Here is a 144,179-nt window from a genome sequence, read left to right on the forward strand (position 1 = left end):
TCCCTCTTGTCCTTTGCTGAACGTAGCATTTGTTGGATTTTCTTGGTGGGTTTGTAGATTGTTTGTATGTTGTGTTTCCTCATCAGCTTCCCTATGCGGTCAGTGGTTCCCTTGATGTATGGCAGGAACACTTTTCCTCTGGGTGGATCTTCATCTTGACTCTTGTGGCTTGTTCTTGGTCTTGCAGCTCTTCTGATGTCTGAGGTGGAGTATCCATTGGCCTACGTTCAGCAAAGGACAAGAGGGATCCTCTCACCTCTGCAGGAGTCTACCGTATACCATGCAGCTGTGGACAAGTCTACATAGGGACCACCAAACGCAGCGCCCAGACACGCATCAAGGAACATGAAAGGCACTGCAGACTACTTCAACCAGAGAAGTCAGCCATAGCAGAGCACCTGATGAACCAGCCTGGACACAGCATATTATTTGAAAACACAGAAATGCTGGACCACACCAACAACCACCATGTCAGACTACACAGAGAAGCCATTGAAATCCACAAGCATGTGGACAATTTCAACAGAAAGGAAGAGACCATGAAAATGAACAAAATCTGGCTACCAGTATTAAAGAACTCTAAAATTATAACAGCTAAACAACAGAGAGGAAGAAACCAGGCACAGATTAACACCTCCCAGCAACAGATTTTCCCAGATTCAGGCAGGCCTTCAAATGCTAATGAAGGTGATTAGCTAAACATTCACACCTAATTGCAGCAGGGAAGAGCTCCTTGCCCCACCCCAGCCATTCCACAGATATATAAACCCATTGTCCTAATTCCAACAGACCTTTACCTCTGAGGATGCTTGCCATAGATGCAGGCGAAACGTCAGGAAAAATGCCTCTAGAACATGGCCATATAGCCCGAAAAAACCCACAAGAACTGAGAGATTTTTGTTGCTACTGCATAACTGTAATTTTTCTACTGTTATGAATTGTCACATAAATATCTGATATGCAGGATGTATTTTCATACACTGGACCAAATTTGACACAAATACTCGATACACCCAAATTTGAATACTGATGGGGTTGCAGGGAGGATTTATTTCGTCATTTGGGAATTGTAGTTGCTGGAATTTATAGTTTACCTACAATCAAAGAGCATCTGAACTCCACCAACAATGGAATTGAACCAATCTTGGCACACATAACTCCCATGACCAACAGAAAATACTGGGTTTGGTGGGCACTGACCTTGAGTTTGGGAGTTGTAGTTCACCTACATCCACAGAGCACTGTGAACTCAAATAACGATGGATCTGGACCACACTTGGCACGAATCCTCAATATGCCCAAATGTAAACACTAATGGTGTTTGGGGATAGAATCATAGAATCAATGAGTTGGAAGAGACCTCATGGGCCATCCAGTCCAACCCCCTGCCAAGAAGCAGGAATATTGCATTCAAATCACCCCTGACAGATGGGGGAAAATAGACCTTGACATTTGGGAACTGTAGTTGCTGGGATTTATAGTTCACATACAATCAAAGAGTACTCTGAACCTCACCAATGATAGAATTGGGCCAGACTTCCCACACAGGACCCCCATGAGCAATAGAAAATACTGTGTTTTCTGATGGTCTTTGGTGAACCCTCTGACACCCCCTCGTGACCCCTCCAGGGGTCCCAACCCCCAGGTTGAGAAACACTGATATAAGGTAAAGGTTTTTCCCCAACATTATATCTAGTTATGCCTGACTCTGGTGATTTGTGCTTATTTCCATTTCTAAGCCAAAGAGCCGGTATTATCTGTAGACGCCTCCAAGGTCATGAGGCCGGCCTGACTGCATGGAGAGCTGTTACCATCCTGCTTGATCTACTCACATTTGCATGTTTTCAAACTGCTAGGCTGGCAGAAGCTGGCGCTAATAGCAGGAGCTCACCCCGCTCCCCAGATTCGAACCACCGCAAGTTCAGCAGCTCAGCTGTTTAACTGACTGCACCACTGGGGGCTCCGTTCATATACATGAACCAGTGCAATATTATATAACGTTTATACAATAGTTATATTTGACTTCACCCCTCCTTCCACCTCTTCCAGTGTGGTAACTTCCTATCCTCTGTAGTGGAGACATTCTGTTCTTCCCTGTTATTACATTGTTTTTTGTTCTTTCTTCTCTGGCCTAATAGTTATAATGTCTGTGCTGCTATTATCATGGAGTACAGTATTTTGTAGTTTAGTGATTTTGTTTGTTTATTTGACATTACCAATAAAAAATAATTCAGGCTCTAATTGTAACTTTGATTTAATAATTTCTTGCAGGTTTTTTTTGTACCTTGCTGCAGAATTCTCTTGCTTTTTTACAGGACCGCAACATGTGGAAAAAAGTTCTTTCACATTCTTTTCATTTCCAACACTTACTGTTTTACTGAAGTCAAGTACCACCTGTTCATACTTATATAATAGATTTTCTCCAAGATCATAGCATAGAATTTTCTTTAAGCCAATAATCAATATTTTCCCCATTTATCTAATTCTATATTGTGTTCGAAAGACTGAGAGTTCAACAGGCTATTGGGGGCTCATGGTAAGATTATGCTCTTAGGCACACAAGGATCCTATTCCTTAAATGAATTCAGTAAACTTGGACAATATTTTTTAAAATTCAAGGCTAAAACCTAGAGTTGTCTTAACACATTTTGGATTTCATCAGATGGAACTGGAGATAATGGGAGAATCAGGGGGTAATGGGAGAGAGTGGAGAAAGTCATCTTCTTTGCATGTAGAATTCTCTTCTTTGTATGGGATTATGTCTTTAAAGAAGACGGAGAATTTGCTTACCCCATCACACAGGATTGCCTCCTCCCACCTCTTGCTCAACCATCTGTAGAGACAGAAGGCATTGTTCTTAAGACAGAAAATAATTGTCTAAGTGTAAGCGACCTTGAGAACCTTCCAGGGTGGAGAAAGATGGGGTAGAAATGTTGTAAATAAATGAATAAATAAATAAACCCTTCTCTAGATTTCCCTCCTAATCTCCTTACTCTCAATCACAGAAATTCTAAACCTACTATGTACTAGACCTTACTGTAGTTGGTAAAAAAGAGATGGGGACAAAGTTTAAAAGCTAGCAGAAGCACAATTTCAAAAGCCAAGATTAAGATGAAGGAGAAATTACAGGAAAAACAAAGTGGTGATATCTTGAAATTGTGGTATTCCTAATGATTAATTTATTTTTTTTAAAAAAAATTACCATGCCAGGATCATGAAGCAGGATTTTGGGAGCAAAATGACAATGTTTGATAGGAGAACACCCATTACCCCATGTCACTGAAGTGATTCAATATGGGCAAGTTTGACAGACCCCATCCCACATGTTTTCCCCCACTTTCTCTCATATCCATGTGAATCATGACCTCAGAAGATGATATAGCCCTGTTTCTTGTTTCCCCCATTTCTAAATGGTTCAAAAACAGTTCCTTCATGAAGCATCACAGACAACAGGAGAAGGTTTGTTTGCGTTGTTTGATGAGCTCTGTGATGCTTTTTCAGGGAACTGTTTTAGAGGTTTTTCAAAATGGGGGGGGAGAAATTGAGTAAAAGATGAAGTTCTTAGTCACAGAAAACAGTATGGCTATTTGCACCATAAATAAATAAATGTGTGGGTTCTTTGACAGTTAAAAATTTCACTGGAAGGTACTGAATGCATTGCATAAAAACTTTTTACCTTGATGGAGAATACTGTATGCTCATTCTTGGATGCAAGAATTTAATGAGTGAAGTTTTATTTATGCTACATGAAGAAATGAACTCTTCTGGTTCTTATACAATGAACTTTTTAAACTTTTCACCAACTGTTCTAGGCTCAAAGACATATCAAACATAAATGTAATTGTAAAAATCTTTTTAAAGAAACGATATCTGTAAAGACATTTATAATTTTTATTTTAGCCTATTTATATATTTTTTCATATTTTCTTCAGTTCACAAGCAAAACAGGATTTATTGTAGAATGAATACATCCTCAAGTAGCACATGGATACTTTGGGAAGGGGATTCCTGTGTTTGGAGAAATTGGCCTTAATGGATGAAGATTCTGTTATCATGTTGCTTGGGGTGCCCTCTATATCCCTACATGTTTAAGTACAGCATAAGCTGCTGACTGTGTGGACAGCATGTAATAGAGGTGCCTGGACTCAGTGGAACAAGCATGCATATTCCAGGCAAATAATTGTCTTGCTTTAACTTTTCAGTGTTGAGATTTTTTTGTTTTTGTAAACCACTGGGAAATTGATTATGCAAATAATGTATGGTTGTGGGTTTTTTTAATGCCAAGCCAGTCTGCTTAAAAGATGAGTGATTGTATTCTTATTAAATGCAGTCCCAATTACTACATGATAGAATTCAGATAGTTAGGAACAATTTCAGAAATGTTTGTTCTTCAACTTTGAAGATATCTGTATAGCTTCAACAGTTGCTAGCCAAGGCACCATGCACTGTGCAATTACACATGGAGGACTGCACAAGGAGGACACTGAAAGATTTTCCCAACCAGAATGTCTTGCTTGAATTTAACACCTGCACATGATACTGGCATTGTAGGAAGCAGTACCTGACAATTCAAAGTACTAAGCTGGATTAGATTTGTGTACCATTCTTTTGATATTCCCTCACTATGGGGGAGGGAATATCAAATATCATTCATCAAATTCATTTATCAGAATCCTATAAGAGAAAAGTGTACATATGCTCTCTCTTATATCCCATACTCTTTTTTTTCACATAACTTACCCAGAAAATGTCAGCTGGCCAGCTGGCACTCTGTCCCCATCAGAAGGGAGAAAGGGCAGCTACGAGTATTGCCCACCACTCTTTTTCCCATCATCTGGGGAAAAGAGGAGAAAAGTGGGTAGCTTCCAACTACACTTTCCTAACTGTAGTGGTGGAGGAAGCGCTTTTTGGTGCTTCAGCCCTACTTTGGGAGGAATGTGGGCGGGTCTGCCATGTGACAGCGCATGGCAGACTCAATCCTTGCCATGCAACAAAGTGGCAAAAAGTGATGAAAATGCCTTTTGTGAAGAGGCAGTATTATCAGTTCACTCACAAATTGCACTCCACAGAAGTGATTTAAGTCTCAGCGCAGCAGTTTCAGAAAAAGTTATGCAGTTTAATCTAAGAAACTCAGAAGTATTGTGGACCCCTATCTGTGTAGTTTTCTCAAGAAAAGCTTGGGTACAAACTGTCAGAGGTGCTTTAGGTGAACATTATTTTATTTCAAGGCAAGCAATTGAATTAAATTTCCAATATAGCCCCTTTCAAGTTCCAATAAAGCATATTTATAATGGCAGATACCTCTTTTGGTCCCTTTCCACTTAGGCACTCTCTATTTTTTTTGTTTTTTGCTTAAAAACCAAGTAATAGCACAGACTCTGATACTTTCAATTCTGCTCTTCCTATGTGCTCTTGCTTCACTTGTAATTTCTCAACTGTTTCCTTCTTTTTTTAAAGTAATTAACTAGCTGATTTTCTTTATCACAATGCCAACTTTCACTGCAATTGAAATGTTTCAGTTGATTACATGATGCTGGGGCTACAAAATAAACACCTAATAGAAACATGGCAAATAAATAAGAACCAGAGCTCACTGTTCAACCGATGCTATGGGGATGAATTTGATGGCTTTTAAATCACTGCATTTTGTGCTGATCAGACTTAGAGATAAAGTGACAGAAAATAATAGTTCAGAGCCAATTTTATGCTGACAGTAGATTGTGCAAACAAAACAGAACAAAACAATCCAATAAGGGAATTTAATTTGGAAACTGGGCTTGATTCCTGGGAGATGAAATGGAGTGCGATCATTTTCTAAGAGCTGGATTAATATTAAAGTGTTTTACTATCATATTATCTAATGTTATACATAAAGTTTTATGTCCACCAGCTTAGCATTTTAAAGATCTCTAATACTGTGACAATAAAATTGAGTGCTGCAGCTAATTTTATATTCCATAATAAAAAAATAAATCTGTGCTGGGAAATCAGTCATCTTTTAAGCTCTTAATAAAAGGGGGAAATGCCTAAACCTGAATGGTATTTGGTTTTATGGGAGATGGTTGATTATAATATTTAAGCTGAATATTGATTCATACTTGAACTTGCTTTATTTTATTAATCTTTTTCAGATTCTGCTAGTGAGAAAACTATTTGGGAGTTTAAAATGTTTCTAAATAGTTTCATTAAAAAGTCATCCTTAATTATGAATAATTGTTGACTATTTTGGAACTATGTTTTAATACTGACTAATTATATTGGCCTAGATCCAGAGGTGCCAGCAGATACAAGGGGGAAATGTTTTTCTCTACTCTAAAACAGATTTTGAAATAATAAGGCTAAAGACAAAAATCTGTTTTAGGGTAGAGAAAAACTTTACAGAGGAAATTTTGATATGCTAGGGAGAGCTAGAGAAGAAATGGGAGCAACGAGAAAGCCTCTTTGTGACAACAAAAATATACTGTATTTAGTTGCCCTTAGTCCTCACGGGGAGATGGGGCAGGATATAAATAAAGTCTGAATGATGGATTAATTGATTTACCCAAGTCTAATGTGCCATCAAATCTAACACACATCTCACTTTTCAAAACCCTGAAATCCAAAAAATGCATTTTCCATATTATGTGAATCTAATATGCACCCTAATTTTGGGAAGGTAATTTAGTCCAAGAAAGTGAGCATTAGAACTGAATAAATACAGTAGAAGTTCAAATGTGGGTTCTGGACGATAATTACAATTTGATTGCTGAATGTAAATTCATTTCGGTTGCTGTGAGTTTTCCAGGCTGTATAGTCATGTTCCAGAAGCTTTCTCTCCTGATGTTTCACCCATATCTATGGCAGGCATCCTCAGAAGTTCTGAGGATGCCTGCCATAGATGTGGGTGAAATGTCAGGAGAGAATGTTTCTGGAAAATGGCCATAGCGCCTGGAAAACTCACAGCAACCCAGTGATTCCAGCCATGAAAGCCTTCGACAATACATTAAATTCACTTCCTTCAATTCTAACATATTGTCAAGTCTCAAATGATGAGCATACGTATCTGAGCTTGACCAAATTCAGGTGAGAAACAAATTGAGAACCGTGGGGATATATCTTTTGAACTAATTGAAATAATTTTGTTTCATGTCAGGAGTGACTTGAGAAACTGCAAGTCGATTCTGGTGTGAGAGAATTGGCCAGCTGCAAGGACGTTACCCAGGGGATGCCCGGATGTTTTGATGTTTACCATCCTTGAGGGAGGCTTCTCTTGGGAGCTGGAGCTAACAGAGGGAGCTCATCCATGCTCTCCCCAGATTCGAACCTCTAACCTGTCGATCTTCAGTCCTGCCAGCACAAGGGTTTAACCCATTGCACCACTGGGTGCTCCTAATTGAAAGAATGAAAATTTTAGTCAAAGTGTTCACAAAGCCTTCTTTATCAGATGCTGCTGGTGAAGTAGATGTGAGTCTATAAAAGCTTATCCTACCAGCTTCTTTCAGTTATTCACAAGAGTACTACAAGATTCCTTTGCAGATAATCAAGACAAATACAACTATGTTTTTAAATTATATGGGGAAAATATTGTTATGCTTAAACCTAATCTAGATGCACCCAGAATTTCTTGGTGAAAAACAGTGCATTTTTTATCTCTCTCCAATGTTCTTTTCAGCTCCCCCCCCCCCCCCCCCAGCTTCCTAGAGTCAGTTGTAAAATGTACTGAATGCCATGCAACTACATTTATGGTACACAGACATAATATAGTTTACAGTTTTGCATGTTGCATTGTTGTCAAAAGATATTTATATATTTGCAAAGCTTGAACTGTGGAGAATATTTACATATAATATTTCTGGTTTTCCAAGGTTGTATTCTACATTTTCTTTTCTCAATAGTCTACTCATATCAGTCATCTATTTCCAGTATTCTGAAAGATCAGCATTTTAGAAGGAACATCTTTTTTTCAGCATGCATGCATATTGTGAAGGGAAATAATTACAACTTCCTCATCACAACACCTATCCTTCTAATGACAGTAAATAACCACTTATTCCAGCATAATACACATAAGTTGAAACATTACTATTACATTTCTGGCAAATGAAGATAATTAATTTTGTTTAAATAATACATTTTGATATGATTTACACTCAGTTTAAAATTGTATCAACTTAACTGTGTTCTGCTTTTCCACTTTCATACAATAAGAGCTATCCTCTGATAAGTCTTGGAATGTTTCCATATTGTGACCATCAGTTCATTCTAAAGCCCCCATTTTTGGGGGGCAGAATCATGAATGGTTCCTGCTCTCTTGAAGTGGGTGTCCAGTTCAAGTAGGAAGTACTCATTTTCATCTGAATCAGGGGAACTTGATCCTAGTGTGCTTAGAGACCCAGCTACTGACCCAATTCCTTCAAAAGCATAAATCTGAAGGGAATCAAAAGGGGGAACATCTGGGTCAGAGTTAGCTTCTTCTAGTTTCTGAGCAATGAATTCCCGGAATATAGCACTCTCAGGGCCAACTTGTAGTGACTGTCTGTAAAGGCTTTGGATCTGTGTTGTGATATTTCTCCGAGGTTTATGTTCTCTCAAGACAGGTTGGGTCCTCAGTGCTGAAATATCAAAAGCCTCAGTGTCTTGCTCTCCACCCCCTTCATCATCATACTTAACAATGTTCTCTCTGAATGGTTCTCCTTTCTCGGGAAACAGAGATGGCTTTGTCTGCTGTTTCAAGGCCACAATTGCTAGAACAAAGACTGGTGAAAAAAATAAAAAGGGAAAATATTAGTAAGTATTACAGAACTTCAGAAAAGATAAAAGTCATTGACTCTGAGTCTTGAAACCTATATTCATGTAGGGTAGGCATGGGCAAACTCCAGCCTTGTACGTGTTTTGAATTTCAACTCCCAGAGATCTCACCCAGCTTTCTGGCTATTAGAAATTATGGGAGTTGAAGTCCAAAACACCCTGGATGACTGAAGTTTGACCATGTCTGATGCAGGGCTTAAATGGGTGGAGCTATGTCAGTCTCAGCAGTGTCTAAAATATGCTATGTGAGCAGATGTCTGTGTGCAAATGGGTTTGTCAATACTACGCAATTATATAACCATTGTGGCTCTATCCTACAGAATATTAGGATCAGAATTAGGTGAGGTACTTAAAATTCCCTGATAAAACCTTCAGTAAATGTCCTGATCTAAAACATTAGAGATCTTTAGCATTGAATAATCATATTTTGTGAAGCTACAGATCACATGATCCTTCATGATGGAGCCATGAGAGTTATCAAAATGTGTATTACATTAAAGACATCAAAAGTAGTGTCAAAGTAGTGTCAAATGTGGTGATGAGGTATACAGACAGGCTCTTGTTCACAAAGACGTATATGGAGTATTCATACAATGATGGCTTCAGTTAAGATATCAGTTAGTAGACTTATGTATCTATTATATATTACTACCGCCCTGCATCCCTGCTAACTAACTAGTTTAATACAACAGGCTAGATCCAAATATCTACCAACTGATTAATGTTAATGTTGACTATGCTTCTGATTGTCTTCTGTCACAGATATCTAGATTTTGTCCATTATGTTGAGGTCAGTCAATTCACAAAAGCTTTTACTAATCAACAAAATGACAGTGCTACATAATGCATAAAACGAAAGGGACAAACATTTCTTACCGAATATTATTAGTATGCAAGCCACAACAGCAACCAAAGCTTGCACACTAATACCCATTGAAAAAAGAATAGTTCCAAATCTGCATGATTGGACATTAACTCTTTCATCGCACTCACACACAGTGACAGTTAGAGTATTGGTGCTCGTAAGAGGCGGAGTCCCATTGTCAGCAACTAGAATTAACAAGGGGAAAAGTAGTTGTTCTCGATGATGGAACTCATTTCTAGTGGTAACAATTCTGGCCGTGTTATCTAAAACAAAAACAAAAAACAAGGCACATCAAGTCCAACAAAACCAAATATTTCATATTCCTTTGGAGTGTATTATCTTATTTACAATGAGAAAGATTCCAATAAAATATTGGCAAATAAAAGCCATATGAATGAGAACACTGAGTTTGGATTACTATATAACAGGTGATATGTTTTATCACCGAGGTGGTTAGGGTCTGCATATTGTTTTTGTCACTCCAAGCAAAAGGAAGATACATTTGCTATCTTGTAAGCCTCCATAAGAGCATGAGAACAGGATTACTTTGAGTAGCAGTTCCCTCTAAGCAGTGTCCTTAAAAAGTAACACTTCTTTTTTCAAAACCATAACTGGATCTCTGTTCACTTGCACAGCCCCTACATTTTAAAGGTTGTTTTTTTAAAAAAAAATCTGTGTAGTGCCCATATAAGATTCCATACTTGAAAAGGATGGATCTGGGGCTCTCTAAATTGAAATGAAGTAACACCTTATTCAGAATACACTACAGTCAACTTTCCAAAAGTTAGCTGTATTGATTTATTCACCTAGCCAGAACATTCATATAATTAGTAAAGTCAATATGAGCAATGTATACTTTAGTTGAATTTGAAATAGCTCTTCTTCTAAGTCTCAGAAGGCTGCCTTTAAGTGGTCTTCTTTCCTGCAATTTCATCAGCTCTTGAACTTAGGTTTTCCCTTCAGATTACTTTCGATTGTGTCCCCCAATACGATTCTTTCTCAGCCTTTGGGATCAATACAAATGCTGCATAACACTGCAGCACTGAAAAGTCATTCATATGATGTCATCAGTATATTGATGGAAACAATGCAATGGAGAACAAGAAACAAAGTTAGGTAATTGCGAACTGTTCCTTTGTCTTTACCTTGTTTAACTGGAACTAAATGAAAATACAAGCATTTATAAGATTTAAAGGTTTTATAACATGTATTTTCTCTTCCTCTTCTAATGCTAGCCTAGTAGCCTCTATTTGGCAGTTTAACAGATAATGGGGAAATTAGTATTGTTGCAACCTGATATATGTACAAAACATGTACTAAGAGATCAAATGAGATTTGTCTTAAGTATTTTAATTATATTTTCAGAGTGCCACCACAGCAGATCTCAATAAGAAATTTTAAAATGAGAATCTGTCAAAGTATAAGGATGTATACCCAACTATAATGTCTGTCAAGACCAGTTTTGCATTTCCAACAAGAGCCACCATGTGTGGAGGTGTTACATGAAAATGGAGCAAAAGTACTTTGTTCGGAAAGTTGTTTGAAAATGTGTGCACTACCATCAATACGTTTTTTTCTTGTGCCACTGAGGCACCAATAAGTCTTATACTCAATTTCATTTCTTTTGGGTTTTTCAGTATTCTACCAGTCTTCATGTTGTGTTCTGTTTCAGTATGGAGTTGTAACACTCTTTTCTCCTATGGGTGGAAATTTCAACATATATGCTCCCCCCCCGCCCCTTTTTCTAAAATGCATACATTTTTTCTAATGTATTCATTTTGTATGTGTTCTTGCATTGAGTAAAGTTCATTCTACAAGTATATGCATTTTCATTTGTGCACATCTTTCAAATGTATGCATGCATTTGGGGACTTTTCTCCTCTCTCAAGTGTATAGACAATCTCACAAATGTATGCTCTTTTGAGGTAAGAAGCATTTCATTCAATGGACAGTGTTAGGAGCTACAGAATAGTTTTCTTTCCCTATACAAACACAGAAGTTCTATGATTTCTCCATCTTTGGAATCCATAGATGGACACATAAACTGAAACTCAGCAGCTGGTCTGAGGCTGGATTGACACTACTTATATCCCAGGATCTGATCCCAGGTGATTTGTTTCAAACTGGATTATATGACTCTACATTGCCAGATAATCTGGGATAAGAAGATAATCTGGGATCAGATCCTGGAATAGAGGCTAATGTAGATACAGCCCATGTGAAGTCAATTTGATTCTAAGTAGTTAAGAAAGGAATGGGAAACTGCAGTGCTCCTGATGCTTTTGGACTCCTAATATCTTAATCCATTACCTTTGCCTATGTCAGCTAACATTCAAAGATTGTTTAAGCCATGTCAAAAGCATCATAGCTGGCCATCCCTGTCTTAGGGCTTTATGGTTAGCATAAGAAGTATTCTTTATGTCTTCGGGGCCTATTCATGCCACACAGTTAAAACACTGTGGTTCCATTTCAACTGGTTCTGTAATTCTGAAATTTTAATTTAAGAAGGGTTACTTAGAATTATAAGAAAACTATAACATTTCATAAAACTACAAACTGCAGACTGTTGCAATGACAGCTAAACTGGTATTAGTGATGGGAATGGGTCTTGGACACCTTATTAGGAATATAATAGAAACAGGGGAAGGGTGCTGTTTCATACTAGGTGAAATTAGAATTAAACATTCTAAATTCAGAACTTTTCCTATTGAGTGAATCACACTGGTTTTTTGATTTCTTACTTAGTCTCTTCAAACCAACATTTCTCAACCTGGGGATCAGGACACCTGGGGGGTGTCAGTGGGGTCTTTTCCCCAAAGCTCCACCAGTGTTCACATTTGGGCATGTTGAGTATCCATGCTAAGTTTGGTCCAGATCCATCATTGTTTAAGCCCATAGTGCTCTCTGGAGGTAGGTGAACTACTACAGGGTGAGGCCGCATAACTTTGTTTTTAAAAATGCGGCCATTCAGTTGGTTGAAGACGTAGCAGAGCGCGAGAGGCAGGAGTATAAAGTTTTGTCCTGACACAGCTCAGTCGCCGTCATGCATTGGAGCAGCGAGGAACGTGCTTTTGCGATTGAGGCCTACTTTTTGAACGGATTTGGAGTGGCCAGCCCGCTCTCCAGATTTGGCCCCTTGTGATTTTTTTCTATGGGGTTTTTGAAATACCATGTTTATGTGAACTGTCCAAGGACCCTACAAGATTGAAGACCAACATCCAGAAAGAAATTGCCAACATAGCGCCTGCTATGCTGGCAAGTCATGACAAACGCCAGAAATCGGTTTACTCAGTGTATGGAGAATGGAGGTCATCACATACCTAATTTGATCTTCAAAACTATGCAAAACAAAACTTTAGGTATGCCCCAACATTATAAAAAAAATAAAAATGTCTGATTCATATAATGGGTTTTATTAAGTTTTGAAAAAAGGAAGTTATGCTGCCTCACCCTGTACTACAAAACTCAAGGTCAATGCCCACCAAACCCTTCCAGTATTTTCTGTTGGTCATGGGAGTTCTGTGTGCCAAGCTTGGTTCAGTTCCATTGTTGGTGGAGTTCAGAATGTGCTTTGATTTTAGATGAACTATAAATCCCAGCAACTACAACTCCTAAATTACAAAATCAATACCCCCCCCCCCCATCAAACCCCACCAGTATTCAAATTTGGGCATAGCAGATATTTATGCCAAATTTGGTCCAGTGAATGAAAATATATCCTACATAACAGATATTGACATTGCAATTCATAACAGTAGCAAAATTACTGTTATGAAATAGCAACGGAAATAATGTTATGGTTGGGGATCACCACAACATGAGGAACTGTATTAAGGGGTTGTGACATTAGGAAGGTTGAGAACCACTGCTTTAAACAAATGACTCCATACAGATAGTGGGACTCTAACCATTAAACAAACAAAGTGACTACTTATCCTTAAAACAATATTTCAAGTTATGCTTGTGACACCTACTTTGATTATCTTCAATTGCAAAACCCGATACATTTGTTGCCTCCTCAGTCAAATAGAAGAAAAAATTGTGGCCTTCCATGGGATCATCTCTATCTACTGCACTGATGGTCTGAATGAACTAGGAATAAACATTGAAAAACAAAACCAAATGCTGTTATGGCTGCTTTTTAAAACAATTCACAACAATTACATGAATTTCATTCTATTCAATTAACATGGTTACAATTTCCCCCTCTGTCTTGAAGAGCAGGAAATGTATTAGCTACAAACACACATCACTTAACACAATCCTGTCGGGCTTGTTGATTTTCTAATGTCATACAATTATGCCACTTGATTTTGTATTGATTGGAAGGAGATAAGCACTGGAGTGTTAGGCTAATGCAAATGTCTTCTGAAATTGAGATGCAAAGGTTAAATAAAGTTTCCATAAGCTAAAGAAAGTATAAAGTATTCTGCCCTTCCTTTATTTCCCAAGGTGAAAAGTATATCATTCTATATTTGAACACATCCTTCAATACAAAAACCTATTTCCTTCCAGTCCACAAACATCATAGGCATCACTCAAGTGATGTATTATAGTTGTCGTGACCGCAAGATTGTGACAAGTTCATGTGCTGAATTGTTGATTCTTTGAGATTGTAACAGATTGATTATAGGAACACTTGCCTTTGTTTTCAAAGAAAGGAAATAGCCCACATTTCCAAACATATCAAATCAAATTGTCATTTGTAAGAGAGAGAAGTCCAAATTAGCATCTTTGTATTCAAAAATCATAGAGCTCATCATCATGAAAGAACAAGACATTTGCTGTTTTTTTAATGAGCAGTTGTTCTACTCACAAAGAGTAAATATTTGTTATCATTATCATTTGGTGCTATTTGGTAAATCATATGTTATCAGGGACAACATTCTTTAACTTGCTATTTTAGTTCAGCATTATCTTGCCATTTCAATGCACCACCAATCATTTCTTTCATTAGGACAAGTCTTTTAAGATACACTTTAATGGCTAATTAGCCGGAGTTTAAACAGCTGTTTTTGGCAAGTACAGGGTCACTGGTGATTGTAGCATTGCAGCAGTTCAGTCTGGTGATGCTGTAGGTTAATAGAGCTCATAAAGCAATACATTTTTTTTAAAAAAAATCTGATTATATTACTTTATCATCTGCTGCTTTGAGATTGAGAATGTGCTACCAAGTTTCTGGATTTACTAGCCACAAATAACTGTGGTGGATGTATGACATCCCTGAGTTATTGAACTAGTCTAATAGGCTTGGAACAGTTGTCCCTCTAACTCAGGTTTTCTACTGCATATTGTCAGGTGCCTCTTTAAAGGGCAGTTGCTGACACCAGCTTAATGCCACATCAGATACGGCTCCATGCTGTCAGAACACAATCACAGAAAGGTTAGGTAGGCTGGCATCAATACAGCCTCACAGTATTCCCTTACTTCTATAAGCAACAATAGTATATAGTGGTGGTGGTAAAACATTGCTTTCATCTATTTTTTGCTTTTTCTACAGAAAGGAAATGGTATTGATAAACTCACAGTGCTATAAGGAGTAATCATACTCTGTTTGCAGTTTGTAAAGAACTGGCGAGGTTACGAATTGTCATCAATTTGTGACTTGATCAAAACTGCAAAACATTTGTTCCTCTATCTACCATAAATGTGATGCAAAGTGTTTGAGATTTAAACTAGTAGTATTAAACTTTATTGCGGTCAATGACCAGATCATAGCAGGGGAACCCAGTCCTGCACATCCACATCAAACCCAAGGGGTTATATACTTCAAACTTCAACAAATTTTAAAATCTAAGCTAAAAACCACATACAAGTAGTTATTAAAACCCAACTCAACTCACAAGATCATCCAAATGCAATCTAAAGAGAGGTAGTGGGGATGGCACCGGGGAGGGGGGAAGATTTAAACTAAATAAATAGTTCTGAGGTTTTTTTCCAAAATGTGAAGAGAAAGAAAAAAATGATAAACTTGCTCATCCAATCAGAACGTTTTGAGGAAGGTTGTGTAATAATTTCAACATAATCTTGAATGGAACCAGTACTATTCAGTCAAATTTTGATCTGGGACAAGATCAGGAAACTTCTTAAACTTCTGCACAAACAGATCTATCATCCCTCAAACTCAAGCTCTAACTGTGGCAGTCATCTCATTCCAATTTTCTGAACAGTGAATAGGAGGGCATCAAAGTGTGTGGCTATGTTCCTATAAGATGCAAAACGATGAGGCACCCTCATGGATTTCCTGTGGGGTGCTTCAGTGGTGGAGGAAGATGAATGAAATTCCGTGCATTCAGCTATAGCAGGGCTGGCAAAGTGCATCCCACAGGCTGCATGTGATTGTTGGGGCTCACTTTTGCAACCTCTGGAGCTCTCTGCCAGTTCCTAAATCTTCCCAATCTATTCATATTTTAGAAAAACACCTGCCACCATTTTCAGGGAACTAAAATCTTGCAGATCCTTTTCCAAACACATGAAAACATGGAAAACATCCTTCTCCATGCCCCACAAGAAGGCCAGGCCACCAACCAACAACCAGTCTTAATATGGCACTAGTAAGAACTATGACTTTAACATTTTGCAGAAAAAATACCTCCACTTCCCATTGCAATACATTTCAAAACAGGAATAGAAAGTGAAAAATGACCTTCTTTGTAAACATTTTGACAGTTGCTGCAGAAGAAAGTTAATATATTTGGTCTTGTTTGTATATGTGTATGTATCTTATGCGGGTGTAAGATGGTAAGAACTGTTTGACAGAGGAATACTTCTATGATGCATAATAAAAATTAAAGTAAATAACATGCTGAATCTGATTCCAGCAAGGTAACTAAAGTGGCAACTCCTAAAACAGCCCTGCACATTTTTAAAAGTCAAGCCTGGAGTCCTTGTGCACTGAACCACACTTGGGATATGAAACAGACTAACCATTTCTGGCAGTGGTACCATATGGGTAGAGCTGGATAACAGTAGAATTTGGCTGAGGCACTTAAGGTTTTGAGAATTCAAAAACATTTTCATTCTTCTTTATAAAAAAAAGACTGGAAATGTCTACCTTCTGAAGATACTAAGGAAGCTGACTACATGAAATTTAAATTTCAGGCATGAGAGCCCTTGAGCAGTAAATCCTATTTCTCCTTATTCCCAAATTTCCAGTTCACTAGTAAATTTTCTTATGATTAGTTTAGAAACTGTTTGGGGCATTTCTTTTATTTTTGAATTCAGTGTTTACTGATTGTGCTAAAGTTTGATCGCTTGTAGTACTGTTATGAAGGCTCATTAACAGTATAATAATTTATAAGGTAATGGTGAAGACTACTTACTGAGGAACTTATAATAACTTTCATCAAAAATGTATAGAGACTGGGGGAGGCTATTCCTTCAAAGTGAAAAACCAGTTATGGGATTTTCTTCTTGGAGGACATTTTAGCATCACCAACCTGCTATATTATGCATTTTGACTTGGCAAAGAGGGATAGAAAGATGATCCAAAACATTTCCTCAGGTTGGCCAATCCTCCTGACATCTCATATTTCACATATAAAGCAGCCCAGCTGTGTCTACAAGAAAATCCTGACACTTTGCTAATCCAAAGCAAAGACAGAGGTCATAGAAATGTTCTTAGGGAAACTTATATTGAAATGGACTATTGGTTAATAATAATAATAATAATAATAATAATAATAATAATAATAATACAGTGTGTTTCAGGAGGTGATTACCTCTTCCTATTCAACTCATCATGTAAGATGCTTCAATCATTTCTTCTCCTTTCCCCACTGCAAACATCTGCTCTGGTAACTTCTGGTTTTATCTCTCCCTCCCTCCACTTTTCTCAGCACTGAGCTAAAGAAGATAGAAAAACAGCAGCTGCCATAAGAAACAAGTTCCAAACTGGGGAAAGCAGCTCCACACTTTGGCAACAGAAATTCATTCTCTGTCTCCTTCTGCCTTTTCGAGGGTCAGTTCTGACAATTTGTCAGTTATTGACTTTCACAACAACAACTTGAGCTCATGTGAATTGCCTCCTAGCTGGGAATGGATAAATCTGCCTGATTTTCTTTCTGTGATTCACTTTTCTTAAAGCACTAGTTTGTTTCGCATGAGCTCTGTGACATTTAAGCTGGAGACTTTTTTTAAAAAAAAGCCTGCAAAAAATGGGGTGGGGGAGAGAATCACATGCATTTTCATGTCTGTAAAAACCCATATTCATTTGTACAAAAATAGAAATATATGCACATTTCCATCCAGTAATAAAAAAAAGTCATGCAAACTGAAATGAAGGCAGGATGGGATGGATATGTGGGAACCATGTATAGTAATATAAATTGATTTCTTCTGAATGCTGAATGTATAGGTAAAGGGAATTTTTGTACACAATCTTCCATAGTGCAAATATGTATGCAAACATTTTCCCCCAATATATACTTGTTAAAATGTCACCCCCATAAGCAATTCATTCTGTTGCACATGATATTTGTAGAACTATCACAACTGAAGACAATGGCCTTCTGGTTCACTTCTTTGCTCTGAAAATGTGAATTGGATGTCTTCACATTAAAACGTGAAACAATTAAATGTCCTATGCCTATCTCTTTAATCAGTAGTATTATACAAAAATAGACAAAGAGAATTTCTATTTTCATTTCCTGCACTCAGTACTGATCACATCATACAAACAAACATACACACTAATTGTCACTGTTTCACTGGAATCAATCATCTGATGCTACTGATTTCATACAATGGTTATGGGTTTCTCCAACAAAATGATGGAAGCATACATTATTATCTTACTAACAATTAGATAAATAATGAATTCATAAATATTAGGCTGGGCTTACTGATGCAAAAAATACTATTAAAAGGACATAATATAGGCATGTCATCATATGACTGCATGTTTAAGTAAGGCTTCAGCATATTATTGTGTTGGTTGCCCTTAAAATGAGCTTCCTCTTGTCTGGTTTTCAGCATAATCACAATACAATAAGGAAGGATTGCTAAAGTAATATGTGGAGCAGATTTTACAGAGATATTCAAGCAAACCTAAGGAAACTTTTTATAAGAGGAAAATTGCAATGTCTAGCAGCTGGAATGTGACATTGAAGAAGAAGGAACTCTAAAATACATTTGCTTCCAGGTTTGGGGGAATTCTAAATACCAAATACAAGCAAGTCTATGCGAAGGATCAGAAAAGGGTGTCCATTAGAGATTTTGCCACTGAAATGATCCCTTGTAAAACTCCTGACTGGAAAAGTTTGGGTTGGCAACTGAAATAATGGAAAGAGTTTAATGGCTTACACCTGCTAGAAATGCCCCTTGTCCACAACTATTAAAGGTATGGGAACCTTGACTATTATTGTGCATTGAACAAATGAGCTCTATTTAGCTACTGATCAGATTGCAGGAAAGATGTTTTCAGCCTCACCTGATAGCATGGGACATGCATTGCAATTCTTAATCACAGTTTTGTTTTGTTTTGTTTTGTTTCTTGGTGGAAGAGGCATAACATCTTCCTCTTTGGCCCTGATTGGCATTTGATAATGTGGATGCTTCTTGTTAGGATAGGTTTGGGAGTTCAATCAGTAGCATCATGGGGGGGGGGGTGCAAATTGCACTGGGTGACCCCATCACAGGGGGTGACAACAAGACATCATGAGAATGGAGTCCATATTTGCTGCTGGCTGTAATGATCTTCACCTGCCCCTTGCCAAGGCCAGACTTCATAGCTTCACTTCTGCCCCTGCTGCATTTGTGGCCACACATCTCCCTCACTCAACACAATGTATTGGTTGGTGTAATTTCCTACAGTGATTTTCCCTTCTTCCCTCCATCTAGATTGCTCAGTGTCCAAAAAAAAAAAAAAAAAGACAGAAGAAAACTGGGAAAGGGACATTCTTGTTATCAGGTGGCTGAAGGGTTAATTTGCTCCAAGTGAGGTGGAGAAAGAGCCAGTGATAAGGTGCCACGTGTTGGAGCTTCTATTGCAATGGTAAACATGGATTCAGGATAGTCTCACATTTCCTTGGAGCACAGTGTTGTTACACAGCAATTTCCTCATAGCCACTTTGGAGGTGGGGAGTTGCAGGTACAGACAATGCAACAATTTAGTGTGCAACCCACAGGGCTAAGAAGGTGGAAATCTCTCTGCTGCACCACTGATCATTCTGACAAGCCCACTATTTATTATTTCCCTGTGTCCAAAGTACGGTGAGACCTGATTAGTACTTGAATAGGACACCAGCAAAGAATGTGAGGCACTGTAGACTATATTGCAGAGGAAGGAGCAGGGTTCTGTTTAGTCTGGTACAAGAGGAAACCATGAGCTACCATGCTGCATGTAACCTGCTCTAATAACACCAGACCATGAGACATTACTCAGCTGTACCCTCATAAATGTTGCATATGTCTGAAACAAAGAATGTGGATACATATTCTGGAGCATGTGTCCCCGGCTGTAATAATCCTGGGTGATCACTAAGGGAAATGTAATGGAGAATTCTGCCCCAAGGGTATATTGAGTTCAGGCTCTCCCCATTACAAGCCATTTCTGTTCTCCCTCAGCTTGGTCATTTGAACCACTGGTGACGGTTTCCATTCCAGGCCTACACCACAAAAGAGGAGCCTTAGGTGTACACTAGAATGTAAACTTGTTGCTGTATTCTGTATGATAGCCTATTTAAAACTGCACCATCCCTATTTGCCATCTTCAAACAGTATAGGTATACTGTCCCAAAGGTATACTGTTAACAGGCTGGAGGGTGGGTCAGTGTTGAGCTTCTGAATGAGCTCAAGGGGCAGGCTGCTGAACTACTTTCTCTTCGGCGGATACAAGAAAGCACCTCCCAACCCTTCAGCTACAAGGGTGGAGGGAAATTAAATAAAAACTTCTGATATTTTTAAAGCATTTTTCACCTATTAATGTACTTGCTTGCTTATATTTATTATTCACTATATACAGATTATATACACTATTTTACTTTATAAAAAAAAACCCTCTGGCTGGTTTGAATGATATTTAAGCTGTTAATCTTTTAAGGAATTTTTAGACTTGAGCTGATATCAAGGAAGGAGCTTTCATGTCTACTATAATTGCTGGCTATTTTATTTTATGCTAAGTGCTTGGTAAATAAGTGTTGCATGCTATCTCTGGCTCAAATTGCAAAATATACATCCATCCACTTTATGATCTAATAAGTAAATGGTCAAGTAAATTGCCACATCAAGGGTAATTCATGGATGAGCCTCAAATTATAGGTATTTGTACCAGAATATATATGTATGAGAAAGGGTAGCATTAAATCTGACAGATAAAAGTAAATTCAAAAATATGTGTTCATCTTAAATTTGACATTTGTGCTTTGTAAACTAAAAGTGGTTTCCATAATGCATTGTGTTATAAACCAGTGGTGTTGAGACAATGTCTTCCAACTGTAAATGTTTACATCTTTTTCTGTAATACCTGGTAATTGAAGTTTCTGACCATCATTTTGCAACTGTTTTGTTGCTCATCATGCTTGTTTTATCTCAATATAACTAATCAAAAACCAATCAAAAACCTGGAAGACGCTACAGGAATACAAGTGGTAACTAAAATAAAATATTTGGGTATATATTTAACCTTAATAACATATCATAAAAAGATCATGAACTGAAGATATGTTAGATGTACATATTAAAAATATTATGTGATCAAGTGGGTTTGGTTATTGGGTGACATTATCACATCTAAATGAAGCACATTTTACATGAGAACACTTCTATTTTTACTTTAAAAATTACACAGGAATATGGGTGCAGCTAAACTGGTAACCTCTAAGTGAGTATAATCAAAATTCTCCAAATCCCTACCCATTTGGTGCTGGCTGGGGACTATGGGATTTGTAGTCAACAGGTTTGGGGAGATGAAGTATCATATCTTTGGATTCCAACAAAGTTTGGGGGTTTTTTTGCAAGTGGGAGGAATTGGCCTTCCTCTACTTCATTTTACATAGTTATTTAACTTCAACTTCTTTCACTGCAACACACACCTGCCATAATTTCTGACTGTGTCTGATTCATTCATTTCTAGCAGCTAAGATAAATTTGGTTTCTTATTTTATAGTGTCTGATGTATTGCTTTTCTTCTGGTACACCTCTTTCAGAGTAAGTTCCACTAAAAACAATGAGATTTATTTGCAAACACAAGCCTCGCTATATATTTTTGCCATATGTTGGCCTTATAATTATTTCAGGTGTGACATTAAGCAAGGGAACAGTTAGGATGTGATTCACTTCTGATTATTGTTCTCCATGACATCCTTTTCAAATTTCCTGCAAAAATGCATTACTGTCTTGGATATTGAAACAAGCATCAGAAAAAAAGGAATGTAAATCAATACTTGACAGCTGATTAAATCCAAACTCTGTCTGCAATTCTCATGAAATATCATGCTTTGGATAAATTAATTGGCATACCTGATATTTTGCCTTATCTTAAAATGTTATATTCTGTTGAAGAAAACCTTAATCCAGGATTGATGTGATAGCATCAGATTAATGTCTAAATGTCTGTGTCTATTCAAGAATATTAATAATTTTTCTCATGGGCCATAGCGATTTAGAATGTGGCAACATAACTTTGGACCACTGCAGTGTGCTCTTAACAAGACAGCAAATATTGAAGATGGTTCAGAAGCTGCTAGTAAGGGAGACTTCAACAACCTGTGTAGCATCAATAGGAACTTGTGCCACCTCAGTTTTAAAAGGCATTTACTAATTTTGATTTTTCAGTTTCAATTTAGCATCTCTAATAAATAAGTAAATGACTTTGGTTTAGATCAGTGATTCTCAACCTGTGGATCCCCAGATGTTTTGATTTCCAATTTCCAGAAATCTTAACAGCTGGTAAACTGGCTGGGATTTCTGGGAGTTGTAGGTCTGCATACATGCCACAACTATCACACACTTTCTCCATTTTACTTCTCTGTACATGCCTTGAATGCATATTGGCATGTAAAGTGAACTTTAGAAGCTTGCAAAGAATGGCCTACAAAGCTGCCAGAAAAAAAATAAACTCATTTGAAAAGGGCTTCTAAAAAAACGTTTTGTGGATACCAAGGCTGCCAAGAGGCTAAATGAATAGGTCTTAGAGCAAATTAAGCCATAATATTCACCAGAAGCAAAAAATAAACTGAGGATGCTGTATATTGAACATACCATGAAATGATGTGACTCATTGGAAAAGTGGAAGGAAATAGGAAAAGAGGGAAATAGCTGATTGATTCAACAAAAGAAGATGTGACCCTCAGTTTGCCAGACCTCAACAGGAACTGTATTCTTGGAGAACTCTTGTTTGTAGGATTACCATAAGTAGAAGTTAACAAACAAACAAGTCAGAAAAATCCAGAACTCAAAAATCGACAGCACTAATGTAGGGTGCAAGATTTGTCATTACAAGTTTAAACACCCAAGAAACAGCATTTAAAACAGTATTTAAGAAAAACAGTATTTCAGAAAATTTTGCATATTTTCTGAAAACATATTCAGGAATAGCTGTGTTCTCCATGTAGATAGAATGGGATCAAGGGCAGTAAAACACAGGTAACAAAAATTTAAATCCACTGACAGCAACAATGGGCCCTTCTACGCTGCCATATAAAATCCAGATTATTGGCTTTGAACTGGATTATCTGGCAAAGCACACTCATATAATTCAGTTCAAAGCAGATAATGTGGATTATTGGCTTTGATAATCTGGATTATATGACAGTGTAGAAGGAGCCAAAGTAACTTTCAAGTTACTCTCCAAATAGCCAAGAAGGGGAGTGCTCTCTACCTACATTGATATTTTAACCAATTACAGAAGTAATATCGAAGAGAAAATGAAAGCCTATGACCCTAACATTGTGACCTTTCTTTTCCTATATAATTTTTAACATCTTTGATAAGAAAGCCAGTTAAGCTTTGAAAACTTTCATAATGTATGTTCTGCTTTTTTTTATTTCACTAAAAGTATTACTGTTTTGTTGTATTTTGCAATTTTCTAATCCAGCGCCATAAAATAAAACTGAAAACTTCATAACATTTGTCATTGAAAGGGTCATATATTATGGAATAATTTCCTTTATCTTGGAAACACTAGGGTATGCAATATGTGGTAAACAGCTTTGGAGTCAAAGTTGTATTGCAGGAACAATGGTAATGCTAGATCTGAATTTAGGGTTGTTAGACCAATTCTACATAGTCACAAAATATAAGTTAGGAGGTGGATTAAAAGGAACCAGTTCCACTGAGGAGCACTTTCACAATCACCCCAGGCACTGAATCAAGTCAGGGATGGTAGCTACAGTATCCACTTATTGCAGATCAAACTGAACATAGAAATATTTTTTCTTACACAGCCCACTAATATTATATAACAAGCATCTCCATGTCTGTTCAGGATCAGCACAAGACTGGGGCATGGCACAGGAAATGAGGACAAAGGGCTAGAAACTCAAGAGTTCCCATGGAAATGATGTAGTTTCCTCTCTGGGGGATACATGTCTATCTCGCGACCAGCTATGTTCCATGTGTTTAAAGTGTATAGTTTCAAGGTGTGGAAGTAAAAGTAACAGTGGACTGAATGATGAATAGTATAGTTATAGGATTAAAAAGATGATTTTAGAAAATAGTTCACACTGCTGTCTGAACATTGTGTCTGCGTGTGTGAGTCTTCAAGTTGTTTGTTGACCTGTTGTAACCTCATGAATTTCCTAAGGTTTTCTTAAGTAAAGAATATTCAGATGTGGTTTTGTCAATCCCTTTCTCTGAAATACAGCTGACCTGATTATGAACATCAACCATAAGAAAGGCCCTGTAAGCTATGAGGAAAGGGAAATGACAGTTAGCCAGTAGCAATTTAGTTTTGTGATTACTTGAGTCATGCAGTGTCATGAGTGATGGCAGATGAAAAGCGATAGTCAGAACAGGAGGGGCTGGTAAAATCCATATCTCATTCTTGGAGACAAGGGAACACAAGATCATCTGGCAGAAAGTCAGATAAGGGAAAGTGGATGGGCTGATGAACAGATAAGAAAATGCTAGAAACTGTATAAAAGCTGACCTCAGGCCAGGGAGAATCAAGCAATTCATGACTGTTTATAAGGCCTTCACATGTTTCCAACAGCTGCCTCTTCAGGTTATCTGCTAACTAGGGAACGATGTCTAATAATGCTGGTAACAGACAGAGAGTATTCCTCTCTAGATAAATGATTAAAGTTACATAAGACAGAGTTTCCCTATCTACTATATTACTGTAGAAAACAATGCAATAAAGATGGCTGTGTTGTGATACTGTATTAAACTGTTGTGGAAGAAGGTGGATCCCTTACAGATAAAGTCAACATAACAATGTGACTCTGCAAGGTAAGCCACCTTATATATTTTCTAGGCTGAGATGTTTGTTATATAATGATCCTTCCCAAGAGAAGTAAATAACTGAATATATTGATTATCTTTTTTTAAAAAAAGCTTATAAAATGGTAAAAATGGCTGCTTAAGCATCTCTTAAATAAAACACATGGCTTAAGAGTCTTAAGAGGAATATTTATGCCAGTTTGCTTATTTGGACAATACTGTAGTTCATTGGAAATTTAGCTAAACAAGAGGTGGATTACACAGATTTTCAAACAGATACAGATTAAAGAGATGTGGTAGGAAACCACTGTTCCACTTCTTCTTTAACTGGAGACAATGGGCGCAAATTCCTTTCCCTTGCCCATCACTTTTGGTAATTGCATGATTTGTCCTTATATCCTTCATTATGACATGGATTAAAACCATCAGAGTTACTTAAGATAACACTAATTTTGAGATGTTTTCCCCTCCATCTGCAGAAGAGAACTGAGGTTAAAAACAGGATTTAAGATACAGGTTGCAACGAAGATGGAGGATGAACAACAAGTATGGCCCAAGGTGAGGCTGTGAGGGACAGAGACACACAAGACAGCACACTGGGAAACTACCACTGTATATTAAATATTTATTTGCTGCTTCTTCTGCTGCCACCTTTTATCTATTCATAGGCCACCTCCTTCACTAGAATGTTTAAGAAGCCACACAAACTCTTCAGGTGAAATAGAAAGAGCATATGATGTTTATTTTGTCAGTATGCATAATGGTTTCATTAAACCAAGAGGCTTTACTTGTACAGAGAATAGTCATATAACTTGAGTTTCTTGAAAGCAATATTCCACACACAGGAATACGAACAGGTTAATTTGAACCTTTCAAATCTTCCTTTCACACCAGCCCTCTAATCACTATAGAGGCCAAATATATTTCTTTTCCTCCCTGAAGGCTTTAACTATTGTTCTCAAAGAGGTAGTTTTCATATAACAGTTCCCAAAACTCTTCCTTCCGCTTCAAACCTGCTAACTCTTCTTCAAACACTAAACTCCCAACTGACTCCTATGGCTGCCCTAGCTCCTTCCTTTCCCTCTGGCTCCACCTATCTCTAGTTGCTAAGCAATTCCCTCCAATTTCATCAGTCAATCAGACTGCATCTCCAGCTATGAGGCTGCCTAATTACTGTGTGAGGAGCACCACATGGCCCGACAATAAGGTGAATAGGTGGTAACTGTTCACACTTTCTCTTGTTTTCGGGCCAATTTTTGTACCATGTGAGATGTTACCATTTTGTGCACAATGATTGAAATGAAAGGAATAAAACAACAAATGAAACAAAACAAACATATATCATGCACATCACTACTATCTGCTGCTTGGCTTGTGTGATGACGGAGATATATTAATAGAATTATTCTGGATTTTGTGGTAAGAAAAATTCAATATTGATTATGCAATTTGACCTCAATATTTTCCTTGCTCAACTTTCAGTAGCACCTGTATAACCAGATCTAGAAAAGTTCAATTAAAATAGTTACAATTTTAGCTCCAATTCCAAAAGAGATTATAGTTATAATTCCCTCCACCAAAAAAAAAAAATCTTCTACATTTCAGTTTCTCAAAAGTACCTGAATTACTTTCAGTAGCTTTTTAGAGATAAAAGAGCTAAATACTACATCCTTCACAGCTCTTTTAATGTGCAGCATGGCATTATTTCAGTGGTCAAAACAAAATGTGAGGTAGCAATGCAAGTCATCATTCGAATCATACAATATTAATCTTTCACAGTTTAGTAATTTAAAATTTACTAGTTATGAAGTACTACAATAATTATAGCAAAGGCAAACAGCTATCACTCATTAAGTTACACACATAATATAACTCAATTACAACCAAAAGAATGAATTAGTTACATTGTTGGTTATTTGTACGTATTGTTTCTAAACCTGTAGTGCCTAGTGCCTGTAGAATGATGAATCTGTTCTGGCTCTTAATTGGGATTTTAAAGGAACTCTCCAGGGTGCTGAATTTATCTGGGGAATAGACCCAGCACTTTATATAACTCCTGTGAAGTCTGAATTAATTCCTGAAATCACTTGTCCAATGACATTTGAAACATTGGCTGCAACTGCTTTAAGCCATGGATTTGAGAATACAGAAGTGCTTATTTTGAAAATAAGAAGAATTTATGAGCCATATCCTGTCCTTAATAATCTTAATTAACATACAATATGAATGGGATTTCTGTGTAAGATTATTCTGATGGTTATTCTCCACTGGAAAAATAAAATTTAATTATATTGTATAATTTTAATGTAACCCATTTGTACAATATCTTGATCTGGATGTAGGTTGAGAACCAAGGGAAGTTGTTGTAGGTAAGTCTGACAGAATGAAAAGCAGGAGGTAACTGATACATAGGAGGGCAAAGATCTGGGATTACATCCAGCTTTCTTTTGTCATTATGTGAGTAGTTAGGGTACTCTTTGATTCAGCTACAATATTTGTAACAGCTGGTCATGATACAGTAGATGTGGACATTTCCTGTCAACTGTATCTGATTTTAAAAAGTTGACATTTTATTTCATTTTCACAGCTGGTGAATGTCAACCATATCTTTGAACCCAGCAGATCTAACAACAAGTGATGTTATTATTGTGCCTGAAGTAAGAAGAAGTGTGCAAGAGGAGATAGACTCAGGCTGGAGTGTCACAATAACTACAACTTTTATTAATGACACAAACAAGCACTACAGGAGTTTGGTACTGAGAGGGCAGAGAATAAAACTGCTATCACTCTACAGGAGTAGAAGGACAACACAGATCAATTGCTGTCATTCTTTTTTAGTTTTTTTTTAAACTTCTGATCTAGCATGCTGGCTCAGTATAAAAGATTCAGTTCCAACTGCTAAGAATAAACACCAGCCTTTCCTAAAGAGGTCTGCCAACTAGGACACAAGGACTAATTGTACTTCTTTATTTCATCAAGGCTTCCAAAAGGATAAGCAGTGCATGTCTCAATAAAGGTAATGAACATCAAGTATGAGTAAAGTAGGAGTAGGAATAGGAATAAACGTAGATGACATTCAAAGCCAGTGTAAGTCCTTGGATGAGTGAAAAGCAGTGGGACACTGCAGCTATATCAACCCTTAAAATCTGCTGCAAAGGAAAACATCCTGGATTTTCAATCCAAATAAAAAATTCTTATAAGATTTCCTGAAGTTAAAAAATTCCAACATTAACAGATCATACTGGGCAGATAACTAGTAGGACTACATATATATTGAGTCTTACCTGGCTGGATCTTGCATTTTCGCAAACATACATCTCATAATATTCTGAAATTTCTGGTGCATGTTCATTGATATCAAGAACCTGGATATAAACATTCACCTCTGATATTTGTTCTAGGTTCACTGAAGCAAAGGAAATAAAAATAAATATAGTAAAGTTCAAATACGCAGCTTATATATTCCATTATACTACATAACTCTGACATTAAAACTATTTTCTTATTTATAGCTGTTTCTTATTGTGACAATCACTTCTGAGGGGCATAGTGTGCCTTTGACTTCACTATTAAGTACCATGCACATGATTGGATCACATGTTAATTTATTCACCAATATAATAATAATAATAATAATAATAATAATAATAATAATATCATGTTATATATAATTTGTCAATTAGTCGCAAGTATTACAGTAATTTCAGTTTCATTCATGGCACTTTTGCATTTTGATGATTAAATAACATAAATTAAACTTTCAATTTTTTATGAACTTATACAAAATGTTGTCAACTGCAATCTGCATTTACTTTTTAGATTATCCAATGTTGAGTAATCAAAAGATGCAATGTGAACTAATATGAAAAAAAAGAATTATAGAAAGAAAACAGAATGGAAAACAAGAATGGAAAACAAGCTGCTAAGCTCCAAGTATATCATTTTTAGTTGCAATGTTAAACTCATTTCATATGAACGAATTAAAACAAAACCAGATAAAGACCAAGCAGTATATTTCTGTTATTGTTGGCTGGTGATACCCATGCAACTGGGCATTGAATGAATTTTGAGTTTATTTTCTGAAAAAGCTATCCAAATTTTTGAAACCTATGTCCAAAATAGGTTCAGCATGATAGGTAACCTTTTTAAAAAAAATTACAAGAAGTCACAGGAGGTCTACTGCCTCAATGGCAAGGCAGTCACCAGCTCCAATAGTTTGCAGTAAATTAATTTTGTATTTAAATTACCTTAATTATCAAGATATATCTTGCCTTTCAGCTCACAGTAATATCAAAAAATAGGCTGTCCCTGTTTAACCATTATAAATGTCTACTCAGAAGTAAGCTGGCAATATGTTTGCATTTCCTAGGGAAATGCAAATAAGATCTCATATAATATTCTTTATTTTTCCCAGTGTTCTCTTCTACAATCCAAATAAGAAAATCTTCATAAGATTTTCCAGATCTTGAAAGTAATAGATATGTACTAGGCCTGGGTAACAATGGAAAAATTTGTTTCTAAAATCGATTCGTTTTTTGGGGGTTTTTGCGTTTCGATATTTAAAAGAATTCCGAATTTTTTCTTTTAAAAAGTTCGATATTTACGAAATTTCATAAATGTTAAAAAAATTACGAAACATTAACGAAACAAATACGAAAAAATAACGAATTGATTCGTTAATGGCGGACGCGACCGCGCAATACGCTAAAAAACCTCCAAATGGGACAGGGGGAACTTCTGAAGCTTCCCTCTCCCTCTGTTGTTGACTGTTGGTGTGATATTATAATTTTTTTTCACTAATTAAACAAAAAACAACTATAAAACTTGCCCCAGACATGCAGAAATAATAACGAAACAACCTCAAACCGATAACGAAACAAATACATAACGAATCCGAAGCATTTACGAAACGAATTTAAAAATTCGTTTCGTTTTTAAGTTGCTCCAGAATGGTTCGTTATCGCTTCGTTATAAAAAAAATAACGAATTTTTAACGAATTACGAATTAACGAAACGAAACCGCCCAGCCCTAATATGTACTAATTTGTTAGTTTTCCCCATGAGGACAAAGCAATGTTTCTTCACGCTACTAATGCAAGCATCATAACTTTTATGTCAACAGAAAAGTGTCTTTTCTCATTAATTATTGATAGGTAAACTACATGCCTTGTTTGCAGTTTGTCTCATACTGTGTTGCTTTGTGCTGTTGGTGCTGAAGAAAATGTAGGATAGAAGACAAGAGCCCAATGGAGAGAGAGCGAAACACTGCCAAATGTGTGAGAACATTGTGGAGACACTCAAACATAAGGATTAAATTGGCATAGAAGGAAGACAGAGCAGTGGCCCTATCCCTTCTGATATTACTCTTCTCATGTAAATAACCAACAGATCTAAAGAACATTTGTGGAAACTTTCCATAGGATTTGAGCACCTGATTTTCATGTGAACTTTTTAGGTTCACATGAAAAGTTTTCACATATAGATATGTTTTATCCCCTTTGCTTTTATGCGATATGGTAGGGACAGGGTTGATGTTTGAACATATGGTGGTTATAACCACAGTGTTGAATTCCTAAAAAGGGCTAGGGATGTTACTTTTGTTGATGATTAGAGGAAAAAAGTGTGAGGGAAAGAGGCACAAGAGAGAAACTGACTCGCACACTGGCTAAGAAAGCAATATATCCATATGGTCCATTGTGCAAGTGAAAATTATTATTTGTATGAAACCATTGTACATTATCATGTCAGAACTTTGCCCTTAGCTTTTGGATGTCCGTACAGGATGAATGTGAGTGTGATACTCAGACTCAAACGTGGCATGAATGTGAGTGTGATGATAAAATCTAACATTATTTTTGGACCTTTTCCTCTTCCACAAAGAATGAACACCAATTATTTCCAATTTGCTCTTTTGAAAAAAATATTTTCAGCTCTTTTGTTATAACAGTTTCTTCACCCCCCTCACCCCTTTTTGGAATCATATCCCAGAGGCAAGGTGACCTGTTAAGTGAGAGCACAAATGAAGCAATTTGCATTTGGTTTTGAGACAAAACTGACAGGTGAAAACTATATAAGGGATGCTTTTCATGTTTAATTGCTACTGTATGGAAAGGCTCCTGATTTAGTTCTTGCTTTCACAATTTATTTGAGGCACAAGTTTCTGACTGGTGTTAAATTAGACTCTGGCTAATTTTGTACCAGTCAAAAAAATCTGCTGTGAAATTAACCAGTGTCTAATTCAACATAAGATCTTGTACCAGGACAGTAATTTTATATGCTTTAGTGTGGCTTGAAACCATTATAGTTCCCATTATTATGTTATCCACTGCCACCTCCTTTTTAAAAATAAATAAATAAGTAAGCTTTTCTGAAAGTTTACCAGAGTTACTAGAGCAAGCATTATTTAACTTCAGATGCATATTAATATTGCCATCAAATATAACAAGCACCAACAAAATAGTAGCATATACTCTCAATATAAAAAGAAGGGATATTCTGGAGATAATTGCAATGAATAGATATTGATAAATGTAATATCTCAGATATAGGGTTTCTAAAAATCTTACTCACTTGATTCTGTGGCTGTAACAGTTATGTTGTGCCAAGCCGCTATCTCTCGGTCCAGTGGTTTAGTAATAGTGATTGTTCCATTGTGTGCATTGATGCTGAAATACTCGCTGAGGACAATAGAATACCTGTACACCAAAGAGAAGGGAAAATTGAGACTTTCTTAGACACTGAATGAAAATGTTTCTCCTGAAACAAAAACGTATAAGCCACAGTAAGTCATGAAAAGAGAATTCAGTAGACATGAATATGGATGTCTATTCCAGCAACTCAGAAATCATGAAAAATGTACAGCGATAAACATTTAAAATTCACTGCTGCCAAGATCAAAGCACTTCTTTTTATGAAACTAAATATGCCTCAGACCTATATTAATGTGAACCAAATCTAAAATGCATTATTCATTCTTATTTCACAGACAGTCTCACAGCAGGTGAATGACTCGATTCAAAAGAAACAGCCAAGTGCCACTTGTGAAATGACTCACACTGGCAACTAAGTCAGGATAGAACAGTGAATTTATTTCATCATGGCTGGCTTGATACAATGTCAAGGAAACAACACAAGAAAGGAGTAAAAAAAGAAATACTTCTTTAACACATGCCCATAAATTTCATAAAATCCAAAAGAAAAGGAAAAAAATATAGTGCCATGACAAGAAAAATAGAACAAAGTAAACAATTGAGTTTTTACTTCTCACAAACTATTTTGTAAGGCATAAAAGGGGTAATTTATTTTGCAAGAAAGGGAAATGGATTAGGCCTAAATGCAAAAGTTAGTTCCAACTCCAGTAAAACCACTCAATGAAGAGAACATAATAAATCAACACTTATGTATGTTCCATTGATTCAATGATGTGAACTAATGCATGGATCATTGCCACCACAGCAAAGACATTTGAAGATTGTTATGTTTTTATCTAGACATTTACATCTTCCATTCCTTTCAAACTGGGACTCCAGGTGCTTTCCGAAAACAAAACAAAAATAATACAAATAACATGTGCAGATATAGAAAAAAGCAAAAAGACACACAAAAGTTATGGTTAAAATGTGATAAGATTGCCTATTAAATTAAAACAATATAAAATGGATGAATTAAAAGGACAAAGAAATAGAAAAGTACACTGTTAAGTTGCCTCGCATTCAAGTTTTCCAAAGCCCATTGAAACAGAATATATTTCACCTGACTATAGAAGGACTACAAGGAGGGAATCATCCTAACTTTTCAAGGAAGATAATTCCAAAGTCTAGGAACAAGTATCAAGTAAAGCTGAGAAAAAAGTCATTGGGTTAAAAAAGAACATACACACTTCAGCCACTCAGTAATATCTTCCTTGTAAGTGAACAAGGGTGCTTCTACACAGCTACTATAATGTGGCTTGAAGGGTGTACAAAGGTTTATGTGTCTATGTACACCCTAATTGCATCATGCACTAAGCATGAAACGGCACATTAAAATAACTCATAAGAAAGTCTGGGACAAGCCAAAAAACAAAAACAAAAAACAAACAAAACAAACACAAAACAAAAAAATCCTGCTGCAGCTGATCAGAATATATCCCATGCAGAGCTGAATCTGTGACCAAAAAAAATACAAAGCACTCATCAGGACAGGTCTAGTGCTGATGCACTTTAAAAACCCCAAAACACAGCTGACTGGAAAGAAAATAAAGAAGCCTTCCTGTAATTGTATGGTCCAACATCAGCCAACTACTCACGCAACTAACAAATCTGACTGGACAGTCTCCCTGGCAAATCTCTCCCTCAAAATCTGCCACTTAGAATTTTGGGACGGTACACCCCACATCCTAGCCTCACACAACCAATAATGTAAATTAAAATTAACTTTTTTTTGAAAAATTGTCCACCAGTAATCCCAACACTATTCCATCAAATTTGATCAAATTAGATTTGCCATCCCTTCTGAATTCCATAGGAAAATACTGCAAAGTAGGCAAATCCTTTCACATAAGCTTTTCAACATCTTGTGAATGTGGTGCACAATGGTAAAAAAAATCCCACCAAGTTCTAAAGTAACCAGCCATAGTTTGCATTGCCATAAAGAGCAGGTGAGTGACTCAAGTGTGCATAGATAATGAGGCTGGGGTGAGGTTTACACAGGTTTTGACAAAATCATTACTTACTGCATCTATCTCTTCTGAAGAGTTCCTCCCACAGACCATAGAGGAATAGTAATGGAGTACTAAATATTCTAATCCTAGCTTTCTTTGTAGATTTCATTCCACCGTATCCTTGCCTACCCACAATTCAGATGTTAACACAAATTAATCCACTTGTATGTTGCAAGTCACTTCTGGTTGCAGGAACATCACAGCAAGCGAGAGTCCAAAAGTGGCAGGCTACAACCCGGAACCTCAACCCATGGCTGATACTGAATGAGAGACTCCCCCCTGGCCACACAGAAGATTTGGTGACTTGGAAGGCACTGAACAGATTGCACTCTGGCACCATGAGATGCAGAGCCAACCTTAAGAAATGGGGCCACAAAGTGGAGTCCACAACATGTTAGTGTGGAGAAGAGCAAACCACAGACCACCTTTTACAATGCAGTCTGAACCCTGCCACATGCATACTGGACTTTCTTATAGCAACACCAGAGGCACTCCAAGTGGCCGGCTACTGATCAAAAGACATTTAGTATGCTGAAAAGTTTTTTAAACTTTGTGTTTTTTAAATACATTGCAACTGTACCCTCGGTTCACTTCTGATATGATAAATAAATATCCACTTGTAAGTCTCCCAGCACATTTAATAAACACTAAAAAAAACCCACAAAAATTAAACTACCTTCTTAACCTAAATATGGAAATAATACTGTTTACAGAACTAAATGGGCAAGTTTCAAACATCAGATAGAATCCACACGTTCTAGACTTGATATGGACTTAATAGTATTCAAGCACCTATTAATACATTTCAACTCTAAACATATCTTCTGAGATTGTAGACATACCTGATAGGACTATTGGCTTTATCTGGATCTCTTGCACTCACAGCTCCCACAAATGAATTGTTCATATCCTCTTCAGAAATCTCCACCAATAATTCCTTTGATATGAAAACTGGAGGTTCATCCACATCCTGCACTCTGATCCTCAGAATGGCAGTGTCTTCAAATTTCATGTCTTCTGCAAGGAAACGTTTATCTATGTGTCTGTTGATACCCTTCACTCTTATATCATATACATTTTGGGTCTCATAATCCAGTGTCTGCACAAAATTAAATAAATAAAAGAGAAAATAGAGTATTTTCTTTATTCATCTTCACACAATTAATAATAGATCAATCATGAGTGTAAGATTAAAGACAAGAAAGAATGATGCTCTTCTTTTGGAATGTTTTGAAACTAATAAAATTTAGTGAACTTTCCCACTCCTTTTCTGTAAAAACACATTAATGATTCATCTTTTCTTTATATACTTCATTTTATTATTAAGTCTGCTGCCTTGGTTTTCTGGTAATACAATTCAATAGTATCACATTGGACAATTTTTTTCTGATAATTTTAAGATTACTTAATACAGACTACTGTGTTCAGGGGTTTTTTTTCCAGTTCATTTGGGTGCCATTCCAGTTGAAGCCTGTCCAGCCAAACTGGAAAAAGATAGACAGAAGAAAGCTTCTAGGTGCTAGTGGAGCAATCACTGCTATCATCTTGGATTCCAAGATCTTACTGATGGCCAGGTTTGTGCAAAGGATCCCAACTACTGGGACTATGCTACTTGCATGAGTAGAAGAGCAGTTACTAGCAAAACACTTTAGTGGTGATAATGTGTAGGGTGAGTTGTATTTGAGCCCTTTCACACTGTGAAGGTATAGAATTATGATAAAGTTTTAACTGTCCCAGCTACATCTTGTGAAATCCTGGGTCTTTGGCAAAAGCAACAGAACTCTCTAAATTCTTTACTTAAATTGCAAAATCTTATGGTTCTATAGGAAACTACAGGTATGGATATGGGATGGAGACAGCTTTGGTTGCCTTTGTAGTTTATATATGCTGGGGACTACAAATGGAGTGTGTTTTTTTCTGCACACTCCATTTGTTCTGTTGGACCTCTCAGCTGCTTTCAATACCTTTGGTATCCTTCTGGATAGTCTCACTTGACTAGGACTTGGAGATATTGTTTTATAATGGATCGGTTCCTTTCTGGAGGAGGTACCTTAGGCCGCATCTACACTGCCACACAATGCTGTTTCATAATGCAGTTTAACTGCATTGAACTGCATTATATGCCACAGTAGACTCATAATGATATTCATTGCAGTTGAACTGCATTATGTGGCACTATAAATAGGGCTTAGAGGGTTATGCCAGGGCATTCTTGTTTGATTCTTTGGTCTCTAGAGTACTGTTTTGTCCCCTATGCTGTTTAACATCTACATGAAACTATTGGGAGAGGTTATTGAAAGTTTCATGTCAGGTGTCACCAGTATCCTAAGAAGACCCAGTTCTATCATCTCTTTCCACCCAATTCCAAGGAAGATGTTTCTGTGCTAAACCCGTGCTTGGCAGCTGTGATGGATTGGATAACGTTGAAAAAATTGAATTGAAATCCAAATAAAATAAAGATGCTCCTGAAAGACAGATCTGGGAATAGAGATTTTGTGTGTGTTAGATGGGATTACACTCCCCATGAAAACACAGGTTTGCTCTTTGTGGGCACTCTTGGGTTCAGTCCTGAGTCTGGAAGCTCAGGTTTTTCCAGCAATAGGTTGCTGTGGCAGTAAAAGAGGAATCATAACACACTAACAATTCTGTGTGAAATAACCTCTTGTTTCTACTATGCTGTAGGACCCTTTCAAGGTAGAGAGCAGACTTTATCACAGCACTATTATGAAGAGCAGACTAAATGTAGATTAGAAATGTTCACATCCACACAAGAAGGAAAGAACAAGATTTGGGAGCATTTTGGATGGATAATTGCGTTTTTTCCATCTTTCCTTATTGTTGTGTGCCATAAAGCCATTTCTGATTTATAGTGGCCCTAAGGCTCCAAAAGTCAGAATAACCCCCTAAAATAACCCCTCCCCCCAAAAAAATAATTTATTGGTGTCTTGGTTTTTAGGCCTGTTTCTGAGGCTATGTGCAATACTGCTTCAGAAAAATTGCATTGGATAGACCACACCAGCTCTAGTTTCTTAGATATATTGTTATGATTTTCTATGGATAAGCAGATGAAGACTTGTAATATCTAAAAAGACTAGAGCTAATAAGGGGAAAGTGGTGCCATTTTTGGAATCAGTAAATCAGATATGCTCAGAAGGAGGGCTAACAGGCACCAAAATGTTTGTTGGCCTCTCAATCTTGGTCATACTAAGATATGATAGAAATCTAGCAGATGAAACATTTAGAGCCATGGTTTATATTACATGGATCAGAAGAAAAAGCAGTGCTATAACTTGTTTCGTCTTGTCTGTTTTAGTGATTCCTGTGATATTGTTTTGTTAAGTAATAGCTGACATCTCACCTTGTTTAATATGACAGCTCCTTCTTGAGTCTTATTGTCAGTAATGATGTAAACAATATGAGGGGGTTCTTCTTCTATAATATATTCCATGGCTGCATTGTCGCCTATGTCATTGTCGTCTGCCATGATTTTGCCTAGTGTGCTGCCGACGGGTGCTGTCTCAGAGACATACATGTCATAGCGCTCTAAAATAAACAGCCAAGTGTCAATACATCCTGCTAATGAAATCCTAAAGAGTAAAGAAATTGCAACTATAGTATATTTTGTACAGAATATGTATGAACTAAGAAATACTCCTAGACTGTATTTCTTTTTATAATTAGCTAGCTTTCAAAATATTTATGTGTGCGTGGCCTAATTGTAAAAAGAATAATGGCTGAGAAATGTTTTTCACTTCATTTTCGGAGCATGCTTTCTTTTAGAAAACTTCACAGACCTAACTAGGTTTTTTGTTAGCTTCAAAAGAACCTATAGGGTATACAAAGAAGCACAGTTTCTTCTGCTTCCTTATATAAACTGCAAAAATTTATGTCGACCACATATATTATCCCTTTACAGTTCTGGCCGTTTTCTTAGGTCTTATCAAATCACTTTGGGTTTATTTTCCTATGATAGCATCATATTTCTAATACTGCCAGTGCCATACTTGGGACAGACTCCTCTCCACACTAGCAATTTTTAATTTTTCTTTATTAATTTTATTAAGAAATTAATATCCTGTCCATCCCATGCATCTGTCTAACCAAGAATGGCTGAGAGAAAACTGACCTAACAGAATCACAAAATCCAATTGTTAGCTGAAAATAGTAAAAACAGGTCAAATTTTGACAAGTAAATTGCCTAAAGGCAACAAAATATGGATGTATCATATAAAAATGTTCAGACTTATGTGTCCATTTCTTCTGTTGTTAGAAAGTTTCTCCCCAGGGATTATTTTATTCTAATTGTTCCACAAGCTTACCCATGATATACTACAGACTGTAATCAATGAGATCTTTTCCCCCTTAATTAACTTGTTGAATGTTCGTGTGTTGCTTTTCTTTTTAGTTGCCTTTATTTTAAAACATAATTGCATTTTTCCACTTCTGCTGAGATGCTTCCCATAATTAAAATGCTTTAACCAAGTAGGAAAAGACAGGGAGATATATAACAAAACCAGTTTTCTTAGACAAGAAATTGCACAAATTGAGTGTAGGCATCAGGAAGAAACTCTGATAGTGTCTTGAACAGCCACATCTTGGACAAAAGTAGGACATGATTAATCATTTCCTAGAAACTTTCAAGTATAGAAGGAGGAGATCCTTTAGTAATCATTGGCTAAGCCATTTTTGACCTTTAATAGGTAATTACCAACATTATGAATTATTCCCAGAAATAATAGGTAAACAGGGCAGCCATTTTAAGATGGGTCTGTATATCTTCAATGGCAGAAACCTACTGCTATGCTCATTACCAAATGATAATCTGATGTTTCCACAGACTCATAAAAAGTAGGAATATGTTGATTAAGTCTGCAATAATTCCTAGTGAATGTAAGCAAGTCCTTCTCAAGTTCTGACCTTTTCAAAGGTTTATCTGGAAATGGTTACTTATTTGAAATCCAGATGTAAAAATTGGATCCAGGAATAGCCTCAGGATGAGAATCTGATTTTTCAAGAGGATTGCTATCCCACCTAAAACACACTTACATAGACCTCACAACTTCTGCCATAGATGCAGGCAAAATGTCAGGAGAGAATGCTTCTGGAGTATGGCCATACAGCCCAGAAAACACACAGATTTACAAAAGCATTATTCTAGACCCTGGCTCTTTTCTGACAAGGATCACATTTGTCTTATTTGAATTAACCTTCAACTCTTAATTTTGTCTTGTTGCCACCTTCAGAGAGTAATTTAGAGTACCAAAAGTTTTCTTAGGACTACATAAAAAAAGAAGAAACATATTTCTGCCTTCCTGACAGTACACTAAAAGCTGCCGATTTCTGAAAATGCTTTAATGGAGACTTAAAGGGGGCAGGCTCTGATCTTCCCTCAGTGCTCACCAGCATAGAAAATAGTGAGAAACAAAACTTCAGCAACATCCAAAGAAGTACAGTTTGTCTATCCTTAATGCAAACATTACATCTGTCTTGAGATGGTCATTTCCTCATGCTTTTATTACACAGTAACAACCAAGTATGTAGCATACCTGGATTTCAGTAAGGCCTTCGACAAGGTCCCCCATGACCTTCTGGCAAGGAAACTAGTACAATGTGGGCTAGGCAAAACTACGGTGAGGTGGATCAGTAATTGGTTACATGGATGAACCCAGAGGGTGCTCACCAATGCTTCCTCTTCATCCTGAAAAGGAGTGACTGCTGCAGGGTTCCGTTCTGGGCCCGGTCCTGTTCAACATCTTTATTAATGACTTAGACGAAGGGCTAGAAGGCATGATCATCAAGTTTGCAGACGACACCAAATTGGGAGGGATAGCCAATACTCCAGAGGACAGGAGCAGAATTCAAAACGATATTGACAGATTAGAGAGATGGGCCAAAACTAACAAAATGAAGTTCAACAGTGACAAATGCAAGATACTCCACTTTGGCAGGAAAAACAAAATGCAAAGATACAGAATGGGGGACAATGCCTGGCTCGAGAGCAGTACGTGTGAAGAAGATCTTGGAGTCCTCATGGACAACAAGTTAAACATGAGCCAACAATGTGATGTGGTGGCAAAAAAAGCCAATGGGATTTTGGCCTGCATCAATAGGAGCATAATGTCAAGATCTAGGGAAGTAATGCTACCCCTCTATTCCACTTTGGTTAGACCACACCTGGAATATTGTGCCCAATTCTGGGCACCACAATTCAAGAGAGATATTGACAAAGTGGAATGTGTCCAGAGGAGGGCGACTAAAATGATCAAAGGTCTGGAGAACAAGCCCTATGAGGAGCGGCTTAAGGAGCTGGGCATGTTTAGACTGAAGAAGAGAAGGCTGAGAGAAGATATGATAGCCATGTATAAATATGTGAAAGGAAGCCATATGGAAGAGGGAGCAAGCTTGTTTTCTGCTTCCCTGGAGACTAGGACTCGAAACAATGGCTTCAAACTACAAGAAAGGAGATTCCATCTGAACATGAGGAAGAACTTCCTGACTGTGAGAGCCATTCAGCAGTGGAACTCTCTGCCCCAGAGTGTGGTGGAGGCTCCTTCTTTGGAAGCTTTTAAACAGAGACTGGATGGCCATCTATCAGGGGTGATTTAAATGCAATATTCCTGCTTCTTGGACTGGATGGCCCATGAGGTCTCTTCCAACTCTTTGGTTCTATGATTCTATGATTCTAAGTACTCAACATATTGTATGGATGTCCATTGACAGAGAGGACAGATGAACCAAGGTTATTCATATTTGGAAGAAATTTTGAAGTCATGACAAGTCTTCTTGCAAAGGAAAGCTGAAAAAGCTTTATGGGAATTCTCAGGAGCAGAACTTGAAAACTATTTCCATAAAATATAGGTTCACTGTTGTTAAGTGTGTCTGTTTTTTCAGCTAAAGTATTGTGACTCAGTTTGATTCTGAGTCTGAAACTGAACCCTGTGGGTCAGAGTTCCTTGATGAAGAGGATGATGGGATTCAGATTTCTGTGCCTGACAAGACACGAGGAAGCATATATGAACTTCTGGGGTTGAGAAAATGAGCAGCAAGGAAAAGGGGAACATTCAAAGCAACACAAGGTTGTATATCCCATCACAATACAGTTATATTTCCAGTTTTCAACCAGGAAATTCAAAAGTGGTTTTGTCCTCATACAAACAGGTATAGTTACTAGTACAAATAAGGAGCTAGATTGCATCAAAAATCAGAAGATATTCTACTCACTGTGCTGAAATCGGGGAGGATTGTCATTAACATCAGAAATGTTGATGGTTACAGTTGTTGTTGCAGAATGTTTGCTTGCTTGGCCAACTCTTGCTTGGATAAGAACAAAGTACTGATCTTGGGTTTCCCTGTCCACTGGGTAAAGAGTTCTTATGATTCCTACAAAACATGCAATAAGAATTTGAGAAGAGCCTAGTTGCATTAAAATCCTTTATGGGTTGTTGTAGGTTTTTCCGGGCTATATGGCCAAGTTCTGGAGGCAATTTTTCTCCTGACGTTTCGCCTGCATCTATGGCAAGCATCCTCAGAGGTAGTGAGGTCTGTGGAAGTAGGAAAAATGGGTTTATATATCTGTGGAATGACCAGGGTGAGACAAAGGACTTTTGTCTGCTGGGGCTAGGTGTGAATGAATATTCACACAGATATATAAACCCATTTTTCCTACTTCCAACAGACCTCACTACCTCTAAGGATGCTTGCCATAGATGCAGGCGAAATGTCAGGAGAAAAATTGCCTCCAGAACATGGCCATATAGCCCAGAAAAACCTACAACAACCCAGTGATTCCGGCCATGAAAGCCTTCGACAATACAAAATCCTTTATGCTCCACAATTATTTTTCCTGTAGAGGCTAAATGAATGGATAACACTAGAATAAAAAATATGAGAATTCCCATAGGCAGACACAATTTTTGTGGTTTTCCTTTAAGCCAGAAGCAGGGCAGTGACTCCTCTCCTGAACTGGGCATGTTCACCCTCTTCAAAGTCCTTTAATAGGGTCAAAACCTGGATTCGGTGGTCCCATTTACCCTGGCTTGAGTCAAAAAGACTCCTATTTCCCTGCTAAAAGAAATACAGCGGTCCCTTGGTAGCTACTGAGGTTGGGTTCCAGAATCCTCCAAAATCTGTGAGTGCTCAGGTCCCATTGTATACAATACCACAATGAAATGGTGTTCCTTATATGAAATGGTGCTATCAAGATTTGCTTTGGGATTTTAAAAAAATGTTATCGTGTCATGGATTGTTGAGTATATGGATACAGAATCTGTGGCTATGAAGGGCTGACTGGATAGAAATTTCAACTGAGGCTGGAAAACTTAGGTGGTGGCTTTACTAGCCAAGGACATGAATTAAACCTACATCTGGCTTTCTCCAGTCCCACCCTCCAAGAGACTTGTCAGTTTCCACTTGGTTGGAGCTCTAACACAATCCCTGAAACATATAAAATGTGGGGAAAAGGGCAGCTGAGAAATACAATGAAAATGCTCCATAATGTTTATCTGCCTTTTATAACCTGAAAATGATTATTCCTGAAAGCAGAGGAAGCCATTTTGTTATAAGTATAAGATCTACCTTGCAGCTTTCTTCTATTGTTTCAGGGTAAGAAGAGTTGAGTCCCAATAATAATAATAATAATAATAATAATAATAATAATAATAATAATTTTTATTTATACCCTGCCACCATCTCGCCCAATAGGGACTCGGGGCGGCTTACATGAGGCTAAGCCTGAACAACAGATTACAGCAAACTAAAACCAAAAACACTAAGCAACAAACAACAACATCATAATTACATAAAAAACATATGAATACATTAAGCAATATACAATTACAATAAACACAATCACAATGACAATGGGTGGGCCGCATGTGCAGGATAAAATGTTAAAAACTCAGGGTGAGATAAAGGAGGAACAGGTTAATTGCAAAGGAGATCTCATAAAAATGAGGTTGTAGAACCAAACTTTCCCATGGGGGGGGTGTACTCCAGTGACAGAAATGTTGAGGGGAGCAGTTGTGTGAGGTTGTATACCTACTCACCAAAGGCACAGTGGAAGAGCCAGGTTTTAAGGTTCTTTTTAAGGTTTCTAAGGTTGGGCTTTCCTAATCTCTCGAGGTAATGAGTTCCAGAGTTGGGAGGCCACAGAGGAGAAAGTTCTGTCCCTTGTGGCCACAAGAAGAGCCTGTGAAACTGGCAGGGGTGAAAGGAGGGCCTCCCCAAAAGATCGAAGGGCCCGGGCTGGTTCATGGAGGGAGATATGGTCACGAAGGTAGGCATCATTATGTGATGCCTGAAGAATAATCCCTATGGCTCCTTTTCATAAAGAAACATAACAGAATTTTTGAGCAATATCTACCCCCACAATATGAGTTTTATTCCTAGTATCCCCACATGAACCTACAGAAGAGATAATAGTGGGCATGGGCACTTGCATGGGGTATTGATTTTCAGAGTATTGAAAACCCTGAGAACTGTTCATAATATCAGCATATAATAAAATTGCACTTATGCTTGGGATTCATTTGCTTTCATTCATAATTTACTGTTGTTTAATTAACTGTAGAATAGAATATGGAAAATAGAAAATGGTAGCCAAGCAGGTATTTAAAGTAATGTGCTGTACTTGAACAAATAAGATATGATCCAGTTCCTAGATCAACTGTTTAACTTCTTTAACAAAGTGTCACTAATGACCTGCTTTGCAAGGGCTCTTGAGTATTGGATCTGATGGTAAAAATGAGATGCTATAACAAGTCAACTGTATTGGCTATTTATTTTTTCCATTTATTTCTTATCAAAGTAGCTCTGTGGATAACAAGCATTACCTGTTGTTGGCTCCACAGAGAAATAGGGCTGTTCTGGGGGGATGCTGTAAAATAGTCGAGCACCCATTGAATCTGGACCTCTAGCTGTAACCTGGATCACTGATGTACCTGAACAAAAATTGGATGAGACACGTCATTGTCATGAGCATAAAGATAGAACACCTATGGATGCAAACAAGTTAGCAATGAATTAGTATTATCACTTTTTTTTGTTCCTGAGAGACTTTTCATTGGAAACAACCATGAGCCAGGAAGGATTTAGGAGAAGCTAAACCTGTTGAATTTGACAATGGCAAATTGCAGATAATCTTATATAGTTTTGATCAATTGATCAAATTTTACACATTAGTTATAACAAGGGTGAAAATGAATTTGATGATTAAATCACGCCAGTGCAGAACAAAGTGAAATTTACAAGTTTTCCCATGGGAATACTTCAATGCAGGGAAAAAAGAGAAACACTGACTAATTTCCATACCTCTATATGGAGATAATTTTCTGTCACAAGTATACCATTTGCATAAACAATTTAAATTACAATCAAAATAATACACACTTTAAAAAGTACACAAAATAAGAAGACAAAAAAGGAGAAAAGAAGATATACAGCTAATATACACTAGGATTCTGACCTCCCAAATCCGACTATAATGAAAAGTAAAGTAAAAAAAGAATGGAACCATTGCAGATTAAACTTTTAAAACCCCTATTACAATTATTAATAACTATAACCACAAACTATTGCCTTATTACATTCCTTATCATTCAGAAATCCATAAAAGGATTCCAGTCTTTCAAAATGTTTGGAACTAGTTTATCCTTTGACCATTACTTTGACCATTTGATTCAACTCAACATTCTTAACAATTCATTCTTCCATTGCTGGTGTTCAGCCAGTTTCCATATTGAAACCAGCACTACTCTTGCTGCTGTTCTTATGTCTGTATAAAAGATGTCATCCATATTTATTTTCTAGTTTCTTTATCCGTAATGACCAATAAAACACTTGTGACAATATTACAAAATCTACCCTTTTTGGATATGTGTGTGTGTGTATCTTAGCCCAGCAACTTTTTACATACTTACAAATCCACAGCATAAGCGAAAGGAGTCTTCATTTTCTTGACATCTCAATATGGATTTCAAATATTCTGACATCTTTTGACAGTGTATTTGGGGTTAAATACCACATATACATTATCTTGTACAGCTTTTCTTTAAGTGACTGCATAATATAAATTTTATATATTTGGACCACATTTCCCCCCAATGTTCCATATGGACATTACACTGAAAATTTGAGAGCCAGCTTATCATGTGCTTTTTAAAACAAATGTCTATCTGTAGTTTCAAAAGCTGTTCACAGGACATCCTCCACGGTCATGGTGGGTTTGTTCCAAGACCTCGTATGGATATCTAAAATCATGGATAAAAGTAAACTCTGTGTTTTCATAGAATTATAGAATCACAGAGTTGTAAGAGACTACAAGACCTATCCAGTCAGTCAATCAATCAATCAATCAATCAATCAATCAATCAATGATTTATTATGGTCTTTGACCAGCACAGTGACCTATCCAGTCATCCCCAGTCATGCAGAAACACTCAATCAAATGACTTCCGACAGATAACCATCTTGCCTTTGTTTAAAAACCTAGAAAGAAGGAGACACCACCACATTCCAACACAGTATATTTATCATCATCATCATCATCATCATTGGATTGTTGTAGGTTTTTCTGGCTATATGGCCATGTTCTAGAAGCATTCTCTCCTGATGTTTTGCCTGCATCTATGCCAAACATCCTCAGAAGTTGTGAGGTCAGACTTTGTACAGGGCTTGAGCAGGCTTGTGCAAGGAGGTGTGGTCAGCCAAATACCCTGGACCTGAGCCATATACAGCCCTTATGGCCAGGAAGTTATTCTTCAGACTCATGTATATACATGAAGTACTTTCATGTATATACATGGCAATTGCGTTAGCTTTCAACCTTTTTTTCTCAAGGCTTATCATGCTCAGTTCCATAAGCCATTCCTCATAGAACATCATTTACAGACATTTCATCATTTTGGTCAGCCTTCTCTGACATGTTCCAGTTTGTCAACATTCTTCTTGAACTGTGATGCCCATAACTGAACAAAGTATTCCACGTGAGGTCTGACCAAGACAGATTAGAGTGGTATTATTACTTCTCTTGATCTAGAGACACTATATTCCTATTGATTGCCTATAATCATGTTGACCTTTTTAACTGCCACATCATACTGTTAAGAATGAAGTTTGGTGAAAATATTATCTGAGCAATAAAGACAATGTACTCAGTCTAAAAGGCCCACACTTTAGTAAGTGCAATAATAACAATTGAAACACAAAGGATTAGTAAATTGTGTTGTGAGAAATCATCCATTTATTTTCACTAAAATAAGCTGGTTACTATTTTTCTAAAAAACATATTCCATTTCTTTACCATTTTTGGTAATCACTTTACATCAACTTTTGTTTTGCATATATGGATACATTATTCATGTCAACTGCTCTCTTACTTCTCCACTGGTGCTAATATAGATTTAAGGAATGACAATAAAAGGCTCCATATAAAAACTAAAGTAAGAGACTATATCAATCTCTAATTTAATGCCTGTGGTGCAGCTTAGAAGAGTGAAACTCAGAACAAGCAATGCATCTAAGACACACAACAGGATTCTGATAAGTTTTTGTATCCTTGAGGTTTGTAATGAACATTTTCTGTTGCAGAACAGATAGTACAATCCATCCACAGAAAACAATTTCATCTATATTTGGAAGCTAGCCATATCCTAGATCTAAATCTGAATACCATCCCTAAAGGCCATCAGAAAGATTATACCATGAAGGAAATTTTCAGCAGGTTCTTTTTTAAAATGATGTGTTATAACTCATTTCTTACTTAACTTCTAAATAAAACACAAATCAACTTTCCTCCTGGAGGGAAACAAGACCTACAGCCACTTTCCATAACTTTCTGTTATAGAATAACATTATCACATCTTATTCCCAGACGTTATGCTACTGAATGTTCGCTGTAAATTTGCTGATAAATTAGTCAGCAGCACCCTGAGGACTTTTAGTTGCTGATCTAAAAATGATCATATTATCTGTAACAATGTTGATAGAGAAGATGACTGTTTTCAAGGCATCAAAAGAAACTATCCAAATTTTAAGCTTTTCTACCATGTCTCGTGTAACATTCCATATCACATGTGGAATCATTTACTTGATTAAAATAGCAGCGTGCCTTCTTAAATATATCTGATTATGCAGCATGCAGCCTTAAATGTATCTGGATGGATCACAACAAGTTTAGGAAGGCAGAAAATCATTACTAGTAGATAATCCTCAGGATGCTGCCTGCTTTTAAAAGTTGTTCCTCCATACAAATGGTTTTAATTTCCATTAAATATAGAAAAATATTAAATTCATGTGCTCTTTACATGTGCTTACACTCAGCTGAATAAAAAAATATAAGAAAAACTTGTTAACCCACTAAATATTTTGTTATTTGAAAATTCATAAGCACAATTCCATTTCCTGACTGGTGATGCACTTTTTGTTTGGGAAGGCCATTTGCCAGAAACAGTTGGTAAGGAAAGATTGACTTTACATGCTATCATACAACACACTAAAGAGGAGCAAATGCTATTTAAAATTGGTCCCTGTCTTGTGCAGGTCTCTTTCTCTGCAATGGCTCCCTTCTCTCCCTCTTTCTTAAAATGTATGCAGGGTTAGCTGGTGTTTCTAGGAGGCTGAGTAAGATTATTTGGCTCATTTGTGCTTTACGTGTTTTTTTTTAATTACTATTATTGGTTTAATCTTCCACAGGTTGATCCATGGTAAGGTTCATTTGTATTGGGTGTTGTTCGGCTTGGAAATAGTAATTGGTACCAATTTGACAATGATGTGCAGGTGGAAGATATTAGAGACATGGTGCTTGTGTTTCTGGAGTCTCCTTTTCAGATAGCCTAGGTCAGAGACCAGCACTCTAGGATTACAAGACCCCATGTGCAAGATGTGGCTATATCTTTATGGTCAACCAGCTATCCAAAGGCACTGGGAAAACCATCCTACACTCTTTGTGGTGTGACTGTGGGTGAAGAAGAGAAGTTTTGCTTCATTCCTTTCCCTAGGTTAGGAATATCTACTCTGGCAGCCTTTAGGTCTTTAGCTTGGGTAGGTTGTCGCTGCACATTAGTTCCCCTCTGTTGATCATTTTCATTGGATTTCATAAATGATTGTTCTAGTTCAATTAAGCTTTTGTGTCTGCCTCTTTATTTCTTCTTTCTTTCTGTAAAAATGTCAGAGAGGAGGTAAAATAATTAAAGGTGTAAAAATCTTGCTCATGTTTAATTTTCTTTTTTTAAAAAAATCCTTGAGTTATTACTGTCCTGAAAATAATGAGATATTTTTAAATGTTCTCTCATTTGCCACAGCCAAATTCAGTAAGTGCATTTTCTGCCAACATGAGGTGTAACCATTAAAAATGAGGAGTCTACTAGAGAAATAGGACAGAAACTCTGATTTAGCAGTGAAGTTGTTCCATACGCAGGAAAACAAATCCAGTTTGTGGATTGAAGATTTGACATTCTCTCTCATTTTTTTCCAAATAATGTTGTTTCTTTCCCAAATATGACAAAATTCCTGGATCATGTTAATCATGTTAAGGTATCATGTTAATGTATCAAAAATAAACTGAAATGAATTTTTATCTATTTTATCTATCTCTAAAGAATGATTGGGATTTAATCAAAACCAACATTAAGCCTCACCAATGTTGTGAATCAACTCTAGGAAGCCCTAACACAAATTATGTTAATTCATGCATTAATTCACATTCCGCATTTTACGCTGGAGCAGGACATTGGATTTACCTCTAAGATAATATTTTTTAAAACTAATTCAACTAATTAGTGCTAGTTTATTGGGTGACCTTGGGCTTGTCTCCATCACTCAGCATAAACTGTGTTCCAGGATGGTTTTGACGAGAGGGCAGTATATCATCTGGATAGCTTTACACATAGAGTAAGATAAACCTTTTCTAAATAAAAATCTTTGAGAAAGTGGAAATTATTAAACAATATGGACAAATATCATGAAAATAACTGGAACATTATGTGAAGAAAGTTTTAAATTATATTTCAGACCTGCTAGAATACTAAGCATAAACTCTGCAACTCAATCTCTCACATTTTTAGATATGCATTGGATTTGCAGACCTTTAAGCTATATTACACTTCATGCAACTTAGCGAATTCTGGAGGGAAATCTATAGCCTTATATTTTGCAAGAGGCTATTTGCTATTACATTTTTACTCAATGTAATGTTTCCACTGGAAATCTGAATAAAATTCAGAACTAGGAAAGTGTGCTAAATCTTAAACTAATATATATTCATTGGTAATGCAGCTATTGATTCTTGAAACTCACTTGGGGATAAATATTCTGCTATATAACCTACAGATGCTCAGTGGAGATAGGAAAGTATCTGAACATATATAGCCATTAGAAAAGAAGCTATTTTTATAGTGAAAACTAGATTTGTGGATCTTGGACTTCAGGACTTTTGATATTTATTAGAAACTGAACAAAATGCTAGCAGAACCCCAAAGTAGGTGCAGAAAGATGTCATGGCATTAATAAGATTGAGAACCATCTAATACCTCTCCTTGCCAACTTAGGAATCTAATACAAAAGCACCTTGAAGAGATGACCACCAAACTTCTCTGAGTTAGATTGTCCCACTATTGAATGGCTCTTGCCACAAATAGTTTCTTCTTAATGTTTAGTCTGAATCACCCTTTTTCTAGTTATAGCCCTAACCTCTGGAGCCCTAACCTCTGGAGTAGTATAAAACAATCTTGCTGCCTCTTCTGACAGTTCTTCATACACTGAAGATTAGCTATCGTATTATCCTTGAATCAATTTTTTCCTAGCTAAGAATACCCAGATCCCTCAAATATTTCCATACCACTTATGATCTTGAGTGTGTTTCTCTATGCAAATTACAATATTGATCCAATGCAGTAAACCATAACTAAAAAGATAGAAGGAACATGGAGAAAGTCCAGAGTAATGCCAGTGGTTGCTCAAATGAGTCAGACTAAAGACAGATAGACTAGACAGGAAGAAACACAAATTATTTTCATACTTTTAATTGGTTTGGCTGCTCTGGGTAAGGCTGGTATCCAATCAGATAGAGTTAATTTTGTCTGGCTTCCATAACAGTCTTCTTAGTACATGTGCAAGTGAGCAGAATCAAATGTGAACTCCTAGAGAGTGGAAGTCACTTTGAGAGAGAGATAAGGCTATGATAATTTTGATTAGGGATGAATGGACAAGGATAGAGCAGATTTAATTTTCATTTGGGTTTGATAAGAATTCACCACATGCACCAATTTCTTTCTATCTGAGATAGGAGAAGCTTGTTTTTTTTTTTAAATGAATATGAGAGTTCACAGGTTCACTCATCCATTCCAGGCTCTGAATACTTTGTTCATAAAAGTCAATATGTACATCATGCCATCTGAACACTTCATTAGCATTACTATCACATGATATTAGTACTATATTTTTAATGTCTATGTGGCAAATATGTTGAGATCAGATGGTCTTTTGCTTACTGGGGTGATTTCTTATTACTGCTGGGTGAGAACTTTGCTTCAATGTACAATCATGTACAAATTTCTTTATATTCATTCTAATGTACTTCAGGAATTCGATACATACCATTTTTTCAAAGACTAACTGATTGAAAAATAAATGAATGCATAGTCCAGGCTACCAGTCTGACTCTGGCCACACTCCAAAGTGCTGACTTATCTGGTAGATAATATCTGATAGACGATATCTTTCTATATGGACCTTCCTAAGCTTCTGAGATCCCAAGGAGAGGCCTTTCTCTTCTTTCCACTTCGTTTGGAGGCATGATTGTTGGAGATGTGAGATATAGCCTTCTAGTGACTGCCTCTAGGATTTAGAATATTAAAACCCCACTATGCCCATTAATGTTACCATATGTTTTAGAAAAAATGGCATTCATAACCTTTTGGAAAAGGAAAAAAATATGTCAAATGTGAATCTCCATGAACATCTGGAGATCACCTTTTGAAAACCACTTTGCATATTTGAGGGAATTTTCTACATGCTTTTCAGACAAAAAACATTTCCATAATATTTATATATATGAGGTTTGGGGCAGCCTGGTGGACACATGAGTGAGCTCCAGAGTCTTTCTTCTTCAAGCTAGAACAATAGAAACTTTCACGGATCCAAAATGCTGCTCCAAGGGAGGAACAGTTCTACAGTAACAGTATAATGCAGCTCAAAACAGGCTTGAGAGCAGGATGTCCACAAAACATACAGTCACAATATGCACTGCAATATGCATAAAGAGAAAAACTGCTTTTAAAAAAAAATCCAGGAACGTCTAAGTTCTTTCAAAAAATGTGCTGCAGCTGATCTTGATATATCCCAAATCTATGGAGAAATTGTTTTGCACAAAGTGCAAAACATATAGGAGACAACTTCCCCCGCAGAAACGCAGTAAAAGATGCCAAAGGAGTGGGCTGCCAAAAATGGTCCAAGGGCAGTGCTGGGCAGCAGGGGGCTAACTGACCCCTTGGGAGGGAAAATTGACAATGTCTACCCCTTTGTGTAAATTTCCCTTTTTTCACCCTTATGCCTCTGGTGCACTGATGGGAAACAGAAAAATAACTCTGTGAAGTGGATGGAGGCCAGGTTCAATGTAATCACTTTCCTGGTTTTGAACCGGTTCTGGACTTGTCAATCTATGATAATCATCCTGCAGTAGAACAGATTCCTTTTAGTCCACTTCCAAACTGGATTATATTGTCTGTGTAGAATTGACCTAGATTGATGAGTGAATTCTTTTTCAAATACACATTTTAATAGTGATAGCATATTTCTTGAGCACAAATGCAGCAACAGTATAAAAACAGAAAGTATAATATGAAATACCTTCTGCAGACATTTCAGGAACAGTGGCTTCATAAGGTCCATCCAAAAACTGTGGCCAGTTGTCAGCCAGAGAGCTGTCTTGCTTCTCTAAGTCAGACTTCACCTGGAAGAAAAATGAGTAATACGCTGATTTCCAAGTAGTATTAAAACAAAGTAGTATTGAAGTATTTGATGTGATAATGACATTATTAATAATCAGCGATGTGTTTTAGACATTGATTTATATTATACATAAAAATAAACAAAGGTATGAATAACATGTAAAATGTGGTGATGTGTCATTTTAGTTGCAAAAAAAAGATGCTTTGCTTCTCTGCAAAAATATCTTTGGCAGCAATTTCTACCTGTTGCAAAAACTGGGACTCTCAATATTTGACAAATATTGATATTATCCTTTCTAGAATACTAGCACAATAATCATTTGAATTTGGCAGCCATTAGGAGTTAGCCCAGGAATGCTTGTCATGGTTTTTTGAGTGGTTGAATTGCAAAAATGAGAAGCTCAACAACCATCAATAAAATATAAAGCAAATCAAATATAATTTGCTTTGGCTATTAATGAGAAGCACATTTACCCAAAAAATCCCTCAAAATGATAAACACTGATTCTCAAATTTATGAAAAGCCAGTTGACTGAAATAAAAGCTTCCAATCTGCTCTCCATTCTGGATTTAAATCTCTAAATATGCAAAAGTAAAAGAAATGTAAAACAAAATTAGTAAAAGATGTTTTTTTTTTCTGATGGCACCTAACACCCCAGCAGTTAGCAAGGTTTTACAAAAATCATGATAATAAATGCTGGAAACGTGGGAAAGAATTGGGGACTTTTTTCCACTCTTGGTGGTCCTGTAAGGAAATCAAAAAATATTGGGGGGAAATACACAATCACTCTCAAAAAATATAAAAACTAAAATTTTATCCAAGGCCTGAATACTATCTATTTAATTTGACAGATTTTGAAATAGGGAGGAATAAAGTCAAGATATGCTTTTACTTGACTACTGTGGCAAGAACTCTTCTAGCTCAGAAGTGGTGCTAGAAGAAATCCCAAAGGTGGACTCCTGGATTATAAAACTCATGGACTACATGGATATGGACTCCCTAATCTTCTTAATTCAAGATCAGAAAGAGAAGCATAAGACGAATTGGGCACCACTTAAAGAAGATCTTCATAAACTACTCTAACTCTGTTCAGTTAGAGAAGTTTATGAGAAAGACTAGAGAGAAGAAAATCAGGTTAAAGCTGTGAGAGTTTGATGAGGAAAATAAAAAGAAGAACTTTATTTTTCTACCCTGCCTCCATCTCCCCGAAGGAACTCGGGGCAGCTTACATGGGGCCAAGACCAAAGCAAAATACAATTAAGGCAAGCAATAATGAATTAAAACAGCATAAAACAGCATAAAAACGGCATAGCAATAATAATAAGCATCAAAAGCAACAACAGACTAGTTTTGGAGGGGGAGTGGAAGGATCTCTATGTGAGCTGGTTGAAAGATAAGGTGGTTTGATAAGGTGGATAGCAATGTATAATAGGATAGGGAATAACTGGCAAAATAGGGAAAGATGAAACAAACTCCCTGTGGAATGGACCGGAAGACAACGATCCCTCAACCCGCAACCCTTTGTATTACTGTCCCTTCTTTCCCTCCACCTCCACCCATTATGATACACACACCCCTTGATGAAACACAACATATAAACTATCTACAGACCCACCAAGAAAATCCAACAAATGCTATGTTCAGCAAAGGACAAGAGGAATCCTCTCACTTCTGCAGGAGTCTACTGTATACCATGCAGCTGTGGACAAGTCTACATAGGGACCACCAAACGCAGCATTGCCCAAACACGAATCAAGGAACATGAAAGGCCCTGCAGACTACTTCAACCAGAGAAGTCAGCCATAGCAGAGCACCTGATGAACCAACCTGGACACTACATATTATTTGAGAACACAGAAATGCTGGACCACACCAACAACCACCATGTCAGACTACACAGAAAAGCCATTGAAATCCACAAGCATGTGGATAATTTCAACAGAAAGGAGGAAACCATGAAAATGAACAAAATCTGGCTAACAGTATTAAAAAAAACTCTAAAATTATAATAGCAAAACAGCAGAGGAAACAATCAGGCACATCTAATCACCTCTCAACAAAATATTGCCCAAGGCACTGCCAGGCCATTAAATGCTAATCAAGGTGGTCACTTGAAACATTCACACCTAGCTCCAACAGACAAGAGTTCTTTGTCCCACCCTGGTCATTCCACAGGGTGGAATATAAACCCATTTTCCTAGTTCCAACAGACTTCACTACCTCTGAGGATGCTTGCCATAGATGCAGGTGAGACGTCAGGAGAAAATGCTTCTAGAACATGGCCATATAGCCCGTAAAAACCTACAGCAACCCAATTTGGCTTATTATTATTATTATTATTATTATTATTATTATTATTATTTCTTACTCGTCTCTCCTCATGGCTCACAGCAAGTTTCAAAACAAAATATATAAGAAAAGCTAAAACACTACAAATAAACACACTAAAACATATCTCCATAAAAGTTACACACCAAAATGTATCTCCACAAAATACCAACTAAAACACATAAAACGGAGATTAAACAAAGGATACTTAAAATCATTGTTGAAAGACTGGGTAGGCCTGCCGGAAGAGATAGGTATTTACATGGTTTTAAAATTCTGACAGCTAATTTAGCTGTCAAATTTCTTCTGGCAGGTTGTTCCACAGTCGTGGGGCAGCCAATAAAAATGTTTGCTTTTGGGATTCCCCCCCCCCCCCACACTCTTTTTGGTATATTTTCAAAGCCATGGATGGTATTGCTCATACTTTTAGCCTTCTACAAGTTGAAACACTACATCTGTTTTTTACATAACTCACTGTTCATTTTAGAAAAGGCAAATCTTCAATAAGTTCAAAAGTTCAACATGTTTTGTGACCTTTCCTTTTAAAAAATAAAATGGGTACCAAGTATGTAGATGCAACAAATATAATGTGATTCTGTATTAAGTTCCCTTTGAAATGAGACATCATATTTCCACAATAGCTTTGACTGGCTGTGAAAAGTAATTAATGTATTTTGAGCACTTCACCCTTTGGGCCCAATTAAATTTTAGTGCTAGTTAATTAGTGGTTAAACTTTTTGCCATCCGTTCAGCGTGAACATCGCCTTGCAGGAATCTATTGCTGAGATTGAGAGATTAAAAATGGCTCTAGCTTAATTTTTGTTTTGTCTTTTGTAAAAAAAGGAAGTAAATAAAAGCAACAGAGAAAAGAGAGAAGAATCCTAAGAACATTAGTAGGCAATGTATATTTTAAGCAGGTTGGGGAAAAATAATTGCTTATTGTGCCAAAACCATGTGAACGTAATGAACCATGCAGGTTCACTGAGCTTTCTTACTGGTAAAAGGATTTAGCATTAATCTGTTTCATTAAAATTAATGAAGGGTAAATCAGTGGCTACTTAATGTAATAGAATACCCAACAAAAGCATGTTGGTAAACTCATGCATTGTTGCTCAGTGTGGCAGCTCTGATGCAAGGCCGAAGAGGAAGAGGAAGAAGAAGAAGAAGAAGAAGAAGAAGAAGAAGAAGAAGCTACAAAGCAACAAATGTGAATAAATGAGCCCTTAATTTTACCTCAGAAGATGGAAGGGAATTTTCAAAAACCTTTGTCCATAAACTGCTTGGTATTTTTTTTCAACCAGATGTTGTCTCCCTTTTTTTACAGAGCACTCGTAATAAAGAACTAGAAATAAATAAATGCTAATCACATCTTTGCTAATAAACCTTCTAGCTGATAGATGATAAAATAGCAGCTATGGCAGAATTTTCAAGGACCCACAAAGATAATGTTGGTTAAGTTTCCCTTTTCCTGAATTGTGAAATAAAAAAATGTCTCCATGGGTGCTAATGTAGTGAGACTTTTGCTTCCTGATAGTTCTGTGTATACAAACTTTGCCTCATGCTCAAAATTACTAAAAGTATTATGTATGAAATAACTTTCAGGCTGTATTTATAAATAGTATTTGAAACATAAATAAATTTCATGTTCGGATTTGGGTACCATCTCCAATATTTCTTTTTTTTTTTTTGTTAAAACTGTTTATTTTGATTATGGTACATAACAGAAAAGCAAACCATGGCAAATCAAATATAATCAGGTACCAATATTTTTGACGTGTACATGCCTATCTGCCTTATTCAATCAATCAGTTAATTTTGATGTTATGTACAAATTATTATCAATTACATATCTTAATACACATAAACTTGCAATTTCTGGCTGTTTTCCACTGCTTTCAGTCAGAGCTTAATATTAAATTTTTTCATAACATTCAGGAAATCAGCACATGGCATTTTACACACATACCCCAGCCCTTACACTCAACCCAAAACCCCTATCATGAACAAACTAAACCCTCATCCCCACACCCGTGCACCCTTCACCATGACTTCCCACACCGAAACACTATGAAGCCTTTAAGCCTATTTATCTATCCTTATTCATGGTAAACCTAAATTCCTAATGGAGCTCCTCTATATTACTGACTCTCTATTCAGATATGCCATGGCCAACTTCCATTTTTCTAAAAAGTCCTCATTACTCTTATTCCTCCTGTTATAAGTTAGTCTGGCCATTAGCATATATTCTCGCATTCTTTCCCTCCAATCCTTTTTGGTTAGACCTTTTTCCCCTTTCCAATCTTTGGCTATGGTCAATCTTGCCGCTGCAAATCTATATTGATATATTTCTTGGTCCTTTTGATTATTGTTTTTTCTCTGTAGACCTAGCAGACACAGTCCTGGGCTTTTTTTAATCTTTTTATGTAGCATTTTATTTGTCTCCTTAATTACCTTATCCCAAAATTCCTGTATGATCACACAGGTCCACCACATGTGGAGAAATGTCCCTTTCTGTTTCCTGCACCTCCAGCAAATACCTTGTTGTGATTTGTCTATTTTAGCCAATGTAGCTGGAGTGATATAGCATCTGTAAAACATTTTGTATTGATTCTCCCTAATTGAACCCGATAAAGTAAATTTGAATTCTTTGTTCCATAGGTATTCCCATTTGTCCAATTCTATTGGTCTGCCTAGGTACTTGGCCCAGGATATCATTACTGTCTTGACTCTGTTGTCCTCCAAGTTATAACTTAGTATGTATTTATATAATCTAGAGATTAACCCTTTATCCCCCTTTTTCCATATTCTTTCCAATTCTGATTCTTTGGTTGCAAATCCAATCCTCAAGTATTTTTTGTACCTTTCATGCAGTTGGTGATTGTTGTGGTTCAGCACCAACTTGATGGGAATGGGAGTGAGGAGAGTGCTGGGATTGAGAATAGTGCAGATGTGGGCTCTCAGTTTTCTTCCCATGAATTTAGAGACAGGCAATTTAGAGACAGGTCTGTGTCTTCAATGTTTTCACAAGATCGGAATGTGGTTGATAAGACAGTTGCTGGGAAGCAAGGTCAGACGGTTGTTGGGATGCAAGGCCGCGCAGGACAGGTGGTGCGAAGGAGTGCGCGGCTGGCAGAGAAGTGTTGACCTCATCTATGGGAAAACTGCTCGTTAAGGCTTGTTTGATGTTTGCTGTTTTGAGGTGTAACGTATAAGTAATCTGCCTGGACATTGATCCTGTGTTAGTTTCAACGTTGCAATATGGCTTGCAGTAGCCCAGTTCGGGGGCTAGGGATTTAGCAACGGCCTGCTTCATGTAACCTTAAGCTGCTTCCTGGTTTGGGCTTCTTGTTTTGCTTCATGTCTTCTGCTTAACCTCCAAAGGATTGTATTGGACTTTTTACCTTGTAACCACTGAATTTTTTACTGCTTTTACTCTGATTGTTTCAATAAACTTCCTACCTCTCAAGATTGGCTGGTTTTGTCAGAGAAAGCAAGGTGAATCTATTCTGAGGCACAACAGTGATATCAAAACCAATCATTAATCTCCAATTCTTCCTGCCCTTTTAATTTCCACTTTTCATTTTCTCTAATAAGGTATTCTTTATATGTTCTTGTTTCTACCCTTAAGGTTGGTCTTGTGACAGCTTCTAGTGGCCTCAGCCAAAGGGGGTTTTTGGGTTCCATACCTTTTCTGTATTTTTTTCCAAATATCCAATAGTCCCCCTCTAATTATATGTTTATTAAAATCTTTATTTAATTTATCTCCATTATACCACACGTATGCATGCCAGCCGAATCGTAATCCAAATCCTTCCAAATCTAGTAGGATCTTGTTTCTAATTTTATCCATTCTTTCAGCCAGGACATTGCTGCAGCCTCATAATAGGTCCTTAAATCGGGTAAGCTTAGCCCCCCTCTTCCTTTATCATCAATTAAATTTTGGTATGCTATCCTCGCTCTTTTTCCAGCCCATCTCCAATATTTCTGATGTACATGTAAGTACATCAGAATACTTCTGATTCCTAGTACTTCAGATAAAAACTACTTAACATGTATATGTTTCTGTATTTGTCAAGTATGTAGACAAAGCCTTATGAGAACCATCATGTCACAATTATATAGAGATGCCCAAAATCTAAGCTCTATTTACATAAGAGGTTCTGTTGTTTTTTCAACATCCCAAAAATAATGCAGGTGGGTCAACAGTTATCCATCTGTAGTAGCATCCAACTGACAGATATTGAGGCCTAAATTAAACCTGGATCAGATTTACAATTCTTTTAAACTACTGCAAATAATTCTTATGGAAAATAAGGACAAATGCGGTGCTTGTGATCTGTATCACTGCATATTCCAGTATAAGTTGGGGAGCTAAATTTCTTAAGTATTTCATTATAATTTCAAAGAAGCAGTAATCAGGTATCATTGCAATCCTTTTTTATTTATCCTGTGCTTATTCCTTAAGTGGGTGCCCTTTATCCCCAAAGGGGGTCAAATCAGCTCCATGGCAGCTGCACAAAGCTGATTCAGGTTAATACAGGCCAAGGTAATGTAGCCTTGAACTGCATTAACAAAAGTCATGGGTTGCTCCAATTTTTCTGCAAGAATCTAGAATAAACTACAACTTTAGGCCCCTGTAAATACTTGAATTGGTTCTGAGATAGAACCAACCACAACTATTTAGATGGCCATCTCTTATTCTCTGAGCTCAGGTGGAAAGGAGGGGAAAAGGAAGTGGTGATTCCTTCTCCCCTCTCTGATTGCTCTTGCACCCTGCCCAATGGCATTCCAGGTGATGAGTGTCTGACACTAGCCCTGTCTCACCTGAAGGCTGACACTATATTGAAAACAGAAGAGGGGCAGTAAAGGTGGATGTCAAGCAGTGCTGTACTAGGTTCGGTGCCTTCTTGCCTCTGCAGTGGCCTAGGGGCTGGCAATAAAGCTCTGCAGTGGCCTAGGCATTGGCAATAAAGCTAACACAGGAATAATTGGAATTTGACACTTTGGATTAGCTCTGAAATAAAGTATCCATGTAGAACTGCCCTCAAAAGTCTTTTAAGTATTTATTTTTTGTTTACTTGAACAAAATATCAAATGTTGCAAAGCACTTGCCTGTGATACAGGTATATGATATGTAATACAACTAACTTAATCATGTAATGTTCTACACATTGAATATGCGTCAATTTAAATCCTTGGGACTAGAAATTTCTTGGATTTTGGTGTTTTGAGGATTTTAGAATGCCTGTATTTGTATATGTGCACATAATAAGAAATCTTGGAGATGGGACCCAAGTCTAAATACAAAATAATTTATGCTTCATGTACACTTATATGTGTGACTTTAAAATAATTTTATACACAATATTTTAATAACTTTGTACATGAAACAAAGTTTGTGTATATTGAACTGTCAGAAAGCAAAACTGTCACTATCTAAGCCACACATGTAGAAAGTATTGGAGTATTTCAAAATTCAGAATTTCAACAAGGGTTCTTCAACATATACAACTTTAAAATGAGGTTAGTAGGAATAAGTCAGAAGAATAATGCCATTTAGTTATGGCTGATTAACTTAAAAAAGGAAATGCTTATAAATAACTCACTATTTGTAATTATTTACTGCCAAAATTCAGATGTATTCCTACACATGTCCTTAGAAATGTTGCAGGAGTCCAGCAAGCTTGTTCACATGTCAGGTCAGATTGAGACAAAGCTTAGTGAAGTAGATAGATACTAATCAACACTTTAGTTCATTGCTAGAATTCTAACAAAATGTTACTGTACCTGTCCTGATATCAAAGGCTGTTTTAGTATCTGTTCCTCATGAACAACCGGCATCTTGGAAATGCTCCGAGGTCTCACAAAAATGTGTTCCATGTCCTCACCATTACATCTGGGTATGCAGAGAAAACATGGACCAAACTGAGCCACTGTCAGAGCCAAAGAGAGCCATTTGCCACAATGCATGCTGAAATTTTGTTTTTGGTCAATAGACATCTGTAGGAAGACAAAAATATATATCTTACAAAACAACAAAAATATTGATTTTATGTCAAATTGAAAGCTCAGTTTTCACAATTAGTAATCTGTTCTATTATTAAAGGAAAAAAATAAATCTGGATTATTGTTATTATTACTATTATTGAAAAAATCATCCTCATGTATTTTCTTAGAAATGCATAAATCTCTTATAGACACAATTGGTACAAAATGGAAAGATATCTTACAGTACATTTATCTTATAGATTAATCTTGGTAATTCCTATAGTGTATTCTAACAATAATTCATTTCCCATATCTAAATTTAACCCAAAATTCACTTTGTGCTGAACACATAAGTTTTATTATTAGTATAGTACCTACAAACAATTTTTGCCAATTACTATACATGGGATGACACTGAATACACATTGCAATGAATATTTCATAATCACAGCTCGAGAAAAGTTACTTTTGTGAGAGGAGAAGATACAACTTCTAAAATCTATCAGACATGTGTTTATAATCTCCTATGATAGCATATAGTTCTGCATGTAGAACTATGCTGAGCCTTTGCCACCCACTGTGCCTACTGCAGAATGACTGAAGTTCCCGGCCCATGACTATTCATGCCTGGAGGAAAGAGGGGCATCGTAGTGAAGCAATTACATTATCTGCTGAGATAATAATTTTTCATCTGCTATAGGGACATAGCAAAAGATCCTGAAATCTCTATGTTCTCCTCAAGGCATGGAATGGTCATGAGAGAGGTACTCACTGTGGAGGGAGAGGGGAAATACCAATTTCTGCATCAACCAAAAATAGACACATGCAAGCAGAAGTTTAGTTTACACCTGTGTGTGCTAATAAAAGGATGACAGTCCCAATGCCGAGTTAATACATCAGGCACATACATGCATCCAATTTTTCCAGTTTTTAAGGTTGAACACTATTAGTGAAATATGTACAGGGTATTCATAAAGTCTTTTTACCATTTAGCAAATTTATTACAAGGGAAATTGAGTTACCTTATGACCTCATCAGACAAGCTGATTTGCCTGTTGTATGCCACTTGCTCTCCCAATTGCAATGGAGCCCATTACATAATGCACAGAGACTTCAAGCCAGGCTCTTTAGCGAAAGGGGACAGATAGTGGCATATGCCACCATGGCAGCAACACGGCAGGCTTCCCATATTACCTTTTGTGCAGTCAGGAAAGCTGGGAGGTGACGTTTCCTCCATCATGGGATGGGGGCAGAGGTAAGTCAGGTAATGTGAGACATGGAGCAACGGGTTTTCCACACAGCTCTCCAGGACCCCATGGATTCATGGCCCATGGATTCATCATGCATCATGGTGATGCATGTTGAATCCATGGGCCTTTGTGATAAGGTTCTTAATCAGATTTGTTCTATTTATGTACTCAGTGGTTATCAATGTTTTTAATCACATTGCATTTGTGTATTTAAGGTACACTGTTGAAGAAAGAGGTACTATAATAATAAAACTTTACTTATAAACTGTCCTCTCTCCCCAAGGGGACTCTGGGTGGTTTACACACAAAAAGACAAATGTTCAATAGCCAGACAAATGCAAAAAACATTTCAGTAATACAACATAATAAAGAATAATAATAACAATGAACTTATTGCATAAAGGAATTAACATCGAAATGAAAACCTGGGTACAATTAATCACATAAAACAAGTTGCACTAATCACATATTCAACACTAAACCATCTCACATGATAAAAACAATTATAGTAGATGAAAATTGGCTGTTACAGTTGTTGTAGTGGTCATGGGGTACAAGTAGGTCAGCCAGAATTCCAAGTAAGATTAGTCTAGAGTATGCTAGTCCTCCTCCTCTTCGTACGTCAAAGTGCAGAGGTGTGATTTCAAGAGTTTTTTGAAGGAGAGGAGAGTGGGGTTGTTTTAATTTCTCTTGGGGGGGGGGGTTCCAGAAATGGGTAGCGATCACGGAGAAGGCCCCCCTCTCGTTCGCACCAACTGTGTTTGTGATGAGATTGGGTCTGAGAGCAGGGCCTCCTCCACTGACCTCAGTGCCCAGAATGGCATATATAGGGAGATGCAATTTCACAAATAGCCTGGACCCAAACCATTTAGGGTTTTATAGTTAACAATCAGCACTTTGTATTTAGCTCAGAAGCAGACTGGCAGCCAGTGGAGCTACTGCAACATGGGAGTAGTTCTCTCCCTGTATGGAGTCACAGTTAGTAATCTGGCTGCTGATCTCTGAACTAATTGTAGCTATCCAACTATCTTCAAAGTTCCAGAAACAGGTATGAGTCCAGGATCACCCCCAGACTGTGAACCTGTGCCTTCAAAGGGAGTGTGGCCCCATCTAGCATAGGCTGTAACCCTATACCCTGTTCTGCCTTTCCACTGACCAGGAGTACGTCTGTCTTGTCAGGATTTAGTTTCAACTTGTTGGTTCTCATCCAGTCCATTACTGATGGGAAGCACCGGTTCAAGATCAGAACAGTATCCTTGGCTTTTGGTGGAAAGGAGTAATAGCGTTGGGTGTTGTCTGCATAAATTTGACACTGAACTCCAAAACTCCAGATGATCTCTCCCTGCGGTTTCATGTAAATGTTGAATAACATGGGGTACAGAATTGAATTCTGAGAGACCCCACAGGCCACAGCCCAAGGGGTTGTACAGGAGTCCCCCCAATTCCACCATCTGGGTGTGCCCCTCCAGAAGGGATCAGAGCCACTGCAGCTCAGTGCCCTCAAGCCCCATCCCAGAGAGACAGCCCACAAGGATCCCATGGTCGATGGTATTGAAAGCCGCTGAGATGTCCAGGAGAACCAGCAAGGACACCTCTCTCTCCCCCCCCCCCCCCCAGCTCTCTTTGGAGATCATTCACCACAGCGACCAATGCCATCTCAGTTCTATAGCCAGGCCTGAAACCAGATTGAGATGGATCTAGATAATCAGTTTCATCCAAGAAACTTTGGTGTTGTGAACCTTGCCCGAAATGGGGAGATTAGACACTGGCTTGTTGTTCAATTGAGTGGGGTCCAGTCCTGGTTTCTTTAATAATGGTCTTACTACTGCCTCCTTGAATCTGATTAGCATTGTGCCTTAGGTCAAGGAGGCAATCACCAGCACTTTTACTCACTTCACCAGTCCCCTCTCTCGGCCGATTTTATAAGCCAGGATGGGCAAGGGTCCAGAGAACAAGTGGTCGGCCTCATTTCTTCCCAAGATCTTGTCCATGTCCACAAGTGTAGTTAAATTAAATGAACCCCTAAAAATGGCTACTCCTCAAGAGAAAGCACAATGTGTAAAGAGATTTTATAGACACCCTGTATTATCTATAGAACTTTCTGTTAATATACCATAGGACTTCAAGCATACGTGTCATTGTACTGGTGAAACTTCTTCACTGGTAGAACAGTGTTTTCTAATTATCTGATATTCTTACAGCCAGCTTCCTGAGGAGCCTAGGATTACAAGCTTATTTTACACATAGAAATAGTTTAAGCTTTAAGTCAATTTCATAGGTCATCTACACATGTGATAAATGGTTGCCAAAGTCCACACAATCACCCAAAGAGCTGGTATGGGAGCTGGTGGGTGTCCTTATTGTACCTCCCCAAACTGGCCTGGTAGACGGATAACATCTGCATAGCACAGTGGTGCCAGAACTGGTTTAGTGCTACTGGACTGCTACCCTTATCTTGCATCATACCTTTGCAGGACTATTGGGGACGGAAATGGTGGTGGTTGCCACTTGGCACCAGAAATGATGCTAGTGGAGTGATAGAGTGACATGAGAGAGGACGGTGAAAGGGGGAATCGTTCCCTCCTTCCCCCCGTCTATTTTCTAATCACTTCATCATTCCAGCCCTAATCACTACAGGCACCAAGTGGTGACCACTTCCACTTTTGTGTCTGGCAGTTGTCATTAAGGTCAGAATGACAGGGTATGACAATGTGCCTAGCTATTTATACTGACTCAAAATGCAGGCAAGCTCCAGAGCAACAACAAATCTTCACATCATACCATAACTTTTTAAATGCATGACAATGTCATCTCAAGGTGAATAGTCCTAATGTGTCACGGGGATGCACCTTGTTTCCATTCACTCCCAAACTGACTCCTATGGCCCATTTAGATGGGCCCCAAAACAACATTAGGAAATGTCTTTATCCTGAATTATTTGCACTACAAATCCACTCTATAATTTATATTAGTGAAAAATTCATTAATAGAAAAATTCCTTCCTATATTTTTCTTAGTGAAAGAAATGAGATCATATTTGAGTAACTTCCAGAACCCAATGTAACATTTTCAGATATTTCACAAATAATTCCATTGTCTCCTCAGCCCAGCAGACAGGTGTCATCCCTCAGTCCTGGCCTGAGGGAGAAAACATGTTCTGATGTAAATTAGCTGAAATTTTGATCATCCATTTTTGACAACAATGCTCCCGCACAACCTAGTTCAAGTGTGCTCTTGCAGTGCATGAAGATAGAACATGACAAAGGGAAGCTTGTTAGTACACTCTGATGACACTTGCTATAGATACATCTATCTACTTAATAAGCATACAGAATATGACATTATCTCCCTACTATAAACAGCCCACAAGGCAGGTTTTCAGTAGACAGCCATCAGTGGTTGAACATGTAAAGAGTATAACTAGTAATCTGAGTCAGTTGGATCAGTGATAAATGTGAGGAGCAGCTGTACTAAATCAGACCAATGACAGATTTAGTTCATGTTGTCAAGTATAGCCTCAAAGCTTTTCTCTCAGGCTCGATCAGCACTGCCCTATATCCCAGGACCAGATTCTAGATTATCTTCTTTGGATTCGATTATCTATTTATTAATCTGGGATAAGTAGGCAATCTGGGATCAGATCCCAGGATATAAGGCAGTGTAGAAGGCCCCTTCCACACAGCTGTATTATATTCACATCTAAATAGTACTCATGGGGAGCCACAAACATAAATAAAAACATATCATTAATATATTTATTAAACTGGTTTCCTTTGCAAAACACTGAGAATAAGATACAGATCAATTAGCAAATCTGGAATTGTTCACCAAGCAGTGAATATAGTATCATTCCCAATATATTGTAAAGTGAAATCCATTACACATAGTAATTACTATCACTGTTGTGTTGATTAATTATCTTTTCCATTGCTTTTCATATGCGTATTTCATTTTGCCGTCAATGTGAAGACAAGGCTGAGAGTGAGTTAAAAAAATGTATAGCAGAATGTTATGAGTATTGCTGTCATTCAGTATGTTTTCTTCCTCTGTGTATTGCTTGCCGCTTTTTTGTTTTTGTTTTTAAGGACACTAAGAAAAGCATCTAACAGTACTCTCATTATTATATAGGCACACTTTTCATTTCATAGAATCATAGAGTTGGAAGAGACCTCATGGGCCATCCAGTCCAACCCCCTGCCAAGAAGCAGGAAAATCGCATTCAAAGCACCCCCGACAGATGGCCATCCAGCCTCTGTTTAAAAGCTTCCAGAGAAGGAGCCTCTACCACACTCCGGGGCAGAGAGTTCCACTGCTGAACAGCTCTCACAGTCAGGAAGTTCTTCTTAATGTTCACATGAAATCTCCTTTCTTGTAGTTTGAAGCCATTGTTCAAGTCTCCAGAGCAGCAGAAAACAAGCTTGCTCCCTCCTCCCTATGATTTCCTCTCACATATTTATACATGGCTATCATGTCTCCTCTCAGCCTTCTTCAGGCTAAACATGCCCAGCTCTTTAAGCTGCTCCTCATAGATATTGTTCTCCAGACCTTTGATCATTTTAGTCACCCTCCTCTGGACACATTCCAGCTTGTCAACATCTCTCTTCAATTGTGGTGCCCAGAATTGGACACAATATTCCAGGTGTAGTCTAACCAAGGCAGAATAGAGGGGTAGCATGACTTCCCTGGATCTAGACATTATACTCGTATTGATGCAGGCCAAAATCCCATTGGCTTTTTTTGCCGCTGCAGCACATTGTTGGCTCATGTTTAACTTGTTGTTAAACTATGTCAAAACTATTTCAGCCAATGCTTAAAAAATCATTATGTTGGGCTAAAGCTCTCAAAATTCTTTAAACATGGTCAATGTTCATGCTGGCTGCAAGAAATTGGGATTCATAGTCCAAGGACGCTTTCCCTGGCTCTTGCTTGATAAGTCACATTCATTTCTTGATAATATCAGCAATGCATTTCACAGAGGAAACATAAGGCTTTTAACATTACATAGAACCACCATGGTTCCAGTTTAATTGCCATGGCAACATTCTATGAAATCTTTGGATTTATGGTTTACAGAAGGGGAGCATCGAGGGGGGGGGGCATTATATATCAGTGGCATTATGGCCTGTTGCATTAGAAAGCAAAATGTATTGTTTCTCAGATCCCATCACGCATTCTTTCTTGCCTGTTCTCCCAAAATTATCCATTTTCAGATTTATCACGCACGTGAGTACAGTTCCTGCTCAATCATTTAAAAACCCTTTGGGAAAAAAAACGTTGGGGATACTAGAATTTCTCTTCCAATCCTACTACTCCTGAGGAGACAGAGGGCCCCCCTTCTCTGGACTTTTCTCCTTCCTACCAATCTCACACGCTAGCCATAGAGCCAAGATTACTATAAAGGAAAAATGAGATTTCTGATGATTAAATTGATTTTTAAAAGTACTGTGCCAGGCTCATTAAGCAGGATTTTAGGGGGGAAATGGCAATGTTTGGTAAGAGACCACCCATAGGAAGGCTCCTTACTCAAAGTCATTCTCCAGGATCTCATTCTCCCAAAACCTTTAGTCTGGAGTTAGATCTACACTGCCATATAACCCAGTATCTGAACCCAGATTATCTACATTAAACCAGAATACATTGCAGGGTAGATTCATATAATCCAGTTCAAATCAGATAATCGGGGATCAATTACTGGGTTATATGGCAGTGTAGCTACAGTTTGAGGAACCTTTACTTCAACCAGTCAGTACTCAATTGGCAACTGTCACTCAAAGGACCTATTCATCGGTCACCTCTAAACTGTAGAATGATCCGCCAGAGAGATTTAACAGTTAAACAGACTGTCAAAATTTCAAAATTCTTCAGGCAGGCCTACCCAGTCAATTTTCATCTATGAATCTTAAAGTGACATTTTATAGCTATAATTGTTTTTTGTGCTTTAATCTTGTCTATGTGTTTTAAATTTGTGTTTTAAATGGATTTTTGTTTTTATCCATTATAATGTTTTTATCTATTTTATTTTAACTCTGTTGCAACTGTCCCAGGAAGGAAGATAGGAAAGAAGAAAAAGATGATGATGAAGAGGAAGTGGAAGTTGTTATTGATTTGACAGGTTATGAGATTGCATACTGGAAGTTTGCAAGGAAAGATGCAGAATAAAAGAAAGATGCAGAATAAAGACTTCTATTGTTGACCTCTAATGATGATGGCTGCAATATTTCTTCATTGCTAGTTTCCGCCTGTGGTCTACCTCCTACCGATCTCTGTATGAAAGAAATTAGCTGTGTGATTATTCCCACTGTGTGTGGGTTTCCACAGTGTTTGGAAAGCAGTATGTCGACCGGTAATATCAGTCCAGAAGCCTGAAATGTATCATTCTGTGCTTATTACAAACAAGAGGATGTCTCTGAATCCACTATATTCCAAATTACATTGTTTTACCATGAAAGCCAGATCCATCCACACTAGCAATGTCAGCCTTGGAGCTGTAGTTGCTTGCTCCCTAATAATATGAATTGGGAATGATAAAGAAATTGCTAGCCTGAAATTCCCATCCCACCCAACATAAGAACATGCCTTTTGGTTTTCTTGGTGTGAGCCAGTCAACTGAAAATGTGCTCATAATTAATTTGCCACCACAACTGATTAGACATATGCTCAACCAATGAAAGCTCATCAGCAGCACATGACTCCCTGGGCAACCTAAAAATGTGTCACTCCTGCAACATTTTAACCTAAATTGAAGTTTCCCACATAAAATCCAACTCTGTTTTCTGAATTCAAAACTATTCATTAGAGTTTGACAACACATGTTTCCACCTGTGTTTGCCAGGGCTTCAATATCTTTGGGACAGCCCTTTGTTACTGTTATGTTAACAATGGAAATAAACAGGAAAGCTTTTCACAACAGCTATTGTAGGTTAGCTCCATTTCTGTTGTCCTGCTGGCAGCAGGAATTTTTATTCATATAGTCTGAGTATCCCTTATGCAAAATGCTTGGTGTTCCATATACTTATGAGATATCTTGGAGAAGGGATCAAATCTAAACATAAAATTAAGTTATATCTCAATGTACGCCTTATACACATAACTGAAGGTAATTTAATACATATTTTAATAATTATTTGCAGTAAATAAATCTTGTGCCTCTATTCACAAGGACAATTTGGGATTCTGGAGAATTTCAGAAATCTGGATAAGGGATGCTCAACCTTGTAATGGTTTGATGGCCCAATTCCATATCTCAGAAGTTTTTCCACTTCAGAAGAAGGAAAGCATTTTCTTGTAGCAACAAAAAGAGACAAATTACACAAAGAACCAATTCTACTCTTCTGCTCTATAGCCAGAAGGCCAATAAGATAAAAAAAAAAAGATGTCATGAGAAATCTGGCTACAAATGAAATACATCACTTTGGTTGAAGGCTTTTCAAGAATGTTGAGCACTTTAGTATATTAAGACAAGACTGAACAGTAGTTCTGGAAGGATTTATTTCTCATATACCTCTAAGGTGATGCCCCATTTTAATGGCAACAGCTCTGTTACTATTCGTTTGTCATTGTGAGTAATATTTATTTATGTTGGTCATTTGGGTCAGACAAATGATTTCTGTTGTATTCAGTGTGGAATGGGTTTAATTCAAAATTGTCCTTCCACAAGAAGAATGGAAAAGGGGAAATACTGGAAATGGTGAAAAATAGTCCACACACAGGGTTATCCCAAGATGATGTTTGGCACCTTGTCATAGGTTTTATTTTTCAATGTATTTCAATTTTATTTTTCAGTTTCTTTAAAAGATATTTATTTAGGGAAAATAATCTTACTGGCTGGAAACAATTGGTTGTGTGTGTGTGTTATTGTGTCTACATCAGCTTCTCCAAATATCCACTGATCAGTGAAATTATTGACATTAGAAATGTTATAATCAAATAAGACTTGTTATATGTATGCCAGACTTGTAGACCTTGAACTTTTAAAACTGTTGTTTTGCCAATTCAGTATCATAACCAATGCATGACTCTCTGAAAATCCCAAACACCCTTTTCAGTTGTCTTAAATGTATCTATTTACCTGGAACATGATCAGGACCAAATCTTTCTTCATTGATGTTGTTCTTAACAGGAAGTATTCAAATCTGGAAAAAAAGAAGCTTAATGTAATTGATTATGCTGCTGATTAAGAATAACTTGTTTTTGAATAAAGATTCATGCATTATATTCAATCTGCCTTCCCATGAAGATTATACTTCAACAAAATAAAAAAAACTTACTTAACATTATATCTGCATGCAAACTGCATAAATATATGGGCATTTGGAATCTTTCCTTGAAAATTGGATATTATGGCAAACATGTTCATTTTGCAATTATTAAATAACTACTGCAAATACGCTTTATGTAAATATCTCAATCCATTAGCTCAATTAAACAAATACATGTAACGACTTCTAAAGAGTTATTATGGAAGGATTTGTACAATGTGAACAATCTCATGCATGCCAGCCTTTGCTTTTGTTGCCCTTAATGGTTCTTGATAATGAAATAATGTTGTTATTCATAATGACTTATCATACTAATTGTCTCTTCCTAAGCTTAGATGGCCTGATTATTGATAGAGGATAAGAGGCACTATTAATAGCTGGTTACTTCAAGAACAGAAAATGAAGAATCATTCAATAAACATGTAATCTGCAATTACAGACTCTCAAAAGAATCAATTATTCACATTTATTATTATGGAAAACCTAGGTAACAAAAGTTGTTGGCCATTATCTATTAAAAACTTTTAAAGATCTCTAGCGACAAGAATTACCAGTGCACCTGGGTGTGACTATGGCTTGTACAGTGTGAATGTTTCAGAACACAATTGAAATGCAGGCATTTTTCATGGAAATCCAATTGATGGCAGAATGTTTGACCTCCTGATGTGCTGAACCCCTAAAGTAGAGAGCAATAAAACTCTTGGATGATTAGGATAATGTGGAAGTGCTATTCTAATAACAGAGAAGAATTCTACCAGGAGGGTGAAATAGCTGTCACAGGTTCCCATTTTTGAATTAATACTGTGTGCAAGATGTATCTGTTAATAAAGCAGCCTTCGTTTAACTCAGTTCTTTTTGTCAGGTCTCATTATTTTATGGTTGGTTATTGAAATAATGATGGGATGTGTAATAACAATCAGCGTGGTGTAGGACCATGACTCTGGAGAACAACCTGGTTATACTGGATGACTTTGCACAGCTCACATTCTCTCAGCCTCAGAGGAAGGCAAATACAAACTTCCTCTGAACAAATTTCCTGAGAAATCCTCGTAGAAGCTTTGAGGATTACAGTAAGTAAGAAATGACTTGAAGGAGCACAATTATTTATTTATTTATTTATTTCCAAGATTTGTACCCTTTCCTTCTCAACCCTCAAAGGGAGACTCAAGGTGGCTTACAATGGCAACAATTCAATGCCAACACATACAGAATACATACACAATATATCACAACATTACACATTAAATAAAACTATTAAGTTAAAAGATGTGTAAATATGTAAAACGGGACTTGTCAAGGTTCTCAAATATCCATCTCAAAACCAGGTCTGACTCATGTGTGTACCAGATTTTGAGATGTACAATTGTGCACACTGTTCTGCAGATTTCTCAAAATGCATCCTTTGTGTGCATTTTTGCAATGTGCTTGTCTTTCTAACTGAATGCTTTTCAAATCCCTAAGTTTTTTAATGCACATTTTAAAATGAAGGCATTTTTATTTTACTTTTTTAAAAATGAATAAACTGTATCACAAGCTCAGAAATATATGGTTTCCAGGATACAGATTGAATCCAGAGTTGCATGTGATTCTGAAAAGTGGCTACATTCTGGCAATTTGGGTGTGACTTGGATAAATTATGAGCAAACTGGGTAGATTCTGGTGAGAAAAAATGAAATGAACATGTCAATCTTGTCTATTGTCCTACCGGCTGAAGGAAGATGGTTCAAAGGCAGAAAGAATTATGTTCCCCTGTTTTACCAGAGGGAAAATGTTAAGATCAATATTCATACATCAAGTCTCAACTCCTGGATAGGAAAAGTAATAATCTATTTACTAGGCTTGTTTGATTTAAAAAAAAATGGTTCAAAACTCGTTTCGGATGTAGGGGGCACTGGTGATTTTGAAATGATTTCTGAAGTTTTCTGGAAAAAAAGATAACAGAAATTTCCGAATTGCTTCATTAATGGCATGTGTCTTGGCAACCCTCCGTGCCCTCCCCTGTTTTTCCAGCTGATTTTTACATTTTTGTCCCTGACCGGGATTCGAACCGGGAGGCAAGGTGGGAGCTCTGCCAGTAGGCTATTTTGCTGCCATTGACTTGCATGGGAGAATAGGAACCTTTATCTTCTCTCAATCCCCATCCCCTGCCAAGGAAAATTTGTCAATGTTTGTTAAAGTTTTTTTAAAAAAAAAATAAAGAAAATATGTTCCTGGTTTGCATTTTGAAAGTGTTTATCCTGTTTGTTTGTGTGGTCTTTGCACTGTTTCTTTGTATGGTCTTTACTTTGAAAGTAGTTGTTCTACTCCAGAAACTTTGTGTAGCACAAACTGTGTTAATCTCTACCACTGAGGGTGTGGCCTTCAAGAAGAGCTGTGCTTAGCCACATCCACCTTGTCCCGCTTTGCATCGCTACCACTCACCAGAGAAGAGAAACTGCGAGATTTTAAAACCATTTCTTTAGGCTTTGCCAAAGTTGCTTAATGGTTCTGAAAATCAAAATAACTGTGGGAGACATCTGAAAATAATTCCAAACAATGGGTAAGTGGTTCAAATTTGGAATTACTCCTCCCACTATTCCTGCATGGTTCGAAATTGGTTCAAAAGTGCAAATTCTGTAAGTTTTTCCAAATTTTAGGTTTTTCCAAACCAAACCTAAACAACTCTACTATTTAGCCAGCTAGCCAGGAAGCCCAACTGGGCTGGAGGTGTGCCAGTCCTTCCCACCGCTGCATGATGAACTAGAATCCCAGAATGGTTCCCTCTTACCTTAGAAGCATTCAGGGAGTGATAGTCACAGACCATACAAACCTCCCAAACCTCAAAAGATACCGATTTATCCTTTTATGATAGCAATTAGCTTTCTCTATCTCTCTCAATTAATTCTCAGTTTCCTTGGCAGTCACAATTAACCTTTTGTTAAGTGGAGCTACTGTGCCATAGAGAAAATAAATGCAGAATAGTTAAAAGCAAGTATAGCTCAATACAGTCAGCTCTTCACATTTGCTGAAGACAGGGATGCAGGACTACTGCACAAATTGGATAAAACACAAATATTAATATACTTTTGTGGAATCATCCATTTCCAAAAAAACATTTCTTGAGAAATTGGCCATAGAATTGTGCTAGAGTACTTAGATATTACTAGAAAAGGTTTCTCTTTAGGAATCTCTAGGTCCCCCAGGCCAACTCTAGGGTCAGTTTTGGTGGATGCTGAACATAAAGTCATTCGGGAAGATCTAGAGATTCCTAGGGAAAAAAACTGCAACTAATGAAATCTGTAAAAGTTAAATCAATAAATGTGGAAAGTTGGCCGTAGTTCCATTTTTGCACACTTCCCCGCAAAAAAGGGGTGTTCCATGCAACTTATGTAAGAATGTAGATAACAGCAAAAAAACAAAAAACAAAAACAAAAACAAGAATTTAAATCTAGAATGCTCTGTAGCAGCTGAAACTGAGCAATTGGTCAGCTGAACACCCATTATAAGAAAGACCTTTTGAATCCAAAAAGAAAAAGAACTGTTTATGAGGGGAGAATGATGTTTAAATGCTGGTAGTATTTTGAGTAGAACATATTTTATATACCAAAATTTGTAGTTATGAAGTTTGCTAATGCCACTAATTGTTCCCTTATTTCAAAGTCAAGGCATTTTGGCTTCAGGAGGCTAAACAAGCCTGTGCTAGGTTCTTGTGGGTTTTTTCGGGCTATAGAGCCATGTTCTAGAGGCATTTCTCCTGACGTTTCGCCTGCATCTATGGCAAGCATCCTCAGAGGTAGTGAGGTCTGTTGGAATTAGGACAATGAGTTTATATATCTGTGGAATGGCTGGGGTGGGGCAAGGAGCTCTTCCCTGCTGCAGTTAGGTGTGAATGTTTCAGCTGATCACCTTCATTAGCATTTGAAGGCCTGCCTGAGCCTGGGAAAATCTCTTGCTGGGAGGTGTTAATCTGTGCCTGGTTGTTTCCTCTCTGTTATTTTGCTGTTGTAATTTTAGAGTTTTTTAATACTGGTAGCCAGATTTTGTTCATTTTCATGGTCTCTTCCTTTCTGTTGAAATTGTCCACATGCTTGTGGATTTCAATGGCTTCTCTGTGTAGTCTGACATGGTGGTTGTTGGTGTGGTCCAGCATTTCTGTGTTCTCAAATAATATGCTGTGTCCAGGCTGGTTCATCAGGTGCTCTGCTATGACTGACTTCTCTGGTTGAAGTAGTCTGCAGTGCCTTTCATGTTCCTTGATGCGTGTCTGGGCGCTGCGTTTGGTGGTCCCTATGTAGACTTGTCCACAGCTGCATGGTATACGGTAGACTCCTGCAGAGGTGAGAGGATCCCTCTTGTCCTTTGCTGAACATAGCATTTGTTGGATTTTCTTGGTGGATTTGTAGATAGTTTGTATGTTGTGTTTCCTCATCAGCTTCCCTATGTGGTCAGTGGTTCCCTTGATGTATGGCAGGAACACTTTTCCTCTGGGTGGATCTTCATCTTGACTCTCGTGGCTTGTTCTTGGTCTTGCAGCTCTTCTGATGTCTGAGGTGGAGTATCCATTGGCCTGGAGAGCCCAGCTGAGGTGGTTCAGTTCATCTTGGAGGAGGTGGGGTTCGCAGATTCTTTTTGCACGGTCTGCCAAAGCTTTAATGGTGCTTCTTTTTTGACTTGGGTGATGGTTGGAGTTTTTATGTAGATATCTATCTGTGTGTGTGGGTTTTCTGTAGACGGTGTGACCCAATTGTTGATCTGGTTTGCGGATGACTAGGACATCTAGAAAAGGCAGTCTTCCTTCATTTTCTTTTTCCATGGTGAACTGGATGTTTGGGTGGATGCTGTTAAGATGGTCCAGGAACCTGTTGAGTTCTTCTTCTCCATGGCTCCAAATGGTGAAGGTGTCATCCACATATCTGAACCATATTGTGGGCTTTTTGGTTGCTGTCTCCAGGGCTTGTTTTTCAAAGTGATCCATGTAGAAGTTAGCTATGACTGGGCTGAGAGGGCTCCCCATAGCTACTCCATCTTTCAGTTCGTAGAATTCATTGTCCCACTGAAAGTAACTGGTGGTGAGGTAATGGTGAAACAGAGCCGTGATGTCTTCTGGGAACCTCTGGTTGATGAGTGCCATGGTGTCTGCTACCGGGACCATGGTAAAGAGATACCACATCGAAGCTGATCAGTTTGTCGTTGGTATTTAGCTTGAGATTGCTGGTTTTTTCTATGAAGTGGGCTGAGTCCTTGATGTAGTGTGTAGTGAGCCCGATATGGCTTTGTAACTGTGCAGCAAGAAATTTTGCTAGGTCGTATGTGGGGGATCCAATGGCACTCACGATGGGTCTGAGTGGGGTGGAGTCCTTATGGATTTTTGGGAGTCCATAAAGCCTGTTTCCAAGTGGCAATGTAGGTATTAAATGCTGGAACAATGCCAGAATTCAATTGTATCTTGGTAGTTCCTCATCATTATGCATGATTTAATCAGGATGCTGGATATGGTTTAGATGCATATTCAGATTTATTTACTCACTTGGTTTTATTCATTTTTCTTAGCTATTTTGAATGGCTCCCTGCCTTGAAATTTATCCAGGTTTGTCTAGAAGTACACTTTTTGAGGGGTTTTTTTTTTTTGTTATCACTTAGCATTATATTTTTATAAGTGGCTATCAATCCACATTCAAGAAAATTATAGGTAGAACTATGGAGGTGTTAATGGATCTTAAAACAGGGCAGGAATATTTAAGCCAGTGCATAGAAATAATTTTTATTACTTTAATAATTAACAGTAGTTACATTAGCAGTCTCAACACTAATGAATATTTTGTTTTGATTAAACTGGTAACTTTGAAGGCGTAATTTTGAAGTTGATAGCATTTAGATTTTTTAATAAATATATATTTAAAAGAAATAATGGTAATAGGTGGAAAATATGTCACTGGTGATGAACATGAACTCATTTCTAGCATTGCCATCTTAGCATGAATGTTAATATTACCAATGCTTAAGTATTTTTTTTAATTAGTGTGTCATTATTTTTCCCTGAGTTACGTCTACTACTCAGAAACGACGGTTGCATAGGATGATAGAGTTTACTGCTGGCTGAAAAAAGTTGCTATCTTATAAAATCTAAAATATAGAATGGATCCTATTGTGAAAGTAGGTAAAGAAACTGTTCATGATAAAGCAAATCTTAATGTACCTGACACCACAGGCTGATACTGCATTGGAGGTTCACAAAGGACATTAGGGCTCATGCCAAAATCTCCATTGTTTATTTATTTTATTTGCTACATTTGTATACTGCCCCTCTCAGCCCGCAGGTGACTCGGGGCAGTTCACAAGGCAACAATTCAATGCCAACAACATCATAAAAAACTTTAAAACATTTAAAAGCAATAACATATCAATTAAGACCATAACAATAGTAAAAAAAAAAAAAACCAAGTCATTTCATCTCCTAAATAAAAACTCATAATCAAATTGTTCCGTAATCCAATGTCTGTTACACTGCCTTTTCAAAGGCCTGCTTGAACAGCCAGGTTTTGACTTTTCTTTGGAAAATCAAAAGGGAGGGAGCCAATCTAATGTCCCTAGGAAGGGCATCCCATAGCCAAGGGGCCACCTCTGAGAAGGCCCTGACTCTCATCCCCGCGAAACGTATTTGTGATGCAGATGGAGTCAAGAGCAGGGCCTCCCCAGATGATCTTAACATCCTAGATGGTTCATAAAGGGAGATGCATTCAGACAGGTAAGTTGGGCCAGAACCGTTTAGGGCTTTATAGGCTAAAGCCAGCCCTTTGAATTGTGCACGGTAGCAAACTGGCAGCCATTGGAGCTGGCGCAGCAGAGAAGTAGTATGCTCCCTGAGTGCCACTCCTGTTAGTAATCTGGCTGCCGTCCGTTGGACCAATGGAAGCTTCTGAACAATCTTCAAAGGCAACCCCACGTAGAGTGTGTTGCAGTAGTCTATACGAGATGTAACCAGAGTGTGGACTACCGTGGCTAAATCAGACTTCCCAAGGTCTGACTATTTCTTTTCCTTTCACTGTTCATTTGGGTGAATCAAAAATCTCACTGCTACACCACCTGCTACTTTACTTCTTCTCCTCTGGTCACTTCAGTTCCACTTTTGCTTCCCCCTCCTTTGCATTCATGATAAAAGTCAACACATGTATGCAGGCTAAACCATAGAAACACACATCAAGTGGCCTAAACCACTATAAGATGTACCACATTACTCCCTAAAGAGGACCTCTCCTTGGCCCAAAATATGAAAAATATGCCAGTGCTGAGTTTAGTTCACATCAAAAACCAATAGAGCTATCAACACGTACATGGAGAAATATTACAGCTAAGGAAAGAGGTCACACCATTTTCCCAGCTCACAGTAGTTGAACCCACATAGGGAAGGCTTTGAACAAGCTGTATTCTTATCCCACCCCAATACCTTGACTGAGTCTCATAATGGTACAGTCCATTTATTATGAGACTTCAGACAGCCTTTGTGATCAATAAAACAGCAGACTAAAACTATGAAGTTAAATCAAAGTACTGGAACTTTTAACATAACACAAGCTCTTCCCTTTCCATAGGACAGAAAGCATAGTAGTAAATCAAAAGACAGAGGATGTTGGGGGTTGAGGCCAGAGAACTTAAAAGTTATTATAGTTGCTTCTATAACTTTCTAAGAGAGTCTGGGCATTGCATATGGTATGATCAGCTGAGCTGAACAGTAAAGACTATAGCTTTAGCTTCCTTCTTGCATGACTTTTGTTCCAAGTTGGGTACCCACAATACATTTCTTGGCACCACACACACTCTTCTTCATTTTGCAATCTCTGATTTTGTTGGATAGTTTATTAAACTGAAAAGAGCACCACTTTAGTCATGTGAAATCTTTGGTTTGGGTAGAAAGCTTGTGCATTTTGGCTGAGCCTTGATCTGTTACTGCTGGCTGAATTTTGGGAGACCCCCTAATCCATTTTTCCATGCCTCCCAAAAACAGATGAGTAGCCAAATAGTCGTTTTTGGTCCGCAGCTGAAAAATGCAATGATATCTGTCCCATTGGCAGCAATGGGAGGGCTTCCTGGGCTCCCTTTCCCATCATTTTTAGGGCAATCGGGATGAAAATGACAACACAACCATTGTTAACCCACCAACTACCATAACATTCGGGCCATCCCCTGATTTTTAGGAATTTATTTTCTTTTTTATAAATAAAATCTCCTTTAAAAATCCCCAAAAGATATGCCCCGCTGGCCCTTCCCTGTAATTTCTCCAGGACAAGCAGCAGGGCACAATTCCTTCCTGCCAAATGTCAAATATGCACTTCCAAGTCACACAGCCCAGTGCCCCACTATTACATTTTGTTCCTTACTAATAAAAAAGCAACAGCGAGCAACGTCTTCCAAAACGTTTGCATTTCTTGTTCTCACAAAACATTCTGGAAGAGGCCAACAGCAGCAAGCAAGCAAGCAAGCATTGTACCCTTATTAGAAAAACACTCTGACTGTATGATCCATTGGGGGAAACATTTTCAAATATATTATGGGAAATCTAGCCATGTTTTTAAGGAAAAAACCCATGTTTTTGGAGCATAATATTTTAAGTCTTAGCAGTTCAGAGCATTGTACACCTCACTCACCTGTCCCACACTTTCCCAACTCCTAGTCCCACTAAATAAAAAGAATCAAGAAAATCAAGGAAAATCAAAATGCTTCAATGCTAGATAGAGGCAAAGCCAAGCCAAGCCAAAAAATAAAGCTGAGGGCAAATTGCAAGGCAATTGGACTGAAACACCTCTCTAGAACCAGGTTGCAACTGAGAGCAATGGACACAGCTTGAGTAAGAGATGTCATGGCATTCTTCTATTCTGATTGGCCCAACAGGCAGGGCTCACAGGCTGAATAGAGAAGGAGGAGCTGTGACCGGCTGCCACATGGCCCATTCTGGCCCATCCAAACAAGCCAAACAAGTCAGATTGGCCAAGGGGAACCAACCAAACTAAGTCCGTGCTCAAGCCTATTGGATAGTTATCAAACAATGAAAAGCTGATGCTTTCTGGGTGATTTGTAAGATCTTAAATCTTGCAAAGAAACAAGCCAAAACACTTTCTGTTCATTTCTTCCCCTGGAATCTCTTTATTTACAAACACAACAACACAATGAAACTGACTGTTATTTATCACCACATGGCACAACTCAGCTTCCAGGATATGTCATGTTAGCTTAATTATCAACATAGGTATGTTATATTTCATATTTCAACGTTTTTCACCAATATTATTTTGGATACAACAAAGTAGTTATTATCAGATAGTTCTAATGCTTGGGCCTTGTTTATGTATTATTTTATTAATCTGAGATAGGTATATTTTCTTTAAAAGATCAATATTTTGACTGCTTTGTGCTGGCTCAGAAGACTGTTGGTGTTTGACAGGCAATCAAAAAGTCAAAACAGATGAACTGGAAAACAATTTATGGCACACTTTTTCCTCTTGGCAGGTTGAGGAGCTCAGTGTGTTTTTCATTCATTATTATTTTATGTTTATAATTAAGGGCCCCCCTTCTCCTCACACTCTCTCTTTCCGGAAGATGTGCTCTCTTTGAAACTGTGGGAGAAAAATATTGGCAAAGGCAACAAAAGCCAGAATACTATTGGTGCTTCCCATTTTTAATGCTAATGAGGATATGTAAGCCAGTTCTCTCTGCTTCAGTTCTCAAATACAATTTTTGGAGACCAAATAAATGAGGAAATAGTGTGACAGAGAGTAAAATTTGCTTGAAAAATATTCGATGCATCACATCAGCGTGTCATGAAATGTACCATTTATTTTGATGCATTTTATTCTCTTATGTTGAAATGTGCATGATGGGATGCAGTTTCTGGATTATATCATGCAATGTCTGAAAAGAAAGTGTCAAAATGAAACAATAGAAAATCATGACACTTTCTTAGTTCAGTCTAATGACTAGCCTTAGCAACTAGCTTGATATAATGGCAACTTGATGTAGAGCCAGGAGACCAAGAGCATGCATTACATGAAGGATGCTATAACATGTTAGCACTCCTTGGGGTTAGTTTGACAGCAGAAAAAAATAGAATCAATTGTATGTGAATGTTGGCAGAGAAGGTGGTGGCCCTGGAAAAATGGTGCTGGATGAAATAACACTATTTCAGAAATGCAGGTTCATAGCATGTGTTTTTTCCCCTTGATTTAGTGTTATATGTGGAAGAACAGCAGAAGAACAACAGTGTTGAACCAGGGGCAGTTGGTAGCTTTCATGTCAGTGAGATGGTAAAACTATCCTATGTTTTTCTTTGAACTTTTAAGGGGTTGCACTAGAAGGAGTGTTGTACATGGACCACAAAAGGAAGAAACAAACAATACTCCAAAACAGTGGTTCTAGAACAAATCATGTTTGAACTCTCCCTAGAATCCAAAATAACTAAACTGAAGTTATTGTACTTTGGAAACATGATGAATTGACATGACTCACTGGAAAATATGGCAAAGTAGGAAATAGTAGGATAAAGGAAGAGCTCATTGCAGCTGAATTAGGAAGTCAGCACATTGAGTTTACAAAGCCTAAGTAGGTTCTTAGAGATCTGCCATTCACAGAATCCCCACAGGTTGAAACTGGCTCACTGGCAAAAAAAACTACGGCAACATGTCCAAGGTGCTGAACACTATCCCAAATACAGTTTGGACTAAAACTTGGGGAAAATTCACTGCTTCGCTGACACAAGAGCCACCAGCCACCAATACGCAAGTCTGTTTTTCAATATTCTGCATAAATGTTACCTGGAACAAAATTTAATTCTTGGATGCTAATGAGATCTAAGCATTTGAATACAGCAATTCTATATCATTTATACTACTTGTTTATTCATTTCAATCACCAGTTTAAAAGGGCTGGTCAGAGATCTAATGATTTCCATGTTATGTTACTTGAACATCCACCATCATATAATATGCATCAGAGCATGGTGGAGCCCTCTTTCTGAAGTTTTTAAAGCAGAGGCTGGATGGCCATCTCTTGGGAGTACTCTGAATCTGTGTTCCTGCATGGTAGGTGGTTGGATTGGATTGAACTTGTGGTCTGTTCACACTCTATGATTCTATATATCCCAGTAACAATAACAATGGAAGCCCTGTTCATTTGCCCACCAACAAAAGTAATTAAATTGGTAGCACAAAAAAGGATGTCTCTCATTTTCTTATAGTTCTCCTAATTTTCTGGAACTAACACTTCTTGCATTTAGCTTCCTCCCTTCTTTATTTAAAGTGAGCCCTAACCATGCTGTATATTAGGCTTTTAAAATTAATATTATTTTATCAATTACTTTTTTATTGTTCTCAATTTTGTTTTTATATTGCATATTAAATTAGTTGGTTTAAAATCATTATGATCTTACTCTTATTAATGTTCTTTTTTAATGTTAATGGTCAAGTTAATATAATTTGCAGATTGTGTGTGTACGTGAGCATCACATTTTGTGACGTGAGCATCATTGCTAATAGTCATGTCCAAAATCCATGTATGTACTTGTAGTGTTGGTAGTGAGGATAATTTAGTTCCTCTACAGCCTTGTGTGCCCATAATTGGAGACTTTCCTATTCCCCTTCTCTGCCCAAGCACTCCCCACTATTCAAAATTCTGGAGAAATTCTGATCCCTTCAAGACACAGTGAAAGAGTGCAGAAGATGTGTGGATCAGAGATATCACCACCAGCTAGCTTCATTGTTGGACTTCTTCCATCCTTACAAGTATCCTGGCAATTGTATTTGAAAGGCATGCTATGAATCTTGCCTTTGAAAAACCCTGCAAATCTCTTAGGAAGACAGGCGGACAAATGTAAGCATTCTGGAAGAAGCAAAGACTCTCGGCACTGAAGCAATGATTCTCCTGCCATCAACTAACCATGTTGTCCGAATGCCTGATGACCATCTCCCAAAGCAGTTACTCCATACAGCACCAAAAAAACTCACAGCCCAGTTACTCTATTCTCAGGTCAAGAAAGGAAGATGGAATGCCATCAGACAATGAAAGAGATTTTAAGATGGGCTTAAAGCTTACCTAAAAATGTGGAACAAACATCTAGAATTGGAAAGCTTTTGCCGAGCATTGTGACTGGAGGTCAGCTGTTAACAATGGTCTATGGATTCTGAAGAGGAACAAATAGAGGGTGAAAGGAAGAAACATACCAAGAGGAAGGCGCATCACATAAACCCTAGTCAGGACTGTCTTCCATCTGAAAATGTATGTGTTCACTGTGAAATACCACATGGATCCAGAATAAGTCTCCACAGTCACTTATGGACCCATCACCAAAACTCTACCCTTGGAACATAATCAAACTCAGCCATGATCACCTATAGTATAGCTTATATAAATACAGACATTCTGTTGGGCTAACTTTTAAATAGCCATTATTAGGATATGCAGGGTGGGTAAATTGTGGCCAAAAAATGTTGGCTTGTAACTCCCAATATCTATCACCCTTGACTGTGTGGAATATGGCTGTTAGGAGATTATAGTTCAGCAATATCTGGAGGGCAAGAAGTTGTCCACCTCTGTTGACATTGCACATGAGCATGAATGGACTCATGACACAAAACTAATTCATTTTCAAGGACTTAGCCAGTATAGGCATTTCCTCTCACACTGCCTTATATAAAAACTCCCTCCTGTGAATTTTATCACGTTTCCTTGTAAATAAATTCCACTTCAAAAATTTTGTTATCATATCTGTCTGTATTGTTTTACTTTATTTATATCCTATCTTTTCTCAAAGCTGAAACTCAGAATGGCTTGCAGAACAAATTGATACAAATAAAAACACATGCAAATTTTAAAAATCAACAAAATATTTTTAATGGTATTAAACTGTATAGAATCATAATTATTTAGAACATACCAATTTAAAAGCAATGAAAAAAAGTATAGCACACTAAGACCATTTTTCTGAAAAATGAATCCAAGGCCATCTTATTGAAATAAAAAGGAACTACTCCTATAGTATGAATGTGTCATATTAAAATTCAGCACATACTTTAATCACTTGTTGTTGTTGTTTATTTAGGATAAAATTGAGAAGCTGTTTTATAGCCTTTTTTTGATCTTAATTATAGCTCAGATTTAAATAGCAAGGGAATAGCTTTATGATACTTTCTCCAAAAGAGAACAAAGCGGTATAGAACAAGAAAGGCATATCAGTGGGAACCAATTAAAACAACATTAAAGTTGCACTTAGAAAAAGCTTAAATTGAGCTGAATGCCAAGGTAGATTGGAACAACAGGGATCCAGCCTTGAATTTATGAATGAAAACAACGTTTTTTGAAATCTTAGTGATCCATTGTAAAAACTGGTGTGTTGTAACCATTGTTCAAAGGGATTTTTGTTATAGGATTTCTTTGAATACTGATATTCCAGAGTAAGATGACTATATTGTACTTTAAACATTGCTATTACTCTTTACTTACAGGGAAACAAATGGAAATGGTATACATATGCATTCATGTCTATGCACAAAGAGAGGATTCAGAATTAAAACTATGCAACAAGAAGCTCACAGAGCACAAGGAAGAGCCAGGGCAGCTGGTAGATCCATGTCATAGGGCTGTGCACCTGGATTTTATAATAAAAAACCCCCCTCCTGTTGTCCCTTTAGGGGTTGTAGCAGTACTTCAGAGCCATGGATCAGTTAATCACCTTGTTATTGAGCAATTTAAAATGGCTGTGGATAGTGAGATACAAGGTGCTGTGTGTTAAACCTGGTGAGAAAGAGAAGCCAATATTCCAGAATAAATCTGGAAGCAGAAGCCACCGAGGTATTTATTTGATGTCAGCTGAAAGTGATGTCAGCTTATGGTACCCTGCTAAAATGTAGCTGAGATAGATTTTACAGTAAAACATGCAAATTTATACCCTTTTCAGGTTCAAAATTTCCACTACCCCCAGCTGGACCCAGCTTTGCCGTGATTTTCTGGTGTGACATCAGCAGGGGTTCCCTGGAAAGATGGGAGTTTGGCGCTCCTCAGTCAATAAGAGAGTACCACTTGTCTTCAATGTAGGTTTCCCTCTGTCCAGTGGTTGAAGATGGGTCGGCAGCTCTTAGAACAATGGATGAAATGATGACTGATGATTCAGTCAGGGCACAATGACCCTGATGGGTCTCCCAAACCTTTATGTATCAAGTCTCTGATTGAGCCCAGTGTCCCAAACACCAAACTCCCAGGCAAGTTTTAACAGAAAATATTGTCCATATAAATGTCCAATGGCTGGGAGTACCAAAGGGGAAAAATAGCCTCTCCAAAACAGTAGCATAGTCTCCCCTGACAAGAAACTCCATGTTGGGTTGGCAAATGTAATTTATTGTCCATACAATAACACAAATTAAGGGTGGACTACCCAGCTCCTGTAATTCTCTGAGCCACCTTAGGTGGTATGGATTCCATTGAGGTTGCTGATGGATCCAATCAAATGCAAATGTAGCCAGGCAAGATGTTGACAAATCTTCCCAGAACAAGGAAGTGCAAGCAAAGGATATCACAAGACTTCAGCTAGTGATTTCTCCAATAATTTCATAAAGTGATACAAAAGTATAAACAGGATTATACATATACGTATATGTGGAGCTGTAGCTGCAGGGGTACCCAATAATGGAGGCCTGGTCCCCACAGGTTGGGAGGTACACATACAGACTGAGTAAATAAGGCTTCCGAGGGGCTCCTATTACCCTGGGTCCTCTTATGGGAAAAAAAATTATAGAGAAGGATAATGAGACATCTATGGGAGGGTCCTGGGAAGGCATGGACACTAGATGGGTTGACCCCCACTTGGGAAGGAAAATACATTTAGAAAGGACCTGGGGGTGCAGAAGGGAGATCCTCTACATCTCTATAGCCACAGGGGGGGGGGGGTTGGACTGACAAAGGTGATGGACAGGGAATCCAGCACAAGGAAGGGGATTATGGATTAAGTAGTTATATAATGGGAGAGAGAGTGTGAGGAAAGCAATGGCAAAGGGAAAAGGAAGCAAAATGGGGCTTGAGATGTTTCTTGAAAGAATATATGTGTGTGTAGTTTGGTAGGATATGTTGTAGTCCAGTATCAGTAAAGGTGAGTCAAAGATTATACAGAAAAACAAGAATAGGCAGGAAAGATACATTTTGAGATTTGAAAAATAAGGGCAAGATTATAAAATGTATGATTTACTTGGTGTTTCCCCTTTTGCTAGCCTTAGCCTAGAGGTGTAAATTTTTCTTAGCTCACCCTTAGACAAATTAAAATTCAGGATCTAAATCCCAGAAGAGGAAATTATGCAGAAAAGAAAGTAAGGTTGTGAAACCCTGCTTTGCTGGAAAAACCTACAAGAAAACAAAATGGTTTTAGAATGAACCCTAGCTTGGACTATGGCCATAAATGTAATAAATAGACTTCTACTTATAAACAAAGGGTGTAGGATTAGTTTTTTGGTTTAGATCTTGTGGGGTTTTTTTAGATCTCTAGATACAGCTGATACAGTTATATATAGATCTAAGGCCAAGTGGAGAATTTCAGAAGTTTTTACACCATTTTAATAAACCAAAAAGTTACTGAGAAGAATAGTTTGGGACCAACTTAATATACCTCATCTTCATACATTCTCAGAAACTCAGTTCTCAAAGGAAATCAGTCATCAAGAGAAGCTTGGACAGTACCCTCTCCATTAATAGCTTCCTCCTGAATGTTTTAAAACGGTGCTACATTGTTGAATTGATCTACCATATGTACTCATGTATGTTGACCACATGTATAAATTGAGGACAGATTTTCAGGTCCAAATTATGGATTTTGATATGAACTATGGATACATTGAAGGTCATTGAAGTGAGAGGAGAAAGTGCCAGTCCTTCCCTAAGGGCCATCTGCCTTTGGCTGTCACTACTATTTCTCCACCCAGGCATTCAAAAAGGCCAGAAGCAGCTCAATGGCATGGCAGAGAGAATAGAGGAGGCTGGCACTTCTTTTAGGTTCTCCTTGGAGTGACTATGATCTTGTCTTTTGCCAATTTACTCAGAGAAGGGGATGGTTTCCTTTTTTTTTTTTTTTTTGATAATTGTTAGGATAAGTTGATATACGTTTTTGGGGTTGATTTTTGACTAAATCTCTAGACTTATATATGAATATACAGGATAGTTTCACATTGAATAGAACCGGAGCTGGACTAAATGCCTCCACATTCATTAACAAAATATTCCACCTAATTGCTTGTTTTAGTAATTGAGGAGGTTGGCCAGGAATAGAAAAACAAGTAAGTAAGAAAAACCAATTAAACAACTTCACATAAAATTGCTATTAGTAAACAGAAGAGTGGGTGAGGTTTGATTTGAACTCCTGAATCAATTTGAGCCTGGATCTGCCATGCAACAAGTTTCCTTTTTAGACTCATTTATTTATGTAGATACTCATACTGATATTCTAACATGCTTACAACTTCTACCAAGCTCATACCTCAAAGTTTGTAATCTAAAGCCCTACAATAAAGCCATCTCCTTCCAAATATATACCATAGCAATTCACAACTCAAGAATTTAAACTGGACCATCCCCATGCAGTGAAATCAAAACAACTACAGATCAACATGTAAATTATGCAGGAATAATTTAATATGAGAGAAACTCAGAAGACAAATTAACAGAACACAATTTATCATGTACACTTCCATAATAAAACATTCAGATGCATCATCATGGGTATACAGCCCATTCTGGACAACTCTCCCTCACAGGCTTTAGGTTGCAGGTCTGTACTTGCTTAAGGAAACCTGCACAACTTTTTTTCTAAAACAGTTTACTCTGCAGTAACAAGAACCTGATGCTCAGAGATGGACATCAAGACAAATGTTCTGGCCCAAAAATAAACCCCCCATGTTTACACTGGGATCACTCTTGCAGAAACTAATAAAGCTATCCAAAACATCAGGGGGTCATCACCTGTTCTGCTCTAAGATGATGTATGTTGACATTTGTCAGCCATGCTCTATTGCATATTACAGAAGACAAGCAGGAAAAATAATAAAATCTAATATCAGAAAGAGAAGCATTCAAAAACTTAGTGGTGCAGCATTTCAGTCTTCCTCTCTCTGAGCTTAAGGTTGAACAAAACAATTTTTAAGAAAGATATGAAAAACTTTGGTTTTGCACAAAACTGTTTTCATAAATATATGGAACATGTGCAAAGTTTATACATTTCTTTCATATAAAATCCATCATTTTGCTCAAAAATGTGTGTTCCTTAAAATAGTAGAACATTTTCCCCACCGCTCTCTTATTATTGTGAAAAATGGGCGGAGTTGTGCAAAAGTTGTGAACTTTGTACAAAAAGCTTATGTTTATTTTTAGAAACAATATTGTTCAAAGAGCCCAAAGGAATATGTGTTCTTGTTGTCAAACGGATTTCCTTGATTGTTGGTGAACTGGTTTTTTTTGTTGGTGTTTGGGTTCCCTGCCAGGAGGCCTGGCTGGGCATCTGGACACCCCCCACCCCTACTCTAGGAAAGCATGGTGTTTTTCCCTGTGTGGAACCAGCTGTAATTTCACATTAATTTGCACATCTTTATAAAGGAATGGGAAAAATTGTGTGGGCCAGAGGTGACTACCCACTTTCCCTCAAAGAACAAGAAGAAAGATTAACACACCATGTTGCAATAACAAAAGGCCACAACTTGTTTATTGCTTACAAATGAGAAAGAGGGTTGGACGGTGTGCATGCATCCTGGGTCAGGAATTGGACAGTTCACTGCCGACTGATAGAACTTAACTATGCCAGGGGATGCAACTGTTTACTGGCCAGTTGGGACGCCATTACTGCCACACTTCTGGTAAGCCACCGGATGCTTTCCCATAGAAGAAGCACTGGCTGGAGAGTAGCCTAGCCCAGCCTTAAGTAGGCTGCTGGTGGATTGAAACAGGTACCCTTCCCGGCCAATCAGAGGGAAGGGCAGGTTGTGGTGGGGCAGGGCAGGCCCCACCAATGATTGGCTGGCTAGTTGAGGCATGCAAAACATACCTGATACAGGGGGCTTCTGGGAAGAAGGAGCTTCTAGAAGGAATGGCGAGCGAGAGAGCATGCACTGCTGCAACATCCCTGCTGGTAAATCAGGCAGGGCATTTCACATAAACAAAATTCACATAGAAGGAATGACTTAAACTTGTGCCTGTGCATTACCTCTACAATGTGAAAGTCACTGTGGAGAGGGTATGGTCTCTATGGTCAGAGACCAGAAGGCTTTTGCATATGGTGGAATGCAGCATATGATAGGGTGGGATCAACTGTGTCATCTGCCCATCCACAGTACATTATGGTTTTCCAGTCACTTAGGAGCTCAGTAAGAATGTTATCTCCTTTACACGTAGAGGGGTTTTTTGTGGGTTTTTTTTTTTTGCCAAATCCATACTATATTTCAGGAATTTTGACAATAGGCTCATGGCTGTGTTTATAAATAGTCTGCCGTTTGGCAGACAACAAAGAGAGAATGTAAGATTTTAGTATATAACTTTGCATTTCCTCTGATGAAGGGTAGGACCCTACAGGTCCAGAGATATGTGGGGTGGAGACAGAGTTTACCTTTGAGGCTGACCTGAGAGTTTTGCTCTCATTTATAAAGACCTGCATGGAAGCATCCTGGATTTACATTCCAGTAAGTAGTTGGCCAGAGAGCAACCTAACTAGCTATTGGATTGAAATTAAGGTTCAGATGTTTCATCCGAGAGAAGCCTAAGAAGGTAATCTAGGACAGATATGTGGCTTCAGCTGGACCTATGTCAGTTTGCTCCCCTTTGGGTTTTTTTCAGCTTCAGTTGACTTTGGTCCCTTCTACACAGTAACATAATTCCAATTGTCAAAGCAAACAATTCATATTATCTGCTTTGAATTGGATTATATGAATCTACACTGCTATATAATCCAGTTAAAAGCAGATAATCTGGATTTTTTGCTTTGATAATCTGGATTTTATATGGCAGTGTAGAAGGGGCTTTAATGAAAATATATGTCAAATAAACTGGCCCTTATATACAGTCTCTCAACTTTTTGTGTTTGATCATGTTAATCTATGGCTAAGCATCAATTGGAGACAGTATACCAGTTGCTGAAAATACACACAGGTAAGATCATGTTGAAACCATATGCCAGATGACATCAACTTTTTGTCTCATTCAGTATAGCTCTTTTTATACTTTTATTCCTGGATTAGGATTCATTTAAATATTAGCCCATTGTGCAATAAAAATTGTTTTGATTTCTAGATGACATGCCAAATAAATGAAAAAATAGCAGTCAAATATAAGTATAAACGATAACCATAACAAACTATTCCCCCCTCTTTACAACATATTTAACATACGAACTAAATTGGATTCAAATGCCAGCTCATTATATAGCTGAAATTCCTAGTAATTTTCATAAAGAGTATGACCCATGGAATGCATGAATAGCATTACAAAATGTCATGCAGAGGCAAATTGTGCTGGTTGTGTATGGAGGCAAACATATTAATGACAGCAAATAAAATGCTCTTGAACTAAGGAGAAGATGCGTGCAATGTATGTAAATATTGCTCTTTTGTGAAAGTTTAAGATGGAATCAGAAAGGAACTTGAAGTAAAACACTTTCAATGTGAAGGGAAGTAGGGAAATCAGAATGCTTTACAGCAGATGTCCAAGGCTGCAGTCCCAAACATAATGTACTAGGAAGGAAGTTCTCAGGGCCCTTCCACACAGTCATATAACTCAGAATATTAATGCAGAAAATCCCATAATATCTACTTTGAACTGGGTTATCTAAGTCCACATTGGTTGAGGAGGGCTTTTGTCTTCAACGTTTATTTTCATGCTTAAACAATATATTTATCCTATAGTAGCTAGATTAGTATGTTTACAGGAATAGTAATACTGTACAAAAATGTCCTTCTACTAGAATGAGTACTTCCTTAATAGTCTTAAAATAAAAGTATGATGAAAATAAAAGATTTTCAAGTAAGAATAATTATTGAAGAAGAGGACATACTTATATGCAGTTTCATCCAAACAAATTTTAAAATCTGGCTGGAACTGTGTTAAAGCATCATATGCAGTGGTGGCAGAGGGAAAAATAGCCATGTGCAGTGACCATGAAGTAAGTACAGCATTGGATAAATACATTGAGTTGGAAGAGACCACACAGGCTATCCAGTCCAACCCTCTGCCATGTGGGAAAGAGAGAACAGATATCAGCTGGGATCCTCTTAGTGATTTGCACACATATAAGTTCTTCTAAAGGTACCTTTTACCTAGAACAACTTCCAAACACAGAGGCGGCCCTAGGAAATTTTCAACGGTAAGCAAGCAGTATTTTGGCGCACCCCCCCCCCCAATCACTGATACATATTTTCTGTTCATCGTGGGAATTCTGTGTGTCATATTTGGTTCAATTCTATCACTGGTGGAGTTCAGAATGCTCTTTGATTGTAGGTGAACTATACATCCCAGTAACTACAACTCGCATATGTCAAGGTCTATTTTCCCCCAAGAGCACCTCAAGAGTGCCCCTGGGCAAAATCAACTATACTGCAAATGCTTACTTTGCGTAAGGGGTTGAGCCGTTCCTGTCCAAACATCCCTGCTTTTACAGACAATAAAGGCTGGGAATGTAATTTTGTGCAAAGAGAAATATTTAGAAAGACTGCAAGAATTCTGTGTTCAAGGATTGCAGTCTAATGTATGTAATATATTGATCACTATGCTAGAAAGGGTCAAATATCGAATATATATACAGCGTGTGTATACATTATGTGTGTGTGTATAATAGTTGAGTTCACATTTATATTAATTTATACAATTCAATCACTGTGTGGACACCTCAAGACAACTCTGCCAACTTAGTACATCATTCTCCCTGACAAAATATTATCCTTGTGCATATAAATGGAGCCAATCATATTCCCAAGCTTTAATTGTGGTATATTTCCCAACCATTTAAATATGTTCATGGTATACTGTACTAATAGTTCAGTTACTTATTTTAAGTCTATTTCACTTCTGCAATTTAATAAAAAGAATATTTTTATTTCAGGGTTTTTTTTTCATTTCAACTTCTTAGCTATTTGATCACCTGGCATGAAATTATAAACCAAAATGAAAGAAGCATGAATTTCTGCTATTGACCACTGCTGTAGTAAAGTGCTGACTTACAGGGTGAATTTTCAGAGACTACAGGGAACCCATTTCTTCAACAGCTATGCAATTGAACAAAAAAAATATTTTGAATGAAACAAACCAAAAGCTAATACCTCTGTCTATTTTCTTTCAAACAGTGGTGCCTTCAGACAGGTTAATAATGGCCCTAAGAAATCTTTGACACACACATTATTCCTTTGTAAAAGAAAAAGAAAAAGAACATAGTTCTACCATCATTGTATTAACATTCATTCAGAACTTAATCTTACTAATTTCTGTGAAAGTGATTTCTGAGTCAATTTTCCCAGAATTGCAGCCCAAGATGACTAAGTGCAATCTTTGATATTGACATCAAAATTTAATGTAAAATTGAAGTCTATTTATCTACAGTCTATTTATCTTGACATAATCATGGAAAAGACCCATTAACAATATCTACGCAAACATGGCATCACTGAAACAGTAGGCACAGGCTTATTTGATACTTTACACAGATGTGAAGATGGAATGGTAATTTCTTTTCAGTGCCATTTTCCATCCTGTTACAACCCTTGGCCCAAAATGTTTAATATTGTTTTCAAAACATCTTTGATTCAAGATGCCGGTGAGACCAAATAAATAAATTATCACTTTATAGATCATGTCTGTTAAAAACAAAGACAACATGCTTGCGCACCTACACCAGAGACAATCAAATGTAATTGAGTCCTTGGAAAGAGAAAGAGAGATGGAGGTAAAGAGAGTAGGATTATAGCTCACTTTGTACTTCAAAAGCCTTATGGAGTTCAATAGCAATAAGAAAAGATTTTCACTTTGATACAAAACATGTTTCTTAAAATATGCAGTCTTCATCTAAATCAATGGATGTCACTTCGAAGAGAATTTGTTCAAAATCATGGAGCTATCCTATTGAAAGCTATTTGATTGTTTTGTATTAACACTAGTACAGATTTTTCTTTTCAAAAAAGTATAGAAAACTTACCTCTGTGGTACCAGGACCTCCTAGCTTTAGAAAAATGAACAATACATAAAATAAAATAAGTCTTAAACATTTGATGAAAGGAAAGAAAAAAAAATCTTTTGACTTCTCGGCCTCCCCAAAGCATTTGCAAGCAACTATTTCCTGCCAGGAAGAGGCACTTACATTTTTTGGGTTTGAAAACTCACAGTGTGTCACTACTTACTGCTTGCTATTTTGGGTGTTCCTAGTAAAACACAGACTCTTTTGTGCAAAGCATCATAATGCTTCTATGATGTTCTCATTGACCCCAGAATTAAAATGTTGCAGGATGGCTCTAGTGAGGAAAGCACAAATTGGATTTCTTCCTTCCTTTTCTTATTATTCCTCCCCTTACTTTAGGGTGAAAAACACGACAAATCCCAAGACATGAAATGATGAAAGGAACCAACTCTGTATTTAAAGATCAGTCAATCATACATATCATACAATATACAAAGCAAAAAGACACGGCTCTATAGTGTTTTAAAAGCAGCAACAACTGCCACAGTTTTTTTCCTTTTTGTCCCGAAATAGTGGCTTGTCAAATGTTTCAAAATTGTTATACACTATGTTTTTGCTCCCAGTTATGTGGATCCACTGTAAATAAGAATTTGCTTTTGAGTTTGCAAGCCAAACTGATTGTATCTCATTCTTAGCAGATGTATTTGAATGAAATATCAAATTTAATCTATATAAATAAAAATGTAATGTTCGTTTGTGGGACTAACATAACTCAAAAACCACTGGACGAATTGGCACCAAATTTGGACACAAGACACCTAACAACCCAATGTATGTCCTTCACTCAAAAAAATTGATTTTGTCATTTGGGAGTTGTATTTGCTGGGATTTATAGTTCACCTACAATCAAAGAGCATTCTGAACCCCACTGACAATAGAATTGAACCAAACTTGGCACACAGTTCTCCCATGACCAAAAGAAAATACTGGAAGGGTTTGGTGGGCACTGTCCTTTGGTTTTGGAGTTGTAGTTCACCTATATTCAAAGATGACTATGGACTCAAACAATGATGGATCTGGACCAAACTCTACATGAATACTCAATATGCCCAAATGTGAACACTGGTGGAGTTTGGGGAAAATAGAATATTGACATTTGGGAGTTGTAGTTGCTAGGATTTATAGTTCACCTACAGTCAAAGAGCATTCTGAACCCCACCAACGATAGAATTGGCCAAAGCTCCCACACAGAACCCCCATGTGGGCCACGGCAATGCATGGCAGGGGACGGCTAGTTTATAGATAAAATGTTCTATACAGGTTTTATCATGTTATAACCCACCTTGAGGCCCCGATGACATTGCAGGTTAAACCGCTGAGCTGCCGAACTAGCTGACTGAAAGGTTAGTGGTTCGAATCCAGGGAGTGAGGTGAGTTCTTGCTGTTAGGCGGGACTGCAAACTATTGCTATGACATGTTAATTCAATGGCTTCTCTGTGTAGTCTGACATGGTGGTTGTTAGAGTGGTCCAGCATTTCCATGTTCTCAAATGAGAGACATAGCATATTGTTTGAGAACACAGAAATGCTAGACCACTCTAACAACCACCATGTCAGACTACATAGAGAAGCCACTGAAGTCCATGAGCATGTGGACAATTTCAACAGAAAGGAAGAAACAATGAAAATGAATAAAATCTGGCTACCAGTATTAAAAAACTCTAAAATTATAACAGTAAAACAACACTCAAACACAGGGGAACTCCAGACAGGAAACAATCAGGGACAGTTAATCACCTCTCAACAAAGGATTTCCCCAGGCACTAACAGGTCACACCTAAAAAATGCCAGGGCATCAAATGCTTATCAAGGTGGCCAACTGAAACATCCACACCTAACTCCAACATACAAGAGTTCTTTCTCCCACCCAGGACAATCCACAGATATATAAACCCAATTTTCCTAGTTTCCAACAGACCTCACAACCTCTGAGGATGCCTGCCATAGATGCAGGCGAAACGTCTGGAGAGAATGCTTCTAGAACATGGCCATATAACCCAAAAAACGTAAAACAACCTATAGTACTTCTCCTTATGTATTTGGTGAAAGTCATCATAGTGTAGTTGCTTGAGTATTTGACTAGAGACATTGCTGGTCAAAGTCCTAAAATTGTGTTCTGACATTGCAAACCCATCCTGGTAGAGAGCAGGAAAATGCCTGGATAGCTCTTGTAATTACACAAACTCCATCTAAACTATTCATAGTCCCTTGTTGACCATGCCTCTTTTTAATTTTTATTTTCCAGCAGAAAAATTGCACTATTTTGAGATTTGAGTAGTTTTTGTGAGTCTGGCATTTTGTGGCTCCATCACTGAGTGAATTAGCAGGCAAATCACTTCCAGATTTTCTTAGTTTATAAGGACTATACCACCAAACACATTAAAAATATACATGCATTTTGCAATTTTCAGTCAGTTTCTCATTAGTGCATTCTGTAAGAAGGAGAAGTCCTTATCAGTGTTTTGGGATACAGAGTCTTGCAACAAAACAAAAAAATGGAGCCCTTGCAATAACTAAGGCAATGCTTCTGTAACAAAGGAGATCCAGATGACTGTGCAGTTTCAGGGCATAAAGAATGGGAAAGAAGTGAAAATGGCAAACTTATGGCTATGCAGACAGAGGTCCTTTCCATCTTGTTCTCCAGAAGTGGACTGCCCAGCAGCTTGGGGATGGAAAAGATAATTGGAAGAAAGCATGCCCACAAAAATATGCATTCTCTCAAACTCACTGCAGCAGCACTTTGGACTAATTGCACTACTACCAATACTGGAAGAAAGAGCTTTCTCAGGGCTATTTAACAGAAGTTTCCCATTTATAGAAAGCCTAACAATCTCCTAAGAACTGGTTTAAAGTGATTTTGAGACAATGTCATGCAATTACGATTGTTTCTGGTTGTGCTTAAGGAGCTGCTAATGTGCACCTCAACCCTTATGCGGTAATCTCCTATGACTCTGGAGAACAGTGCTCAAATCAGCTTTCAGCAATGGAAAAACACTGGGTGACCTTGGGAAAATCATATTCTCTGCACTTCAGATGAAGGCAAAAGGTAAAACCTCCCTTGCACAGAAAATTCCCACAAAAGGTTCAATTTAGGGTTTATATAATGATTTGAATGTACAGAAGGAGGAGGAGGAGAAATACCTTTAGGTTCTGTGCAGAGCACTAATATTCCACTACTATATACATTTAATGTTGCTAGTCAACCTAATTGAACACCTGTCTGTTCAGATGCATATGAGACTGCTACTTGAAGGATCATAGTCTACATGATGCCTAATGAAAGGAAGGATACATTTTAAGTCAGTGCTACAGTTATGTTTGCATCTAAAGAATGCTGAGCCGTTCGTTCACACATTGATTGTACCTGGCTTTTGTCATTGGTCAGCAAATAATGGAAGCCCTATTCAGAAGTTATTGATGGAACTTATCTAACTGTAGTATAGGATGCCTTCTTACTAGTGCTATACGTGAGGTGGTGCCATGGAACACAGACATGTGATATCAAGGAAAAGATGGAGGATCTGAATAGTTTGATTAATTCGTATATAGTGGTTGTGGATAACCTAGGAGAAAATAAGAGAAATAAATAAAGTATGTAAAAACATAGGGAAAACAGGAGAAATGAGGGGGAAGGAAAGACACACACAGAGAGAGATTCTGTGATAAATTTATTTATTTACAGTATTTGTATACTGCTTTTCTCACCCCGAGGGGGATTCAAAGCAGCTTACACATAAGTAATGGCAAAAATTCAATGCTAGTACAAAAAATTACAATTATACACTACAATTAGACATAAATCAAATTTAAACCACTGAGCTGCTGAACTTGATGACTGAATCTGGAGAGCAGGGCGAGCTCCTGCTGTTAGGCCCAGCTTCTGCCAACCCAGCAGTTTGAAAACATACAAATGTGAGCAGATCAATAGGTACTGCTCTGGTGGGAAGATAATGCACTCCATGCAGTCATGCCGGCCACATGACCTTGGAGGTGTCTATGTACAACACCAGCTCTTTGGCTTAGAAATGGAGATAACCACTACCCCCCAGAGTTGGACATAACTTAATGTCAGGGAAAAAATTTACCTTTACCTATAGTGCATGGGACTGCATTGTAAAGGCTTTTAGAAAAATGAAGTTTGTTCAGAACATATTGATATTGACTACTAACTTGGATTGATCATTGGGAATAAATGTAAAATAGCTTTGAAGAAATATTGTCCATTTTCCAAGTAAAATTCACCAGTGGTGGTGTTAACCATTAAAGATTTACATATCTTAAATCATCAATCTGTTTATATTTGAAAGTTGTGCTCCAGTCTAGGGGCAGTGTTTCACACACAGCTATTTTTTAATTTCCCCTGACCCTAAACATTTAAGCAGTCTTGTACATTTTCCTCATCATACATTACAAGCCATCCACAATCACCATATACCTATAAAGTGGAACTGCTTTCCATAACCACTGCTGCTTTTTGAGAAAGTAACTATCATTTTTAATATGAAGATAGTCACCTGGGAAGGTCTAAAAATTAAGAGATCGTCATTTAATACTGTTCTTCTGAGCAATCCATTCGCAGACAGCAATATGTATTGTTTCCTCTTGCTTTAATTGCTCCCTTGTCAGAAAACGAGTAGAAAAGCTTTTATGTGAGCCATCTATAATTGCATTAAATCCACTGTTTATAACTATTACAACTTTGCAAAGGAGGCTGAGAATGAATGGAAAAGGTTTTGGGAAGGTTGGTCTTGAAGTTGATGGTTAAAGACCAAAGTTCTGCTTTCATTTTAGGTGTCTGCTCACAAAACATCTTTGCTCAATCTACCATATTTGATTTTTTATATTAATCAGGTAAAACAAGGCACATTTAATTGTAGGTATTCTGTGGAATGTTTTATTGACACGATATAGGAATGATCCCACATAATAGTCAACTGTGGTGGGACTTTCTGGGATTGCAAATGACCAATGTTATTCAAGATCTAATCTGGTAAAGCAGGGGTCAGCAACCTTTTTAAAGCAGAGGGATGGTTTATTTTCCCTCAGACCGGAGTGGAGTAGGGTGGGGTGGGGTGGGGGGAGATTATTGTTTGAAAAAATCATGAACAAATTCCTATACACATGGCACAAAACACCACCAAAGAGCAATACAATATTTGAAAGAAAGAACAATTTAAACCAACATAAACTTGCCAATATTTCAATGGGAAGTGTGGACCTGGTTTTGGCTGATGAGATAGTCTAGTGAATAATTGGGATTGTTGTTGTGTGACTTCAACTTGTTTCAGACTTTAGGGTGACCCGAAGTCTAAAGTTTAGGGCAGTGAGTGGGTAAATGACCTTGGAGGGCCGCACGTGGCCCACAGCCCTTAATTTGGGGATCCCCGTGGTAAAGCATTACTGTGTCATCTATTATTTCCTGACAGACTTGTGAACAGAAGACTCTGCACAAGAAGCAGTATAAATTTCACTTTATATCCCACCCCAAAACATTCCTTTCAGGATTTCCAGACTCTGGCAGGTTTATGTAGGGAAAGACTGTTCTTCAGATAGTTCGGACCAAAGCGATATAGCATTTGACAGCTTATGATCAGCACTTAGGATTTGTTTCAAAATGAATCAAACAGCCAGTGATGCTGTTTCAACCATGGAAATTAGCGTTCTCACTACAGTATTCTAGACCTGATTACATTTCCGAACATTTTACAAAGGCATCCCATGTGGAGTGCATTACAGTAGTCCTAATGTGATGTTATGAAGGCATGTATTACTATAGCCTGATCTGACTTTTCATGAAATGGTTGCAGCTGGCACATTAGTTTTAAATGTGCAATTGTATTCCTGGCCACCTCTGAAATCTGGATATGCTCAGTATGAATTCGGGGGGAAATCCTAGTTATGAGCCTTCAGAGTGTAACCCCATTCAGCACAGGCTGAATCCTTTCCCCTAATCTGCCTTTCCACTGGACAGTGAAGTTGGCATGGTTAGCCTACACCTATCTCCTAAAAGTAGAGAACGGAGGGTCCTTGTGAATTGTCAGATAATATAGATTTTGTATGGGATTCCATCATCAACCTTGTATCTCTTGATTACACAATTTATGGGGGCAGTTAGAAAAGGCAGGCCAAGATATTCTTAAGCATCCTTAAGTAAAGACTAACAAGATATTTCAATAGGAAATGAGCAGGCTTTTGGTGTTTATTATATGCACTTGTAGGTACATAAACAGCTTCCATATATTACACCACATTGTATGACTATCAAAATGTTACACTTTTATTTAAAAAAATATTCAAAGCAACTGCTTTTACCTTTCTGTATCTCTTTAGAAGGCTTACTAATAGTTGACACATGTAGGAAAATTATCTTTCTAAATCACTTAATATAACCATTTGTCCATCACCATCTTTTTATTCTTTCATATTTTCCAAGGGTTCATCTTCTTGACAATTGCTAAATCTAAACAGCATATGCTACATGGTAAGCATATTAATGGGCATATGCACTTTATCATATCCTTACCCATATCAGCACATATCAGCATGTTTTAGTAGATTGCCAGCAGAGGGCCTTATCAAATAGCCTTCCTTGCACAACTGAGATGGCAAAGCAGGCTAGTTTATAGCTTTATCTTAACTCCTTTTGTTCTCTCCTTAGCCTAATCGGTTGTCCAATCAAATCATTGTGCTTATTTATTTAAATAATTTATATCCTGCTCTTTAGCCACAAAGGCTTTTGGAGTATCTTACAAATCGCTAATAAGTCCTTGGGCTTACAATTTAAATAAGATGCAACAGAGAAAGAAAGGGGAACAGCAGTAAGGAATGAAATTAAATTCAGAATATATTGGTGCTTCATTTCTCCCTCCAAGGCTAAAGCAATGGTAGTTGGGATGGAAAGTGGGTCTTTCACAGTCTTTTAAAAGAATCCTTGAGATCTTCTCTCTTCCAATCTGTCCACTATTTCTCCATAGGTGCCATCTTTTTCTCTTTTCAATCCAAGGTAGTTTTTTTCCTGTTTTTGTTTCTTCATGATGACAGCAAACTAAATTATTCACATACACTTTTATTTATAATCTTGTGGACCATGACTTCAGCAAATGTGAAGTTCCCAATCCATGTCGTCATCAACCATTCATGAGGTTTTAGAACAATGGTGAAAGTAATCCTTTTAATATTCAAGTGTTTTGTTGTTGATTTTAAAGATATCCTGTGCTTCTCAGTTGGACAAGATTACAGATTGTCACAGCTGAAGGCATTGGGAGGACTCTCATCAGTTGCTGATCCAGGAAACGATGGAGCTGTGCCTGGCTGAATGTCTCCCACTCAGTGGCCAGGGGAATGGGTGTTGAAGTCACTGGGGGGGGGGCTCTCATCAGTTGCTGATCCAGGAAAGGATGAAGCTGTGTCTGGCTGGGTGTCTCCCACTTGGTGGCTAGAGAAATTACAGTTGAAGACACTGGGAGTGTCTCTCACCATTAAGAATATTCCCAAGTCACATGATTGACAACTAAATAACCTGTCCTGGAATATCAGGAAAACTTTTATTTTGCCTTTTTGCCTTTCAGTTTGTTTACCCATACCCAGTCTATCACTGACAGCAGATATTGGTCCAGTACTGAGACAACTCTATCTGATTACTGAGGCAGAGTGGGGTGTAGTTAGCATATTGATGACACTAAACCACAAAGCATTTACAGACATGATAGACCATCAAATCAATTCAAATATATGTTGTTAGAAATTTTATAATTGTCTTGAAAATATGTTTAGCATGTCCACCTCAACCCATGGGTTTGCTGTATTACATTTTGGACTATGACTTTCCTTATCCCCTAATGCCAGGCCAATCGTCACACATGATGGCAGCTGTAGTCTAAAACACCAGGAGGGCACAAATCAGATGTAGAAATTCTGTTTCAGTGAATTACAGTATAGATTAGCCACTCCTGTTGCATATGTAAATACCATTGTGATGGAATATAAAGGAATAAAAAAATCACTAAAATATGATTGACAATGATTTTAAAAAAGAAGAAGAAAATATTACTGAAAGCTACTGTGATGAAACACAAGAGGATATATTACAAAATGCAGCCTCTCTGTTTATGTAGGGATTATGTCAGTGCTCAGTGAATGGAAGCTATTTGGTAACAGAGCTGAGAGTGATAGAATTATAATGAAGTAGCAGCATCAGTTGATGTTTCCAAGAGTAAACCAGATGGAAAAGCTGTAACTGGGTTAGAATGGCTAGCAGCCAAATATGGAAGTAGCTTACCTAGAAGGAAAGCATAAAAGGAAATAATCCAAGTGGCAAAATAGCAGAGTCCCATTTAGATCAAGCCCTGGCAAGGTCAATCATTTCTGGAACCGGCTATCCACTGACCAGATGGAGGAATCATTCATGCCTTAGCCTGGCCAGGCAATTTCAAGATCAGCTTGACCACTGAGCAAAACAGCAAGGCAAAGTTGATGGGATTTCAAACAAAAAAGGCACCTGTGAACACAAAAGGTTATCATTATGATTTGATAAGCTATTGAGAGATTTTGGAACATTTTGGCAGGGAGTGTAATCAGACTGCTGGACTAGAAGACTGGAAATCTGGTCAGGTGTCATGGCTTTGGAAATGATAAAACTTGTTCAATCACATTGCCTGTTTTATATATACTTTAATCCCCAATAACAACTGCTGATGGGAATGGTGGTAGTGCTAACTACAGTGATACCTTGATTTATGAGCGACCCAACTTGCAAGTTTTTTGAGATATGAGCCATCGCTTGGCTGTTTTTTTGCTTCAAGATACAAGCTGTGATCCAAGTTATGAGCTATCGCAAGAGTATTCCACCCGAATCTTGGAAGCAGCCCCGAGGCACACAGAGGATCATGAGACACCTTGAATCTTTGTTAGTGGAATACGAGACACACAGCGGAGCTTGGATCTTTGTCACTGTAAGGAGCACTTTGTATATAGAATGCACTATATAACAGGTTCCCTCAATATCTCTTTTGTGCTTGGTAGCTGCCAGCTGAACCTAGGGAGGTAGACAGGCAGCTGCATTTAGTGTGGAGAAGGTATCTTTTTGAAACAGTTGCTCCTAATGTGTTGCACTAAATAGGGACTTGTTCTAATCATCACTGTAAGGTAGATTAACATTGTAAACAGAGTTGTATTGTATTTTCCTTACTTGCATAGGTTGCATATGCTAATTTTGAAATATGCAATCTAAAAAACAACTTGCCAATGATTTAAAGTCTATCTGGTAATACAGTAACCTTATTTACTCTGAAGGTATACAGTGAGCTATGTCTTAAGCACCAATGACACTGCCATTGAATGCAGTTTGAAACAAACTTCTTTAGACAGGTTTTTTTTTTAAAAAAAAATGCCCTGCAACTGAGGGTGAGGAAAGTGGGGCAAAAAGGCAAATGTCATTGAAAGAAGAAGAGAAATCCGATCTTGAAGAAAAATGGTACACTTAATAAATTCAGTTTATTTGTTTACATTCTCTTTTATTATGTATTTTAAGACATTGTTATGTATAAAATACATTTTCTTATTTAAAGCATGTAACAAAAATTGGTGTGGTTTTCAGGGGGGCAGAATGGATTAATAGCATTTCAATGGGGAAATTTGTTTAGAGATACAAGTGATTTGAGTTAAGAGCTCAGTCATGGAATGAATTAATCTCTTAAATCAAGATATCACTGTATTAGTGTTACTATGTCTATATAATTTGTAAAGGTGTCAGTAATACTAATAATACTAGCAAATACTTATGTATCCAGTTTCAGTCAGTAAGATATGCCTTCTTTGAAGGTACATAATTTAATTCTCTGCTATTACGAATAATGTGGATGAGAGTTTTTGTTATGCTGAGGAAGTGCCACATTTCTGGAAAACATTCAGAAAGCAAATGGTCCAGATGAAGAGGTGATGAATGAAATAATTTAAATGTGCCCCATTAACCTTACAAGTCACTCTAAATCTAAAAATTGTGCTTTAAGTGAATTGTGGATCAAGATGTTTGCTAACTGTTATTTGATGAAGTGATGATGAGATATTTACCAATTAGTTTACTCCCTTCCTATCAAAATGCACTATACTTTGGGGCATATGAGTGTGAAATTTTCTTTCCACAACAGGAAGAAAACTGATTTTGGTATCTTTACTTTAGCTGGAGCAGTTTGCCAGGAGGTCTCTATAGTATAGTTTTCATGTATGAACTGCATTAGGTTCTAAATTGTACAGTCCATCTATTCATTCAATAGAATCTCTGGACAAAAGATTCTATTAATGGCATGAAAGTATAAAGAAGGCATTTGGAAAAAGTTTTGAGTTGAGAAATAAAATGGATTGATGAATTATTGGAAAACCATTGTTGTTAATAGGTTAGATAAAAATTGTGTACCGGTTTTGGGGAAAAATAACTTTTTGTAGGACTTCTCATACTAAAAGTTTTAAAACAGACAATCAGAATCTATCCAAAAATGAAATAAAGAAAAAAGAATCATGTTAATTTTGATACAAAAACATTTTATAATTTAAAAGATATAGGAGTACAAATCTAACACAACAGCCTGTGTTCAATTCAAGCTGTTTCTCAATGAAAAAAAGGGAGAAAGTTGGCATGAGTTCTAAAAAAAAAAACACACACACACACACTTGTAAACAATCTAGAGGAGCTGGAAATGCAACTAAGCTTAAGAGTGCATCTACACTGTAAAATGAATGCAGTTTGACACATTTTTGCTGTCTTGGCTCAATGCTATGAAATCATAGAAGTTATAGTTTTACAAGGTCTTTAGCCTTTTCTGCCAAATCATGCTGGTGTCTCATAAAAAATCAGACATAACTGTAACATGCACATGCACATCTGTGTGCACTTGCATGAACAAAATTACACTCCTGTCTTTTGCATTACTGTGGTCCTTTGGAAGGAATTATATCTGCATCAGCAAAGAAATGGAGAAATATGATTCTTATAAGTTCAGCCATTGCATGCCTCCATGCTTTTTGCCTACTAGAATGGCAGGCAGCCATTCATCAGAATACATCCTTTATCGGGAGCTGGCTTTTGCCCCCTCCTGCTATAAAGGCTGAGTGCATCTCAAATTAATGTTCCTGAAAGAGAGGACTGCTGGTGGACAGCTGAACAATTGTCAAACCAGACATGCTGAACAGTGGCTTGGTGAAGGGCAGAGTGGTGAGAGAAAGAGGTCTGGCTCCTGTCAAAAGTCTGAGTGACAGCTTAACAAATGTTGTGTTGTCATTGGGTCCAACCCCCCCCCCCTTCAATGATTACGAGTGCATTAATCACAAGGTAGCACACTACATAAATCTGTATTACCTAATTAACTGTTTAACCACATTTAACTACTTGTGTGTTGCACTTTATTTGTTATTGCTTCATTGAAATGTATTCTTTTCACAATGATCTTCCTTTAACGTAAAGATAAGCCTGGGAGATTGTAATGCTCACTTTTACTTTAGTGATTTTCTACTGCCAGATAATCTGGGATAAGCAGATAATGTGGTATCGGATCCTGGGATATAGGAGCAATGTGAAAGGGGCATCAGTTAATTTTAATATGCATTTCCCAAGTCCCAGACCAACAGTTTAACTGATCATGCTTACTTTAATATTAGCACACCATCTTCACACAATTCCATTTTTGTATATGACTGTAAGATCCTTTACAATCCATATATAATGATGCACCCTCATGGATACTTTTTAAAGAAACAATGTATTAGTTACTATACAAAATGTTTTACAATGTTGATTTGCATTTTTCGGTATCAAAACTGTTATTTGCATAAAGGTGCTAATGAAAGGATGACGTGTCTGGGAACTTGCACATGATGAAAAACAAGGCACTTTTATTTTTATCAATTCTTTAAAAAATCAAAGTATGCCCCATGTAAGTCAGCTGAAAAATGCAAATTGGTTTTAATGACAAAATGGCTGCAATTATCACCCTAAGATATTCAACTGCAGCTCTATGGAAATTATCTAAGTCAAACTTTGGTCCTCCAGATATTTCAGCTGGAACTACAAATCATAAAAGTTCTGGCCCGTATTGTCAACTATCAGGAAATCTGGAAATTCAAACCCAAACAGATAAGAGGACCAAAGTTTGAGAGGCATTGGTCTAAATGCAATCTGAAAAAGAGGAGGCAAGAAGCATGAACATTTTTGAAAATCTGATGTTGGCTAGAAGACTATTTCTTCAATTTTAACTGAAATGAAGGGACTGGAGCAACTTTGAATATTCCCTAAAGACTTCTCAGGGTGTTTCCAGACATACCTGAAACCACTGAAAAGGGTAAAATAGTCCCCACCTCCAAACCAAACCCTGGGCTTTTCTTCAGGATAGCATGAAGGAGATGGAAGAGGTGAGAAGGAAAATCCACCACCCCCCACTCTCCTCAGGCGTCCTTTCTTCCACTCAGGATAACACGAGAAGACGCTTCATGACTACCAGGACCCTTGTCAGTACATTTTAGGAGCTAAATTCAGGGCTTGGAGGGAGGGAATGGCTGCCATCCCACTCCTCTGAGTTTTTCAATGCCCAAAGAAGCAGGATGGCTGTGGGGATTCACTTCTGGGATTGCAGAAGCAGTCCCAGTAATCAGTCCCCAAAGGCCCAATACTTCATTAGACCTAAATGCATATTAGACCTTCATTAGACCATTTCATTAAGATTCAGATCTAATGGTGTATTTATTAATGCGGAGTAAACCAGGGAAACCCAATTTACTTCACCTTAATTTACTTTAATTGGAGGCATCGTTTGAACATCTCTGGTAAAAGCAAGATAGTTTCGCTTTTAAGGCTTTTCTGGAAGGGCTCTCAGAATCATACATAATAACAAAGATGGGTGAACAACAGGACCTCCTTCTCAGGACCGATGAACCAATACAGTAAAATTTTGGAGGTGAATTTCTTAAAATACCAGTAGTAAGAACTGGTTTCAGATCACCTCCCAAGGTGTACCAAATTCATTTGAATGGGTAAGGATCTGGTATTGATATTGGAAATATTTCCTTTTTGGACCACTGATCTCAAAATGACTCAAACAGCAGAGTTGATAGCCCTTCCCATCCACCAAAAGGCCTTTTTAAATGTATGTGATTTCAGCATACATAGTGTTTTGGTGCATTTTGCATGGGCTCAGGAATATCTAGAAATATACCCAATGTCCTTGGCATCATGAAGGGAACTGGATTAATGTTGTTCAACCTGACATGGGAAAAGTCAGGCTCTATTGATAGCTATAAACTAGGGCTGGGCGGTTTCATTTCGTTAATTTGTAATTCGTTAATAATTCGTTAATTTTTTCAATTACAAAACAATAACGAACCATTCTGGAGCAATTATTAAAAAAAACGAATTTTCAAAAACGTTTTGTAAATGCTTCGTATTTCAATATTGTATTCGTTTCGTTATTGTTTTGAGGTCGTTTCGTTATTATTTCCGCATGTCTGGGCCAGTTTTATGGTTTAATTAGTGAAAAAAAAATAATATCACACCAACAGTCAACAACAGAGGGAGAGGGAAGCTTCAGAAGGTTTTGGAGGTTTTTTAGCGTATTTCGCGGTCGCGTCCGCCATTAATGAATCGATTCGTTATTGTTTCGGAAATCGATTCGTTAATTTTTTACCATTTATGAAATTTCGTAAATATCGAACTTTTTAAAAGGAAAATTTTGTAATTATTTTAAATATCGAAACAAAAAAAAACCCAAATACAAATCGATTTTAGAAACAATTTTTTCCGTTGTTACCCAGGCCTACTATAAACCATAAGAGCAAGAAACAGAAACCCTATGGTCAAATACACAATATTTCTTACTATTGTTCAATTAAAGTCAAGCAATACAGACTGAATCTCATCATTCTTGTTCTGCTCCCAGTAATATCCTAGATACCTTCCTTACTGTTTCTGGAGAAAAAGAATGTTTTTATGATCATTATTCTGACCTAACTGCCAACTTTATTATTATGTTCTTCACTAGCTCTCCATCAAAATCATGTTAATAATTTCATCAGGCTTTATTTTTCAATTGTGAAAATGGAAATGCTCTCTGAAGGTGTCAGTTATTAACATGATGTGCTAGATAGCAATGAGTTGTCATTATTTCCACGCATATTTCACTTTATTTCAAGTTGGTTCAAAAAGAGTGCAAACAGGAAAGGAGATTTATTTTGCTTAAATATTTATTTAAATGTGTAAACATGAGTGCATTTGCATGAAATACTTTTAGGTGAACAAGAAATTAAATGTTTGGGACCTAGATGTAATCCGAAGTGTGGGTTCATTGGATTTAAATGAGAAACCTTGCCTACCTCCTCCATTCTTTACATATTTTGGCTTGAAGATAAATAGCCCAGTGCCGCTTTCTGAATATCCTAAAGTGCTATGCATCAGGAAAAATTACTATCAGAGATATCCAAGCAAATTTGTGCATCACATTAGATTATTTTTTATGTCAGGCCTAAAGATATATGACTCCTCCACAACATATCTTCATGAAGATTTAATGGGTGTTTTTAATGAGTAAGCTTTTTGCCTCCTTCTGGTATTTTTCTGTCATGTTAATTGTTACTAGATAAAGCTGATAAAGCTCTTTTCCTCCTACCCCAGAGTTCAGTTAAAAGTTTGAAAGAAGGATTTCTTTCAAAAAGAAAATAAGGATTTCTTTGTGGGGGGAAGTACATTTCTTTTCAACTTGGCCATTTGCCTGCTTTACTTGTAGGCAAAACCTTAAAGCTGAGACTAGCAAGAAATCAGGAGGGTGTCTGAAAAGTAGACACCTTGGGAATATTCTGTCTATGAAATGCTGTACCAACAGATAACATATCCTAGAAGACAGATTTCTGGGTGATTTCTCTGTACATTTCTAATATACCATTTCGAGTTCTATCTCTTTTCTACTCACTCTCTAAAGGACTCTTATAGGACCAATTTGTCCAAATCTTTGAGATGACTGTAATATCAGAACTAACCTAAGTATGCAGAAACACTTTCTTGACCAGTTAAAGCTGAATAGAAAATTCATATACCTTTCCTTATTTTTAACTATTTTATGATCCAGCACAATGGTGCCTAAGATGTGGGCAAATCTCATTTCCTACTACCATCCCACTCCACATCAATGGCTTTGTGGTCTTGGAACCTTACCAGCAGTGGGGTGAGGCAGTGGTCAGCATAACAAAATCTACAGCAGTCAATTGATTAGCAGCCCCTTACATAAGTCACAACACAATAATGAGCCCCAAGCATATGGAAACATTGGCAACCATACCATTGCTGCAACATGTGAAACTGACTTTAATTGTTGACCAAGACAGCAAAGTAAACAAATAGATCATTCAAATAGAGGGCTACAGATGCCAAAATACTGATAACAAAATAAAACAAATCTAATTATCATCATGGAAGGGAAGTAAAGTGATTTCAAAAGTTATTGGAGATCTAATATGGACTGGGACAATGACCCTCTCTCACAAAAAAACCCAAACAAAACCAAAACTCTATTTAGATAGTTAAATAATCAACATGTTTGTGTTGCTTTCAAATTAATTAGTTTCTTGTTACTTGTCTTGTTCTACACTTTTTAAATGCAATACTAGGTCCACTTGACAGTTGATGTAATCCAGCAAGGAAATGTCTATGTTATTTTGTTCTATCTGCTTAATTATGCCCACACTTCATTATAGTTTCTGAAAACTATGCCTTATCACTTCAGACAACAAACCATGACTTTCATTTCTCATTTCTGATTTCTTTCCCATTTTTATTTAGTCTTGTTTCAATGTGGACAGCTGTAGAAACAATCCAGGGGCAAGCCATGATTATAGGTTTAGATGTAGATGTTGGCTCACACAACACAAATGAGAGTTCAGCAAGTGGCCCCATGGATTGCTGTGACATGTCAATATGTTCAAGGATTTATAATTAGACTTTTCATAGTTTGCATATGAGAGTGTCACGTAACCACTAATAATGTATTGTCGAAGTCTTTCAAAGCTGAAATCACTAGGGTGTTGTGTTCTGGCATCTTCTGAAGATGTCAGACATAGATGCAGGCAAAACAACAGGAGAAAATGCAAGATGCCAGCCACAGATGCAGGTGAAACGTCAGGACAAAATGCTGCTAGAACATGGCCATACAGCCTGGAAACCACATAACATCCCAACCACTAATAATGTGTGAAATGATGCTTCATTGGATGCATCACTGTTATTTTTATCTGTACTCAGGTGGCGTATTTCATAAAGTCATATTCCTTGGCTCAGAAAATAATATCACATTCAAGACATCCAATATATTGGGTATATATAGCTCCAATACATGCAAATATTTCCTTACATTCTGTTCATATTCAGTTATGTGAAAATATATGCCTACTCCTTGGTTATACAACCACATAAGAAGGCCATTGACTTGTTTGTCCATAATGATGCAATTAGCCAGGTACCATCAAAACTCATTCTATCTACATTCTATTTAATTTGTCTGGTGAAGTGTAAGGAACACAATATGGAAAAGCAACTGAATAATAACCACCCTCCTTACCCATTCTAAAGCTTATCACTTTCCGCAAACAGAAATATATAGTCTTGCATAGATTTCTTTGCACATATCAAACATTCATTATCCCGAAATGTGGTGTAAAGTCGAAAAGACATAAATTGTGTAGAAGTTGATTGACTTTATCATGTAGCAGGGTTGTTATCAATGCTAGCAGGCATCTGGCTGTATTCACTTTGATTTACTCTGCTGAACATTTTTACAGATTCAAACCTGTTTTGCCAGGACAAATAGAGTGGCAAATATAATAAACTAAATGCTCATTGTATAAGAAGAGGAATTGTGTCAAGGCTGCAGCCAGAGCAGAAGGGATGTTTTGGGGAGACTTAAGGGGCAGGCATATACTGAAGAGACAGCCTTTATCTTTCTGAGAGAATAGGCTGAACCCAAAATAAAAGTGTTGTTTCTAGGAGGGAAAGGAAAGCATTGGTTATAAAGGCGAGGAGAAAACAGTCCTGCTGAGGTTAATCTTTCTACTTATTTATTTCTCCCCTTTTCCACCACCTACAAAAGGCATCTCAGCAAACAGTAGCAGATGCGACCCTGACAGAGAAAGTGGCAAACGGCCATCTCACTTCTGTTTGCGACTTCTTTCACTGGAGTCAAGCTGTTTTTTCCACTCCATTCAGCATGTTTGTGAATGCTTGATTTGGTTGGAAGAAACAAAAAAAACTCCCCCAAAACAGGCACATACACAAAAAGGGCAAGAGCCCTGGAATTCAATAGAAGGTCAAAATGGCAATCTTTTCACTGGGTCCAGCTTCCTTTTGTACTGTGACATCTGGCTCCCATTACCAGGACAAATGGGAGCAATTCAAATCATAAGGGGGAAGGGAGAGGATTGCTCTCCTTTTCATACCACACCAGCGACAATTTGAGAACAGGAACTGGGGCTTTGCACAACATAGTGTAGCAATAGATTTGCCACACTTATTTCACAGGCATATACTACAACAAATGTAATCAGCGATTACAGCAATGTTGGCCGTCCTGCCTTATATCCTTCCCACAAAGGAAGAAAAGAAATAATTATTCTGATGAGTTTGCACTGAATTTTCAGCCTATTACAGCATGAAGCTCAAACATGAAACTGGCGGCTTTAAATTACGGCCACCTATAGCATGGTAACTCCCTTGTTCCCAGCAAAGCAATTTCATAGCTGTTGCTTGTGAAACTGCATTTCCAACACAGAGCCAAAGCTTCACATAGTATGTTTGCAGCTGACAGTAGAAATGTAACATCTATGTGAGATAAGATTAAATGATGCAATGTTTTCTTGTGGGCCTTGAATGCATAGTTAACAAATCTACTCAGTGTATTGGCTAAAAGCAGCAACATGACTGAAGTCTATATGAAGAAGTAGGGGATACTGTATTTATTTACAAGAATTGCATTGAACTAGATGGCATTTCACAAGAGAAACAATAACTTGTTGATTGGTATCCTTTATATTAAAATACATGCCTCATATTCATGAGGAAGGCTAACTTTTCAGCATGTGCATGTTATGAATTCTACTCGCGATTCAAGGAAGGAGACAGTGTTCAGCCAGGCTTTATGAGGCAGGGAGAAAAGGTGGGCAGGAAGAGAAAGAGAGAGGAAGGGAGGGAGGGAGAGAGGTTGAGATAGAAAGGTTCTAGGAAATGTGAGAGACTAAGGACACATCTACTCATGCCACTCAATCCAAGGGTGATCTGGAGTAGCAATACCCCCAGACTGGCCCAGGAATAGCTCTACTGCCCATCTCAATCCAAAAATAGTGGTGGAGCAGAATCGAATGGGACAAAAATTGGTTTATGCTAGATGAGGTCACACTCCCCTTGCAAAGGCAGATTCACTCTGGGTATACACTTGGACACAGCCTTGAACATGAATTTCTAGGTTTCTGTGCTTTCTCAGATGTAAAACTTGTGTGCTATGTATGCCCATTCCTGGCTATACAGCTATCTCCCCCCCCCCCCCCACTCACTCACCCACCCACCCACTCACCCACCCACCCAATACATCCCAAAGTTACACTTTGAGAAGTGTTTGGAAACTTGAGTTGGTATGAATAGCTACAGCTAGATAGCAGCTGGAGCTTGTTACTGGGAGCATGCAACTCAACTCCAACAGGCTGTCCTGTTCAAAATGCTGGTAATATCCTATAAAGCTTAGGTTCCCAACATACATTTTAATATAGTTAATAGTCTTATTTATTTTTATTGTATCTTCTGTATGTTTCAATTGTAATATTTTCTAAACTGCATTGTAAGCTACACTTAGGGCCCTTCCACTCACCCATATAACCAAGAATATCAAGGCAGAAAAACCCACAATATCTGCTTTGAACTGGGTTATCTGAGTCCACACTGACATATATTCCAGTTCAAAGCAGAAAATGTGGGATTTTATTCAGCTGTGTGGAAGGCGCCTGAGTTCCCTTTTGGGGAACTGGTAGGATATAAAGGTAACAGCAGCAGCAGCTTAACTAGCACCAAAGAACTGAGATAGTCATACCATACTTTATTTTTTTTATATAACAACGGAACTCAAAGCAAGAGAGGAAACTCTACTGCAACTTTGACTATTTTGAGCAGGGCAAGGAAGGTGGAAAGAAAAATAGGAAAGCAGGAAAAGTAACAATGCCACAATCCTGTTGTACAACATTCAGCAGCCCCGAAGGCATGAATGCAATAACAACTCAGTATTTCTCTGCATTGAGTACTCTCACTTTCTGCTTCTTGGTACTGGCTGTGACTTGAGAAATGTTAAGAAGTAAGGAACTGAGATTGCCTGGTATACCCTCTGAAATGTAGAAAAACTACTCCCAAGCAGCTCACAAAAGCAGCAGGAGCAAGAAGTGCACACTCAAAATAAGTTCGTTATTTTTCAAACCATCTCAGTTTGAGATTCCTCCCCTTGTTTGATGCTCAGGAAAAAAAGGGTCCAGGCCATGAGATCTGGGTATCCCACTGGCATTTTTAGAATTCTTGAGGCTTCATTAGTTTTGCCTGTTGGCTTCAGAATACAATCGTTTTGAGATGTCTGTTCTTGGGATTCGTTTCTTGGATGGGACAAACAAAGCTTCTTACACATGTCTCTTAACAAGGTTTCTTCAAATGGTTTAATGTTTTCCCTTCAGGTTTTTCTTAGATAATAGCATTTAATGAGGCTGATGTTTTAACTGAGAATGTTCAAGCTTAACTAGTTCATGATGTTTATGTTGATTGTTACTGCTTTTGTGTTACTGTCATTGAAATTTTTGTATTTTCCATGTTTGCATCTTTGAGTACTTTGTGAGCTGCCTTGAGTCCCTCTGGGAGATGGTGGTGCCATATAAATAACGTTTATTATTGTTGCTATTATTATTATTTATTTATTTATTTATTTATTTATTTTCACTTCTACACAATTCCTCACTTAGGGTGCATCTACACTGTAGAATCAATGCAGTTTGTTGCCACTTTAACTGCAATGGTTCAATGCTATAAAATGATGAGAGGTATAGTTTTAAATAGTCTGTAGCCTTCTGACATATATGATAGTGCCTCACAGAACTACAAATCCCAGGATTCTATAGCATTGAGCCATATTAGTGAAAATGATGTCAAACTGCATTAATTCTACAATATAGATGCACCCCTAAATTACTTTTTCCCCAAACTTTTATATTAAACTGATGAGGGGAAGATTCAAATGCAGGTAGTGTGAATACTTTTGACCCACTAGTAGACATTTACCAAAACCCTCCCACTTTTGAAAACCTTTCTGCTAGTTTTGTTAGGCACTTATCTAATTATTGCTTAGGAAGGCTGGTTGATCATAGTTTAGCTAAAGTGTCTGCTAAGTGTTATGCTTTTAAAAATGGAGCAAGGGATTTAAAAAACACATTTTTTCTATCTTTTCCAGGTCCATGATTCTTTATAAATGCTTTATAATAATTTTAACCCAAGAAGCCCCTGGGAATGATAGACATATAAAATTGATGCTATAAAGAGGCTCACTGTGATATGAGGTAAGATGTGAAATATTTATTTATTTACTAGATTTATATACTGCTTTTCTCCCCCTAAGGGAACTAAAAACGGTTTCCAACATTATAAAGGCAAAATGCAATCCTGTACATACATGTGAAAAACAAAAGATAATAGCAAGACAATAACATAAATGGAATGGGGGTCTGGTTTAAAAAACTTAAGAGTTAAGAAAAAAACTCATCCTCTTTTTTTCTTCTACCAAGGCAAACTAACTCTTCTCTTGAGATAAAAGAAACTGACATTCTAAACAATATGTGTTTCTTCCTCTCGTCATTTTTAGCTAGGGGAAAATATGGAGTTGTAGTTTCACAAGGTCTTTAGCCTTCTTTGCCTGGGCTCCCAGCTTGCAAGTATAGCTCAGAATCACAACAGAGCTCCTCTCATGAATAGCCAGGGACTATTAAAGCTAGGGACTTTAAAAAACAACTTTGGCTGAATATTATTCATATTACTTTTTAATTTTTTAATTTCTAAGGATGCCTTCATGCAAGATATACCTTGTTTTTTTTGGCCAGGACATCCTTGCAGATAGCCAATTCTCCCACACCAGAAGTGGCTTGTAGTTTCTTAAGTTGCTCCTGACACAGAAAAACAAAACAAAACAAACCTTGTGTAGGGTAAAAGCTTCTTTTTAAAAAGCACTATGTTTCTCCTTTTGTGTGATGTTTTCCATCATTGATTGCTGTTACTATATTTATTTATAAGCCTTTTTAAAAAAATCTCAAAGGGATGTGGTGATCTGGGGTCAAACTCCTATTTCAGAGTAGGAGCAAAAGAAACCATTGCAGATGATGATCTCCTTGAATTGAGGGGCCATGCTATGGGCTTTCAATGGATGGTCCTTCATTTCCAACCCTCCAAGCAGATGAAAAAGAAAATTAAACACTTGAGGAAATGCACCTACATTTGGAGAGTTTATGCGACTGAATTTGGAAGACCTTCACTGAATTTACGTAGAAGCACTGCTTTTATTTTCAGTGCCTCCGACATTTCACAAAGTCATTTATTTCCTTCCTCTTCCAAAGATGCAGACAGCAGAAAGCTTAGTCTGAGTAAAGCAGAGTTTGTGATAAAAGGAAAAGTTTTTTATTATTATTTACAGCCAGTCCTTTACCCACACTCCCATTTCAGGTGACAAACAATCCTAGTGGAAATAGGCAATGCTGTTTCTTACCCAACTAACATAAAGATCCTTTAAGTGGCAGGGAGAAGAGAAATAATAGATATGAAGGATGGGCTCACTTGAGAATGGCTAGGACAGAACAAGGTGGAAGTTTAACTAAGATAAAAGACTCTTGTTCTATAGCACAATAAAGCATTTGTGGTTTGTATGCTTACAAGCATAGCATCTTAATTCAAAGATCAGCATTGATATTGTGTCTTATTACTGCTTCATTATTTATATAAGGATGCTAAAAATCAGCTTTTAATAGAGGGCTGAGGATAATTGTGGCAAGTTCTTGGTGGGATGGGCATACCAAGCCACCTTGTCTCTCTCCTGAGGAATCTGTACAAGGACCAAGTAGCAACAGTCAGAACTGACCACGGAACAACAGACTGGTTCAAGATTGGGAAAGGCGTACGGCAAGGCTGCATCCTCTCACCCAACCTTTTTAACTTGTATGCAGAACACATCATGCGATGTGCGGGGCTTGAGGAATGCAAAGCTGGGGTGAAAATTGCTGGAAGAAATATTAACAACCTCAGATATGCAGATGACACCACTCTGATGGCCGAAAGCGAGGAGGAGCTGAGGAGCCTTCTAATCAAGGTGAAAGAAGAAAGCGCAAAAGCCGGGTTGCAGCTAAACGTCAAAAAAACCAAGATTATGGCAACAAGAATGATTGACAACTGGAAAATAGAGGGAGAAACCGTGGAGGCCGTGACAGACTTTGTATTTCTAGGTGCAAAGATTACTGCAGATGCAGACTGTAGCCAGGAAATCAGAAGACGCTTCCTTCTTGGGAGGAGAGCAATGTCCAGTCTCGATAAAATAGTGAAGAGTAGAGACATCAGACTGGCAACAAAGATCCGCCTAGTCAAAGCCATGGTATTCCCTGTAGTAACCTACGGATGTGAGAGCTGGACCTTAGGGAAGGCTGAGCGAAGGAAGATCGATGCTTTTGAGCTGTGGTGTTGGAGGAAAGTGCTGAGAGTGCCTTGGACTGCGAGAAGATCCAACCAGTCCATCCTCCAGGAAATAAAGCCCGACTGCTCACTGGAGGGAAAAATATTAGAGACAAAGTTGAAGTACTTTGGCCACATCATGAGGAGACAGGAAAGCCTAGAGAAGACAATTATGCTGGGGAAAGTGGAAGGCAAAAGGAAGAGGGGCCGACCAAGGGCAAGATGGATGGATGGCATCCTTGAAGTGACTGGACTGACCTTGAGGGAGCTGGGGGTGGTAACGGCCGACAGGGAGCTCTGGCGTAGGCTGGTCCATGAGGTCACGAAGAGTCGGAGACGACTGAACGAATGAACAGCAGAGGATAAGTTAATGCGATGGCACGCCCAAGCCTTTGGGAAAAACTATAGTGTCTGGCTATACTCAGGGGCTATCTGTATACCTTCTGTGAAGATTAAGACCCTTAACACACAGAGGCACTTTAGGCAAAGTGAAAAGATAACCAAAATGAGTTTACTGAAAACAAGATGAAGAAAGGGTTATCTCCACCCAGGACTATGATAAGAAAACTGAAAACAATATATTACAAAAAGAGATTTTACTGGTTGCAGTCATGTCTCTGGAGTCTTTGAAAATATTCTGCCTCTGTTGCAAAGCAATGGTTTACAAGCTGGTGCTTATAAGCTGTCTCAGTCTTCTTCCTTGTGAAGCTTAAGTTGGTCAAAAGCTTCTGTTGTCTCTGGGACTGCTGGTATATGAATACTGACTGAATGCAGGTGCTAAGGATGCCTGTTTTGGATTGCTTGGATTAACAGACAATGCCCAAGCCTCACTTCACTGTATCTCTGCTGTAAAAAGAAGGAGGAGTCCAGCAAGAGAGCTCTATACAGGCTAAGGCTGGACTCTAGGGGGTTTTATGCTCCACCCAAAAAACAAATACAAAGGAAGGTATCTACACTATTGAGAAAACCTATAAACAGGGGCAACTAAAGCAGAGAAGATGAAAAGGCAGAGCCAAGACTTCACAGTTAAACATAGAAAGCAATAGGTCCCTGATTAAGCAGTCTCTATATTGGATTTGGAAATGTTCTCTAGCTGCAAATCTTTCCTTTCATAAGGTTCTTGTCTTCCTTTTCTTTGATCTCTTCTACAGCTGCACATATTTTTATTTCATTGCATTTTAATATGATGGTTGGAGACAGGAGAAGAGGATTCTCCTCTCTGGTGTATTGTTAATCTGATTATGACTTTCTCAGATAAAAGGGGATTTTTAAAAAGGGAAATAAGTACATTTTTATACATACACCAAACGGGCAGGGGGTCTAAAATGTCACAAGAGTGATGTTTGTTGGTTAGCATCCTGGTCCAATTTTGCAAAATATAACATGAGCAAGAACTGCTGGGGGCAGGTTGTCAGGGTTTATTTTTACAGCAGAAATAGGCAATACAGTTTAGAAGGTCCAATGTGAAACAATGGGAAGCCATTTTATAGATCCTTTTCAAGGTTTTTCCCACATAAGCATTGAGATCCAGCATGATTCGAAGGTACCAGTATATTGTATAACAACAAAGCATTCCAAATAAAATTATCAGCCTATCTCAAAACATATCCTTTTTGTGTACAATCTATAACATTTATAAAATGTTCTAGAGATAGTTTTGTTCTGAATAGTTTATCATGGCAAATAGCAAAATTATACGGAAATTCAATCCAAAGGGATTCTTTCCTACAGGTAATATATTTAGATACAGGGGCAGTCCCCAATCTACAATCTATGAACAAGATAGATTCTGTAGGTTTTTTTTTTTTTAAAAAAAAAAAAGTTAAATTTGTTTGTAAGTTGGAACTGGCATATTTTTGAAGTGTAACTCTACCATCACCCTATATATATATATTAGGCTTGGGCGGTTTTGTTCATTAATTTCATAATTCGTTATTAATTCGTATTTAAATTAGCTTACGATCCAATATTGAGCCATGCAGGACTACTGTGAGGAGTAATTAAAAATCGAAACAATTTTTCCAATTTATTTCGTATTGTTTCGTAATTGTTTCGTAATTGGTTCAAAATTGTTTCGAAATTGTTTCGTAATTATTTCCGTATGTCTGGTGCAAGTTTTATAGTTGTTGTTTGTTTTATCAATGATAAAAAATAAATTATCACACCAACAGTCAACAACAGAGGGAGAGGGAAGCTCCAGAAGTTCCTCCTGTCCCATTTGGAGGGTTTTTTAGCATATTGCGCAATCACGTCTGCCATTAACGAATCAATTCGTAATTTTACGAAATTTCGTATATTTCAAACTTTTTTAAAGGAAAATTTCAGAATTCTTTAAAAAAAAGAAACACAAGGCCCCCCCCTAAAAACGAAACGACTTTAGAACCAAATTTTTCCGTTGTTACCCAAGCCTAATATATATATGTGTGTGTGTGTGTGTGTGTAAGCTTTGGATAGCATAGGGAAGGGTAACACCCCTGTGGTGTTTGTTTTGTTGTCAATGCCCCTGTTTGGAAGATTTCACTTCACTTTCTATCCCTGTGATTATTAGATTTTGAGAAATCTGGTTGTCTGGTTGTGGAAACAAGGATTGGTGATAAACGCTTCAGTGGAGATGCCTTTTCCCCATGATAACTCTTCCAGGAGTAAATTTCCCTTCCTAGGGGTAGATTTCTCTCACTTCCTGTTGTCTAACCCCCCCCCCCCCCATTCTTCACTGCCAGTCCTTTCTAAGTTGGATATTTGTAACTTGGGACTGCCCGTATGGAATACAGTTAACAGTTGTAATGCGGGCAAGAAGCTGGTTTATGTGTTAAGACACAGGAGGGGATCGTAAGAAACAAGGGGTTTTTTTTGTAGCCAACCTGATCCTCTCATTTACATAGAATTGAGATCTCAGAGCTCTCTGTTCAGCTTGGAAATTGGGAATGTCCAAGTTAAGAATGAGGTTTTCTTTATTATCATTTTTACCACATACTGCACTTTATTATGCACAAAAAAGCAAACACCCTGTCCTAGCTGAAGTAGCCTGGTACATAACATCTTCAGTGTGGGCTTGAAGCCAAACACTGCAGCAGGCTAATAATAGGAGATGATTTCATTAGCTTAGGACTTGCTCTTGAGTTCTGCCAGAGGCCTTGACTCTTTTACCCCATCGTTTCCCATTCCCACACAATCCCTGCTCTGCCCAGTCTCATCTGGGCTCACTACACAGCCCTTCATTGAATTCTATTTTTGCTCAGACCAATTAGTCTTCCACAGAAAGTATTCTTGCACATGTCCCAAGCTATATCTCAAGTGCCAAACTGCTAGACTTCATTAACCTTACATATTTTTCCCACCCTTAGAATACAGAATATGGTGACTCCAAAAATTGGGTGTGCCATTCCTGCTAGATCTAGGCTCAGACCCACCCAAGTAAATGTTACCTGCTTGCTTAGCAAAAACCAGTTTCAAGGACATTCAACTTGGTTCCAAACAAGAAATCTTAAAGAAAGGGGGTGATGTTTTGTCCTCATCGATTGCTTGTAAAGATTTTAAAGGGTTTAGATGTCCACAGAGAACAGTGTTAATGGAGTGTTCATGACACTATCCATGAACAAGAGTCATAAGCAATTTTCAGAGTGATTTAAACTGAGACTTAAATTTTGACCAATTCTATATTTGCTGCTATAGAGTACAGAATGCAAATACAAATGAATTTTATGTGATTAGGGAGATAGGAAGAAAATGTCTCAGCCTAATTCTTAAGTAAATACCTGTTGGTCTTGATTTCCAATAAATTCCCAGTTAGTTTCTCCACTTACAAAAGGCAGTTCTGGGACTGACTAATCTAAAAGTGGAGAGAAAGAGATTCAATTCATTCACAAAGTACTTCGTGGTATGAATTTATTTTAGAAAAACTGAAGCAGATTTTAAAAACTAGAAATATAGATAAATATTACATGTTACAGGAAGAACAGTGATTATTAAATCTGGTTGTGACAATGATATGTCAGAATGATATGCCAACATATGTAGATTATAATATTTAATTTTCCTGACATTAACTAGGAAATAATTAGGAAATGAAATAAAACTGCCAACAAAATGGATAGAAATCACCAAGCCTTTTGTGTTTTGGGTTTAAACAGACTCTTTGGAGGCCATTGCAATGCAAATTAAAAGCCACCCGCATATTAACAAGTTGCTTTAGGCATAGAGTTCTACAGAGGCTTTGGTGCTGTGCAGCTGAATAGTTTCCACTACTGAGTTCAATGGATGCCATATATCAAGAGATTCTTAAAATTGCAACACTGAATAATGGCATCCTACAAACTGGTAGTAATATAATTTCTTGTGTTGGCCATCACCAGGAGCTTTGAGGAAAGGGGCAGCGTTTGTTTTTCCTGTTGCCTCTGGCTCAGTTCCTGTGAACTTACTCCTAGTGGAACCGAGCCAGCAACAACACCTGCTTGCCCCAGAGGCTGGGGCACCAAAAGAACCATGCCTGCAGGGCCTCAGGCCTAAGCAAAAAGTGAATATACCATCACCAGGGGCTTTGAGGGAAGGGGCAGCGTTTGTTTCTCCTGTTGCCTCTGGCTCAGCTCCTATGAACTCACTCCTGGCAGAACCGAGGCCCTGACTCTGCAGCTCAAGGCCAGCAACAACACCTGCTTGCCCCAGAGGGTGGGGCATAAAAAGAACTATGCCTGCAGGGCCTCAGGCCAAAGCAAGAAGTGAAGGTACCATCACCAGGGGCTTTGAGGGAAGGGGCAGCGTTTATTTCCCTTGCTGCCTCTGGCTCAGCTTCTAGGGACTCACTCAGCTTCTGGGGACCGCTTGGTGCTACCATAAAACTGAGCCCACAGGCCTGCCAGGGACTGAGTCTGGGCAATTTTAATTTTAATCTGTGGAAATATGCCAACTCTATGGCCTGGAGTGCTTTATGTGCTTAATTGTGACTAAATGAATTAGATTGTTAGATTGTACTTTGTTATCCTAGTCTTCTAACTATTTAGTCTGTTGGGACGAATTACCACTCCATCTTCCGGATGGTTGTATAGAACCGAGGGGACTCTCCTCTGGTGGGTGCTGGCCATCCTGCCCATCCCTGCCCATCCTGGCTGGTAATGGAAACCAGAGGAGGTTTGGCAGGGTGGGTGAAGGTGGTGGTTAATGCCTCCCTGAAGGAGGGCAAGTTTCCAGCGAGCCTAAAAGAGGCTGTTATATCCTTGTATCTGGACCAACTATCCACTTTTTCTGGTACATGGTTTATTGAAGAAGACACTAACTCTGGAGCCTTGTTCCAACTGGCTCTTCATTAAGTCACTTTAACAGTTAAACACTTTATCAGCACCTTGTAGAACTTGATTAGAACTATTGAACCATTGAGTTGTTTTATGTATTCCACTCCGATTGCTGCTTGGATTAGAACAGGATGGGAGGAAGAGCCTTTCCGGGGGAGGGAGGAGCCTGCATTCAAATAGTGATGGGGAAGGGGGGATACGGGAAAGGGAGATTTAAACAATCAATTCGACCCAAAATTTACAATAGAACATTGGCCTTCCCAAAACAATCTCCTGACATGGTAAATCTGAGTGCCCAGGTTAGCAGAGCCTCCAGCTTAAGGGTGGTGCTGTTAAACACCAGGTCTGTAAATAGAAAAACCATCACTATCCAAGATTTAATTCTTGATGAGTAAGTAGACCTGGCATGTATAACTGAGACCTGGCTGGATGAGGCTGGAGGTGGGGTTAATCTCTCCCAGCTTTGCCCACCAGGATACTCAGTGAAGCACCAGCTGAGATCTGGAGGTCAGGGGGGGGGGGTTCAGTAGTCTATAGGGACTTTATCTCCTTGATTAGGTATTCCATCCCACAGTCTACTATGTTCGAGTGTGTCCACCTGAGGATTGGTGGCCGGGACAGAATACGGATTCTGTTAGTGTATCGTCCACCCCGCTGCCCTTCAGTCTCCCTACCTTTGCTAGCTGGGGTGGTCTTGAGCCTGGCGTTGGAGTCTCATTGGCTCATAGTGCTGGGGGACTTCAACGTCCATGAGGAGGCCACCCTATCAGAAGCAGCTCAGGACTTCATGTCTTCCATGGCGACCATGGGGCTGTCCCAATTAATATCAGGCCCCGCTCATTGTGCTCATTGGTTTTCTGCCAAGGATGAATGCCTATCTAAAGGCATACGCCACGGCAATAGGAGCCGCAAGGAACTTTATTTGCAGCAAATATTGCATCTGCAAAGAACCATCCGGCGGAGCTGTTCCGAGTAGTCAGAGGTCTGTCAAATCCCATCTGCCAAGATGGGATCCCTGACAACTTGGCAGCCGGCTGTGAAGCATTTGCTCGGTTCTTCACGGACAAAGTTGCTTTGATTCACTCTGGCTTTGACCCCACATTAACGGCAGTTTCTGAAGATGTAACATGAGCACCTTCTTGTCCAATTTTGATGGATTCATTTTAATCTGTGCAGCTTAAGGATGTGGACAAGATTCTTGGAGAGGGGAGGCCGACCACATGTATCCTAGATCCCTGCCCATCCTGGCTGATAATGGAAACAAGAGGGGGTTTGGTAGGGTGGGTGAAGGTGGTGGTTAATGCCTCCCTAAAGGAGGGCAAGTTTCCAGCAAGCCTAAAAGAGGCTGTTATAAAGCCACTGTTGAAGAAACCATCACTGGACCCCACCCAATTAGACAACTTTCGGCCAGTTTCCAATCTCCCCTTTTTGGGCAAAGTCCTGGAACTTGTGGTGGCTTCGTAACTCCAGGGATTCTTGGTAGACCCTGATTACTTAGATCCAGCACAGTCTTGCTTTAGGCCGGGACATGGTATCGAAACAGCCTTGGTTGCCTTGGTAGATGATCTATGCCGGGAACTAGACAGGGGGAGTGTGTTCCTGTTGGTTCTGCTGGACCTCTCAGTGGCCTTCGATACCATCGACCATGATATCCTTCTGGGATGCCTCAGGGATACGGGACTTGAGGGTACTGTTCTGCAGTGGCTCCAGTCCTTCCTGGAGGGTTGGTCCCAGAAGGTGTTGCTGGGGGACACCTGCTCATTCCCACAACCATTGACTTGTGAAGTCCTGCAGAGTTCTATACTGTCCCCCATGTTATTTAATATTTACATGAAGCCGCTGGAAGAGATCATCCGGAGCTTTGGGGTCAGATGTCATCTGTACGCAGATGATGTTCAGCTCTATCACTCCTTCCCACCTGTTACTAAGGAGGCTGTGCAGGTCCTGAAATGGTGCTTGGTGGCTGTGTCGGTCTGGATGAGGGTGAACAGATTGAAACTTAATCCAGACAAGACAGAGGTACTTGTGGTCAGTTGAAAGGCCGAACAGGGGATAGGTTACAGCCTGTGTTAGACAGGGTTACACTCCCCCTGAAGATTCAGATTTGCAGTTTAGGAGTTATTCTGGACTCATCGCTGAACCTGGAATCCCAGGTCTCGGCGGTGGCCGGGAGAGCTTTTGCACAATTAAAGCTTGTGTGCCAGCTGCGCCCGTTCCTTGGGAAGTCTGACTTGGCCACGGTGGTCCACGCTCTGGTTACATCCCAAATAGACTACTGCAACACTCTCTACATGGGGCTGCCTTTGAAAACTTCTTGGAAGCTCCAATTAGTCCAGCGGTCGGCTGCCAGGTTGTTAATTGGAGCTGCTTACAGGGAGCGTACCACTCCTCTGTTGTGCCAGGTCCACTGGCTGCCAATTAGCTTCTGGGCACAATTCAAAGTGCTGGTTTTAATCTTTAAAGTCCTGAATGGTTCTGGCCCAGATTACCTGTCCAAACGTATCTCCTGCTATGAACCATCATGAAGCTTAAGATCATCAGAAGAGGCCCTGCTCTCGATCCTACCACTCTCGCAAATGCGATTGGTGGGGACAAGAGACAGTGCCTTCTTGGTAGTGGCCCTCTGTCTGTGGAACTCTCAAGAAACAGAAAAAAATGACTTGAGGCTCAAATGAACAGCACTAGTTAAACTGATGAAATTAAATACTTGCCTTTGTTTGTATGATGCATACAAAATTATGATACCATAATTTCTGAACTCCTAAACCCAGATACATGGACCTTATTAATGTCAGTGCAAAAAGCAAAACAACTACAATAAAGCTGTACATATTCAAAATCTCTTTCTTTTTGCCTTATTCCCCTCACCCCATGGTCTCAGTATTAACCACAGGCTGGCAGGTATATTCAGCCATTTCAGGCATCATCTGAATGTAGGCTCGTTGGGAAAAGAGATTTGGGTATTTTAGTGAAACATTATTCTAAAGACTTCACTACATTAAACTGGGAAGTGTTTGAAAGAAGAGAGGAGAGCTGTGCCTGACTCCATTTAGTTTAAAAAATTGGTGTTTTATCACATTGATTTACTTTTTTTGTTTTGTTTTTGTTTTTGTTTTTTTTTTTTTTGCTTAAAGAAACCTCAGTTTTGGATGCTGCTGAGGAGAGAGGAGGAAGGAAGGTAGAAAGAGGGATTAAGTATTTCAGTGTCATTTCTGGCATGGGGAAAGGGGGACAACCTCTGCAACTTAGCTGTATGTGTTCTGGAAACAAAGGTGCATATAGACTGTTTAATACTTTCATAATCATATACAAACAAATTACTAGGGGGTACTTGCATCATTGCGTAATGGCAGCCAGGCTTTGAAGCTGCAAGGCTGTTCAATGCTAATCAAGGTCTACAACTGCATTATCCCTCTTGCCTCTGATAAGTGGGGGCCCATCTACACTGCCATATACTCCAACTTCCGAATCCCAAACATCTGGATACTTGCATCATTGTATAATGGCAGTCAGGCTTTGAAGCTGCAAGGCTATTCAGTGCTAATCAAGGCTTTGAAGCTGCAAGGCTATTCAGTGCTAATCATTATTCCCACTTGCCTCTGATAATAATGAGATAATCCTTCTGGAGCATGGCCAGACAGTAATGAAAGGCACTAACGTTTAATTGAACTCAGTGGGGCTTATTTCAAAGGCTTAAAAATTGTTTTGGCAAAAATCTAGGAAATTGTGACGACTCAACTCTTCCTAACTGGAGTGGGTGTTTTAGTTCCTCCCACAATTTCCCCTCCCACATTTTAAACTGGGAACAACAAATGCTACTTCATTAGAAATCTGACAAAAAACAACGGAGAATTGAGAAAAACCAATTTCCTCACCTCTTCCTGATATATTGGAAAAGACCGCTGCCCCCTATGTTTAAAGGATGGAAAAACTACACTTTAACCCAAACTGATATAGTAAGCCCAGTGGATTACCAAATTTAAGTGTAGAACTAAGTGGAATTTAACTAATATAGCGAAGTCCTAATTCAGTTGTGTGAGATATTTTGTAGAACAATATAAAATCCAGTTATTCCCTTGGCATACCTTGAAATTTTATTGGGATTAGGATTCCTAGTAAAGGTTACTAGGGCTAAGGTAGTAATGAAATAAATGCTAGTCAGGATTAGGGAGGGCCGAAGAGAGAGAGGGTGGCCTTGAAGTGGAAATTTACCAACTGAAGGCAGAAAGTTCAGACAAGAGGAAAGTTCAAAACGTTTTTTGCCTAGTAGCAAGCAGGCACAGGAGAGAGCAAGAGGGGGAATGCAGGCTATTGAAGAAAAACTGACACAGGAATATCTATAAAAGGGAACAAAGAAAGAGAGAGAGGTGAAGCCTGTGTGCATGCTCGAAGTTTTGTCCCAGTTTTCATGTGGCAGTTTTCCTGTTCATCTGGCAGGGCAATTTGGCCAAATAAACTTGTTGAATGATCTCCTTGCTTCTAGTGCATGATTGGGTATAGACCTAGAGGTTTTTGGCCAAAGTGGAAAGAGGTACATGGCAGCATGCCTCAAAACTAGATTTCAGAGCCCTTGTACAATTACCATTATCTGCTCCATGTTATATGCCATGTTTTGACCTTGAAATCTAAAAGCCTGGGATATGTCTGGACTGATTTCCTACTATTTGAAAAGCAGGAATGAAAACTTTTTACAACCAGAGTGGGCAACTGTGACCTCTTAAGCTATTTTTGGAATGCATTTCCCATAATTCAAGTATGGGCAAATAGTATTCAATTGTTACCATTTTTGTGGCGGTGACCAGGGGAGCATTTGCACAGCTTAGGCTCGTGCGCCAGCTGCGCCCGTACCTTGGGAAGTCTGACTTGGCCACGGTGGTACACGCTCTGGTCACATCCCGCCTTGACTACTGCAATGCTCTCTACATGGGGCTGCCCTTGAAGACGGCCTGGAAGCTTCAGCTAGTCCAGCGCGCGGCAGCCATGTTACTAACAGGAGCAGGGCGCAGGGAGCATACAACGCCCTTGTTGTTCCAGCTCCACTGGCTGCCGATCTGCTACCGGGCCCAATTTAAGGTGCTGGTGCTATCCTACAAAGCCCTAAACGGTTCCGGCCCAAAATACCTTTCGGACCGCATCTCGGCCTATGAGCCCACGAGGGCCTTGAGATCGTCTGGGGAGGCCCTTCTCTCGATCCCGCCTGCCTCACAGGCACGCCTGGCGGGGACGAGAGATAGGGCCTTCTCAGTGGTGGCCCCCCGGCTGTGGAACACCCTCCCTGTTGACATCAGACAGGCGCCCTCCCTTATGTCCTTCCGGAAGAGCCTGAAGACATGGCTATTCGAGAAGGCATTTAACTAAATGCTACAGTAACTGGAAATGACAACTGGAACGGAATATAGACTACGAGATTGGTTATGATTCTATGACAAGACGAAGCGGATTATTTTAGTGTAATTAGATGATAGTGTACTAGTGATATGTTTTTTGTCGTTGTAGTTTATTGTGAATTATGCTTTTATATGTTGTACACCACTGCGAGTCGCCCTAGGGCTGAGAGCGGCGGTTAACAAATGCAGCAAATAAATAAAATAAATAAATAATACTCCCCTGACAACCTCAATCCCATAAACAAATTTTGTTTAAAAATTAGGCAATATTTTCACAGCAAGGAATATTTTCACAGCAAACCCCAGCATACCAAAAACATCTCAGAGTTCCAGATTACCTCACTATACCTTACATTTCCCTCAAAATAGTAATCACCGTGGTGGGAAGAGTATGGGTGGATGTCTGTAGGAGGAAATTACCTCTTGGTCCCCATGGAGGCAATGGTTGCTGGCATAATTTCTTCATCTTTGGTTGTGTAGACTAAGGGTGATGGACTCTGCAAGTCAAAAACATTGGAGGAACCATCATTCACACTCCTGTTGTATAGAAATACAGCCTGCAACACACAATTATCTGTTCGCAGCTGTGTTCATGTCAGAATTTCATATATTTGGCAGTTTGCTAGAGCATATATGTTGAACAACAAAGTATGCAGGAAACAATCCAGGCACTCAAAAAAGAGGGCTCTCAATAACATATGTCCCTTTCAAGGTGGGTTGTCAATTCCCACATCTAAAAGGATGCTAACAAATCCCCTTCTTGCTGTGCCTTTTCTATCCTTTTCTCTTCTACATGCTGAAATAAAACTGAATGCATTTGAAGTGTGACACTTTTCCTGCAACTTAAAATACGGTCTGATTCCTGCTGAGTCTGATGCTAGCATTCTGCCATCTCTGAGCTGAGCAAGGTTGTTTCAGATCTAAGTGGATGACATTGTCCCTTTAAGGGATGATTTTCCCCACCCCCAGCTTCCAACCTCCCAGAGAAACTCTGTTTTCAAAAGATAAGGGCATCATAACATATTTTCTTACGTTCACCATGTTATTTTCTTTGACAGCATCAATTTCTCCCCCCGCCCTCCAAGTTCCTTAAGGATTAACTGGAAGGATGCTGTTCTTCACCAGGTCACCTGTATCTCCTTGGCTTTTGGCTTTTATTTTATTTTAGTGCAGATTAAAATGGCTACATCAGATATGTAGGACAAGACAAGAATTTCATCTTCTAAAGCAAATACATTTTATTGTGTTTTTTACAGAATGTTGACAGGCTGTAGACTTAAAATATTGGGAAATCTAGTATAAAGGACCATTGTAAATAGTATCTTTATTTTTGTATATCATTTAAAATGAATGTTAGTTTGTGAAATAAATAGTACTTCTAAAAAAAACAAAACCTTTGTACAAAAAATTCTCCCACCTGGTAATTGCTAGTAACTGCTTATTACTACACCAACTTCGTGTGGCGATTTGAGTCTTGAACTAGGATACTGGGAGGTCTGGATACCAAGGTCTGAATTGTAACTCAGTCATGGAAACCCACTGGGTGATATTGAAGAAGGATACACACTTCGCCTCAAAGGAATCAGACAACCACATCTGTACATATGTTGCCAAAAAATACCACCTGATGATAATTCTCCTGAGAGTTGTCAAGCGTCAGAAATAGTTTGAAGATTCACAACAGCACAACAATTATTAACAAATGGTGTGCCACATTTTTCCCACCTAAGCATAATAATAATAATCTATATAAATAAAAATGTAATGTTCGTTTCTGATACCATCAGAACTCAAAAAACACTGGGGGAATTGACACCAAATTTGGACACAAGACACCTAACAACACAATGTATGTTCTCCACTCAACGCCCCCCCCCCACAAAAACACTTCCCCCTCCCTCCCTCCCCCTCCCCCCCCTTAGAAAGACGTTCAACTGTAAGCCTCAGGGAGGGAGGGGGAGAGAAGGAGTGCATGTGCATGGCCAGCAGCGAGCGTGCATGCCCAACAGGCTCCCATGGAGGCCCTCCCTTCAGGAGCTGGAGGAAAAGCCCTCATCCCCGCAGGCCTGCTACCCTGTCACTATCCTTTACATCAGGGGTCCTCAAACTATGGTGTGTGGAGAAGGGTGAGTCCCCCTCCCCCCCCCCCAAGTCATGCTTCCCCAGGCAGCAGCATTCTGGCAGGTGCAGAGAAGGCCGGGCTCCCTCCTCCTCCTCTTCCAAGGAGTAAACTTGCAATTGAAGGAAAGGAGGGATGGGGGGCACATTAGGAGATGAGGGGAAAGAACAAACAAAAAGAGGTAAACAACACTTTAAATTTACTTTGTGCCTTCACTCTGCAGCAATGCCCTTCTTTTTAGGATTCTCCATGCTCCAACATATCAGAGGAAACAGCAGCAGCAAAAGAGGCAGAGAGAGAGGGGGGGTTGAGGAGCAGCAGGAAGGGAAACGGACTCTCCTCTCTGTCTGTCTGTCTGTCTCTCTCTCCCTGCAGCATCCACCGGATTCCTGGCTATGGCTCTGCAGGCTTCCAGCCCCATGCTAACTTTAAGTTTGTGTCACATGGCTCCTGGGGGGGGGGGAAGCTAAGGATTACCCCGCCCACCACTCTCCAGGGCTAGCAAGAGTGACCAAAAGCTTTATTTACTGCAGAGGAGGCTCCTGTTTGGAGGAGAAAAGGTGAGAGGCAGGAGCCTGAGATTGGGGGCTGAGGCCTGCAAGAGGAGAAGTTTTGTGGCAAAGATTCTTGGAATTGCTGGGTGCCTCTGAACATGCGCAGAGTGATTCCTTGAGCTTTCCAAAGGTGATGGATTGCAACTCCTTTCATCCCAAAAACACTCTGAGGATGATGGGAGATGCCTTTGAGAAAGGATGGGAGATGAAACTAGGGGGTGCATCTGCACTGGGAAATTAATGTGGTTCAGTAGCATTTTAACTTAGTTCAAGGCTGTGGATCCGAGGGAGTTGTAGTTTGACAAGGCCTTGGGCTGCTTCTACAATGAATGCAGTTCAGTACCACTTCCGCGGCTCAATAAATCATGGGATTTGTTGTCTTGAGCCTCCTTTGCCAAGGAGTATAGGAAACTGCAAATCCCAGGATTTTGTAGCAGTCAAACTGCATTAATTCTACAGTGTAGATCAGGCATGAGCAAACTTTGGCCCTATTGGTGTTTTGGATTTCAAATGTAGGAGTTATTTATTTATTTATTTATTTTATATCCTATTTTTTCTCTCCGTACAGAGCCTCAAAGTGGCTCACAATTAAAAACATTACAACTTAAAATATAAAATAATAAAACAGTATTGTCATTATATATTTTATGTAGTATTAAAATTAATATTTTAGTATTGCTGGGTATCTTCCTTGCTATCTTTTTGTAGAAAAGTGAAGATGCTTTTGTTTCATCAGGTCTTTGAAGGATGATTGTACAGGAAAAAAGACCTTTCATGTACTGTGTTTTCAGTAGGGTCCATTTGTTTGAGGTGGTCTCTGTCTCGAGTTGTAAGCCACAGTCTTTCAACCTCCACAATAACGGTTTAATCAGAGTTGGACAGTCTTATCTTAAATTACAGCTCTATGCAAATATTCAAAAACATTGAACCTTTTGCTATCTAATAACCTCTATTTCATTTTTATTTTTGAAACAAGCTTGGCTACCTCATTTTACATCTGTCCCTTCTGTCTATTCCTTTAACTAGAATTCCTCTGTTTTCTGAGGGCCACAGCAACGCGTGGCAGGGTACAGCTAGTAAATAATAAAACTTTATTTATACCCCACTACCATCTCCCAAGGGACTCAGTGTGGCTTACATGAGGCCGAGCTCACAATACATCAATACAAGCAATAACAACCACAATACAAAGCAAAATACAAATACTAATACAAAGCAATTAAAAATAAATCTCATACACAAGTTAAGCATAGGTAAGCTTCTTCAAAAGTCAGCTATTTACTGTTCAGAAGGATATTTTAGTTAACAAAAAATCCAGAATTAAACATTTTTCAACAAATTTGTTTATATCTAAAGACATTTTTTCAGAGCTATTATGCAGTCAGGTGTAAATGACATGCTCAAGTTGTCCTAATTTGTGGGAACATTTAAATTCTCTATTGAGAATGAAAATAGGTACATTATACCATGTTGATAGTATCAAACATCAACGCATATTGACTCACTCAAGCAAGTTTTTTTAAAATGATGTTGTTGATTCAAGTTTAATCAAAAAGGGTGCAACTGAATTATTGCAAAGTACGCATTGTAGTCTTCCATGTTAGTGGAGCAGTCAAGGTGCTCTACATTGATTGGCCAACCAATGGAATAATGAAATCACATCACAATATATGAGTTGAAATATACACCTCTCACCAACGCCCCATCTCTCCTATCTTGTTCATGCCTAGCATTATTTTTTAAACTTTAATTACATAGATTTAAATGTGTGTTATAATCCTGTCACTGTTTATTGCTTTTTTTGTTTATGAGCTTTATTTTAATTGTTTTTATTGCTGTTGTTATTGCTTGTATTGATGCATTGTGGGCTCGGCCTCATGTAAGCCACAAATAAAGATTGTTGTTGTTGTTATTATTTATTTATTTATTTATTTATTTATTAAATGTCACCTATTTGAATATCACCCTAGTGATATTCAAAAACTAAAAGGGGAGAGCAACCAGCTGTGTCAGCAAGTGGAGCAATAGTCTATCCTAGACCTCCTCTCCACTTTACCCCACATGAGAACACTGTAGCCCTCCCAAAAAAGTTCAGATACCTATCTGGAAGGCTGACCGAAGGGTGTCAACCCTTAAGCTACGTAGTCTCTAGAGAGGGTGTAAATTCTTGAAATCAGCTCCAGGAATAGTACCCTTTATATTCATAAATAACTCTAGAAATATTAGTAAAAAATCAACCCTAAAAATCTGGGTCAACTTATTCATGGGTCAGTGTGAGCATTGCACTTCAAAAATTATTTATTTAAAAGGAGCATCTCCTTCTCTGGGTAGAGTGGTAAAAGGCAACAGCAGCAGCCCCCTCTGAATTCTCCACTATCTCACTACTTCTGGCCTTTTAAAATCAGGGTGGTGGGGTACGTTGTGGGGGGGGGGGCATGGAGAAGTGTGGCTGAGACAACTGAACCCTTGAGGCAGCAAGGCTGCTTTCCACTCTCCAAAGTATGACTCTAGACTTCTCCAGGGATCATATTGAAATCCCTAATGTTGGTCCTCAAACGTGTTGGACTTTGAGGGCACTTACTGTTGAGAAAGTTGAGGTGGTGGCTGAAATTTTGTCAGGGTTCATAGATGCATTGATTAACCAATCCCAGATTCATTTGCCTTGTTTTCCTGGTTGCAAAATTTTGGAAAGTCAACATTTTTCCATCTCTGTCTAATCAGTCTCATCTTTATAACAATACTATTAACCCTGTTAAGTGTGTTTTGCCATAGGTAACCACCACTACTATAGGTGATCTATATTATCAGCATGATGATTGTCTTCGAAGAGTAAAGTCTTGGTGGTGGGTCTGTAAGTGACTGGAGACGTATTCTGGATCCATATGGTCTTCCGCAATAAAGTAATAGATTTCCAAGTGGAAGTGCTTGCTTGACATGCCTTCCTCTTGGCATGTTTCTCCATTTCAGCCCTCTATTTGTTTCTCCTCAAAATCCATAGCATTGTTGGTAACAGCTGACCTCCAACTGGAACACTTCGCAGTTGCCAATGCTTATGTCATATTTTTAAAGTTAACTTTAAGCCTATCTTCACATCTCTTGCTGTCCACCAACATGCCATTTTCCATTCTTGAGCTGAGAACAAAGTAACTGCTTACTTAGAGTTAAATGTATTGTCGAAGGCTTTCATGGCTGGAATTACTGGGTTGTTGTAGGTTTTCCGGGCTATATGGCCATGTTCTAGAGGCATTTCCTCCTGATGTTTCGCCTGCATCTATGGCAAGTTACTTAGAGTTACTTTACTTTAGAGGGGACAAGACCAATTTCCTCCCTTACTCCTGCAGGTTGCACATGCACACACAAATAGCAAGCTCAGGTATTTCAATTTTCTCATCTTCACTTCTTTTCAAACTATTGAGTGATGTTGCATTACTTCCCGTCACATTTTGAGAGGCTCAGCAATGAATACAGAGGTTTCTAGTGCTAGTGTGACGTTTTCTTGGGGGGAGGGATTATATGGAGTGGAGTGTATTTTTGCATATTTTGAAGGTCGTGTGAAGTCCAGTATCATGTACAATGGTTGTGCTATACTTTTACCATGTCTGAAACAGTATATTAGCAGAACAATTGAGAGTAAAGTCCTATCTTGTTTATTGTGTGCATAGTTAGGTATATTTTTTTAGAAAAATGACCCCATGGCATGGCCATGAAGAGTTTGACAAAGTTTTTGCTCAGACATGTTGGAGAACTGCTGCATCAAAGAGAGGATGATATGGTGGGTCCTGGGCTTCTTCCAACCAGGGATGGCTTGGAAAATGTCCCGTGTTGTGACATGATTTTCTACAGTGCCTCTCCCATAGTGCCCTAGGGGACATCTTTCTAGCTAAACATTCCTAGAACAAGTGTTTTACTGATGCCTGTTTCTCCCTCCTATCACTTGTTTTTTTCATGTTTCTGTCATTGCTGCCATCTCCCCCCCCCCCCCCCTTACATAACATTCCCACTGCCATCCACAGATAATGACACTGATGGAGAAATAAGATTTGGCTGTTGGGAGTGAATGTGGTGTGTAATGGTTTGAGTGTTTCGACAAAGAATATGACCAGGTTTCACTTGACCACAAAACCCATCAGGTGACCTTGGGCAAGTTATACTCACAGAAGTATAACTTATAAAAGAAAACTCCTTATAATAGGAACAAATCTTGCCATAACTTTGCCTTAGGATATCAAGCAATTGGATATAATTTGAAGGCATTGATAATGTTCTGTTTAGGCAAAGAAATCACATAATGTAGTGGTTATCAGCAATCAGCTCTTAGTAAAATATTTCCTTTTCATAAAGTTTGTGGGTGCTGATGACAAAAACATGTTTTATTTTCCCCACTATATCTCGTACTTTAAATTTTTATGCCTTCACATTTAAAAAAAAATCCTTATCTCTCCTTCCATGTGTTGCAAAAAGCTTTGGGTACTTATAAAGTACAATACCACTTGCCATGATTTCTGCCCAGTGAGTGATTTATTTGGAATATGACACAGTCTTCTTTCTCTGGAATTGTGGTCTCGCTCTCTCTCCCCCTCCATGTGTGTGTGTGAGAGAGAGAATTACTGTATTATTATCTGAGTCTTCTGTTGAAGTGGGTGCATCTTAAGAACTCTTTGACTTAACACTAAGGAAATGCAGGAGGGATAGCAATAAAAATACATCATTTGAAAAGCTTCAACTGTGAGTATTTGTTTTGAAATCTAGACAAAAAGCACTAGGAGACCCAACTGAAGGAATTGTTTTGGTCTCTGCCTCAAAAAGAGTAGGTTTAGTCTGCAAGTAGGGGAAAAGCAGATGCATGCATGCATTAATTTTTACTGTTAAATGAAGGTAACTTTTAGCAAATGTGCATGAAAAAACCCTATACAAACTAATTGTTTAAACAAGCTTCTTACTTTGAAAAATGTATAATGTTATTGTTCCTGTAAAAATTAATTAATTTGGTCATTGAGTTACTCCTTTTGACTCTTTTCTCTTCCATTGGCATGTAATCTATTCATATGAAATAATATTGATTATCTATAAGCTATTCAGGGATATAAGAGTCTGGAAGAGCTGGAGATTAAGAACCCCACCTATTTAGATGAGCAAGTGAAACTTGTTTTCTGATGTCATATTTTTATTTTTTTAGGAAGGCTGCAACCAGTTTACAGATGCTGACAGGAAATCCATTTGAACACCCACTTTGAAATAAAGAGATCAGACAAGTATGGTATAAAAGGACAATTTTTACCTATTTAATAGCTGCAACCTGCAAAAAATAAGGGATTAAATTCACCTAATGGGCATAGTAAAGGGCTAGATGTCAGTTGTCATTCTACACAGACCCCCTTGGGCCAGCACCTAAACCCCGAAGGCAGTCCAAATTATCATGGTCACTCACCTCAGCTGTTTAGGAGAAGACCATCTTGGGGGCTCCCCCTCCCAAACCACAGAGTTTTAAAAAAGTGAGAAAACTGGTGGCTATCTCATCACACTAGAGAATGAATTCAGTTTAAATCTAGTTGCTGTCTCCTGCAGAATTCTGGGGTTTGAAGTTTAGGGAGGAGCCTTTAACAGCCTCACTAAACTACAAACCCCAGAATTCCGCAAAAGGCAGAAATTGGATTTAAAGTGGTTTCATTCTCTAGTGTGATGAAGTAGTCTAGTCCCAAGGGAAGCACCCTTCCCAGCAACCCAAGCTACAGAATGCAAATAGGCCATTCCAGAAGCCCACGCATCACCTACAAAGGAAGTCCCATGATGCTTACCGAATCTACCATACTTTACAAATTTTAACACGCCACCAATTTAGTTCCTTGTTTTATCCAGAAGTAGATAACATGCCCAACTTAAGTAAAAGCAGCTGCTTCAGAGCTGTAATAGAATGGTTCTGAATCTTGCTGTTACTTATGAAAAAAACCTTTAGTAAACTATTAATAGCTACAAATATGGCAAAGTACTCAATGTGGTCACCTAATAGCACATGCTCAAGATGAGTAATATGACCATCCAATGATATTAAAGATGGATGGCAGAGAAATGGCTGCCTAAAGACAAGTGCCCCACAATATAATCACCTAATAACAACAATTAAGAATGATACAAGATGGCCACTTAAAGACAGGTGCTGTGAAAGACAGAATATGACAGTCCCAGATGAAAGCTTGAAGAACACAAACTATGGCTGCACCATATACTAAGGAGGACACAAATGGCCAATAGAACACAAGTGCAAGTTGTGGTTTCACTATAACTGAGCTCAGGAGGACATAAACTGCCTGCCCAATGAAGGATGCTAAGGAGGAGACAAAATGGGCCAAAAGCCACACAGGCCCAGGCTCCTATTCCTTAACTGTCATTGAGGCTTATTACTGAGGTGGTCGAAGGGGGGAAGACATCTAAAAGTAACCCCTGTGAATTTTTACCTGTTTAACTTCCAACCAGATGGAGCGTAAAACTGCACCCATTAGCCACACCATGCCCAAAATCTTCCCACCCACTAGTGGAAAGGGAAGAGGGGTGGGGGAGTAAGCCTTACAAGTAGGAGGCTTCCAAAAGAAGCCAGCTGAGCTTGCCTCGCTCAATTTCCTCCCAACTAAGAAACTGACAGAATAGCAGGTGCCTAAATCACCACAAAAGTGAAGCTAAGTAGAAGTTCCTTTTACCCAAACCAAAGAGCAACAAGGGTATCCCTGTGGTGACCAAGCCAAATGAGCTGATGCTCCCTCTCCACCTGCAAACCATGCTTGAAATCTCCTCCCCAAAATACATTTGTCCAAACCTCACATTGAAAGAAAGAAGCATGAATGAAGGGCAGCCACCAATACACAAGGAGGGGCTGTCATTTGTCACGTGATGAGAGAAGACTTCAAACCAGCATCTTTCCATTGCCCCAGCAGTCTCCCTTCATGTGGAGCCCAACCCCCCACCTTTCAAGCTCCTCTGGTGGGGTGTTTCTCCAGGTGAGTGCTTCTAAGAAGGTGACACAAAGAGTGAAAGGAAGAAGAGAAACTAGGGGAGACATTGTTGTTAGCCTTTATAAGCACAGGTTCCCATCACTTTGAAAAATGGTTTGGTTATTTATGATCAGAGTGTGGAGAGACATGGATTTACTACAAAATGGGAGTGTGGCAAATTGGATCAGCATTCTCACAGAGTGAGCTGGCATTAAGATCAAGGTGGACGGGGGGGCATCTGGCAGAAGTTTTTTTGTAAATTCACTTCGGAGATGTGCATATGAGATCCAGCACATAACGGAGCGATTAAAAAAAACTTCCCTTGAATTTCTGTCTTCCCCAAGTGTCAATTCAAGTTTTGTTAAACAAAGTGTAAAAGACAGAATTTGAGAGAGTTGTATTTGCTTTCCACTTTTGCTTACTTGAGCCACCATGTTTCCATTTGACAACTGATCAGCTGTTTTGGACTTTTCAGAAATGCATGTGCTCTCAAGAAGTCTGGGGGAGGGGGGTAGAAAGTACATGTTTTTCATGAAGGAAATGACAAGCATCCTATGAATATATATTACCAACAAAATTCTATAACAGATTTATGGTGTTGATATTTACTTGAAGGCATATAACAACGATGGTTAATTTACAGTGCCAGGCTTTCTGATTTCTTTAAAATATATATCTTACAATATAGTAATTGAGTTTTATTTTTAATGAAATCTCTAATCTCCAAGTGGGGAGTTGGGAAGCAAAAAAGGTGGGAGTGGAGAAGGTCAACAAGAGAACTCAGGGAAAAAAATGAGATAGCAAAGTGAAAGTGATCAACAACAGCGGATTTGAACTCACTCTTCCAAAACTGCTTGTCAAATCTCTGAGGAACATTTGGAAGCAGATACAACTGCAAAATCCCATCAGAACTGGATGCAAAATAGCTTGCAACTATATACAACCAAACAATAATTCAAATAACTCCTAAATTAGCTGAATTTATTTGTCACAGAAACCAATGAAACATGCTAAATCAGGCAGACTTTCTCCATTATTTTCTATGGGAATTAAGTTCAATTAACTCAGTTTGCATGCAACCAAATGTCTTTCCTTTAACATACTCTGATTTTTGTGTCATGGTCAGTCTGCATGTAACACATCACAGTTTTATTGAAGAGCTTATAAACATATGCAAGAACAGTCAGATCAATGCTTCCTTGCTTTTTCAAGTTTACTCCTTGACTTTCTTGTCCTACATGCCATCTGTTGTGGGGGCATATGGACTGGGCCTCAGTCCTGTGATGAGCAGATAGCAATACCACCAGAGATTAAATAAACTAAGATAGAGGAAAGCAGCAGTAACTGTAATACAGTCAGGGGTGAATGATGTGCTACTTTAAAACTGCTAATTTATTTAGTATTCAGACTTCACAGAGGAATTTTTTGTCACATCATCCATCACAGAGTGGCACTAGAGAGATGGAGTTTAGAAAAATTAAAAACCTGTTTGTTACTGTAAACCAAAGAGCATGAACAACATCCATCAAACACAGACAGAGGTGGAAGATAAACAAGAGTTGTTTGGAGCCAATTGATGTGCACTGATTTCTTCTTAACATCGATTTATTAAAATACTTCAGATGGAGATTAACTACCTGTAGTGCAATATTTGTCTCCCTCCTTCACTGCATGGCTGCACATAGAAAAATGAAACACTTAACATTAATTGTAAAAAACTCTCTCTCATTCACATAGTTTTGCAGGATGTGATAGCAACAGAATTTAAAAATACATACTATGAGACCCAATATGATAAAGTGGGTTGGGCATTGGACTGAGACTGGAGACAGAGTTTCCCCTCTCAGCCATGGAACTCTACTAAACGACCTTCGACGAATCACAAACTCTCAGCCCCAGAAAACCTAATGACACATCTTAGGGTTAATATGTCAGAAATAACTTAATGGCACACAACAACAAATACAACTATATTGTATAGTTATATGACCAGCGAGTCTTTCACGGTAACTCTAAAAACTGCCTTTTTTACTTCTCCTTGATTCTCACCTATGTACACTGGAGTGCCCGGTGGTGCAATGGGTTAAACCCTTGTGCCAGCAGGACTGCTGACCTATAGGTCAGCGGTTCAAATCTGAGGAGAGCAGGTTGAACTCCCTCTGTCAGTAACAGCTCCTCATGCAGGAACATGAGAGAAGCCTCACACAAGGATAGTAAAACATCAAACTTCCAGGCATCTCCTGGGCAACATCCTTGGAGATGGCCAATTTTCTCAGATGAGAAGCATCTTGCAGTTTCTCAAGTCACTCCTGACATATATTTAAAAAGTGTCTTAATCAGGCCAGGTGAACAAGTGTTGAAAATCCACTCAGTGGTTTCTTTCTTATCTCAGTCTTATTAATCCAAATTTAAAGTGAGAATAATAGTAGCCGGCCATCCAATTTTAAGTCAGAATTTTTTGTAAGTCAGAATTTTAAGGAATGCATATATTTCTAATGACAAATGTCCACCACCATAGATTTTGTCTCATTCTTTGTTTACAGTTCAAGACCATCTAGAAAGAGGTGAGCCTACTTTCTTGAAATGTTGCTGCTATTACCAAGTGTGTAGATATCTCTTTTTAAATCCTCAGTTATTTTAACTATTGAAGATCATTACATTACCAAAATGTTGTCAACAGCTGCAACAGGTTAGAAATAAGGAAGAATTTTGTTTGGTTTACATGTTTAAGTCAATCAATCCAGATTGCACTTCCCAGTCTGATGTATAGATTGGAACACAATTATCCTTTGTATTACATATTTCTCCAATGTGTTTTTGTTGGAGAAGTCTTCTTCTCAAGAATCTTTAAGAGGAAATTGCCAAAATGTCTGTATATATAGGAAATGTTGTACAAATGTCTGTTTGAAGGCATTTTTAAAAGAAATTGAGGACTCATCGTTTCTAGTGGTGACTCATTCCTTGTTGGTTAACTGTTGTTCAATAAAATCTTTATTGCATTTCCCAATGTTTCCAACAAAACTGCCAAGTTTCTATCTGAACAAATCAATGAAACAGACATTCCATGTCTTTTGCTACTGTTGAGTTCTGAGTATTGTTTACTTGATTATAAAGCCCAGTTTGATGGGATACAATCACTATTCTGTTCTCAATTACCCATCCAAAGCTGTATTACTCAGAGATCTCTTTGAATAAAGAAAATGACCTAATGAGTTAGTTCTCTGCCATGGAATTCAAATGTCTGTATTAAAATGTCAGACCAAACTCACCCTCTTGCTCCATAACCATTTTATTTGACTAAAAAGATAGAAGAAAGAAGCAACTTGATTCATGACTTAAGCTCGGTTTACTCATTGTGTACATAGGGGAGATGGGTGAATAGGTCATTTTACTTGTAAGTGCATATTACAACACCCAGCTCCATTCCATGTACACATTCCCAAGCCTTGTTTTGCTACTGAACCATCCCAAACTCAGTAAAAATCAAGCACTTTCTCTCATTCTGCACACAAGAAGCATGTGAATGATAGAGTCCTTTGTACTTTAAATATGAGAATAGTGTACAGAGTTAAATGAAAATCCAACTATTTAATTTTGACTTTCTTACTGCATTCATATTCCATGGGCATGTGGTTGTTATTTTCAGATCTCTTTTTATTTTCTCTCTGTTAAATCTGGAATGGAAGTAATTAATTTTAGACTCCCTTGAGCCTATCACAACAACCTTGGGAATTGGATAACAGTCTACATAGGCAAGCCATGTTGTCAGGATAATTTTATTGCAGCCTGATGCTTCTTGTGCTGTTCTAATAAAGATCACACCATTTCACACACATAAAACTATATTGACAATCAATCCTGCACACCCTGGCTATCTCATCCTTTAATGCCTCAGGACACCTCAACATTAACTTATGGCATGGTACGTCAGCTTCTTGCATGCTTAAGATTTTAAATAAGTGCAATAAAATTTTCAGCAAGCCTATCAAGAAAGACAAGCATCCCCCCCACTTCCACTTGCAGTCGTCAGTGGGAAACACTTGGAAAGTTTTCATTGTTGCAACTGAATCCATCATCAGCCACAGTTACTCAAATCACTACCTGTGGGTCAAACTAGATGATTACTTCCCATGCTGCCAATTTAAAATTCTTCCCTTTTGGCAACTCAGACTGCTTGAAATGATCAGCTAGTCATATTTAAGCTTCAACTTTTCAACCAAGCTTCAAAACCCATGTCTCAAACACATACACATCAGGATTCACAATTGCAGGATCATGCAATCACCTTTTTTAAATACAAGAGCTTTTTTGTTTGATTTTAAACTGTGTTTTATAAAGCATAATCTATACCATATAATTTTCTAGAGGTTTTGACTAGGCCTGTTTGATCAAGAAAAAAATTGTTTCTAAATTCGATTCTTAATTGGGGTGTTTTTTTGTTTCGATATTAAAAATATTTACAAAACTTTCCAAAAAAATGTTTTGTTATTTACGAATTTTCGTTATTATTTACAAAACATTTTAGAAAAAAAAAATTTCTTGATCAAACAGGCTAAGTGTGAATGTTGCAGTAATGGTCACCTTGATTAGCATTGAATGGCTTTCTCCCACCCTGGACATTCGATAATATTAGATGATATATAACTCACCATTTGCCTAGTTTCCAACAGACCTCTGAGGATGCCTGCCATAGATGTGGGCAAAATGTCAGGAGAGAATGCTTCTGGAACATGGTCATATACAGCCCTGAAAAGTCACACAAGCGGCCTCCGCGCACCGCGGAGGCCACTTGTGAGCGCGCGCGTGCCATCCAATGGGCTCCGGCTTCTGCGCCCCCCTCCTCCTCCTCCCCCTCCTCCTCCCAGCTGGGGGGAGGAGGAGGAGGAGGAGGAGGGGGGGGCGCAGAAGCCGGAGCCCGATGGCGCGCGGAGGCCACTTGTGAGCGCGCGCGCGCCATCCAATGGGCTCCGGCTTCTGCGCCCCCCTCCTCCTCCTCCCCCTCCTCCTCCCAGCTGGGGGGAGGAGGAGGAGGAGGAGGAGGAGGGGGGCGCAGAAGCCGGAGCCCGATGGCGCGCGGAGGCCGCTTGTGAGCGCGCGCGCGCCATCCAATGGGCTCCGGCTTCTGCGCCCCCCTCCTCCTCCTCCCCCTCCTCCTCCCAGCTGGGGGGAGGAGGAGGAGGAGGAGGAGGAGGGGGGCGCAGAAGCCGGAGCCCGATGGCGCGCGGAGGCCACTTGTGAGCGCGCGCGTGCCATCCAATGGGCTCCGGCTTCTGCGCCCCCCTCCTCCTCCTCCCCCTCCTCCTCCCAGCTGGGGGGAGGAGGAGGAGGAGGAGGAGGGGGGGGCGCAGAAGCCGGAGCCCGATGGCGCGCGGAGGCCACTTGTGAGCGCGCGCGCGCCATCCAATGGGCTCCGGCTTCTGCGCCCCCCTCCTCCTCCTCCCCCTCCTCCTCCCAGCTGGGGGGAGGAGGAGGAGGAGGAGGAGGAGGGGGCGCAGAAGCCAGAGCCCGATGGCACGCGGAGGCCACTTGTGAGCGCGCGCGCGCCATCCAATGGGCTCCGGCTTCTGCGCCCCCCTCCTCCTCCTCCCCCTCCTCCTCCCAGCTGGGGGGAGGAGGAGGAGGAGGAGGAGGAGGGGGGCGCAGAAGCCGGAGCCCGATGGCGCGCGGAGGCCACTTGTGAGCGCGCGCGCGCCATCCAATGGGCTCCGGCTTCTGCGCCCCCCTCCTCCTCCTCCCCCTCCTCCTCCCAGCTGGGGGGAGGAGGAGGAGGAGGAGGAGGAGGGGGGCGCAGAAGCCGGAGCCCGATGGCGCACGGAGGCCACTTGTGAGCGCGCGCGCGCCATCCAGTGGGCTCCGGCTTCTGCGCCCCCCTCCTCCTCCTCCCCCTCCTCCTCCCAGCTGGGAGGAGGAGGAGGAGGAGGAGGAGGAGGGGGGCGCAGAAGCCAAGCCGATTGGATGGCGCGCGCGCTCCTGCGCCCTCCTCCTCCTCGCGCCGCCCCTTCGCCCCGCCCGCCCCATTTACAGCAGCCTCCATCCCATTAACGAGCGGAGCTTCCGCTCGTAAAAAAAATGGGGCTGCTGCTTCGATATTTTCAAACCCTTCCGGGTTTGAAAATATGTTTTGATATCGCTTCGGATATGCAAAAAATAACGATTTTAATACGAAATAACGAATCAACGAAACGAAACCGACAGGCCTAGTTTTGACACTAATGCAACTGCTATATGTTTGTTAAAATGTATAACAGCAAGAAATCAAAATCTGGTTTTGTCAGGCATTTTGCCATTACTATACTGGATGTTCAAATGTAAGCTTCTACTGATCATTGTCAATGTCAATTGATGATCTGACATCAGAAGAGTCTTTACTTTTTTCCCATTGTCATCCGTTTTGAGGTTACAGAAGCAAGCTGATTTCTTATCCTTTTGCTCCCCTGCAACGCAGTGTGCAGGTAATGGTGGTGTTTCTGCACTTTACACAGGCAGTGCAGCATTGGGGGCCATCAATGGATGCCACTGCACAATTGTGTTTCCTGTGAGGCAGGTGTCACAATTTGTCAGAGGAAAGCACACCTGTTCCATTTTGCTTACAGAGAACTACAGATCACCAAGGTTGATTCATTGATATCAATTTGAGCCAGAATTGATAAATGCATGACAAATGAATAAGGAATTCTGACATAGAGGTTGGCATCACTGTGCCAGGCAGTTCCCACCATAACTATTAGGTAGAGCTACTGCTGCTATCAGCCATACCTTCCCCATCAGGTGTTGGCTCATGAGGTCTTACCAGGGTGCACACTTAATGAGAGGGCAGCAGTAGTTAAATAAATGCCTTAGGCAGCCATGCCATGAACATCATGGAGATGACTTTTGTCCACTTAAAGATGGAGATGTCTTTACAGCAATGCTAGAAGTGAAGAGGAGAAAGTCACTTCTGTCCTTGCTGCTTGTGTGAGCTCTGCAACATCTGTGAGACAGAGGGAGGGTGCTGGATGGCAATTCCCAGAAGATGGTACAGTATGTGTTTCCCACACTTTGCACACTCATCAATCTCACAACAAAGAGTAGCAAAAGTCATAGGGGGAGGCAGTGAGGGATGTCCTGGCAGAGAACTACTGAAATAGAATTGTGTATTCAATGCACATACCTCCATGTGTAAGCTAGCATTCTGTGCTATCCACTTGAGATTTATAGTTGTATTTTCCTTCAGGAAGTCCAGTTCCTGGAAGTAGGGCATATCCATGTTGTTTGTTCCACCTCTAAAGGAGGGACATGGATAGGATGTACATTGTGAGCATGGTGGTCACAAATCTCCCTGTACCTCTGGTGGCACACCTTGTTTTTGGCCTACATGCCTCTGCTGTCCTTCAAACCCCTGTGCCTTCATCTCTGCCACATTGTCAAAACATTGTCATATCTGTGGGAAATTCTGATCCCTCCTCCATGATTTTTCCCCTATGGCAATGAGGTCATGGTTCTTATTTTTCTCCCGGAAATGCTCCCCCCCCGCCCACAACCGCTTTTGCCTGTGGTGACAGTTGTCTGGGGCATGCTGCTGCCCTCAGTGAACTTGGGATCAGCATTGCCCCTTGCCAAATGCACAGGAAATAAGAAAGGACAAAGAATGGAAAGTGAGACTTGGATTAAATGGCTGTGTAGAACCTGAGAGTTTATTATAAAAGCCTTTCCCCCAAGTTGATGAATGATAAAAAGGCTTGCAACAACAACATATATTGTTTGCAGACTATGGAAAGACAGGAAGAAGGTTGTCAGAATATCATTTCTAGAAAAAGAATTCAAGTCTGGGAGTAGTAACCAAAAAGGCCCTCTCCTGCATTTCTACTATAAATGTCTTTGAGGGCCCCTTTACACAGGACTTAAAATGCAAAGTCATCCAGAATAAAAGAGCATTGACTACATGAACAGCAGAGAAAATGTGAGCTGAATTGTGATATTGCATAAAAAACATGGGTTTAAAAGGTGCACTTAAAATCCGTGATCAGCTAGAAATATGCGTATCCCTGCACTCAAGAAAAGCATGGGCTTTAGTTGTGATATGCTGGCATGGACTGCTCCAGTACATGTGCACATTTTCAATTCCTGAAACAATTGAGAAAGAAATGTAAATATATGGAAACAATGACAGCCAGGTAGCTAATTAGGAGGACTCCCTTATGAGGAAAAACTTCCCATGGGAACTTTCTTTTTGCCTTTCTTTTGTTCTCATTTCCTTTTTATTTATGAAAGTAAAGGGACTTGTAATTTCAACAGTGGGCAACATTATGACACAGGCAAGTGACCCCAAAGGAAAATGGGCTTCAAGAGGACAAAGCTGGAAACATGAGGAGACATTTGATTTAATTACTCTTTGATGGGAGGAGAGAGTGCAGGCACAGTTAAAATTTTAACCTAGTAATTATGACATTTTCTGACAGACCTAGACAAAGAGAAAAATAGGTTACAACAGTATACATATGCAAGAGGCTGAGACAGTGTGCATCTGCTAGAAGCTGAGATAGTTGACTAGCTCATTGAAGGGTCATTTAAGTAACAAGTCATACAAGGTATCCTCATATCCCTTCTGCCATATCTGCACCAGAGCTGCCACAGATGGAACAAGTTCGAGTTTTGACAAGATAAAAGAGTTTTGACAAATACAATGAAAAATGCCATACTTACCTTGCAGGCATTTTTTAGATAGTGTGTTTCAATAGTATCATCTCTATAGCCAGGTCACACGTGCTTTCCAACATCAAACCGTTGGGTTGTCAGACAATATTGAACATCTGTTAGCTAGCATCCAGATGGTGTTAGCTATTCTCTTTTCTGTAGAAATGACTGTCCACATGGGTGTCTCTTCTTGAAACCTCTGATCCAATTGCTGCCATAATCCTGTTAAAGATTGGTCTTCACATTCTGAAGCGGCGGATCCACTGCTCACTTTCCCACACATTGGGAACAAAATGGTGGGAGGAGGAGGAGGAGGGGGGCGCAGAAGCCGGAGCCCGATGGCGCGCAGAGGCCACTTGTGAGCGCGCGCGCGCCATCCAATGGGCTCCGGCTTCTGCGCCCCCCTCCTCCTCCTCCCCCTCCTCCTCCCAGCTGGGGGGAGGAGGAGGAGGAGGAGGAGGAGGGGGCGCAGAAGCCGGAGCCCGATGGCACGCGGAGGCCACTTGTGAGCGCGCGCGCGCCATCCAATGGGCTCCGGCTTCTGCGCCCCCCTCCTCCTCCTCCCCCTCCTCCTCCCAGCTGGGGGGAGGAGGAGGAGGAGGAGGAGGAGGGGGGCGCAGAAGCCGGAGCCCGATGGCGCGCGGAGGCCACTTGTGAGCGCGCGCGCGCCATCCAATGGGCTCCGGCTTCTGCGCCCCCCTCCTCCTCCTCCCCCTCCTCCTCCCAGCTG

The 144,179-nt window shown here is 38.7% G+C and overlaps 1 protein-coding gene across 3 annotated transcripts; it reads right to left on the reverse strand.

The window, feature by feature from the left end:
* Positions 1 to 7,670: 7,670 nt before the first annotated feature.
* LOC132774691 (cadherin-19-like) lies at positions 7,671 to 91,877 on the reverse strand. Of its 3 annotated transcripts, XM_067467474.1 has the most exons (14): positions 91,664 to 91,819; positions 81,559 to 81,646; positions 69,312 to 69,375; positions 59,793 to 60,005; positions 51,576 to 51,678; positions 43,565 to 43,672; positions 40,956 to 41,114; positions 37,093 to 37,277; positions 34,577 to 34,833; positions 31,604 to 31,728; positions 28,318 to 28,439; positions 13,627 to 13,744; positions 9,664 to 9,915; positions 7,671 to 8,735 (listed from the first exon to the last, which is right to left on the reverse strand). In XM_067467474.1, exons 3-14 carry the CDS (start codon positions 69,342 to 69,344, stop codon positions 8,242 to 8,244), a joined length of 2,169 nt encoding a protein of 722 aa, XP_067323575.1. In that variant the 5' UTR covers positions 69,345 to 69,375; positions 81,559 to 81,646; positions 91,664 to 91,819; the 3' UTR covers positions 7,671 to 8,241. The 3 variants fall into 3 exon arrangements, with proteins under 3 accessions (XP_067323575.1, XP_067323576.1, XP_067323574.1); XM_067467475.1 differs by lacking the exons at positions 81,559 to 81,646; positions 91,664 to 91,819 and adding an exon at positions 91,826 to 91,877; XM_067467473.1 differs by lacking the exon at positions 81,559 to 81,646.
* Between the last annotated feature and the right edge of the window lie 52,302 nt (positions 91,878 to 144,179).

Source organism: Anolis sagrei, chromosome 4 (genome assembly GCF_037176765.1).
Source record: "Anolis sagrei isolate rAnoSag1 chromosome 4, rAnoSag1.mat, whole genome shotgun sequence".
In the NCBI taxonomy this organism is placed as follows: domain Eukaryota; kingdom Metazoa; phylum Chordata; class Lepidosauria; order Squamata; family Dactyloidae; genus Anolis; species Anolis sagrei.

Excerpts from the sequence above, each read along its gene's own strand:
- LOC132774691 (XM_067467475.1), bottom strand. The coding sequence starts at position 69,344 with ATGAAGAAAGATTTGGTCCTGATCATGTTCCAG. Across the intron at positions 34,834-37,092 it reads GAGCTGTCATATTAAACAAG|ACACTGGATTATGAGACCCA; the intron begins GTGAGATGTCAG and ends AATTTTGTGCAG. Across the intron at positions 31,729-34,576 it reads AAAGCCAATAGTCCTATCAG|GTATTCTATTGTCCTCAGCG; the intron begins GTATGTCTACAA and ends TTTGGTGTACAG.